We start from the raw sequence: 144179 nt of genomic DNA, 5'->3' as shown, positions 1-144179 counted from the left end.
TGTTGGCTATTTGCCATGAAACGCTTGATTGTTCGGTGATCACGCTTCAAAAGTTTGGAAATTTCAAGACTGCTGCATCCCTCAGCAAGACATCTCACAATTTTAGGCTTTTCAGAGCCCGTCAAATCTCTCTTCTGACCCATTTTGCCAAAGGAAAGGAAGTTGCCTAATAATTAAGCACACCTTATATAGGGTGTTGATGTCATTAGTCAACACCCCTCCTCATTACAGAGATGCACATCACCAGATTTACTTAATTGGTAGTTGGCTCTCAAGCCTATGCAGCTTGGAGTAGGACAGCATGTATCAAAAGTATCATGTGATCAAAATACTCATTTGCCTAATAATTCTGCACACAGTGTATAAGCCTTAGAGATCATTTAATCTTCAGCTTGTTTAACTGTTCACAATAACAGTAAATTTGACCAGAGGTGCCCAGACTTTTACATGTCATTGTACCTGAACGGCGGTCAGTAAATAGCCCTGGTGTTATGCACAAGCTTGTATCTGGTAACTACATTTTTGGTTATTTACTCTTGTTTTCTTTTTGGCAATAACAACTTTCTAAAATTGATACCTTTACACTGTCAGACTTCATCTGCGATTTTCGGATTAGTGTTATAGAGGAAGAGCTGGGTGTTATCAGTATCTGTAATTGCATTTGTGGTATTTATGGCTATACCTCCCTGGCTGTGTAGTTTTTAAGTGTGCCATTTATTCTAATAGTAAATCAAATTGTAATCTGCTTTTAGTCTGCTTTCCTGCAAAAATATTGAAGAAGGTATATACTCTGATATGCCAAGTCATGTTTCCATAAATCTTAGCACCTTAAGGGTGCTGCTGCATCTTTGTGTTTGCTTTTGCATTGCAGGCCCAGCGCATTTATACCTGCCAATTAATTTCACATTGTCGGGAGGTGCTGACTAACATTGTCTTTTGCATTATATGGTCACTGTCATCTCCACTTAATCACTACTTGGCGCTGATTGAGTGATACACTATATTATATATAATTAAGAAGCAGTTTGCTGTCAGTTTAGATATAGAATGTGTCACTGGGTGTGCTCCATATCTATAGCTGGCCGGTCACTGGCATGTATAACCTTTTTTATCATTATGATGTATGGACAGTGCAGTACCAGCATTTTTTACCACTTGTCACAGCTATTTCCTCATATATTGTAAGCAAGGCCTTCACTATTGTTTAAATTGTTGTCCTTAATGTCTGATTTTGTTTTTACATTTATCCCCTAAAAGCAGGGGTGGGAAACCTCAGTCCCGTGAGTCGTTTATGGTCCTTGATGACCTTTTATCCGGCCCCCGGGCAGATTCCTGAGGACCGCAGTACTTATGCCAGCAGCGGTATTTTGATGGCCCATTAATTTCTTCTTACTCTGTGAGCACACGCATGCAGCATTCACTATTGAGTGTTGAGGGGCATGCAATGAAATATTATATCCTGACACCAGTGCCAGCGTCAGGACGTTCTTTGTGGGTGGAGTTAGAGCACAATTTGTATGGCCCCCGAAGGATGGTATAAATACCCAAGTGGCCCTTGGCATAAAAAAAAAATTCCCCACCCCTGCTTTAAAGGAACTCTATTAGCACAGAATGACTGTTCAAAGTCCCGCTGAACGGTGCTTCAAGGCGCTGCCAATCATTTATATACACCTTCCCACCTGCTTGTTTCCCTTGATCTCCACCCACCCCTCTTCTTTGATTGACAGCTTGGGCTTCATAGAGCCAGAGAAGGGTGATTACAAATAAAAAACAACCAGGTTTGAAGGTGCACTTAAATGTTTGGGCCCACCATGAAGCACCGAGCGCCTGTACTTGGTTTGAACAATCATTCTGTGCTGGCAGAGTCCCTTTAATTCAAAAGTGCTGTGGAATATATTGGTGCTATACAAATAAATAATATTATTAAATTATTATAATAGCTGGGTTTCTGTGCCTATCTTCACATTAGTTTTAAGAATTCAGACATATAGGAGACAGACCTGTCACATGACAAGACACAAATGCCGCCTGGTGGATCCTTATGACTCCAATAGAAGACAAAATAGCAGCACTCCATGGTTAAGTCCTTGTGATAACCAACAGGGGATAGTAGATGGATCTGCTCACCTGGTGGAGTTGGGCAGGTCAGGCACAACTCTGATGAGAGTAGTAGTGAAGTGGTATTGCTCGTATAGACTGCTGCTCGCCCGTTAAATCTGACAGAATGGCTCATTAAAACAATTGCAAGGCAAAAAATTTGATAAAAAACTTTGCGGTGGGCGCTGTCAAGATGAAGACAAGAAAGAGAAGCTGTAGTAAAACCACAAGCATTTATTAAAAGACAGCAATTAGCTTCAAAATCAATCTGGTTTCTTCCTCATGCTGACATACAAACAAATAAATCAAACAACTTATAAAGGAAGCCATGAGCCAAGGAAATTACATGTCCCACCCACTGGTGAGTATCGAAACCCGGACACACAATAGAACAATGTATGAAAACTTTAGGATCATAATAAAATAAAGAAATGAAAATTATATATTTAATCTCTAGCAGAAAAAAAACAAATAACTGTGAAATGAAAAAAATAATAAAAATACAACAGTCACATACAAGACCTATTATGGGCATGTTCTCGTAGCTATTTCATTTAACCCCCTCAAGGGACAAAGTGTCTATTTCTTCCATTTAAAAAAAAATTAAACTTTTTTTTAAAACATTTTTTTCAAAATCATTTGCTTTTTCATGGAGAGACTGTATACATAATTTTAATTTCTTTATTTTATGATGATTGTAAACTATTCATACATTGTTTTATTGTGTGTCCAGGTTTTGTGACTCACCAGTGGGTGGGACATGTAATTTCTTTGAACCACAGCTTCCTTTATAAGTTGTTTTAAATACTTCATTTCTTTGTACAAAAGCCTGAGGAAGATCAATTTTGAAATGTGTTGCTGTCTTTTAATAACTGTTCCTTATTTTTTCTACACCTTCTTATACTTGTCTTCGTCTTGACAATTCTCCCCACAATATTTTTTTTCCTCATTTTTGCCTTACTATAAAGACTACAATAAAGAATTTCAGCTTTCCTCCATGGAAATCGAAAAATATAGCACTGCATGCTGTGCTATTTTTTTCTAGAACAAATTAGAGAACCTATAATGGAGGTTCCTAGTGCATGTGAAAAGAATCTAATATTTCCAGGAACATCTCAGGCTTATAATGTAACCTGAACACTTTTTGAAATGATTATACTAGATATTAGGTCACCCTAACGCCATGCTTGGGTTCACATGTAGCAGCTTTTCAAAGTTTTTCTGCGAATTTCACATACCAGCTGTATTTTTGCTACACTTTTAAAAAAATTATATCAATGACAGAATTAAAAAAAAAATCACCGTGACAAATGAGCACAGTTTTAATGGAAGAAAATGTATTGGCATAGAAGATGGAACCTGCTAATTCAGTGAAGCTTAACTCAAAACGAGCACTCGTTTTGGTCTTTTTCAGTTCTATGAGTTATAAATGATCTTTTACTTTTGGCTGCATCCTTTATTGTTAATTTGTGTGCAGTATAAAAGAGATTTGCCAGTATGATCAACCCCACAAATCTCATATATGTGAGGACAGGCTTTGAAATGTAAATTCATTGACACCTCTATATCTTCTACCTGTTGCTGTATAAGTAGCGTTTTCATTCATATGCAAATGAGGGTTAAGTGCTCTTGGCATGATAGTGAACATGACAGGCCTCTGCCTCAGCTCCAGCCTCTTGTCAGGATTATGTTGTCCTTCTGTGTATTGACCTCTAGTGGCTGCTATTATTCAGTTTCCTCAATTGTGCAGCATTTCCACTCCTTACCACTGGAGGCTATTATTATGTTTTTGCAATCACCCTTTAGTGAGATGGCTGATGTTGAACCTGTGGAAGCCGTAATTTTTCCTGTTTGGGCCTAGTTAAAGCCACATTGAACTCTCACTGACGGCTTGAGTATTGCGCCTAGCTGTTTGTTTAATTCCAGTCTCCAGCTCCAGAGAATTATCTTACCCAAGGGACAGTAGTCACTACTTAATTTAATCCAATAAGAGACCCATGACACAAGGTATGGAGGTAAAGGCCATGGTGTTTATTTGGGTTAACCAAAATTCAATTTTATTAAATCTTAATAAACTATATATTTCAAAAGTTATAAATACCATTTATTACATATTAAATTTAAAACCATGTCCACCTAGCGACAGCTAGACGACCACCCATGAACAAACACTGTGACATAACACAATGTAATAAAATTCAAGGGAGGGAGGGTGGGGAGCTGCTCCAATGGTGAAATCCTCTCACAGACGACCCAGGTACAGCTGGCATAGGGTTTAAATAGTCAAACATTCCCGCCTAAATCTTCTTAACCAATCATTAATCAATGATTTCCCGGGCTTTTCTGTTGCTGAAATCTTCCTTATCACATGACACTACAGACAACAGCTATAAGGTTAAGCCAACAACCTGCAACAGTAGGGGGGAGGGGTGAGAGAGCATAAAGATGGAATAAATCATTTATGGAACATATTAAACTAAAGAGATACAGAATAGATAAAATTTAAGATTTAATAAACTATGACAGCTACATCGTCCCATGTGCCGCCTACTATTATATTCCAGGCAGCTTTTCAGACTGTTCCTACTTCACTCTAGATTGTTCCTACTATTCCATGTGCTACTTCCAAGAACTTCAACTACCTTTTGTCATACCCTGCTCGTTGCTCCTACAACCATTGGATTCCAGCTGTGCTCCACCAGTATCATAATAGCTCACTAGCTTGATAGACAGTGTCTTACATACTTGCCTGGCACCTCATTTTACACAAACAGAAGCTAATCAATCAAGTTAAAGAGGGTAAGGCTGGGCAAAGAAATAACCTGGAAAGGTAGAAGCTCCTTAAAGGGGTTGTCCCACAAACAAAGTACATTTTAATCAATATCTTTTGCAATAAAAATAACTTCCACAATTGGATGTGTTTAAAAAATATTCCTGCGCTGAGATAATCTTATAAATGTGCTCCTGCTATGTACTGTGTAATGGCTGTGTCTGACAGTGCAGGAACATGGTCTGATCATACCACATCTCCTGAGCAGGTGAGGACAAAAAAGAGAGTATACAGGAAGGACAGCATGGGTCCACAGCTGATTCTTTCCACTGGTCAGAGTTGCTGGGCACCAAGAAATACTGATTCTCGGTAGCTTGCAATTGAGGTGCCAGTGCCAGTGCAGACCATCAGTTCTGAAGATTATAATGCTCAGTGCTGCATAACAATGTTGGTAAGATTGGGCACAAAGAATCCATACCAAGGCCTCATTCAGACGTCCATGTTTCTTCACGTATGCAAAAAATGGTAAATGTCACCAGTGGTGAGTGTCACCAGTGTTTTGGTTCTGAGTTTCATCAGTGTTTGGTCAGTTTTTACCATCAGTGTGTCATCAGTAATTATCATGTATGGATAAATAAATAAATAACAAAGCTTCTCCTACCTTTTCCAATGTTAATCAAGGACAACACATGGGCTGCACACTAATGGCATCTGTGTGCTCTCTGTAATTTTCATGGAACCATAGACTGGTACTGGTACTTTTCATCTATGAGGCGGGTAAAAAATGGACATGTCTCCATGATTATTGCACAAATACACGGTCAGAAAAAAAACATGGATGTGTGAAAAGTCTCAGACTATAATGGTATGTGCTCCATCAGTGAAAATCACAGGTAGAACCCATATGTAAAACTCTGATGTCTGAATGGGGCTGTGTTTTGGTGCCATGTATGAGGGTGAGACCACTTGAGGCACCAGTGTCTGTAAAGCGAGCATGAGGACAGCCTCCGAGTGCATCAGTGGGCTGTACATAAAAGCAAGTGATAGAAAGCAAGAGCAAAGCTGAGCATGCAAATAAGTGAGTAGTCATCATGAGACTACCAATGTTACCAAAGAACAGAGACCTGAAAATCCCAAGAGCTAGAGAGTAGCAAGGCAGTAAGACTGGGAGGTTATCATTGGAGAGGTTCTGGTGAAATAATAAAGGAAGACTGTTAGATTGTGTGAGTCACTACAGTGACGGTGAGAGCTGAGGAAGCATCAACCCACTGCTAAAGAATAGTGATGAGCGAGTGTGCTCATCATCCATCATCTATCTGCTGGCACTTAAAGTTTCAAACTTTACAGAATATATACGAAAAAGAAAATTTGACCACCTCAGATGGATACATTATATTGCAGTAGCAATATATGGTTATGCAAAGCATAGCCAGCTGCTGGCCCTCTAAAAATGCTTAGTGAGGGCTGGCTGCTGGCCCTCTAAAAATGTTGAGTGAGGGACGGCTGCTGGACCTGTAAAATTTGTGTGAGGGCCGCCAAATGGCTCATTGACAATAGTGAGGACTACTTGCTGGCCCTCTAACAATAGTAAGGGCTGCCTCATGGCCCTCTACAAATAGTGAGGGCCGCCTGATGGCCCTGAAATAAAAAGGGACCTTCAGAGTCATCCTTCATAAATTAAACAAGATGTGTCTGATCTTGTCTCACACACCACATGGCCGGATAAGGTATTAAATTGTTAAAATTCCATTTACTGGTAAATGTTTTTTTCACCTTTGAAAGCAATATGAACTTGCAAAAACACTATGTGTGAACATAGCCCAAGGTGTGGGGGAGCATTTTTTTTCTGTTATTTATTTTGCCTTGTTCCTTAACATTTTTTTCCGGAAAATCCATTTTATCTTCGGTTTTGTTTTATTGTCTGTCCTTAAAAGTGGCGTAATACTCTGATAGCATTGTTCCCAGCAGCGATCTGGGATTTAGAGATGCTTCCAGGCGTCTTCCCCATGCTGTTCCCATGCAATTTCAGCGCTGTTTCCATCGATTTGATACATTTTTAGACCCCCTCCAGACCTCCAGGGGGGCCACTGGAGTAATGCTTGAGTTTCCTATTGACCTCCATTATACTCGTTACTCAGGTCGAGCACCCGAGCATTATGATTTGCTTGACCCAGGTAACGAGTACCCGAGCATTTTAGTGCTCGCTCATCACTACTAAAAAAGAGTCTCCCGCACAAAGTAATAGACAGACTGCCCTTGGGCTTTGCGAGAACCCTGTGAATTTAAGACCAGTAGTGTTAGAGGACTGGAGAACACTGTATGTACTTTGGGAGATAAACCAATTGATAGAGAGGTAGCCTTCCTTCTGTGGAAAGTGAAGTTTAGGTGTTATATACTGCTGTTAAAAATTAAAGGGAATGTGTCATTAAGTTTTATGTTAAATAAATGTACAACTATTTTGATAATGTTTTATTTTCTATTTAAAACTCTTTAATAATTGTAAATTACAAGATAAAAATACATAACAGAGATACAACAGCAGTAAACACGTAGCAAGGTAAATTGCAATGCTAATAACATATAATATAGTAAGTCTGATAGTTTGCTCACACTGGCATATAAATCGATTTAATGCAATGAGAGATAAAATTGGATTGTACTTGGACCAATTTTATTCAATGAGGCAGCGCAGATCTGCATATTTTTTTCTCAGCTGTATTCTGCATGAGAAACAAATCGCACCATGCAGCGATTTCATTCCAAAATCTGATGGGCGTGAAAAACAATCAGATGACATACGGATCATCAGTATGAAATCCGATTTTTATAGATACATTACAATTCTGTAGCATAGGAAACTGTAAATGGTCCTGTAAATGATTAATAGCTGCTGAGTAATAAAATGGTTTGCATACGGACAGTACACAGATGACAAGTGTGAAAAAATCGTCCCACTGTCCTGGATGAGAATGGGACCGATTTCGTTTATACACAAGTGTGAGCGAATCCTTATTGTAAGAACAGCAAATGATCCAAAGAATAGAACATTTCATTATGGATTATGGCAGAGGCCTGAACAAAATGGAATATTAGACTCCTAATTTCTGTCCTTTTCAGCAGCCATATGAACAGCAACAGCAATAAACTTACTCAGACCCTAGAAGCATTACCTCAGCATACTGTAATCTGGGCAAAGGTCAATATGAGAAAAAGGATAGGACATGATCTGTGATATTTTCTATCATGAATGTTGGATTCTGTGTTATTTACAGTATATTTAGGTGTTACATTTTATTGTTATGCTGTCTGTGATGATGAGACTACTGGAAAGTTTTCTGGAGAGAAGAGTTCTTAAAAAATATTTAAAAGTACATTTATCATAAAAACCTGATTTAAACATTTTTTTGATGTCACATTCCCTAGAAATGAGCTATTCTTAAAGAGATAGTTAAAGAGAATACTCATTATAACATTAATTTGAACTAAGAGTATGTTGATTATTCTGTAGTTTAAGACCATACTCCAGTTGTATGATCACAGCTGTAGGTGATCAATTAATCCACGTCATAGTCAATGTGAGGTCCCACTGAGGCTCAGGAAAGATTTATACTAAGGTACTGTTTTAACCCCAAATGAAAACCCTAAGCATGGCAAGCAGTGGTAGGTAGTTCCCCAAAAAACCCACCTTTTCTTCATGACACAGTAGGATCTAAAAAAGCTTGCAATCATTTTACCCACAACTGAAATCTGGTGGACCTGTTGAGGCATCTTAAAAGGAGTGGTCCAAAACTGACATTGATTTATCCTAAATATCAGTCTATTTAAAGTAAAAATCAAATTGCTTTTCTAAAATACTTTAATTAATAAGTCCCTACCATTCCTTCTCTACTCTTGCTAACTGCTTTTCTTTTTTTACCTACTTCCAGTTTGATGACATTTTGTTTGAGAATCCCAAGTGCATTCTGGGATATTCAAATGAGACATCATCAGGGGGCAGAGACTGGGGTCACTGCCACAGCCTCTGTTCCTACCCTGAAATGAAGCATCATTAGTTGCATCCGTTTCTACTGAGCATGCATCAGTTGTCCATCCCAACGTATGCTCAGTATGAGCTGCCTTGTCACTCTGCAATACCCTTTTCAATGCACAGTGACAGTGCGCTCCCTGGCCGACTCTGATGAGAAGGGACATGTCAGTGCTCATTGTAAGGAGAGAGCCTGGCAAGCAGAGATTAGCCTCACCCCCGAAAGTGATGTCTGTTTTGGAAATGGAACTTGTCTCTGCTTTTCCTGCTCACTGGGTTATTTCCCTACAATGTGCACTGACAATGTGCTATCTTGCCAGCTTGACACTTCTCATCAGAGCCGGCGAGAGAGCACACTATCACTTTGCTCTGAAAAGAATATCGCACAGTGACAAGAGAGCTCGTTCTGAGAATACATTGGGATTGACAACCGATACATGCTCAGTGTAGCAGGGACTAGCCCAGCCCCTGAAACGAGCATCACTGAGGAAGATTTCTTTCAGTGTGGGGACAGAGGCTACAGCAGCCTCTGTCCCCTGATGACGGCTCATTTGAGTAACCTAGCATGCACTGGGGATTCTCAAATTAAGTTTCATCAAACTGGAAGTAGGTAAAAAAATAAAAGAAAGCAGTTAGAGAGAGTAGAGAGAGAACAGCAGGGACTTTTTAATTAAAAATTAAAATATATTAGAAAAGAGATTAGATTAGTACATTACATAGATGAACATTTAGGATTAAATCAATGTTAGTTTCGGGCTGGCCCTTTAAGGTGCCCTCAGCTCCAATTTGGTGTCATTCAAAAAAATTGTCCTGCATTTTTCTAATGATCCATCTTGTCACCTAATTTGCAGAGTATTTGAACTGAAGTTATTTTTGTTAAAATTTCTTATACTTTTGTTCCTTAGGTGCAATACTTCTATTTCAGTCATTTGAATCTATGGCCAATTGTCTTCTATTTCCCAGTCGCATAATCATTACACAGGAAAGAAGGCACTTTTCTGATTTTACAATTTCCTATTCTGTTCATGTATGCAAAGTTTGTTTGGTCACACCTCTGTTATTTGGTACATAAAGAAAAAGTATTTCTTATTTTCACATAGTAGCTGACATGCTCACTGAGAGCTACCTTCATAGAGTGTCTAACAATTTAATTTCCATATACTTCTGCTAGAAACATTTAGCGGAGCTCCCTTGTTCCTGAACTGGCATTATCATTTCCCACCAGAAGTGAGACACAGCTGGCAGATTGGCCAATACTGTTGCAAAGGCAACTGCACATCCCATTTTTTTAACAAATAACTAAAGAATCATTGTAGAATTTTTTTAATCTCTCCTCAACTTTTAACTTGCCACACCAATAAGGGAATGGCGTAGCATCATGTAAATCACAGAATGGATAGACATGTTAATAATATGCGAATTCTGAAAAGATGGAAGGAAATTTTCAAAACATTTTAATTTATTCAGTTTCAAGTGTGAGTGCCACATGCAGAAGTAAATGTACGGGGTGGGTCATTTATATGGATACACCTAAATTAAATGGGAATGGTTGGTGGTATCAACTTCCTGTTTGTGGCACATTAGTATAGGGGGGGGGGGAACTTTTCCAGTTGGGTGGTGTCCATGGTGGCCATTTTGAAGTCAGCCATTTTGGATCCAACTTTATTTTTTTCAATGGGAAGAGGATCATGTGACACATCAAACTTATTGAGAATTTCATAAGAAAAACAATGGTGGGCTTGGTTTTAACATAACTTTATTCTTTCATGAGTTTTTAACAAGTTTATGACCACTTATAAAATGTGTTCAAAGTGCTGCCCATAGTGTTGGATTGTCAATGCAACCCTCTTCTCCCACTCTTGACACACTGATAGCAACACCGCAGAAGAAATGCTAGCACAAGCTTCCAGTATCTGTTGTTTCAGATGCTGCACAACTTGTATCTTGATGGTATGGTGTGGTATATGGGGTACAAAGATAGTGGGGCCATTCTTCATCAATGGAAACCTCAGTGCCACTGGATATCTGAAATTTCTACACGATGATGTGTTGCCCTCTATATGCACTGAAGATGGCACGTTCCCTGAGTTTTTCCAACAAGATGGTGCACCACCACATTATGGATGTCAGGTCCCAGCATTCCTACATGAACAGTTTCCTGGAAAGTGGATTGGCCATCGTGAGCCAGTTGAATGGCCACCAAGATCTCCCGATCTGACCCCCTTAGACTTTTATCTTTGGGGTCATCTGAAAGCAACTGTCTATGCTGTGAAGATACGAGATGTGCAGCATCTGAAACAATGGATACTGGAAGCCTGTTCTAGCATTTCTTCTGCGGTGTTGCTATCAGTGTGTCAAGAGTGGGAGAAGAGGGTTGCATTGACAATCCAACACAATGGGTAGCACTTTGAACACATTTTATAAGTGGTCATAAACTTGTAAAAAAACTCATGAAAGAATACATTAAAACCAAGCACACCATTGTTTTTGTTATGAAATTCTCAATATGTTTGATGTGTCACATGACCCTCTTCTCATTGAAAAAAATAAAGTTCTATCCAAAATGGCTGACTTCAAAATGGCTGCCATGGTCACCACCCATCTGGAAAAATTTCCCCCCTCCCATATACTAATGTGCCACAAACAGGAAGTTGATATCACCAACCATTTCCATTTAGTTTAGGTGTATCCATATAAATGACCCACCCTGTACTTACATGCCTTGGTATGCTATTAATGACGTCATTAATGGTTGTCTGAGGAATATTCTGCCACAGTGACTGCACTTGGGCACACAATTCATCAAGATCCACTGCTGGCCGTTCCCTTTGAAATTCCCGACCAATGACATCCAAGATGTGCTCAAAGAGAGACAAGTCTAGAGGCACTGCAGACAATGATAGCATGTATAAGCCATGCTGGCTGCTTCCAGTAGCACCAGCAACATGTGGCCTTGCACTGTAATGTTGAAAAACTACTTGGGACACTTTGGGTAAAGGGCCAAACTACTTGTTCCATGAGCAAATCAATTTAATGCTGAGCTGTTAGTCCACCTGGAATGAAGACTATAAAGGTCTGGCTAAAGTAAATTTGGCTAGCCCATACTATAATTACCGGGAGTGGGACCGATGTGATACCTGTTTGTAAAGGACTCTCCATGGCGTTGCTTTGAAGAATGGTGCACAGCAATCCATTCTGTACTGCAAGTGAAATTGGATATCACAAACCAAGCATAAGGGAACAAACACTGTCTACACAAACCATCAGAAGTCATTTGCAATGACATTGGGGTTAGAGCCAAACATTCAGCTACAGGTGTTCCATTGACCTCACTCCATCAGTCTCAAAGGCTATGGTGGTTTTTCCTCTTCAGTGATGAGTCCCGCTTTTGTCTTGGATGCATTTATAGCTAAAGAGTGGCCTGGAAACCACATACGCAAATCCATGAAGAGATTCAACTTTTCAACAGACACCACTAGGCCATATGAGACTGGTGCTACTGTGACCAGCTTGTGCGGCTTAATTGTGCTATTATAGCCTGTAGAGTCTCCGGACTTCTCTTTCATAGTGTGTACCATGGAAGTCATAGGTTGGCAATTGCAAAAGAGCTGTCAGCAGCATGTCTTGATGGTTTGCATGCCCGAGTGCAGAACATTCCTCAGACAACCATTAATGCCATCATTGATAGCATGCCAAGGCATGCAACCGCTGGTATTTCAGCAAGTAGCACTCATACTTGACATTAAATAAATTTCGATGCTTTGAAATTTTGTTTCCATCTTTTTTCATCATTTACAAATCATTGATATATCGATCCTGTCATTTCCATAGATCCACAATTTTTGCTTCTTGGTGTTGCAGTGTCAATGTTGAGGATTATATATATATTTTCACACTAAATCTTCAGTTATTTGTTAAAGGGGTATTGCCCAATCTCCCAACTGTGTCTCCCTGCTTGTTGAAAAATGATAATGCCAAAAATGGTGGTAACGCTTTAAACTTTTCAAGCAGAAGTGGGTCTCCGACGAAAATAAAATTATTATAGCCAAGTTGCTGTCTTGCTTTGATGAACTGCATGCAAATTAACGAGAATATTGTCTTTCTGAGAGAAGACAACTATTATATGTGCATATAAATTCTTATTACATTTACTGTGTCTAGTTATTAAAATTAAATGTTTTCATTAAAGCTGTAATGTGCTGTTTGCATGCTGGTGAACCCATTAAATCTTATGAAGTCCTTGCTGCAGACAATTATGGTGGACAGCAATTTTACTGTTAAATGCAGCAATTTTTATTCTTCACGGCACTTCTGAAATCACACACTGTGCAAGCCGATGATTAGTCATACATGTTCACTTTACAGAATGCATGCATAATTAACAGTAAAATCAAGCAAGGCACTCAATATATTTATTTGGCATTGTTTTGTTATATCAAATAAAATTTAATCATAACACTAAGTATTTACATGAACAATGACATTATTTCAGTTTTCCAGCAAGAACCATAAATTATTTTAACAATAGATGACACTATAGCATACATTATCAATGAAATTGTGCAAGGATTAAGAAAGCCCCATTGTCCCAAAGTTCTAATATATTATTTCTTAAACATTGTTAAATGCAGCCTAAATAGCATAGTGTATTAGATAATATGCATGACAAAGATCCAAGTGCATACCAACCGAAAAAAAATTGGGAACCAGTTAAAATGATAAGGGACCTGTTGTATGAATATCTCACAATGTGAAGATTGCAGCCCATCCTGTTGTATCACATAATTTGGCTGCTCCTTTATGAAAACCAGAGATGTAAAAAATTACATAAGTCTCAAAAGCAGTAGTAGATATTAGGATAGATGCAGATTATTCATCCAGATAACAAGAATGCTGATAGCTAGAGGTCTTCTATAGACATCCTTCATGATGACCTGCATTCTACTAGTTTCCGAAAGCTTTTCCTGAAATTGTCATCTAAAAATGCATACAGAAAAGGATTGAGGCAGCTATTGGCATAACTCAAGCTGGTAATGAACAGAGAAATCCCAATAACTAGTGGAGTCTGTGGGATGTCAGTGGTTAGGGCCACCACGGTGCTCAGATGATAAGGAGTCCAGCAAAACAAGCATACTGCTAAAATGATGGCAACCATAAACGTCACTTTTTTCTTAGCTTTATCTAAAGCTTTTGCGTTGCTGTTCAGACGCATTCTTCTCAATTTGTAAAGCATCATGGTATATAAGATGCATATAGTAGACACAGGTATAGCAAACCCCAAAATAAGGGTGTAGATCCTACTCATCTGCCACCACAAGCCTTCTGGATTAGGAAAAACAAAAAGACACTGTAATCTGCCATGCTCTTGGTGAATCTTGGCAAAAATAACAAAAGGCAGAATTATTATGGTTACGAAGGTCCATACACAAAGGCTGACAATTTTGGCAGCTCGATAGGTCCGAAATGAAAGTTTCTTAGATTCTACAGTTGCAACTACCACAAGGTATCTGTCAATGCTCATAACGGTTAGAAAATAAATGCTGGAAAATGTATTATATTCATCAATGGATATAATAAGTTTACACATAAACTCTCCAAAGGGCCACTGCAGCAGTAAATAGTCAACTATATTAATAGGTAAGACCAGAGTAAAGAGTTCATCGGCTATAGCCAAGTTCAGGATGAACATGTTGGTGACAGATTTCATTTTCGGAGCCTTGAGGATAACATATATGACAGCAGTGTTTCCAGTCAATCCAACTGCACAGATAATGGAATATATGATGGGTAATGCCAGATAGAAGTTAGGAATGACCTGAGATATTGATCCATTCAGCCACTCTGACCTTCTTGATGAATTTGATAAATAATCCAGAGATATGTTTTCCATCTTCCAAACAGAAAAGAGACACATTACTGAATACATCCTCATGGTTCCTCTAGAATTAGCATACCTTATTAGTACCTGCAAACATTTTAGCCGACCATATTATTCTATATACTGTATAATTAAATATGATACACATATTATAATTCACCGTCAGCTACTTGAATTTAAAATTGTGGTTATGTAAATTACAACAATTTTACGCTTTCCATAATATACTACAACTATTACTGTGCTATAAAAAAGGTGATATTTCTTTTTCAAATAAATGACTAAATCTTTAAAGAATCTCATTAAATATTGATCTCGGATAAACACTCCTCTAATTTCCTGCAGCGATAATTAAGTCAATGAAGAACATGTTCTTACCTTACTGTTTGTCTTATGAGTCACTTATTTGTATTTTCCTCTGGCTACAGATGCCTTGCGGCTGCATTAGGTAGACTGGAGCTATAGCGGAGTGCAGAGAGATGCTTGAAGCTGAATTTCTAATCTGCTGTCGAGCCCTCTGCATCTTTTCATAGCAATCCAGTGCTGAAGAACAGCTCCCTCCCTCCTTTCCCCTTCCCCTCTTTTTTTCAATCTTTTTAGATGATGGCAATAAAAAAAACCCAATCCCACTACATATAAGCACTGGTGTGTGGTTTATTTCTCCCAGAACAGTACTTGTATGTATCAAAACACTGGACCACTTTCATTATATTTACCTATTAGAAAATGGTCTATTATACCATCCTGAACACAGAGCTATTTTCTTAACCAATGAAGGGAAATATTAAATAATAATGTGGCCAAATTATTTACTGCAGCAGCCTACTGCTCCACACAATCAGCACGTCCCCAGAAACTGTTAAAGATTGATATGTGCAGACATTTCCAGTTAATGTTACATAATTAAAGAATGGCATTGACATTTAATTATTTGGTGACTTTACTGTTTTGAACTCACATTCTCTATAAAATGCACATGTGAGGATAGTAAGAAGTAAAATGATCTTGAAGAGTGTACAAATGTATTCTGGACTTTTAATTCTTGAGTCTTATCTCTTATTAAAACAACAGTATTAGAAAACATGACTACCTTCTCCCTAACAACAGTGCCACATTAGTGTTCAGTTGGTGTGTGGTATTGCAGCTCAGTCCTATTGATTTAATTGGAGATAAAGATGATAGGATCTTCTCAAATTAGAAATTTCCGGCTTCGCTGAATTTTCCCCAAACATTTGATTTTTGGTGAATAAATTTGTATGAATCTCATTCATGGAACGCTTGTAATTGCTCAGAAAATACATGCTGGGAAGAGAGAACACTGCTGACCATAAGAGCTTACACACTACAAAAAAGAAAGAGAGAGAAAGAGATGACATCACTGATAATAAGAGCTTACACTCTACTGGAAAAACATACCCCGTGACTCTGGAAATGTAAAACGACTCTGCCGTACAAACTGTGATCCACTGGGAACCTCTGATGTGTGATGGCGCAGGTACTGACCACAACTGTCACTGTAGAAGAACAAAATATGGGCCCTTTGCAGTTCAGTAGCTAATCTTAATGCATAAATCCAGATATTTTGGGGCTGGTATGGGGCCCCCTGACCTCTAGGGACCCTGTGCGGCTGCACAGGTTGCCCACTGATATATCTGACCCTGGTTCAAGGTATGATAATCTGTAAGATGTCATAGCTCCAGGGCACTATGGGAAAGCCCATGCAGAAAGTGAGAAAGTGCAAAGTGATGTTAGCCCCCACTCCAATGCTTCAACAGTGTGGGAAATAGTGCCGGGCTAGATTTTTCTTTTTTTGAACCACAAATCAAATGTCAAAATGTTCAAATTCACGTGAAACTTCAGGAAATGTAAAACTTGGTCATCCACAAATTGATCTGCTCATCTCTAATTGGAGCCTTACATCTTATACCAGATGATGCATGATAGTTCAGGGGCCTTGCTGCACATTTTGCCCAGGAGACTCAAGTTATGCCACTGTATATAGTAACAAACAATTAAATATAGGATGAATTCACATACTGTGTGCATAAATGCTACTTCACTTGGCAGAGACCAAGAGAGCATCTTTACTGCTTGTCCTCTTATTAGCCGGTATACATAAGTATACCTTATTAACCTAAAAATAAATCACTATCAGAGTGAAATATAATCCCTAGACAACTAATATAACCAAAGAGTTGGTCTCTTCTAGCGAATGTAAAATAGTATATACAAATATTTCATATACAAGAGAAAATGAAGAGTCTATACCGAAATATACAGTTAAATAACACACAATACAAAAAATGTGGATCAGGGAGAAGTACAGCTAAAAGAATATAGGGAAAGATGGAAAAAACCCTATATATTAGATACAAAAAAATCCCAAAATTCTAGGCTCCCCAGGATGATATACCCCCTGAAAAATTGGATGGCAGTAGAAGAAGTGGGCTATTGTGAAAAGCACATGCCACGTAATTAAGTAGTTGGGCTAATTGCATCGATGTGTGATGTGCATAAGTGTAATGTCGATCAATCAATTCTTGCCACACTATGTAGGTGTATATAATGGCTGGTGAGTAATTCAAAAATTAAGTATAAGGTAAGAGGTAAATTTGGCTTATACTATAGCCGAATTTGTGAATACCCATAAATCTGTATCTGGATAATGCACATTGGTGATATTCAGGAAAGATCAGCCATAATATATGAGTGCAAAAAATGCAAGCCCCCCTACTTCATCTACTGCCATCCATTTTTTCAGGGGGTTTATCATGCTTGGGAGCCTAGAATTTGGGGATTTTTTTTCTCTCTTGAATACAGGATTTTTTCCATCTTTCTCTATATCTTTTTAGCTGTACTTCTTGCTGATCCACATTTTTGTCAGTATGCCCTAGTCTGAAGCATAGAATAATGTAGTCTGCAGAGATATCCAGTAAAAATGTGTACTATGTGATATACTTCTTTAACATATGGAAGACAGATTCCACCAAATACAAATACAATGGCATCCTTTGGACTCATTTTGGAGGTAAACATCAGGAAATCCTACCTATATGTTTCTCAAAAATAAGTTACAGAATGCAGCTGATGTGTTTTGCCTAGACTAGATGCAATTGTATCATCTGAAAGTAATAGTAGGTCTGTAGAGGTTTCCAGCCTCCTCATGGAAATTCTCATTTCCTGACTGTAAACAAATATCTTTAATTATCTGAAAGTATATTATAAATGTTTTATTATACAGTGATTAAAGGAGGAAAACCTCAATAAAGGAACAATCCGTGCAGACTAGTGATGAGCAAGCACTAAAATGCTCGAGTACTCGTTGTTTGAGCCGAGCAAATTGGAATGCTCGAGTGCTTGGTCTGAGTAACGAGCCCAATGTAAGTCTAAGGGAAACTCAAGCATTTTTCCGGCGGCTCCCCCGGCGGTCTGAAAAGGGCCTAAAAATTGCCCAAATCGATGGGAACAGTGCTCAAATGATATGGGAACAGCATGGGTAAGGCCCCTGGAAGCATTTCTGACTCCCAGGTCACTGCTGTCAACAATGTTGTCAGAAGTATTACGCCACTTTTACAGACTCACAATAAAACATACAAAAACAAAACCGAAATGGATTTTCCTGGGAAATATAATGACTTATATATAAGGCAAAATAAATAACCAAAAACAAAAATGCTCCTCCACACCTTGGGCTATGTTCACACGTAGCATTTTTGATACTTTTTTGCACTTTTGCATTGCTTTCAACCAAGACAAATGCATTCACCGGGAAATGTCATTTTAACATTTTACAACCTTATCTGGCCATGTGGTGTGTGAGACATCATCAGACACATCCTGTCTCATTTATGAAGGAGAGATTGTGAAAGTCACAAACACTATTTTTACAGCCTTACTATTCTTAAAGGGCCAGCAGTCGGCCCTCGCTATTGTTAGAAAGTCATCAGCTGGTTATGCTTTGTTGTTCCCATTATTAACTAGTGGGTCTCCTATACTGTTATTGCATATGCAGTGACTGCAAGGGCTGCAAAAAATATGAACGCAACCCAATACCGCTTTGAAGAGACATAGAAGAGGGTTTCAGTAAAAAAAATGTTCCCCTTATAAAGGAGCAGGTCTCCTATAGTGGTAATGCCCATGCTGTGACTGCAAGGGCTGCCCAAATTTGGGAAAAACCCCACTAACAATTTAAAGACACACAGGCTGAGCCACAGGAATGACATGTTCCCATTAGAAAGGAGAGGGTCTGCTATACAGTTATAGGGTATGCAGTGAGTCCAACGGCTGAAAAATTTAGGAAAAACCCCACTAACAATTTAAAGACACATACAGCTTGGCCACAGTAACGAGTATGACATGCTCCCATTAGAAAGGAGAGGGTCTGTTATTCAGTTATAGGGTATGCAGTGAGTCCAACGTCTGCCAAAATTTAGGAAAAACCCCACTAACAATTTAAACAATGTTCCCATTGTTAGGAAGTGAGTCTCCCATACTGTTTGCCTATGCAGTGAAGCAACGACTGCCAAAAATTTGGAGGAACTCCAAAGTTTCTGGCAACAGACGTAGATTTGTTTATATGGTACATATGGTGGTAATATGGTGGTGGAGGATGAGGATGGGGAGAAGGAGGAGGACAAGAGCAAATAAACAAAATCAGGAACTGTATACCCATGGTGGTGGAGGATGAGGATGTGGAGAAGGAGGAGGACAAGAGCAAATAAACAAAATCAGGAAGTGTATACCCATGTCTGGGTGTGAAGACAGAGGTGCATGGGAATAGAGTTAGACCTCCCAAAAAAAAGACACTGTATTTGAGTTTATGTTATGCTGCTATAATTCAGTGGTTTTGAGAAGTCTGGCCCAATCCAGCCCGCTGTGACAAAATGCTAGTGGCAGGGCAGGCCAGGAATTCTAAGGCGTAGAGAGCCAGTTGATGCCACATGTCCAGCTTGGATACTCAATAATTATAAGGCACAGAGGAATCATGGAGGACGTTGGTACAGTCGGCAAGGTACTCCCTCACCATCTTCCAAAACTTTTCCCTCCTTGGGAGAGTACCCTGCGCATCAGGGCCTGTAAGATGGGAGGGTCTGAGAAAACTGTCCCAGAACTTTGACAGTGTTCCTCTGCCTCTGCTCGATTGTATTTGTGTCTCTCTTGCCTGTACTCCTTGGTTGTCCAACGAACTGTGACCTCTGCCGCCAGTGTTTTCAGATGGGAATTTTTTTTAATAAATCCGCAACAAGAGCCTACTTGTACTGCACAATTTTTGTAGGCCTGTCCTGCAAGGGTAGCATGGGTCTAGAAGTGTCACCAACCAATAATGACTGTCACCCAAAATTTGGACAACGCGAGGGTCACGGGCAAGGCAGCGTAACATAAACTCAGCAATGTGTGCCAGACTGCTAACAGGCAAGACTTCCATGTCTTCACCAAGAGGATGACTGACCATGCTCTCCTCATCTTCTTCCTCCTCCTCCATTTCCCATAACTCAGGCCATCCACGCTGACGGTATGACAGTTTGGCAGGAAACTAGCTCCTGTTCTTCCTCCTCCTCTTCCTCACTGGTACCCAATCCACATTGGGATGAGATGAGGCTGGGCTGTGTGGAATCACCCTGTATTGTTTCTTGCTCCATCTCATCGTATTCTGCCTGCAACGTATCCTCTTTAATTGTGAGCAGAGAGCATTTTAAAAGACAGAGAAGCGGGATGGTGGCGCTAATTATGATGTCATCACCGCTCACCATCTTGGTGGAGTCCTCAAAGTTTTGGAGGATGGTACATATGTCTGACATTCATGTCCACTCCTAGGGTCTTATGTGTGGAGTCTGACCTGAATACCGACGGCCTTGTTGATGCTGGTAGTCAACAACTGCCCTCTTCTGCTCACAAATCCTTGCCAACATCTGCAATGTAGAGTTTTGATAAACCGCTGAACCACGAGGTTAAGCACATGGACATGGCATGGTACGTGTGTGAGCTCGCCTCGCCTCAGAGCTGCCATCAGGTTCCGGCCATTGTCACACATGACCATGCCTGGCTCTAGGGTCAGCGGTGTCAACCACAGATCTGCCTGCTCTTTCAGAGCTGTCCACAACTGCTCAGCATTGAGCGGTTTGTCACCTAAGCATATTAGCTTCAGCATAGCATGCTGCCGCTTGGCCAAGGCAGTGCTGTAGTGCTTCCAGCTTGTCACTGATGTGGTCATAATCGGAGATGTACAATATTAGAAAAACCCGGCACTCAAGGAATTTAGAAAAATGGGTATAAAGTTTTTAATGAAGTAGGTACAATCAAATAGACAAACGTTTCGGTCCCTCGGGACCTTAATCAGTGTACTACAAAAACAAGAAAACAACAAACACACAGTTACATATAGTAATGATCATGTGTTCTGCGAACGTCGGTTGACATCGTCAGAGGAAAACATAAACAAGTGCAATTCTTGTGAGTCAAAAGACTACCTTCATAGGGCGACACGAAGGGAGGAAGGGATCAGGGAGGAGTTAGGAAGGATGTCCCATGGGGAATGTGAGGAAAAAGAAGAAAGAGGTAACATACCAAGGTACGGGTCATGAAGGTGGAAAAAGGAATCCATTAAGATTGCTGTAAAGCAGAAATGAACCCATTAAAAAAGGAACTACATAGGAAACAAAGAAGAATGTAGATGTACAGAGAACGGGCATACCTGAGCAGAGAACTGGAACATATACCAAGGAGTATAGGCCAGGAATGGTACGTCAGTAGAGAAAGCTGTAATGGGATATCACAAATGAGGGATGCTTTTTCAAAAGACTACAGGCTAAGGGGGCTAAAGGAGGGTGACACGTACCTGGAGACAGAAGTCCAGAGTGAAGTAAAGACGCGGTATCCACCGCTTGTCAAAGGTGATGCAGTGTATGAGGTGTCACCCTGTGGTTATATATATGATGGGAGGAAGGGGAGGAGGTGTGTGTTGTAAGCGGTGGGACGCTGAAGTGCGCGCTGCCGAGAGGACCTGAACCGGAAATGACGCGAACGCGCGTCATCGGGTCATGTGATAGTCACATGAGCGGAAGTATCCCTTGTTTGCGTTCCAGGAGAAGAGCGGTGCGTTCCACTGCTTGTAGATGGTGTGTGGCTTGGTATAGGAAGCAGGTAGGAGGTGAAATCTCGAGAGGGGACATCCATAGGGAACAGGGGAGGAGGTTGAGGTATTAGGAAGGTTGCTGGGCAGAAAAAAGGGGGAGATCACATTGAAAACCACAAGCATGTACATGAGGAAAAAGAGAATGAGGGTATACTCTAAGCATATTAATTGCTCTAGATAACTTTTCAAATAAAGTATTATGCAAGACAGAACAAATCATACAGAATTATGTAAAGCATAACCAATTGTACAGAATGGGAGTAGAGACCATCACAAAATACGTACTGAGAAAATCCCACTATAAATGTGGCTAGCTGTGTACTAGTGTTCATTGTAGACCAATTAGATAAAAGAGAGGAGGTCGTAGTCCCGATTGAGTCCTTTCGGGGATAATGTTTGAAGTTCATGAATCCAGAAAGATTCACGGCGTTTAAGCATACGGATGCGGTCGCCGCCTCTCCGTGGGATGGGTACATGATCTATTACTTGGAATTTGAGCTGTGAGATGGTGTGTCCAGCGGTAGAAAAGTGGTGTGGTATGGGTAGAAAAAGGTTTTTACAACGGATAGTGGATTTGTGTTTTGATATACGGTCTTTGACCGGTTGGGTAGTTTCCCCGATATAGATGAGACCACACGGGCACTTGATGAGATAGACTACGAAGGAGGAGTTGCATGTGAAGAAATCTCTAATGTGAAATTGTTTGCCGGAGTGTGGATGGTAAAACGTATTACCCCTGATGACATTGTTACATTGAAAGCAGTGGAGACAGGGAAAAGTCCCAGTTTTAGGGTTAGCAAGGAATCTTTGTCTGGGTATAGGAGGGTTGGTGGGTAAGTCAGCTGGGATCAGGCAATCTTTTATATTGGGCGCTCTTTTGAAGCACGGGAGGAAGGGGTTTTTGAATTCAGGAACTGATGGGTATGCCGTGTGTAGAATTTTCCAGTGTTGATGGATCCTTTTATGAAGGATGCGTACTGCAGGGTGGTAAGTGTGGACAAAGGGGAGACGGTCTGAGGTGGTGTGGCGACTTCGAGTGTCTGGGTTGAGAGATTTTTGTAAGAGAGCTGGGGGATACCCCCGTTCCATAAACTTGTGTTGCATCTCTCTGAGACGTGTGTCCTGTGTGGTGGTGTCGCTCACTATGCGTTTCACCCTGTGGAATTGGGACTTGGGTATAGATGAGATCATGGATTTGGGGTGTGCACTGTCAAAATGAAGTAAGCCATTTCTGTCAGTTGGTTTGACATATAGATCTGTGGACAGTATTCCCTTTTCATTTTTAATGACCTTGGTGTCTAGAAAATTAATAGACTCAGGACTAGAAGTAATTGTAAATTTAAGGCCTTCCCATGCCGTGTTGATGATGTCAAAAAAGGTCTCAAGAGTTTCTAAAGGGCCCCCCCATATGAGGAAAATATCGTCTATGTACCTTTTCCATGTAATCGCATGTGATTTGTACAGGTCGTTGGAATAGACAATTTCCTGCTCGAATTCCGCCATATAGCAATTGGCGTATGGGGGCGCTACATTTGAGCCCATTGCAGTCCCCTGTTTTTGAAGATAGAAGGTGTTCCCAAACAAGAAGAAGTTTTTGGTGAGGACTAAGGTTAATAGATCTATGCAGAGATTCTGTGTGTCTACGGGTGTGTTGAATCTATTTAGCAAGTTGCCCACACATTCTATGCCTTTGATATGGGGAATAGATGTGTACAAGCTATTGACATCAAGAGTGACAAGAAAGGCAGTGGGTGGTATTTGATGAATAGAATGGATTGTATCAAGGAAGGCCCCTGTGTCCAATAAGTAGGATGGATTTTTCTGAGTCAGAGGAGTCAGTATCTTTTCCAAAAAGATGGATAAAGTGGACAGTATTGAGTCTGTAGAGGCCACAATGGGACGGCCCGGGGGGTTTTCAAGATTTTTATGAATTTTGGGAAGGATGTAGAATACTGGTGTAATGGGATATTTTTTTATTAAAAAGTCTCGTGTTTTGAGATCAATTGTTTTCTGTGCCAAATAATGGTCAACTGTGTTAAGGATTGAGGTACTGATGTTGTATGTGGGATCTATTTCTAATACAGAGTATACCTTACTGTCATTTAGTTGTCGTTGTATTTCGTGAGTGTATTTATTTGTATCCATGACTACAATGGCCCCTCCCTTATCAGCCGGTTTGATTATAATGGTTTTGTCGGTCTCTAGAGATTTGAGGGCCTGTTTGTCTACACTTGACATACTGTGATGGTAATGAATCAGACCTTTTTGCATGTCCCCCCTTAATTGTTCAAAGGAGCTGTTGATAAAACCTATAAAGGTTTCTACCGCATGTTTGTCCCTGGGTGGACGGTATGCGCTTTTAGACTTAAGGCCGAGGCTAGCTGCAGTGATTTGGACTGGGTCTGGTAGTGGAGCGTTTTGAAAGCTCGTGGATGTAGGTTCATGTGCGAAGTGAGCTTTGAGACGTATGGAGCGGTAAAATCTCTGAAGCTCCATATCGAGCATGAACGTGTTACACCTGCTGGAGGGGCAGAAGTTCAGTCCTTTTTGTAAGGCAGAGATCTCAGCTGTACTGAGGGATCTTGAAGAGATATTAACTACTAGCGTGGTAGTACCTGAGAGCGGGTAATCCGGGTGAAGTCCGTTTTGCTTCTTCCGGGCGCCTCCTCGTCTGGTCCTTTTCTTCTCGTGTTTCTCTTCTGTGTGCCTAAAAAACGAGTAGAAGAAATAGGGGCATGCCGGTCTGTCTCCGAGCCTGAAGTGGAGGGATCTGATGAGTAGTTTCTGTGATATGTATAGTTGCGCCTCGGGGCTTGTCTGTCGCGCCATCTGTAAACCCTGTCTTGTTGGTAGTCTTCTAGATCTCTTGCGAATTTGATTTGTTTTCTACTCTCCGTATCCCGTCTATGTTGTTCGATGATGGTGTCCGTTTTCCTCTTTAAGGTTTCAAACTCCTCGGGTGGGATTAAAGTGGAGAGTTGTGTCTCAATGCTTGAGATTTGTTCCCTGGATGTCGAGATGTCCTTCTGTAGAAATTCAACAGTGAGAGTCATTAAATCAAATGAACATTTGTTAAGTATTTTCTCGAATTTAGTGCAGTACTCCTTTTTATCACTAAATAGAGTTGGGCGCAGAGGAACCCTGAGGCCTCGTGGGATGCGCTGGACACGGATATATTCGGATAAGGTTGCGCAGTGGAGTTCGATGTTGGTGAGGTGTCTCCGTTCTCTCTCCCAGTCCTTCCCCCTTGTTTCCTTGGGTGGAACTTGAAGAAAGTCGCAGAGAAGGTTTGCTTGTGAGATAATGTGAGTGGTTTCCTCAGCGTTGTATGAAAAAATATTTGTAGTGGTCATGACCTTTTATGTCAGGGTGCTGGTATATAGGAGGCATACAAAGATACAAAAACTACCGCACTCCTTATTTGTTCTTGGTGCACAGGTAAGGTACCAAGCCCAAAGTACAATATTAGAAAAACCCGGCACTCAAGGAATTTAGAAAAATGGGTATAAAGTTTTTAATGAAGTAGGTACAATCAAATAGACAAACGTTTCGGTCCCTCGGGGCCTTCATCAGTGTACTACAAAAACAAGAAAACAACAAACACACAGTTACATATAGTAATGATCATGTGTTCTGCGAACATCGGTTGACATCGTCAGAGGAAAACATAAACAAGTGCAATTCTTGTGAGTCAAAAGACTACCTTCATAGGGCGACACGAAGGGAGGAAGGGATCAGGGAGGAGTTAGGAAGGATGTCCCATGGGGAATGTGAGGAAAAAAAAGAAAGAGGTAACATACCAAGGTACGGGTCATGAAGGTGGAAAAAGGAATCCACTAAGATTGCTGTAAAGCAGAAATGAACCCATTAAAAAAGGAACTACATAGGAAACAAAGAAGAATGTAGATGTACAGAGAACGGGCATACCTGAGCAGAGAACTGGAACATATACCAAGGAGTATAGGCCAGGAATGGTACGTCAGTAGAGAAAGCTGTAATGGGATATCACAAATGAGGGAGGCTTTTTCAAAAGACTACAGGCTAAGGGGGCTAAAGGAGGGTGACACGTACCTGGAGACAGAAGTCCAGAGTGAAGTAAAGACGCGGTATCCACCGCTTGTCAAAGGTGATGCAGTGTATGAGGTGTCACCCTGTGGTTATATATATGATGGGAGGAAGGGGAGGAGGTGTGTGTTGTAAGCGGTGGGACGCTGAAGTGCGCTCTGCCGAGAGGACCTGAGCCGGAAATGACGCGAACGCCCGTCATCGGGTCATGTGATAGTCACATGAGCGGAAGTATCCCTTGTTTGCGTTCCAGGAGAAGAGCGGTGCGTTCCACTGCTTGTAGATGGTGTGTGGCTTGGTATAGGAAGCAGGTAGGAGGTGAAATCTCGAGAGGGGACATCCATAGGGAGCAGGGGATGCGGTAGAAACCTTTATAGGTTTTATCAACAGCTCCTTTGAACAATTAAGGGGGGACATGCAAAAAGGTCTGATTCATTACCATCACAATATGTCAAGTGTAGACAAACAGGCCCTCAAATCTCTAGAGACCGACAAAACCATTATAATCAAACCGGCTGATAAGGGAGGGGCCATTGTAGTCATGGATACAAATAAATACACTCACGAAATACAACGACAACTAAATGACAGTAAGGTATACTCTGTATTAGAAATAGATCCCACATACAACATCAGTACCTCAATCCTTAACACAGTTGACCATTATTTGGCACAGAAAACAATTGATCTCAAAACACGAGACTTTTTAATAAAAAAATATCCCATTACACCAGTATTCTACATCCTTCCCAAAATTCATAAAAATCTTGAAAACCCCCCGGGCCGTCCCATTGTGGCCTCTACAGACTCAATACTGTCCCCTTTATCCATCTTTTTGGAAAAGATACTGACTCCTCTGACTCAGAAAAATCCATCCTACTTATTGGACACAGGGGCCTTCCTTGATACAATCCATTCTATTCATCAAATACCACCCACTGCCTTTCTTGTCACTCTTGATGTCAATAGCTTGTACACATCTATTCCCCATATCAAAGACATAGAATGTGTGGGCAACTTGCTAAATAGATTCAACACACCCGTAGACACACAGAATCTCTGCATAGATCTATTAACCTTAGTCCTCACCAAAAACTTCTTCTTGTTTGGGAACACCTTCTATCTTCAAAAACAGGGGACTGCAATGGGCTCAAATGTAGCGCCCCCATACGCCAATTGCTATATGGCGGAATTCGAGCAGGAAATTGTCTATTCCAACGACCTGTACAAATCACATGCGATTACATGGAAAAGGTACATAGACGATATTTTCCTCATATGGGGGGGCCCTTTAGAAACTCTTGAGACCTTTTTTGACATCATCAACACGGCATGGGAAGGCCTTAAATTTACAATTACTTCTAGTCCTGAGTCTATTCATTTTCTAGACACCAAGGTCATTAAAAATGAAAAGGGAATACTGTCCACAGATCTATATGTCAAACCAACTGACAGAAATGGCTTACTTCATTTTGACAGTGCACACCCCAAATCCACGATCTCATCTATACCCAAGTCCCAATTCCACAGGGTGAAACGCATAGTGAGCGACACCACCACACAGGACACACGTCTCAGAGAGATGCAACACAAGTTTATGGAACGGGGGTATCCCCCAGCTCTCTTACAAAAATCTCTCAACCCAGACACTCGAAGTCGCCACACCACCTCAGACCGTCTCCCCTTTGTCCACACTTACCACCCTGCAGTACGCATCCTTCATAAAAGGATCCATCAACACTGGAAAATTCTACACACGGCATACCCATCAGTTCCTGAATTCAAAAACCCCTTCCTCCCGTGCTTCAAAAGAGCGCCCAATATAAAAGATCGCCTGATCCGAGCTGACTTACCCACCAACCCTCCTATACCCAGACAAAAATTCCTTGCTAACCCTAAAACTGGGACTTTTCCCTGTCTCCACTGCTTTCAATGTAACAATGTCATCAGGGCTAATACGTTTTACCATCCACACTCCGGCAAACAATTTCACATTAGAGATTTCTTCACATGCAACTCCTCCTTCGTAGTCTATCTCATCAAGTGCCCGTGTGGTCTCATCTATATCGGGGAAACTACCCAACCGGTCAAAGACCGTATATCAAAACAAAAATCCACTATCCGTTGTAAAAACCTTTTTCTACCCATACCACACCACTTTTCTACCGCTGGACACACCATCTCACAGCTCAAATTCCAAGTAATAGATCATGTACCCATCCCACGGAGAGGCGGCGACCGCATCCGTATGCTTAAACGCCGTGAATCTTTCTGGATTCATGAACTTCAAACATTATCCCCGAAAGGACTCAATCGGGACTACGACCTGCTCTCTTTTATCTAATTGGTCTACAATGAACACTAGTACACAGCTAGCCGCATTTATAGTGGGATTTTCTCAGTACGTATTTTGTGATGGTCTCTACTCCCATTCTGTACAATTGGTTATGCTTTACATAATTCTGTATGATTTGTTCTGTCTTGCATAATACTTTATTTGAAAAGTTATCTAGAGCAATTAATATACTTAGAGTATACCCTCATTCTCTTTTTCCTCATGTACATGCTTGTGGTTTTTAATGTGATCTCCCCCTTTTCTCTCCCCAGCAACCTTCCTAATACCTCAACCTCCTCCCCTGCTCCCTATGGATGTCCCCTCTCGAGATTTCACCTCCTACCTGCTTCCTATACCAAGCCACACACCATCTACAAGCAGTGGAACGCACCGCTCTTCTCCTGGAACGCAAACAAGGGATACTTCCGCTCATGTGACTATCACATGACCCGATGACGCGCGTTCGCGTCATTTCCGGTTCAGGTCCTCTCGGCAGCGCGCACTTCAGCGTCCCACCGCTTACAACACACACCTCCTCCCCTTCCTCCCATCATATATATAACCACAGGGTGACACCTCATACACTGCATCACCTTTGACAAGCGGTGGATACCGCGTCTTTACTTCACTCTGTACTTCTGTCTCCAGGTACGTGTCACCCTCCTTTAGCCCCCTTAGCCTGTAGTCTTTTGAAAAAGCCTCCCTCATTTGTGATATCCCATTACAGCTTTCTCTACTGACGTACCATTCCTGACCTATACTCCTTGGTATATGTTCCAGTTCTCTGCTCAGGTATGCCCGTTCTCTGTACATCTACATTCTTCTTTGTTTCCTATGTAGTTCCTTTTTTAATGGGTTCATTTCTGCTTTACAGCAATCTTAGTGGATTCCTTTTTCCACCTTCATGACCCGTACCTTGGTATGTTACCTCTTTCTTCTTTTTCCTCACATTCCCCATGGGACATCCTTCCTAACTCCTCCCTGATCCCTTCCTCCCTTCGTGTCGCCCTATGAAGGTAGTCTTTTGACTCACAAGAATTGCACTTGTTTATGTTTTCCTCTGACGATGTCAACCGACGTTCGCAGAACACATGATCATTACTATATGTAACTGTGTGTTTGTTGTTTTCTTGTTTTTGCAGTACACTGATGAAGGTCCCGAGGGACCGAAACGTTTGTCTATTTGATTGTACCTACTTCATTAAAAACTTTATACCCATTTTTCTAAATTCCTTGAGTGCCGGGTTTTTCTAATATTGTACTTTGGGCTTGGTACCTTACCTGTGCACCAAGAACAAATCAGGAGTGCGGTAGTTTTTGTATCTTTATAATCGGAGATGTAGGCTGAAGAGGAGGAGGAGGAAGTGCAGAAGCTGTAGAATGTGGGGGAAACCCTGATTGACTCAGGTCACACAATCCTTGGCATCGGGAGGACCTGTTCCGTCCCAAGATCCGACTCGGTCTCGGCTTCCACTATATTAACCCATTGTGCCGTCAGAAAGATGTACTGTCTCTGCCCACAAGCACTTTTCCACATGTCCGTGGTTAGGTGGACTTTCCCAGTAGTTGAGGGCACATCTAATGTTATGGAACATGTGCTCGTGTAATACGGGGACGGCACACTGGGAGAAATAGTGGCGGCTGGGGACTGAGTTCAGAGGGATGGCCGCCGCCATCAGGTTGCAGAAAGCTTCCATCTCCACGAGCCTAAAAGGCAACATTTTGAGAGCAAGCATTCGCGAAATGTGTGAATTTAGTAGTGTGGCCTCTGGGGCATTGGCTGCGTATTTGCGCTTGCGTTCCAAGGACTTGGTTAGGAACAACTGAATGCTGCGCTGGGATTTGGATGTGTACATGCTTGCTGATGGTGCTAATTGAGAGTGTTCAACGATAGGTGCAGGGCGGGAAGCATCTTGGCATGCACCATAGTCAGGGGATTGGCGTGCACGCACAACAGTGAAACAAGCAGTTGTGTCACCCGCAGACAATGTTGCTGGACCCTAGGGTTTGACCCACTTAGTCAGGCGCTTTGCTGCCATGTGCCTGATCATTCTGGTGGTGGTCAGGCTACTAGTTTTTCTACCTCTACTGATGCTGGCCTGGCAGGTGGTGCAAATGACTCATTTGTGGTTATCTGCAGAGTCTTTAAAAAATAACCAGACTCGGGAAAACAGTTGTACTGGCAACTTCCGTCGTGTTAGAAAGGAATGCTTTCCCTCCTTCTGTCTGCTGCCACCACACTGCTTCTTGCTGCCTGTTGTTGTGCTACACCTCCCTCCCCACGTGTGCTGCTGTCCTCGCTCTGTATGTCCCCCTGCCAGGTTGGCGCAGTTACTATATCATCCACCACCTCGTCTTCCACTTCCGCACCCTGGTCCTCCTCCTGACTTTTTGGAAATTGTGTTTCATCATCATCATCATCATCATCCACCTCTTGCGACAGTAATTGCACTTTCCCACAGTTGTTTTTGTGTGACCGTGGCTGCTCCAATATTTGGGCATTGCTGCACGCATTCTCCTCGACTCGCTTGAAGCTGGCCAGACAAGAGGCCCGAATCTAAAAATGGAAAAGTGAACAGCTCTTCTGAGTGTCTAAGTGTGCGATGAATTGTCTCCGGGCACTCGGCATGGTGGGAGGAAGGAGGATCAGGGTGAGGAATATGCAGTCCTGACTCACGGCTACTGAGACTTGACCGTGTGGAAGGCAGAGTGGTGGTGATGGTGGCAAAGTGACTGGAAGCATTATCTGCTATCCACCAACAACCTTTTGACACTGCTCTGCGTTCAATGGTGGTGTACTGCAGTCCCCTAGTAATTGGGACAGCAAGGTCGAGCGACAAGATGTTGGTGTTTGTTGTGGAACAATTTCAGCTTGCCCACGGCCACGTCCTTGGCCTCTGCATGCACCATCACCTTCACGTCCACTTCCTCGTCCCTTGCCAGGCACCTTGCCCATTTTTAATGGAGGACAATATTTTTCATGTTCACGAGAAATGGCTGATTTTGGAACGCAGTTATATGTGAAATGTCTGACAGAGAACCACAATTTTAAATAGCAGACCTGTAATTTACTAATATTATTCCACACAGAGACCCAGTGTGAATAGCTTGACTGACACACTGCAACAGAATGGAAAGGGAAGAAATGGCTGATTTTGGAACACTCTTATAGGTGTTATGTCTGACAGAGAACCACGGTTTTAAATAGTAGGCCTGTAATTTGTGTTACGCTGGCGTGTCCTTTAATAAAATAAAATAAAACTTAAAGGACACGTCGGGGTCCATTGGACTGCAGAGGAGCTGCAGCAGCTGAGTCCCAGAGGAATGTTCAGCTAAGCACAGAGAAAGAAATGAACTAGTGTGCTAAGTGCACACACAAGTAGTAACTAAACAAGGTACAATGCTGGGAGTTAACAACACTCCAGAAACGAAACTAATAAACTTCTGCACAGCAAGACACCGCTGTGCAGAGCAGGAAGGATTTGGCAGCATGAAATGCCTGAGCACTAGATGGCGGCGTATAGAGCTGCAGATAGCTGCCGGCCAGGAAAGGACTGGAACCTAAGTTCCTAAAGAGGAGGAGAATCTCTGCAGCACCCAACACATGGGTGTAAAAGCTGCAGTGTGACCACACATACAATGGCAGACCCTGGAAAGCTGGACGCCTCCGTGGCGTGGACACCAACCGGTGAACCGACACGGTAGAGTGTGCTGCTCACAGCATTCCCCTAGCCCTAATTGATGGCTAGGATGACTAGAGAGCTTTCAGCAGGAACCCTTGACAAAGACTCTCACACACGGCATTTACTGCCAGAGACCTCACCTCACTGAGCCCACTGAGACCTTAAATACACTAGAGACAGCCCCAGCCCCCCAAGACAACCAACCACGCTGTACCAGATGGCAGGGGCGTGGCTTAGCGGCACATGAGCATAAGGGGCGTGGCTTAGCAGTGCACGCCTGCAAGGGGGCGTGGCTTTGCGGCACATGAGAGCAAGGGGGCGTGGCTTAGCGGCACATGAGCAGAAACTTAGAAACCACACTTAGAATCCCTAGAACGGAACCTAAATGCTGACAATTACTGAGCAGCAGGAAAGGGCATGGCCGGACGCCACGAGAAAGCCCTTCTCCTGCGTACCGGCCTAAGAATTTGCTAATACTATTCTTCACAGGCACCTACTGTGAATAGCTTGACCGACACACTGCAACGGAATGAAAATGGAAGAAATGTCTGATTTTGGAACAGTCTTATAGGTGTTATGTCTGACAGAGAACCGCGGTTTTAAATAGCAGGCATATAATTTACTAATACTATTCTACACAGAGACCTAGTGTGAATAGCTTACCGACACACTGTAACGAAATGAAAATGAAAGAAATGGCTGATTTTGGAACACTCTGATAGGTGTTACGTCTGACAGAGAACCACGGTTTTAAATAGCAGGCCTGTAATTTACTAATATTATTATACACAGAGTCCTAGTGTGAATAGCTTGACCGACACACTGCAACAGAATGGAAAAGGAGGCCAATATTTTCCACGTTCAGTTCAAATTTCTGGACTTTTATCGCTGAAATATGAAACAGATTTGGCTTTATTCTGCAGTGAGAACAAGCAAATGGAGCAGAAAACTAATGTACTCTAGGTTGCTTTTTAAGCAAATAACCAGGATTAAGACAAAAAAAAATGCCCTGGCCCCTGATATCTGGGGCTATGTCTACACATATCTGTAATTATTACAGCAGTAGCAGACAGGATGTCCAATGGACCATCTTGTGCTGTATCATACACTGCAGTCTGCCACATGCAATGCCTGCCTAGCACTAATTATATGCAGCTGGATTAGTCCTCAGAAGGACTGTTAGTTCAGATGGATATACATATATATGTTGTAGAATACCACCTATACTAACAGGACGTTCAATGGACCCCATACACTGCAGTCTGCCACATACACTGCCTGCCTAACTCTTGCTATCACCACTGAATGTATGCAGCTGGATTAGTCCTCAGATTTACTGTTAGCTCAGATGGATATATACTGTATATATGTTGTGGAATACTTTACTAACTATAAAGAAGCAAATCTCTCCCAGATGCACCAGCACCTCTCCCTACTCTGCCGGATTCCGGGGTAAACTGTAACGAGCATAGTGGCGCCAGGTCTTTAAATTTAATCCTGTGTTTCTAAAGGATTTCAAAATGATGCGTACAGTTTAATAAATACTGTAGACAAGTCATTCCATTGCTTACTTGTATTATTAATTTTTATATATAGTATTCTTTAAACCCCTCTCAGTCCCCCAGCCATACAGTTAAAGTAGGCATAGGATGCACATGGATAGAGCAGCAATGTGAACTGAAGCTGCTTCAAACATGGTGGGTGCTTGCTGTGTTACACAGCCAGCACCTACCTCTAATAGCAGTGATAAGCTTGTTCTTATCACTTCTGTTTGACCATTTAGATGCTGTTTATCACTACTGTTTACCATTTAGATGCTGACAGCAGCATTCAAGTTATTAGACCCAAAATTGGGATGGAGGTGGTACATCTTTTTTTTTCCATCAAATGATGCTGGTAGCTTCCATGGCAACTAAGGGCTTATGAAAACTCCTCAATTGCTGTCATCTTAGCACTTTCTTAGAGACACAGCATGTGCATAAAAGCTGTATATAGTAAACTCAGTAAAAATAAAAACCTTAAAAATAATGGATAAATTGCATTTTTTTTCCAGTTTAACCAAACTTAGATTTTTTCCCATTTTTTCAGTTCACTATATGGTACAGTCTTTGTTGATACAAAAATAAAATTATTTACAGCTCCATGAAGAAGGGTGAAAGAAATTGAAAAGTGCAAAGAATAAAATTGGTCAAGCTATGGAGGGATTAATACAATCAACAGAGAGCAGCTATTAAAAAAAAGAACTTTAAAGAGTGCCTCTACTTTTTATACTGTACTATAATAAGGTAAACTGTTCCTATAAGATGTGAGAGCCTCAGGATAGAACTCACCTTTCTGCTTCTTAAATTACCAAATCCCCACGCTTGTCCTCCCCCTCAGACTCCTTGGATTTATTGCTTAATAATATACAATTTATACACAAGGAGGTAATATTCAAGTCAGTATATTTCAACACAACACTGATGTAATGTTTTCTTAACAGTCTTGACTGTCTTGACTGTCTTGATGTTCTGAAACACTAGTATTACATGCTAGAGATTGTTCCAGATTTCTGATCTTGTATATTTAGCTTTTTAATTACTTCTTAACCAGTTCATGACCGTCCATTTACCCCTTCCTGATTAGAGCCATTTTCAAGTTTTATCAAACATGTGATTTTAATGGCTGTATAATTTTTTTCTCATTAGAATATTCAAAGAATTTTGTCCTTTTTTTCTTCATGGCACAAGCAGTTTAATTTTTTTTATTGAGGAAAATGTAAAGAAAAATATGTAATACGTGTCAATTTTTTTCCTTTTTAGCTTCTATTTATGACCACAAAGGATTGCTAAAAACATTTTAAATTGTGTTACCATTATCATAGAAACTATTTTTATATATTTTAACATACTTTTTTAATGAGGGTCGGACTAGCTAGAAACATAAAAAAAATTTTTTTCCTATGTCTTTTTTTCTATTTGATTATTTCTATTTTAATTTAACTTTTCTAATGTTATATATTAAAATCTTAAAACACCTGTGGGGGTGGGTGCATCAATGCTTTCTTTTTTCTCTGCTGATTACTTTTGTAACTGGAGCTGATTAGATTAGATTAGATTAGATTAGATTAGATTAGATTAGACCAAGCTACAGTGGAATTTCATCCTCCTGGAGAGATGTCTGGGTTTTCTAGGTCTTAGCAGCTACTGCTCCCTCCCTACACAGTGATCACATGCTCATTGGGTTTGGAGATGTAAGCATGGTGAGTGCTTACTAATCATTACACATAGTGCTAGTTCAGTGCTGCGTGTACATAGATAGAGGAAGGAAACATGGTAGTAAATCACATTTATCTTCATCTTCTCTCTGAAAAGTTTAGATGTGTGTGAGATCCCGCTTCCTTTCCCTACAGCTTCACAATCTTGTGGAAGCAGATGAGACTGCATTGATGTTTTAGAATCTCAGAACAAGAGAGGACTGCTTGAACATTTAAAGTCTGTGGGCAGTCCAGAAGTTTTTAACCAAACATAACACATAACATGTTAACTAAACCATAATACAGATAAATAATTTGATGTAGAACATTATAACAAAGTTTAAAGGGAATCTGTCACCAAGTTTTTGCCACCTAATCTAAGAGCAGCATAATGTAAAGACAGGAACCTTGATCATAGCAATGAGTACTTACTGGGTGCTTCCTGTACTTTTGATAAAATCACAGATTTATTAGCATTAGATTATCACTAGAGGACTTATAAACCTGCTGCTATATAGCTTTCCGTATTCATGAGCTCTGTATAATCCCCCACACCACTGGTTTACAACTTTCTGCTGATGCACAGTGTACACAGAAAGCTAGCAAGCAGTGGAGTGGGTGGGGTTATACAGAGCTCAGTATTCAGAGAACTGGTAGATCTGCAGCAGAGAGAACAGGGATTTTATCAAAACAGAATTAAGCAGTTTAGCAACTTATACATAGCTGGAATCGGGATTTATGCCCCTACATCATGCTGTTCTCAGATGGGGTAGGAAAAGCCTGTTTAATTTAATAAAGCAGAGTCATTGTTAAATTTGGTGTTGAATTAGTTTTCTGCATTAATATATCTTTCTGCATTGTGGCTATATGTGTCATGTCAAATATGCTACTTCTATAGGCTACATTCGCCATGCGATAGATACAGTCTTAAATGTTATAAAATAAAGGTGTATAAAAAATAAATTATTTGCACAACTTTTAAATGCCCCATATATATTTGATTAATGGTAGCCAAATCCACTGATTTCAGAGATGAGCTACCGACCATTTAATGTGTAGTGGGCTTCAGACACTTTTTTGGCCGATGATAGATGAGGAATAGATGGTTCAGGCTCGTCAAATTTCAGCTGATCCTCTTGTTCCCACAGAAGACATGTTGTTGAAAGATACTTTTTACTTTAATTTCTCCATTAAAAACATGCATGCTCCTTGAGCCAACCCAAACATTTATGTATATATGGGAGGGGAAGTCAGGAGGCATATCTTGTCTTGCGGCATCTATTTAAGTGGTTTGGAATTTTATGACTGAGATGATTTTCCAATATAAGAACTTCACTGTTATCTGGGTAGATAGTTGACAAGAAATTGTAATGTACTGTTGTGGAAAACTCAAATATCTAAAAATAATTTCATGGATAAAAATGTGAACTGCAAATATGCAAACGCCTAAACGCCTAGAGGGGTGTCATTATCTATTGCCACTCATTTACATTCACCGCATGGTTAATCTAACTTGACCAATTCTATTCATAGAGGTAATTGGTCTCTTTGGGACACGTCATTGACTCTTGTTGAGGTTAAGTTAAGTGACAAGTCTATATTCATTATTTATTAAAGAAATGTAGAACTTAGGAATGTTTGAGCCAAGCTAGGGACTACACTGTGTGCAGAATTATTAGACAAGTTGTATTTTAGAGGATTATTTTTATTATTGATCAATAACTATGTTCTCAATCAACCCAAAAGACTCATAAATATCCAAGCTTAATATTTTTGGAAGTTGGAGTGGTTTTTTTTTAGATTTGACTATCTTAGGAGGATATCTGTTTGTGCAGGTAACTATTACTGTGCAGAATTATTAGGCAACTTAATAAAAAACAAATATAATCCCATCTTACTTAGTTATTTTCACCAGGTAAACCAATATCAGTGCACAAAATTTAGAAATAAACATTTCTGACATGCAAAAACAAAAAACAAAAAAATTAGTGATCAGTATAGCCACCTTTCTTTATGATGACACTCAACAGCCTTCCATCCATAGATTCTGTCAGTTGCTTGATCTGTTTTCGATCAACATTGCGTGCAGCAGCCACCACAGCCTCACAGACACTGTTCCGAGAGGTGCACTGTTTTCCCTCCCTGTAGATCTCACATTTTATGATGGACCACAGGTTCTCTATGGGGTTCATATCAGGTGAACAAGGGGGCCATGTCATTATTTTCTCTTCTTTTAGACCTTTACTGGCCAGCCACCCTATGGAGTAGTTGGATGCATGTGCTGGAGCATTCTCCTGAATGAAAATCATGTTTTTCTTGAACGATATCGACTTCTTCCTGTACCACTGCTTGAAGAAGTTGTCTTCCAGAAACTAGCAGTAGCTCTGAGAGTTGAGCTTCACTCCATCCTCAACCCAAAAAGTTCCCACAAGTTCATCTTTGATGATACCAGCCCATACCAGTACCCCACCTCCACCTTGCTGGCGCCTGAGTCGGAGTGGAGCTCTCTGCGTTTTACTGATCCAGCCTCTGGCCCATCCATCTGGCCCATCAAGAGTCACTCTTATTTCATCAGTCCATAAAACCTTTGAAAAATCAGTCTTAAGATATTTCTTGGCCCATTCTTGACGTTTTATCTTATGTTTCTTTTTCATAGGTGGTCGTTTTTCAGCCTTCCATACCTTGGCCATGTCTCTGAGTATAACACCTTGTGCTTTTTGATACTCCAGTAATGTTGCAGCTCTGAAATATGGCAAAACTGGTGGCGAATGGCACCTTGGCAGCTTCACGCTTGATTTTCCTCAATTCATGGACAGTTATTTTGCGCCTTTTTTGGCCAACATGCTTCTTGCGACCCTGTTGGCTATTTGCCATGAAACGCTTGCTTGTTCGGTGATCATGCTTCAAAAGTTTGGAAATTTCAAGACTGCTGCATCCCTCTGCAAGACATCTCACAATTTTGGACTTTTCAGAGCCCGTCAAATCTCTCTTCTGACCCATTTTGCCAAAGGAAAGGAACTTGCCTAATAATTAAGCACACCTTATATAGGGTGTTGATGTCATTAGTCAACACCCCTCCTCATTACAGAGATGCACATCACCAGATTTACTTAATTGGTAGTTGGCTCTCAAGCCTATGCAGCTTGGAGTAGGACAGCATGTATAAAAAGTATCATGTGATCAAAATACTAATTTGCCTAATAATTCTGCACACAGTGTATTTTATACATTTTTTAGTGACTGAGCCTCATTTTTAAAATGTGACCACGGCCAATTTATGAGGTAATACCTCTGAAAACGCTTCAACATAAACATATCCCAGGGATTCTGAGACAGTTTTTTCGTGACACGTTGTACTTCATGTTAGTTGTAAATTTTGATTGATATGATTTGTGTTTATTTATGAAAATATCAATAATTTGACAAAAAATTTAAAATTTTGCAATTTTCAAACTTTGATATTTTATGCCCGTTACTCAGTTATACCACACAAAATAGTTAATAAATAAAATTTCCCACTTGTCTACTTTACATCAGCATTGCTTTGAAACTTTTTTTTGTGTTAGGAAATTAGAAAGGTTAAAAGTTTATTGGCAATTTTTCATTTTTCCAACAAAATGTACAAAATCTGTTTTTTTAGGGACCACAGCACATTTGAAGTGACATTATGGAGCTATGTGAAAGAAAATACCCACAAAATGACACCATTTAAAAAACTACAGCCCTGAAAGTGCTCAAAACCACATTCAAGAAGTGTATTAACCCTTTAGGTGCTTCACAGAAATTAAAGCAATGTGGAAGAAAAAATGAAAATTTTCATTTTTCCCACAAAAATGTTGCTTTAGCCCCACATTTTTTATTTTCACAAAGCTAGGAGGGGAAAATGGTAAAATTTGTTGTGCACTTTCTCCTTAGTACACCGATACCCCATATGTGATGGAAAAGTACTGTTTGGGTGCACGACAGAGCTCGGTAAGGAAGTAGTACCACTTGACTTTTGAAGTGAAAAATTAGCTTGAATAGATAGCGAATGCCAAGTCATGTTTGCAGAACCCATGATGTGCTTAAACACTAGAAATCCCTCACAAGTGACCCCATTTTGGAAACTACATTCCTCAAGGAATTTATCTAGAGGTGTAATGAGCACATTGAACCCACAGATGTTTCACAGAATTATATAACCTTGAGTGTAAAAATAGAAAAAATACATTTTCCCAACAAAAATGTTGCATAAGCCCCAAATGTTTCATTTTCACAAGAATAACAGGAGAAAATGGACCATACATTTTGCTGTGCAATTTCTCCTGAGTACACAGATACCCCATATGTTGTGGAAAACATCTGTATGGGAACACAGGATGGCTCAAAAGGGAAGGATCACTATTTGTCTTTAGGACTGCAAAATTGTATGGAACAGATAGCAAACGCAATGTTGCATTTGCAGAACACCTGATGTGCCTAAGCAGTGGAAACCCCCCATAAGTGACACTATCTTGGAAACTATACCTCTTAATGAATTTGTCTAGAAATGTGGTGATCGTCTTGAACACATAGGTACTAGTGATGAGCGAGGACTAAAATGCTCGGGTAGTCGTTGTTCGAGACGAGCAATTTGGAATACACGAGTGCTCGGTCCGGGTAACGAGCCCAATGTAAGTCTATGGGAAACTCAAGCATTTTTCTAAAGCCCCCACCCCAGCGGTCTGCAGAGGGCCTAAAAATTGCCCAAATCGATGGGAACAGTGCTCAAATGGCATGGGAACAGCATGGGGAAGACCCCTGGAAGCATTTCTGATTCCCAGATCACTGCTGTCAACAATGTTATCAGAGGTATTGTGTCACTCTTACGGACTCACAATAAAACATACAAAAACAAAATCAAAATGGAATTTCCTGGGAAATATGTTAAGGATCATCCTTTCCAGGGTAATGACTTGTATATAAGGCAAAATAAATATACAAAAACAAAAATGCTCATCCACACCTTGGTCTATGTTCACATGTAGCGTTTTTGATGAGTTTTTGCACTTTTGCATTGCTCTGACTCCCAGGGCACTGCCTAAAACTGTGGTCATCTCATCAGATGTGATCCCATATTACTGCGGCAATAATACAGATATTTCTGGCAATGTGACAAATCTTAAACTCCATTTAAAATGGGCAAGGTGTGTGTCAAGGGACGGGGAAGTGGACATTATGGTAATGGTGATAGTGCACGCGGAAGCCATGGGCAAGATTAAACTGTGCCTGCTGAGGGAACACAACAAACACCCACGTCATGTGGAACTACCTTCCTGTCACAATTTCTAGGGGGCCGCGGAATTGAAGCCAGAGCAGTGTAAGAAGGTTATTGGTTGGATAGCAGATAAAGTTTCCAGTCAGTTTTCCACCACCACAACCCTGTGTTCCACATGGTCCAGTCTCAGTAGATGTGAGTCTTGAACACATTATTATTATTACTTTATTGCCATTTATTCCATGGCACTTTACATGTGAAAAAGGGGTATACATCGCAAAATCTATTTCAATAATCTTGAACAAAAATGTAACGCGACTGGTACAGGAAAGGAGAGGACCCTGCCCACGAGGACTCAGTCTACAAGGCATGGGTGAAGATACAGTAAGAAAGGATAGAGCTGGTCTTGCAGCGGTATGGTGGAGTGAGGGTTACTGCAGGTTGTACGCATATCACAAGAGGTGGGTCTTCAGCTTCCTTTTAAAGGTTTCAACAGTAGGCGAGAGTCAAAAATGGTGTGGTAGAGAGTTCCAGAGAAGGGGGGATGCACAGGAAAAATCTTGTATTCGATTGTGGGAAGAGGATATAAGAGGGGAATAGAGAAGGAGATCTTGAGAGGATCGGAGGTTGCGTGCAGGAAAGTACCGGGAGACTAGGTCACAGATGTATAGAGGAGACAGGTTGTGGATAGCTTTGCATTCCAAGATTAAGGTTTTGAACTGGAGTCTCTGGGTAATGGGGAGCAAGTGAAAGGATTGACAGAGAGGAGAGGCCAGGAAATAGCGAGGAGACAGGTGGATTAATCGGGCAACAGAATTTAGGATAGATTGGAGGAATGCGAGACTGTTAGAAGGGAGGCCATAGAGCAGGTGGTTGCAGTCATCGAGAAGGGAGATGATGAGCACGTGGACTGTTTTAGTAGATTCGTGGTTGAAGAATGTGCGGAACCGGGAGATTTTTTTACTTGGAGTCAGCATCTACCTCACCCTGATCCTCCTTCCTCCCACCATTACAAGTGCCCTGAAACAACTGATCCCACACTTGGACACTTAGAAGAGCTGTTTTGTTCATCTTTCCATTTATAGATTCTGGCGTCTCACTCGGTCCGCTCAGAAGTGTTAAGAGCTTGGATATGTAGTTTGAAGGAGAGGTTAGAGTCCAGGGTTACCCCAAGAGCTGTTCACTTTTCCTGATGGGCCCCTCGACCATCCAGCTTCGAGCAGGGCAACAGAAAATCACATGTAGCGATTTGAGGAACCATGGTCACCCGAAGGTGATGGTGGGAAAGTGCAAATACTGTCTCAAGAGGTGGATAATGATGAGACACAATGGACAGAAAGTCAAGAGGAGGACCAGAGTGCAGAAGTGGAAAATGAAGCGATGGACGATGAAGTCACTAACCCAACCTCGCAAGGGGACATGTAGAGCAAGGACAGCAGCACACAGATGGAGGGAGACATAGCACCACAACGTGCAGGAACAAGCAGTGTGGTAGCCACAGACACAAGTCGGGCAGCTGCTCCCCGGAACACCAACATGATGAAGTTGCCAGTATAACTGTTAGATCTTCCCAAGTCTGGTTCTTTTTTAAAGACTGTTTAGATAAGCCCAAAAAGGCCATTTGCAACATCTGCCAGGCCAGCATCAGCAAGAGCACCAAAACTACTAGCCTGACCACCATCAGCATGCTCAGGCACATGACAGCAAAGCACCTGACAAGCCGGGCCAAACACCAAGGTCAAGAAACAGTGTCTGCTGGTGACACTACTGCCTCTTCCGCTGTTGTGCGGGCACGCCAATCCCCTGTCTATGGTGCATGCAAAGATGCCTCCTGCCCTGCACCTGTCATTGCAGACTTGCAACCATCACCATTCACGTTCTTGTCTCTTTGCAGCGTTCAGTTGTCCCTACCACAGTTCTTGGAATGCAAGCGCAAGTATGCAGCCAGCCACCCACCCACAGGCCACAATACTAAACTGCCACATTTCTGGACTGCTTACACTTGAAATGTTGCCTTTTAGGCTCGTGGAGGCGGAAGCTTTCCACAACCTCATGGCAGCGGCTGGCTGCCCATATTCGGTCCCCAGCCGCCACTGTTTCTCCTGGTATGGTCTCCACTTTCCACAAGCACGAGTCCCAGAACATTACCGTGCCCTCCCCAGTTCACTTAAGTGGGAAGGACCGCCTAACAGGTGGACAAGTGAATGTGGCCAAAGACGGTTCATCTCACTGATGCATTCCACTTGGTTAATATTGTGGAAGCTGGGACCCAGTGAGACCCTGGGATGGAACACGTCCTCCCAACGCAGAGGATTGCAGGCCCTGGGTCAATCAGGGTTACCCCTACATTCTACAGCTCCTGCACCACCTCCTCCTACTCTTCAGCCTCCATCTCCATTACTTGATTCATTTTTTCAGGACATATTACAGATTATTTACTTAAACTTCGTGTGTGGTAATAATAATAAGCAGGACTGTATGCTTAGGCGACAAACCGCACACCGTTGCAGAGTTGTTGAAAGCTGTATCAGGGAACCTGGTGTCAGCTCTGAAGCTAGGCAAGCTCACACATGTACCTTGCCTGGCCCATGTGGTCAACTTAGTGGCTCTTCAGTTTCTCAAAATCTACATGGATCTGCCAGAGCAGCTTGTGAAAGTACGCCATGTGTGTGTCCATTTCAGAAAGTCAGCTACAGCTTCCGCCACCCTGGCAGGGCTTCAGCAACATTTGCAGCTTCCAGCTCACCGACTGGTGTGTGATGTGACTACGCATTGGAAATCAAGGTTGCAGATTTTTTTAATGATTTTGAGCAGCAGAGAGCAGTTGTTGAGTACCAGCTTCAACACGTCCGTCGGCATTCAGGTCAGCCTCCGCATATAAGAGCTGATGATTGGGCATGGATGTCTGACATCTGTGCCCTCCTCCAAAACTTTGAGAACTCCACCAAGATGGTGAGTGGCACCATCCTGCTTCTCTGTCTACTGAAATGCTTGCTACTCACAATTAAAGAGGAGGCATTGCAGGCGGAGCAAGGGATTGGGTGATAATGAGAAGGAGGAGGAAGAGAACATAGACAGTAGTACTCTTGGTGAGAACAGGGAAGTCTTAGCTTTTAGCAGTCTGGCACACAAGGCCGACTTTATGTTCCCTGCCTTTACCGTGACCATCGCTTTGTACGCATTTTGGTCATTACAGAAAACTGGCACGGCACGAGAGAATTCTTGGAGACGCAGATGTGAGGTTCTGATTAAGGAGGATGTCTGACTTAGATAAGTTTCAGAACGAAGGGCACAGGAGAGGAGATACACAGAAATGAGGAAAGAGATATAGGCTGGTGCAGAACTGTGGACAGCTTGGTGGGTGAGAGAGATGAGTTTGTATTGTATTCTGTAGTGATTGTTTAACATAACCCGTGCAATGACTGGCACAGGGTAGAGGCGTCGGTGAAGCGGCTTGATAGAAATACGACCCTGGCTGCTGCATTCAGAAGGGATTGGAGAGGAGACAGTTTGTTTAGAGGGAGACTGATTAGCAGAGAGTTGCACTATTAAATAAGAGTGACAATAAGAGTTTTTGCACTTGGTGAGAAAAGGTCGACTTCTGTAGAAGTTTTTAAGGTGCAGGTGATATAAGCGAGTGAGTGATTTTCAAAGTTGAATAAATGAAAGTTGTGTGTCAAATATGACTCCAAGATAGCAGATGTGCCGAGTGGGAGTTATGGTGGCAGCACCTAAAGGAAATTGCAAAGTCAGGTATAGGTAAGTTAGTAGAGGGAGGAAACCAAAGGAGTTCATTTTGGGAGATATTAAGTTCAGGCTCTTGTTGAAGAATTATAACAAAAAAAAAAATCCCATCTGACAACGCTTTCGGCAGAGGTCACAGTCAGACAGTTCATTGGACAACCAAGGAGTAAAAGTGAGGGAGACACAAACCAAATGCGGCAGAGAAGGAGAATGCTGTAAAAGGTCTGGGACAGTTTTCTCAGACCCTCCCAGCGCCCAGGCCCTGATACACGGGGTACTCTGACAAGGAGGGAAAAGTATTGGAAGATGCAAGCTGGACACGTGACATGAACTGTCTTTCTATGCCTTGGAGGTCCTGGCCGTTAGCGTTTTGTCAGAGATGGATTTTAGTGCCGCCGGGGGCATTATAACTGATAAAACTGATAGGCGCATCCGCGTGTCAACTGAAAATAGTGACAGGCTGACTCTTGTAAAAATGAACAAGTTGAATTGGGCTAGACTTCTCAACACCAGATGATAGCATCAAACATAAACTCAAATCCAGTGGTTATTTTTTGGGGGTCTATTCCCATGCACCCCTTCACATCCAGACATGGGTATACACTTCAGGAATTGTTCTATTTTATGTCGCCCTCCTCCTCCTCATCCTCCACCATCATATCACCAGGGAGATCGTGATACAACATCCACATCATTTTTTTTAAGGGTGTTTCTGATTAGAGACGAGCAAATATTTCCATATTAGTTTCGGGTTACAATCGCTGTTTTTACAAAATTCGCCAATGTAATTGTTGAATATTCGCCAAGCATTGCCAAACGCCATTGGATTCAATGGGTGCCAAAACCTAACATATACACAACACCTTCAAAAGTTTCCAAAACACATTAATTTAAGGGCAGTCACCAAGAAAGTGCCATCAATTGACCAAGAGTACAAGTAGTATAATTATTATTATTTATTATTATAGCGCCATTTATTCCATTGCGCTTTACATGTGAAAAGAGGTTATTGACTGGTATAAGAGCAGAGAGGACCCTACCTGTGAGGACACACAAACAGTTTATAAAGAATGGATGAGGATACAGTAGGTGAGGGTACAGCTAGTCGGGCAGCGATATGGTGGAGTGAGGGTTACTGCAGATTGTAGACTTGTCGGAAGAAGTGGGTCTTCAGCTTCCTTTTAACGGTTTCAACAGTACGTGAGAGTCTGATATGTTGGGGTACAGAGTTCAAGAGTAAAAGGGATGCACAGGAAAAATCTTGTATGCGATTCTGGGAAAAGGAGACAAGACGGGAGTAGAGAAGGAGATCTTGTGAGGATCGGAGGTTGTGTGCAGGTATGTATCGGGAGACTAGGTCACAGATATATGGAGGAGACAGGTTGTGGATGGCTTTGCATGTCATGGTTATGGTTTTGAACTGAAGTCTCTGGCCATTGGGGAGCCAGTGAAGGGATCTACAGATTGCAATCTTATAGATTGCTAGAGCCAGTCAACAGTAAAAAAGCAACCATAGAGTGTCCGATAACCTTCCCACAGACTTTTCTTAGCCAGGGCGGCATCTTGTCAGAGTTGGACGGGCCCACCAGAGACTCCTCCAGTGGGCCCTGGCTACTCCATCAGGAGAGTTCATGATAGCGCAAACTTTGCAGTTGCTATTGGGCTCTTGAGTGGGGGAGAAAGGTGGGTCCTCAGAATCAAATCCTCTGGTGGGCCCAATGATCTTCAGTCTGACACTGCTTCTCAGTGAGAGTTGTATTTCACCACAGCCAGATTTTTTAGCTCGGTGAAAGGGCTGGCATAGAGGGAACCATATCTACTCCGGCTGTCATTTCTCCACCACCAGGTCCCGGCCATTGTCACACACGACCATGCCTGGCCATGTATGTTCAGCTGTGAGAGCCACAGATCAGGCTGCTGTGTTACAGCTTTCAACAATTCTGCAGCGGTGGGCGGTTTGTCACCTAAGCATTAAGCATATTATCTTCAGCACAGCCTGTTGCCGCTTGGCCAAGGCAGTGCTGCAGTGCTTCCAGCTTGTGACTGATGTGGTCTTTTTGGAGATGGAGGCTGAACTGGAGGAGGAGGTGCAGTAGCTGAACAATGTGATTACATTGATGTTACATTGGCGAGTCTGGTTTTTATACTAATGAAAGATCCTACTGTGTTTTTATTTGTTTTACATCTCTTCAAATGTGTATTGGAGTTCGTCCTAATTTTTGGCAGCCCTTGAAATTGTTGCATATGCAATAACAGTATAGAAGACACACTCCTTAATAATGGGAAGGACAATTCAAATAGATTCTATGTTCTAGAATATTAACTGTCTTAAGCTAAATTCTTTTACTGGTGAGGTATCGCAATATGGATAGCGTACTACACCGATCCAGCCAGGTATTATTGCCTTAAACTGTGTGCTGCCCAAAATTTTTTTAAATCTATTCTATTCCCTATCGATAATGCTGTCAGATGCATTTACAATAGGAACAGGTGCTGCTGCTAGGTGGTATCGTCACCAGCTGCACATGAGTGTTCATTCTGGTCGCATAATTGTCTTCCACAGTCCATAACTTTATCTTTTTTATTTCTTTTACCTAATATACAAGTCATTACCCTGGAAAGAATGTTTCCTAACATTTTTTCCAGCTTAGCTTGTTTTTTATATGAGTTTTTTTTGTCAATCCGCAAAAGTGGCGTAATTCTCTGACAACATTGTTCACAGATGTTATTTGTCAGCGGCCAACTGAAAATAGGTTTGAACCCTCAACTGCAATACTTTAAATGGAGTGGAATATTTGACATGCTCACAATAATTGCTGGATTATTAGGGCAGTCATATGGGATAATGTTTGATGGCCACGGTTTCAGACAGTTGCCTAATAGTATGCTATTTGTCAGCGACCAAGTGTCAATTGGCTCAACAAAAAACAGGTGGCTGACTTTAAAAGGAGTGGAATATTTGGTACGCTCCACAAAATTTCTACATTATTACGGCAGTCATATGGATCACGTGCATCTGAACACTGAAAAAAGTTCCTCTGCTTTCACAATACAGTAATATGAATAAAACAAAAAAAATCTGGCTGTATTCTGTGAACAAGCAAATGGAGCTGTAAAATGGTGTACACTGACACACTGCCACAATCTATAAATGGAGGACAATATTTTACATGTTCACTACAAATGGCTGGATTTGAACCTCAGTTATATGTGATACATCTGACAGAGAACCATGGTTTTAAATAGCAGGCCAGTAATTTACTAATATTATTCTTCACAGACACCTAGTGTGAATAGCTTGACGAACACACTGCACCAGAATGGAAAAGGAGGCCCAATATTATCCACATACAGTTCAAATTTCTGGATTTTTATCGCTGAAATATGGAACAGATCTGGCTTTATTCTGCAGTGAGAACAAGAAAATGAAGAAGGAAAATGGTGTACTCTGGATTGCTTTTTAAGCAAATAACCTGGATTAAGATAAAAAAAAATTGCCCTGGCCCCTGATATCAGGGGCTATGTCTACAAATATCTGTAATTATTACAGCAACAGCAGACAGTACGTTCAATGGACCCTCTTGTGCTGCATCATACGCTGCAGTCTGCCACATACACTGTCTGACTGCCTAGCACTGATTATTTGCAGCTGCATTAGTCCTCAGAAGGACTGTTAGTTCAGATGGATATATATATATATATGTTGTGGAATAACTATACTAACAACACGTTCAATGGACCCTCTTGTGCTGTATTGTGCACTGCAGTCTGCCACATACCCTGCCTGCCTGCCTAGCTCCTGCTATCACCACTGAATATATGCAGCTCGATTATTCCTCAGCAGGACTGTTAATTCAGTTGGATATATATACATACAGTGGGTACGGAAAGTACTCAGACCCCTTTAAATTTTCACTCTTTGTTTCATTGCAGCCATTTGGTAAATTCTAAAAATGTCTTTTTTTTTCTCATTAAATTACACTCTGCACCCCATCTTGACTGAAAAAAAACAGAAAATGTAGAAATTTTTGCAAATTTATTAAAAAAGAAAAACTGAAATATCACATGGTCATAAGTATTCAGACCTTTTGCTCAGTATTGAGTAGAAGCACCCTTTTGAGCTAGTACAGCCATGAGTCTTCTTGGGAGTTATGCAACAAGTTTTTCACACCTGGATTTGGGAATTCTCTGCCATTCTTCCTTGCAGATCCTCTCCAGTTCCATCAGGTTGGATGGCGAACCATTTTCAGGTCTCTCCAGAGATGCTCAATTGGATTTTAGGTCAGGGTTCTGGCTGGACCAGTCAAGAATAGTCACAGAGTTGTTCTGAAGCCACTCCTTTGTTATTTTAGATGTGTGCTTAGGGTCATTGTCTTGTTTGAAGGTGAACCTTTGGCCAAGTCTTGGGTCGAGAGCACTCTGGAAGAGGTTTCCATCCAGGATATCTCTGTACTTGTCCGCATTCATGTTTCCTTCAATTGCACCCGGTCGTACTGTCCCTGCAGCTGAAAAACACCCCGCTAGCATGATGTTGCCACCACCACATTTCACTGTTGGGATTGTATTGGGCAGGTGGTGAACAGTAGTGTTGAGCCACCCCCGTAGTGTTCGAGTTCGGTTCGGTTTGTCGAACACCCGTGTGGTCGCCGAACTGTTCGTCGAACTGTTCGTCGAACACCTTCGAACACCGTTAAAACCAATGGCAGGCAAACAAAAACACATAGAAACACATAGAAAACACCTTCAAAGGTGTCCAAAAGCTGACAAACTGCTCAGAAGACACAACTAACACATGGAAAAGTGACAAGTACATATAGTCATGCGAAAAGAAAAGAGGTGGAGGAGTAAAAGGAGGGGGAGACACAGATATAGGCATGTCATGCCCTTCTAAAATCCAAAAAGTGAGAAGCCGAGACGGCCAGTCCGCTCCTGCCCGTGCCACCTCCGTGTCGCCGGGTTTGTGCCAGAGCCGCGGTGAACCCTGACGGCCAGCCCCCCTCTCCCAATACTGGTGCCTGTCCGCTGGTGGGTCGAGAGAGCCCCCCTGTGGTGGAGGCAGCTCTAAGCTTTTTAATTTAAATTGTCCCTCTAATTTGAATAAATACACTTTAAATCCATTTACAAGGATCTATTGGAGGGCAAGTCTCATGCCAGCAGCCGCGTAATTCCAGCTCCAGTAGCGTCCACTAAAGCTGCTGCAGTTAAAAAGCTTTTATAAGGATCGAGCTCGGCTGTCCACCGCAAGGCATCCTAGTGCCAGTCCCAGCCCCTATGCCTTGGGGTGCCTCCTGATGCTCTTCACTAAGTATCCCGTGGTCCCGAAGCATTTCCTTTGAAAAAATTAAGTGTCCAAACTACAGGTGGTGTAGCTTGCTTAACAGCCGGGATAATCCGCTGACTAGCAGACCCTGCTACTAGGCACAAAGTATTTCCTGGGCTAGATGCAGTTAAAAATTTGTAAGTAGATACTCTCGTTGGATGCTGAGAAAGCATTCCATAGAGTCTCCTGGCACGCCATATATGATTCTCTTAAAAAGCTTGGGGTAGGGGTCTAGGGGACCCTTTTATAGCCAAAATCACGGCCCTGTATCACAATACGTCACCTAGGCTGAAGATAAATGGAACTGTAGCACCGAGGGCTCGGTTGCTACAGACGTATTGCACCTCACCCAGAGGTGTGATATCTCACTCTCAGATAAGGATGGAGTGTGGATCAGGACCCGACACCCGCATGCATTACACCACATTGCCGTGGGGCAGGGCGACCAATATGCCCCTGAGATGGGCACGACAGTCCCTGTCCCTGGCTGGAGTGGGGGGAGGGAACACTGAGGAAGGGGAACCCTGCAGTGCAGGAGCAGGGAGGAAGCAGTTCCTGGGTGCATTGAGAAGGGAGTATAAAAGGTGGGCACCATCTTAGTTCAGTGCAGAGAAGTCTGAGCAGAAGTGGCAGGGAGCAGGGGCTCTGCATGAGCTCTGCTCCGGAGGCGGGCCTAGTAACAGAGGCCCAGGCCTGCAAGAGGGAGAAGGAAGGAAGAGGAGCGGAGAAGGCTCCAGGAACGAGGAATGAAGGGATCCCAGGGGTGCGGACGGGCGAGTCGCCACCGCACGCCCGAATCCACCTGCGTGGAGGGGTCAGGCCAAAGGGGGAGACCGGTCCCCGAACTAGTGCAGGCAGGAAATGACCCTCAGCTAGAAACCAGAGGCTCTGACATTTTATGTGGCGCAGCCCCTTGCTCCACCCACTAGGAAGGCACCACATAGGGTCAGGGAAACTGGCGCCAAGTTTACCAAGAGGAGGCCCGAGGCAGCCGGACAGAAGTGTTGGTAAGAAAGGCCAGACAAAGGACACACAAATGGGGTCCTGTGAAGCGCTCCAAAGTTATCTGGGAGTTGTCTGAGCCCCTCACCTGGTGAGCACAGTACGACGTGGGCAGCCGTTACCTGCAGACGTGGTCTGGATAATAAGAACTGTGAGTAAAGGCCCTGAACTGCATCACTGACTCCGTGTCGTTACTGCTGCTGCCCTGCACCATCACCCCCATCCTCCGCATACACTGCCCTGAGGCTATACTCCTCCCGTGGGGAGTTATGCTACGCTCTGCTGCACCCACAACACCAGCCTTAGCGGTCTGCCCTGTAGCGGCGGTTCACTCTGACCGCAATCCACGGGTGGCGTAGTCGGACATTTAAACATCAAAACCACATAAATAGTTCCGCCACTGGTTTGACCGCCCTGAGCCACGGAACCGGATCGCCGCCACGAAGACTACAACCACCAGCATCCACCAAAAAGGGTCCGGCTCCGGGTGTCCCAAGGCCCAGGGGGTGCGTCAGAACATTTTCATCACCTTTCACAATCACCAATGGGACAAGGCAGGGATGTCCTCTGTCCCCTCTCTTATACATCCTAGTGACGGAGCACCTGCTCTCATCAATTCGCCATAACCCCAATATTAGGTGGATTGAGGTGGGAGGCACCGAGTACAAGTGCTCTCTATTTGCTGATGATGTCCTAGTATATATCACTCAATCACATATATCCATCCCTGCTGTTATGGCTGAAATAGATCACTTTGTTACATGGTAGAATTTTAAAATCAATGCAGCGAAGTCTGAGGCCCTCGATGTCTCCCTCCCTAAATCCATATAGGATTCCATCCAGTCCAACTTTCCCTTTGCCTGGCCCTCACAGGGTATCAAATACTTAGGAATTCCTATTCATAGAGACCTCTCCCATCTATGTTATCTTAATTTTGGGCCCTTTATTGAACAATTCCATACAGACCACGGTTGGCAAGTTAGAACTGTAAGATTCACTACGTGAACCACTGGTGTTTTGTGGAAAAGCACATGTACACCGCGTTCCAAATTATTATGCAAAAAGTGTTTAGGAGTGATAAGGGAAGAATTTGTTTGTTTGTCAGTTAAACTCATTGATGGTGATGTGTGTCAGGGCTCTTTATATCACTGTAAGCAATTGCAGACACCTGTGCTAATTAGTTTGGCAGGTGTGTCCAATGAAAGGCAAGACTACTTAAGAAGGCTCTCTCACATTATTAAGCAGCCTACATTTTCTGCCAAAATGGGAAAGAAAAAGGATGTGTCGGCTGCTGAGAAGCAACAAATTGTGGAGTGTTTAGGTCAAGGCATGACTACAATCAACATTGTGCGATGATCAGGATGAAGTGTCTTGGCAATCAAGAAGTATGTAGCTGATTCACAGTACACACGTGTGCGTGCTGATAAGGGCAAATTGAGGACTCTTTCCTACAGGCAATTACGTCAGATTGAAACAGCAGCGGCAAAAAAGCCTTGTCATAGCAGCAGACAAGTTTTTGAAGCTGCTTGTGCCTCCAATGTCCCCCGAACAACAAGATGCAGGGTCCTTCAGAGGTTTGCAGCTGTGCATATGCCATCCTGTCGACCTCCTCTATCCACTTCACACAAGCAGAAACGGCTCCAGTGGGCCAAACATTACATGAAGACTGATTTCAAAACTGTTTTGTTCACGGATGAGTGCCGTGCAGCGCTCGATGGTCCAGATGAATGGAGTGGAGGATGGCTGGTTGATGGACACCCCACGCAAACACGGCTACAGCGCCAACAAGGAGGAGGTGGAGTAATGTTTTGGGCTGGAATCATGGGGAGAGAGATTGTCGGCCCCTTTAGGATCCCTGAAGGCGCTAAAGATGAACTCCATAATGTATGTGGATTTTCTCAAACAGCACTTCCTGCCATGGTTCAAGAAGAAGAACCGTGTATTTCACAGCAAGATCATTTTTCTGCATGATAATGCACCATCTCATGCTGCACATAAAACATCTGCATCTCTGGCTGATATGGGCATAAAAGGGGACAAACTTATGGTGTGACCCCCATGCTCCCCTGACCTCTACCCCATTCAGAACCTTTGGAGCATCATTAAAAGGAGTGTCTATGATGGCGGGAGGCAGTTCACATCTAAGCAACAGCTCTGGGAGGGTATTCTGTCCTCATGCAAAACAATTGAAGCAGAAACCATCCAAAACCTGACAAATTCAATGGACGAGAGAGTTCAGAAGCTCCTTTCGAACAAGGGGTCCTATGTGAAAATGTAACATCACCTAGAATAAAGTTTTGAGTTGAAAACTGTTTGATTTCAGTTTCTAACAACCTGCTAATGCTTATAATTTCAAAAATGACCATTTTTTTGGTCTTTATTAAAATGAAAAGGTTGATCGAAAAGTTTGGGGGATCTAAGAGTGTGGCAACCCAGTAGTCATGATTACTTCGAATTCTGACAATATGAGGGTCATGCTGCAGGTAGTGCAGCAAGAAGGCACTTATGTGTCTTGCGCATCTCGGAGCCCCAAAATTATTTTCCGGGCTAGATGCAGCTAAAAATTATTTTTAATTTTAAATGTGGTGAAGCTTATTATAGATGGCCTAATAGGATCAGTGCTGCACACTGCTACAAAGCCCAAATTATTTTCCAGTCAAGATACAGATAAACATGATTAGTAATTTGAAAGCTTAAAACGGTTGGTAGGGTGATTTTAACCAATCATCAAGCTTTTACTCTCCCCAGGATGACACAGGGGTAGAAAAGTCGTTTCGGATCCATGATTTGTTCATCTTTATGAACGTGAGTCTGTCTACATTATCAGTGGAGAGCCGCGTGCGCTTATCTGTCAGCACACCACCAGCAGCGCTGAACACACGTTCAGACAGAACGCTGGCTGCGGGGCATGACAAGATCTCCAAGGCGTAAGTGGCTAGCTCCGGCCATTTATCCAGATTGGAAGCCCAAAAAGAGCAAGGGTCCAGTGACACAGTCGTGGCTTCAATGTTTACTTGGAGATACTCCTGTACCATCGTCTCTAGGCGTTGACTATGTGTCAGACTTCTTGTCTCCTGTGGCCTTGCAAAGGATGGGCTAAAAAAGTGGTGAAATGATTCCGCAAAATTGATGTTACCAGCAGATACTGTGGTTCTGTTACGGTTTGAGTGCTGAACACTTGACGGTCCCACGGTTGGCAAGTTGGAACTGTGAGATTCACTACGTGCACCACTGGTATTTTGTGGAAAAGCACATGTAAGATTCTGCAACAGTCTCTGCTGATACTCCTGCATGCGTGCATCCCTTTCTATGGCAGGAATAATTTCTGCAAATTTACTTTTGTACCGGGGATCTAACAGTGTGGCAACCCAGTAGTCAGGATTATTTCTAATTCTCACAATTCGAGGGTCATGTTGCAGGTAGTGCAGCAAGAAGGCACTCATGTGTGTTGCGCATCCAGGAGCACCAAGTCCCTGTTGTGTTGGTGGCGAGGTAGCAATCATGCTTCCTTCCTCTGTCCTCTCCCCCCAACCTCGCACAACAGAAATGTGATCAAGGTCTCCCTCATCTGATGAGTCTTCCATCAGTTCGTCCTCCACTGCTTCCTGGGCTCCTGCACCTTCCTCACTAGTTTGGCTGCTACCATGCGCCCTGGTAAAATCATCTCCCCCACCCTCACATGCCTGCCGCCTTGGTGCTGCCGACCGTCTGGACCTTGCAGATGTTAGCCCTTCCGCATACAACTCCTCCTCCTCTACTTCCTCCACCTCCTCTTGTGCCACCACCTGACTCCGAATTCTGTTTAACATGTGCTCCAGCATGTAAATCACCGGAATAGTCATGCTGATAATGGCATCGTCAGCACTAAACATCTTCGTCGCCATTTCAAAACTGTGCAGAAGGGTGCATAGGTCCCTGATCTGAGACCACTCCTCCAGCGTGATTTGCCCCACCTCTGAATCTCGTTGGCCCAGGCTATACGTCAGAACGTATTGCACCAGGGCTTGTCGGTGCTGCCACAGTCGCTGCAACATGTGCAGAGTTGAATTCCACCGGGTAGGCACATCGCATTTTAGCCGGTGAAGTGGCAGGCCCAACGACTTCTGTAGAGATGTAAGTCGCTGAGCTGCGGGATGCGAACGGCGGAAGTGAGCACACAGCGACCGTGCCTTCTGCAGAAGGCCATCTAGTCTGGGATAGTGGGCTAAAAATTGCTGGACAACCAGGTTCAACACGTGAGCCATACAAGGCACGTGTGTGACATTGCCCCGGCGAAGGGCCGCACCCAGGTTTGCAGCATTGTCGCACACGGCCTTCCCTGGTTTCAGGTCCAGTGGAGACAACCATTCATGAAATTGGTTCTCCAGAGCTGACCACAACTCCTCAGCTGTGTGACTCACATTTCCCAGACATTTCAATGTAAAAACCGCCTGATGACGTTGAGCCCTACTGCCAGCATAGTAAGGAGGTGTGCAGGATCCCTTCTGCGCAGTTAGAAAGCTTGTGGCATGACCAGACAGGCTTTGGGTGCAGGTGGAAGACCGAGAGGAGGTTGAGGAGGCAGAAGCAGTGGAGGAAAAATGACATAAAGAGGATTGACGCACAACTCGTGGGGACGGCAAGACTTGGACAGCAGCCCCTTGTCCTGCTGTCGCCATAGTTACCCAGTGCCCAGTCAGCGACATGTAATGCCCCTGTCCATGCCTACTCGTCCAAGTGTCTGTGGTGAAATGCACCCTGTCACACACAGAGTTTCTCAAAGAAGCGGTGATGTTGTGTGCGACATGCTGGTGGAGCGCAGGCACACCTTTCTTTGAGAAGTAGTGCCGACTGGGCATCTGGTACTGGGGCACTGCGACGGACATAAGGTCTCGAAAATCCTCTGTGTCCACCAGGCGGAAAGGCAGCATTTCTGTAGCCAAGAGCTTGCAGATGGTGAAATTCAACCTCTTAGCTTTCTCATGGCTAGGAGGAAATGGTCTTTTACTTGTCCACATCTGAGGGACCGAGGGCTGGCTATTGTGCTTAGACGGGGTTGATAAGGGTGTCCCCGGCAAACTGCCGGTCTGTGAGGAAGATGCAGGCGGACATGTTAGGTTGCCTTGATCCAAAGGTGGTGCTATCGATGTCGGACAGCGCTCAAGACCAGCTGGTGTTACCACCTCCAAAGAAAATGATGACCTGCCAATCACGCTGGCTGTTGCGGGTAAAGAGGTGGCAGGTCTGCGCCCCAAAACAGGTGTGACTGCTGTCCCCCCAGTCACAGAGGATGAAGAGGCCGCGGATGCACAAGATATGGCAGAGGGTGGTTGGCCCGGCCGGCTAGACCGCATTGTAGCACACTGAGCTTCCCACTGCAACTTATGCTTCATGTCCATGTGCCGGTTCATGCATGAAGTACTCAAACTATGTATTTTTTGGCCTCTACTTAGCTTTTGCTGACAAATGTTACAGATAACACGAGTTGGGTCATCTTTATCGATCTGAAAAAATGCCCAGGCTATGCAAGGCTTAGCACCCATGCGACCTGAAGAGCCACCACGACTTGTGGTGAGAGGCAGAGTTGTGTTTGAGGATGCAGTTGTTGACGTGCTTCCAGTACTACGTCTCTGTCCAGGAAGGCGCAACCTGACCTCGTCGTCACTAGCATCTTCCTCCACCTCCTCTGCTGACCTCATCTCTTGGCTGACTGTGGGTTGACAGTAAGTGGGATCTCCGACCTCATCATCATCACCCTGTGCGTTATCACACCCGTCGTCCTCAGAGCCAACCTGTTCCTGCCCTGACAAAAAACTAAAGTTGTCGCTCCAATCAGGTATTTGAGTCTTATCATCGTCTTCCTCATTGTCTCCACCAACAGGAGTTACAGTTTGGGAATGAGGGTCTACATTATGGTCAGAACCTTCTGCGTCTGGTCCTGGATCCGACTCATAAAGATTCTGGGCATCAGTGCAGATCATTTCCTCGTCTGGATTCACAGAAGCGCTGGAGTCGACCTCTGATTCCCAGGCTATAGTATGAGTAAACAGCTCTGCAGACTCAACCATCTGTTCTACCTCATACTCAGACGGGCAGCTGGAGATTTGGGAGCTGTGAGGAAGCAAGTGCGATTTGGGTGACACCTTTGAGGACTGGAGTATTTGTGATGTTGAAGTTGATGTGGAGGAGAGCCCACTTAAAGGAGCACTTGATATCCGTTGAAGCACCTGCTGTTTTTGTGCCTCATCTGGAATTTGTAGCGATTGGCGTGGCCGTAAGAAAGGGATCTTATCACATTGTCCGCTAAAAGAAGTAGACATTTTAGTTTGGCTGGAAGATGGTCTTTCTTCTGCACCTACCCCACGGACACAACCTTTTTTCCCCTTCCCAACACGCCTATTCCCCTTTCCACCAGCAGCAGGCCTTTTTCCACTCATTTTGGTGGTTAACTAATTCACAACTCTGGAGTTGTTTGCACAAAAAAACAATGGATGGTAACCGAGCAGAGCTGAGTGGCCAAACTGTGGTATTAGGCCAAAACTATTGGCTGGGTTAGATGCAGAAAAAAATTATTTTTAATTTGCAACCTGATGGAGGTCAGTATAGATGGACTAATAGACCAAGTCCCACACACCGCTAGAAGCCCAAATATTTTTTCAGAGCTAGATGCAGAAAATTTTTTTATTCAATTTGCAACCTGATGGAGGTCAGTATAGATGGACTAATAGACCAAGTCCCACACACTGCTAGAAGCCCAAATATTTTTTCAGAGCTAGATGCAGAAAAAAATTATTTTTAATTTGCAACCTGATGGAGGTCAGTATAGATGGACTAATAGACCAAGTCCCACACACCGCTAGAAGCCCAAATATTTTTTCAGAGCTAGATGCAGAAAAAAATTATTTTTAATTTGCAACCTGATGGAGGTCAGTATAGATGGACTAATAGACCAAGTCCCACACACCGCTAGAAGCCCAAATATTTTTTCAGAGCTAGATGCAGAAAAAAATTATATTCAATTTGCAACCTGCTGGAGGTCAGTATAGAAGGACTAATAGAACAAGTCCCACACACTGCTAGAAGCCCAAATATTTTTTCAGAGCTAAATGAAGAAAAAAATTATTTTTAATTTGCAACCTGATGGAGGTCAGTATAGATGGACTAATAGACCAAGTCCTGCACACTGCTAGAAGCCCAAATATTTTTTCAGAGCTAGATGCAGAAAAAAATTATTTTTAATTTGCAACCTGATGGAGGTCAGTATAGATGGACTAATAGACCAAGTCCCACACACTGCTAGAAGCCCAAATATTTTTTCAGAGCTAGATGCAGAAAAAAATTATTTTTAATTTGCAACCTGATGGAGGTCAGTATAGATGGACTAATAGACCAAGTCCCACACACCGCTAGAAGCCCAAATATTTTTTCAGAGCTAGATGCAGAAAAAAATTATATTCAATTTGCAACCTGCTGGACGTCAGTATAGAAGGACTAATAGAACAAGTCCCACACACTGCTAGAAGCCCAAATATTTTTTCAGAGCTAAATGAAGAAAAAAATTATTTTTAATTTGCAACCTGATGGAGGTCAGTATAGATGGACTAATAGACCAAGTCCCACACACTGCTAGAAGCCCAAATATTTTTTCAGAGCTAGATGCAGAAAAAAATTATTTTTAATTTGCAACCTGATGGAGGTCAGTATAGATGGACTAATAGACCAAGTCCCACACACCGCTAGAAGCCCAAATATTTTTTCAGAGCTAGATGCAGAAAATTTTTTTATTCAATTTGCAACCTGATGGAGGTCAGTATAGATGGACTAATAGACCAAGTCCCACACACTGCTAGAAGCCCAAATATTTTTTCAGAGCTAGATGCAGAAAAAAATTATTTTTAATTTGCAACCTGATGGAGGTCAGTATAGATGGACTAATAGACCAAGTCCCACACACTGCTAGAAGCCCAAATATTTTTTCAGAGCTAGATGCAGAAAAAAATTATTTTTAATTTGCAACCTGATGGAGGTCAGTATAGATGGACTAATAGAACAAGTCCCACACGCTGCTAGAAGCCCAAATATTTTTTCAGAGATAAATGAAGAAAAAAATTATTTTTAATTTGCAACCTGATGGAGGTCAGTATAGATGGACTAATAGACCAAGTCCCACACACTGCTAGAAGCCCAAATATTTTTTCAGAGCTAGATGCAGAAAAAAATTATTTTTAATTTGCAACCTGATGGAGGTCAGTATAGATGGACTAATAGACCAAGTCCCACACACCGCTAGAAGCCCAAATATTTTTTCAGAGCTAGATGCAGAAAAAAATTATATTCAATTTGCAACCTGCTGGAGGTCAGTATAGAAGGACTAATAGAACAAGTCCCACACACTGCTAGAAGCCCAAATATTTTTTCAGAGCTAAATGAAGAAAAAAATTATTTTTAATTTGCAACCTGATGGAGGTCAGTATAGATGGACTAATAGACCAAGTCCCACACACTGTTAGAAGCCCAAATATTTTTTCAGAGCTAGATGCAGAAAAAAATTATATTCAGTTTGCAACCTGATGGAGGTCAGTATAGATGGACTAATAGAATGATGCTATGCCCAAAAGATTTTACTTCACTAGGTGCAGTAAAAGAATTGGTATTCTATACACAGGTGGTATATCTTGCAACACAGATAGGCTACTTCACTGACTAACACACTCTGCAATAGGCCAAAAAGGATTAGCTTTGCTAGATTCAGCCAAATGCTGTGAAAAAAACTTGCACAGCACTGGCACAGACCTGCCTGGCAAAAACTGATAGGAACTGATGTAACCTAGTCCTGAAAAGGACTCCAATTACAATTAGTCTTTACTCCCACAATCTATCTATTTAAGAGCACAGACCTGCCTGATAAAAGTCGTAGGAAATGCTGTAACCTAGTCCTTAAAAGGACTGCAATCACAACTATTCCCTACTCCCAAGCTATCTGTATATTTGTGCGAAAATTGGCTTGAAATTAACAAGGTATAGCGCACACAGCAACAGTGGTGCCGTCTAACACGCAGCTGCAGCAGTGAGAAAATGGTGGCGACGGGGAAAATGGCTTGGTCTTATAGGGCAAGGACATGTGACATACACTGCCAATGACACATGCCCTTGCTTGTGTGAAAAAAAGCACTTCGCTCCGTGTGTGCGCTGCTGATAGGCTGACAGATTGCACCTCCCCACTGCAAATGCGGGAAAGAGAAAAAAAAATGGAGATCTTCATTGTTCCTGCAGAGATCCATCCCCTGCCCCTCCCCCCACCCCGCTGTACACTCAAACTGCGTATTAACATTAATTTTCATCATTACTGAGAAAAAATCCAGTTATGATTTTGGTGCACGAACAGTTATCGAACATAACCTCGAACAGCCGAATTTTTATCAAATTGTTCGTGTTCGCCGAACGGCTCGAACACCGCCCAAAACAGCTCGAATTTGAGATTGGCGAACAGTTCGAGTAGAACAACGCTCATCTCTAGTGAACAGTAGAGATGAGCGGTGTTCGACTAGAACTGTTCGCCAATCTCAAATTCGAGCTGTTTTGGGCGGTGTTCGAGTTGTTCGACGAACCCGAACGATTTGCAAAAAATTCGGCTGTTCGAGGTTATGTTCGATAACTGTTCCTGCACCAAAAGCGTGTCCTGCATGTCTGGCGCTATTTAGAGCACCAATCATGCAGGGATTGTCTGCCACTCACTGTAATGCCACAGCCATGGTGGTTGTGGCATTACAGTGATTGCCCAAATCGATGGGAACAGTGCCAACAGTGAAACATGAAAAGCCAGCAATTCAGCAGCGGCATACACCGGTACCCGACAATTTAGAACCGAAAGAATAGAGCTTCACACATAGATTAGATAGATATAAACATGTCAGCCACATATATACGAAGTACAGTGAAAGTGCTGCTTACTGTACTTGTCATTTAGCGTAAAGGTTTTATCAAAAAAAATAATAGTGTTTTCATGCACCGTCTCTTTAAAAAAGCCGGCCGGCAATTCAGCAGCGGTACCCGACAATTTATAACAGACAGAATAGAGCTTCACACATAGATTAGATAGATAGAAACATGTCAGCCACATATATACGAAGTACAGTGACAGTGTTGCTTACTGTACTTGTCATTTAGCGTAAAGGATTTATCAAAAAAAATAATAGTGTTTTCATGCACCGTCTCTTTAAAAAAGCCGGCCGGCAATTCAGCAGCGGTACCCGACAATTTATAACAGACAGAATAGAGCTTCACACATAGATTAGATAGATAGAAACATGTCAGTCACATATATATGACGTACAGTGATAGTGTTGGTTACTGTACTTGTCATTTAGTATTAAAATAAAGGATTTATTATTAAAAAAATTGGCGTGGGGTTCCCCTTAATTTTAGGCTCTTGCGGAGGTTAAGCAGACGGCTGGGGCAGATGTTTGAAGCCTGGGAAGGGGGTAATACCCACGGAGCTTCCCAGGCTACTAATATCAGCCCCCAGCTGAATACATAGCCTTTACTAGCTATTAAAATGGGGGACCCCCCAAAAAACATGACGTGGGGTCCCCCCTAATTTAATAGCTAGCAAAGGCTAGGCAGACAGCTGGGGGCTGATATTAATAGCCCAGGAAGGGAGCCATGAATATTGGCCCCCTCCCAGGCTAGAAACACCAGCCGTCAGCCGCCCCAGAAATGGCGCATTCATAGGATGCGCCAATTCTGGCACTTAGCCTCGCTCTTCCACGCTGCCCTGGTGCGGTGGCAGGGGGTAATAGGGTTGGGGTTGATGTCAGCTTATAATGCCAGCTGACATCAAGCCCAGGTTAGTAATGGAGAGGCGTCTATAAGACACCCCCATTACTAACCCCATAGTCAAAGTTAAAAAAAACACAAACACCCAGAATAAAGTCCTTTAATTGAAATAAAGACACAATCCTTTATTGTTCTAAATTAAACCATACTTACCGTCACGCCCATTCCAGCTGAAGCCAACGATCTCCTGCAATAAAAGAAAAATAACAAAGCAACCTCATCCTTACCTTTCCATGGTTCCCACGACAGCTTCAGCTCTGCTACATCGAGATGACAGGCTGGACCGCAGCAGAACGCTGCCATCCAGCCTCTCATCCCGCAGACACTGAGAAGCGCAGGCTTGCTTGCGCTGCTCAGCGTCTCTCTGTGACGACATCCAGATGAGCCGAGTTCATGTCCAATGAACTCGGCTCACCTCATGCACGTCACTGACAGCGTGGGAAAATTCTCACGCTGAAGCGGTGAGTGCAGGAGAATTCTCCCACGCTGTCAGTGACGTGCATAAGGTGAGCTCATGTCCAATGAACTCAGCTCACCTCCTGCACGTCACTGACAGCGTGGGAGAATTCTCCTGCACTCAGCGCTTCAGCGTGAGAATTCTCCCACGCTGAAGCGCTGAGTGCAGGAGAATTTTCCCACGCTGTCAGTGACGTGCATAAGGTGAGCTCATGTCCAATGAACTCAGCTCACCTCCTGCACGTCACTGACAGCGTGGGAGAATTCTCCTGCACTCAGCGCTTCAGTGTGAGAATTCTCCCACGCTGAAGCGCTGAGTGCAGGAGAATTTTCCCACGCTGTCAGTGACGTGCATGAGGTGAGCCGAGTTCATTGGACATTAACTCGGCTCATCTGGATGCCCTCACAGAGAGACACTGAGGAGCGCAAGCATGCCTGCGCTTCTCAGTGTCTGCGGGATGACAGGCTGGATGGCAGCGTTCTGCTGCGGTCCAGCCTGTCATCTCGATGTAGCAGAGCTGAAGCTGTCATGGGAACCATGGAAAGGTAAGGATGATGTTGCTTTATTATTTTTCTTTTATTTCAGGAGATCGTTGGCTTCAGCTGGAATGGGCGTGATGGTAAGTATGGTTTAATTTAGAACAATAAAGAATTGTGTGTTTATTTCAATTAAAGGACTTTTTTCTGGGTGTTGTGTTTTTTTTAAATACTTTACTAGAAATTCATGGTGGTCATGTCTAATATTGGCGTGACCCCATGAATTTCGGGCTTAGGGCCAGCTGATAATGCCAAGCTGGCCCTAACCCCTTTATTACCCAGTGAGCCACCGCATCAGGGCCCTGGATGAGTTGGGTACAGCGCCAGAAGATGGCGCTTCTATGAACGCGCCATTTTCCGGGGTGGCTGCGGACTGCAATTTGCAGCGGGGGTGGCCCAGAAAGCTTGGGCCTCCCTGCGCTGTGGATTCCAGCCCCCAGCTGCCTAGTTGTACCTGGCTGGACACAAAAACAGGGCGAAGCCCCACGTCAATTTTCTTTAAATTATTTCATGAAATAATTAAGAAAAAAAGGGCTTCCCTATATTGTTGTGTCCGGCCAGGTACAAATAGGCAGCTGGTGGTTGGGGGCAGCCCGTTCCTGCCTGCTGTACCTGGCTGGACACAAATATAGTGCGAAGCCCCACGTCAATTTTTTTTAAATTATTTCATGAATTTCCTGAAATAATTTAAAAAAATTGAAGTGGGGCTTCGCACTATATTTGTGTCCAGCCAGGTACAGCAGGCAGGAACGGGCTGCCCCCATCCACCAGCTGCCTATTTGTACCTGGCTGGACACAACAATATAGGGAAGCCCTTTTTTTCTTAATTATTTCATGAATTTCATGAAATAATTAAAAAAAATTGAAGTGGGGCTTCGCACTATATTTGTGTCAAGCCAGGTACAGCAGGCAGGAACGGGCTGCCCCCATCCACCAGCTGCCTATTTGTACCTGGCCGGACACAACAATATAGGGAAGCCCTTTTTTTCTTAATTATTTCATGAATTTCATGAAATAATTAAAAAAAATTGAAGTGGGGCTTCGCACTATTTTTATTGTCCAGCCAGGTACAGCAGGCAGGAACGGGCTGCCCCCAACCACCAGCTGCCTATTTGTACCTGGCCGGACACAACAATATAGGGAAGGCCTTTTTTTCTTAATTATTTCATGAATTTCATGAAATAATTAAAAAAAAAGTACGTGGGGCTTCGCCCTATTTTTGTGTCCAGCCAGGAACAACTAGGCAGCTGGGGGCTGGAATCTGCAGCGCAGGGAGGCCCAAGCTTTCTGGGCCCCCCCCCCCCGCTACAAATTGCAGTCCGCAGCCACCCCGGAAAATGGCGCGTTCATAGATGCGCCATCTTCTGGCGCTGTACCCAACTCATCCAGGGCCCTGGTGCGGTGGCTCACTGGGTAATAAAGGGGTTAGGGCCAGCTTGGTATTATCAGCTGGCCCCAAGCCCAAAATTCATGGGGTCACGCCAGTATTAGACATGACCGCCATGAATTTCTAGTAAAGTATTTAAAAAAAACACAACACCCAGAATAAAGTCCTTTAATTGAAATAAAGACACAATTCTTTATTGTTCTAAATTAAACCATACTTACCATCACACCCATTCCAGCTGAAGCCAACGATCTCCTGCAATAAAAGAAAAATAATAAACCAACCTCATCCTTACCTTTCCATGGTTCCCACGACAGCTTCAGCTCTGCTACATCGAGATGACAGGCTGGACCGCAGCAGAACGCTGCCATCCAGTCTGTCATCCCGCAGACACTGAGAAGCGCAGGCATGCTTGCGCTCCTCACTGTCTCGCTGTGACGGCATCCAGATGAGCCGAGGTCATGTCCGATGAACTCGGCTCACCTCCTGCACGTCACTGACAGCGTGGGAAAATTCTCCTGCAATCAGCGCTTCAGCGTGAGAATTTTCCCACGCTGTCAGTGACGTGCATGAGGTGAGCCGAGTTCATTGGACATGAACTCGGCTCATCTGGATGTCGTCACAGAGAGACGCTGAGCAGCGCAAGCAAGCCTGCGCTTCTCAGTGTCTGCGGGATGACAGGCTGGATGGCAGCGTTCTGCTGCGGTCCAGCCTGTCATCTCGATGTAGCAGAGCTGAAGCTGTCGTGGGAACCATGGAAAGGTAAGGATGAGGTTGCTTTATTATTTTTCTTTTATTGCAGGAGATCGTTGGCTTCAGCTGGAATGGGCGTGATGGTAAGTATGGTTTAATTTAGAACAATAAAGGATTGTGTCTTTATTTCAATTAAAGGACTTTATTCTGGGTGTTTGTGTTTTTTTTAACTTTGACTATGGGGTTAGTAATGGGGGTGTCTTATAGACGCCTCTCCATTACTAACCTGGGCTTGATGTCAGCTGGCATTATAAGCTGACATCAACCCCAACCCTATTACCCCCTGCCACCGCACCAGGGCAGCGTGGAAGAGCGAGGCTAAGTGCCAGAATTGGCGCATCCTATGAATGCGCCATTTCTGGGGCGGCTGACGGCTGGTGTTTCTAGCCTGGGAGGGGGCCAATATTCATGGCTCCCTTCCTGGGCTATTAATATCAGCCCCCAGCTGTCTGCCTAGCCTTTGCTAGCTATTAAATTAGGGGGGACCCCACGTAATTTTTTTTGGGGGGTCCCCCATTTTAATAGCTAGTAAAGGCTATGTATTCAGCTGGGGGCTGATATTAGTAGCCTGGGAAGCTCCGTGGGTATTACCCCCTTCCCAGGCTTCAAACATCTGCCCCAGCCGTCTGCTTAACCTCCGCTAGAGCCTAAAATTAAGGGGAACCCCACGCCAATTTTTTTAATAATAAATCCTTTATTTTAATACTAAATGACAAGTACAGTAACCAACACTATCACTGTACTTCATATATATGTGACTGACATGTTTCTATCTATCTAATCTATGTGTGATGCTCTATCTTTCTGTTCTAAATTGTCGGGTACCGATGCTGAATTGCCGGCCAGCTTTTTTAAAGAGACAGTGCATGAAAACACTATTATTTTTTTAAATAAATCCTTTACACTAAATGACAAGTACAGTAAGCAACACTCTCACTGTACTTATTATATATGTGACTGACATGTTTCTATCTATCTAATCTATGTGTGAAGCTCTATTCTTTCTGTTCTAAATTGTCGGGTACAGATGCTGAATTGCCGGCCGGCTTTTTTAAAGAGACGGTGCATGAAAACACTAATATTTTTTTTAATAAATCCTTTACACTAAATGACAAGTGCAGTAACCAACACTGTCACTGTGCTTCTTATATGTGTGACTGACATGTTTCTATCTATCTAATCTATGTGTGATGCTCTATTCCTTCTTGTCTAAATTGTCGGGTACCGGTGTATGCCGCTGCTGAATTTGCCGGCCGGCTTTTTTAAAGAGAGTGTCTTCTGAGCAGTTTGTCAGCTTTTGGACACCTTTGCAGGTGTTTTCTATGTGTTTCTATGTGTTTTTGTTTGCCTGCCATTGGTTTTAACGGTGTTCGACGGTGTTCTAAGGTGTTCGACGAACAGTTCGACGAACAGTTCCTCGAACATCCCGGTGTTCGACGAACCGAACCGAACCCGAACACTACGGGGGTGGCTCAACACTAGTGAACAGTGCCTGGTTTTCTCCACACATACCGCTTAGAATTATCACCAAAAAGTTCTATCTTCATCTCATCAGACCAGAGAATCTTATTTCTCATAGTCTGGGAGTCCTTTATGTGTTTTTGAGCAAACTCTATGTGGGCATGTCTTGCACTGAGGAGAGGCTTCTGTTGGGCCATTCTGCCATAAAGGCCCGATTGGTGGAGCTGTGAGGTCTTATATAGACAGGTGTGTGCCTTTCCAAATCAAGTCCTATCAGTTTAATTAAACACAGCTGGACTCCAATGAAGGAGTGGAACCATCTCAAGGAGGATCACATGGAAATGGACAGCATGTGACTTAAATATGAGTGACTGAGAAAAGGGTCTGAATACTTATGACCATGTGATATTTCAGTTTTTCTTTATTAATAAATTTGCAAAAATGTCTACATTTCTGTTTTTTTTTCTCTCAAGATGGGGTTCAGAGTGTACTTTAATGAGAAAAAAATGAACTTTTTAGAATTTACCAAATGGCTGCAATGAAACAAAGAGTGAAAAACTTAAAGGGGTCTGAATACTTTGAATACTTTCCGTATCCACTATATATATATATATATATATATATATATATATATATATATATATATACATACTGCTCATAAAAATAAAGGGAACACTTAAACAACAGAATATAACTCCAAGTAAATCAAACTTCTGTGAAATCAAACTGTCCACTTAGGAAGCAACACTGATTGACAAACAATTTCACATGCTGTTGTGCAAATGGAATAGATGAAAATTATTGGCAATTATCAAGACACCCAGGTGGGGACCACAGACCACATCTCAGTGCCAATGCTTTCTGGCTGATGTTTTGGTCACTTTTAAATGTTAGTTGTGCTTTACACTCGTGGTTGCATGAGACAGACTCTACAAGCCACAGAAGTTGCTCAGGTAGAGCAGCTCATCCAGGATGGCACATCAATGCGAGCTGTGGCAAGAAGGTTTGTTGTGTCTGTCAGCGTAGTGTCCAGAGGCTAGAGGCGCTACCAGCAGACAGGCAAGTACACCAGGAGATGTGAAGGGGGCCGTAGGAGGGCAACAACCCAGCAGCAGGACCGTTACCTCCGTCTTTGTGCAAGGAGGAACAGGAGGAGCACTGACAGAGCCCTGCAAAATGACCTTCAGCAGGCCACAAATGTGCATGTGTCTGCACAAATGGTTAGAAACCAACTCCATGAGGGTGGTATGAGGGCCTGACATCCACAGATGGAGGTTGTGCTCACAGCCCAACACCGTGCAGGATGCTTGGCATTTGCCACAGAACACCAGGATTGGCAAAGTCGCCACTGGCGCCCTGTGCTCTTCACAGATGAAAGCAGGCTCATACTAAGCACATGTGACATACGTGACAGAGTCTGGAGATGCCGTGGAGAGTGATCTGCTGCCTGCAACATCCTTCAGCATGACCGGTTTGGCAGTGGGTCAGTAATGGTGTAGGGTGGCATTTCTTTTGAGGGCCGCACAGCCCTTCATGTGCTCGCCAGAGGAAGTCTGACTGCCATTAGGTACCGACATGAGATCCTCAGGCCCCTTGTGAGACCATATGTTGGTGCGGTTGGCCCTGGGTTCCTCCTACTGCAGGACAATGCCAGACCTCATGTGGCTGGAGTGTGTCAGCAGTTCCTGCAAGATGAAGGCATTGAAGCTATGGACTGGCCTGCGTGTTCCACAGACCTGAATCCGATTGAGCACATCTGGGACATCATGTCTCGCTCCATCCACAGACTGTCCAGGAGTTGGCGGATGCTTTAGTTCAGGTCTGGGAGGAGATCCCACAGGAGACCATCCGCAACCTCAGCAGGAGCATGCCCAGGGAGGTCATACAGGCACGTGGAGGCCACACACAATACTGAGCCTTATTTTGACTTGTTTTAAGGACTAGTGGTGAATGAGCATGCTCACTACTGCTCGGTGGTCACCCGAGCATCTCACTACTCGAGATGCTCGGCGCTCGCCGAGTATTTCCGGGGTTGATCGGTGGGTGCTCGGGTCCCCTCCCTGCATGTTTGGCGCTCTTTAGAGTGCCAATCAACATGCAGGGATTGTTTGCCACTCATTGTAATGCCACAGCCATGGTGGTTGTGGCATTGCAGTGATTGGATGGCCGCACAGTGTCATCAGGTCTATATCAGACCAGGTGGGAGAGGTGCTGCTGTGTCAGGGAGAGATTTGCTTGTGTATTAGGTAGTGTAGGAAGAAAAAACGTACATTACACATATCCATCTTAACAAACAGTCCTTTTGAGGACTAATTAATCCATCTGCAGAGATATCAGGCAGGCAGGGTATATAGGTAGGCAGCGTATATAGCAGACTGCAATGCATATAGCACAAGAGGCTCCACTCCAATTCTTCCTTCTGCTGCTGTAAGATATTTCTATACCTAGGCTCAGGTCTCAGGGGCCAGGAATACTTTTTTTTGGATTTTAATCCTCATTATTTGCTTAAAAAGTAATCCAGAGAACACTGTTTTTCTGCGCCATTTGCTTGTTGGCACTGCAGAATACAGCCAGGTCCTTTCCATATTACAGCACTAGAAATCCAGTTATTTAAAACTGTGTTTTCTCCGTTACACGAATCACATATACGTTTTCAGAAAATACTGGCATTTTTGGCCTCCATTCCAATTTTTTTTCACTATGTCAGCGAAGTTTTTGACACCGGTTTGTTGCTCAAACTAGTTACCTACAGGTCAGGTATTTAAAACTCTGTTTTCTCAGTCACACGGATCACATATACGTTGTCATAAAATACTGCCATTTCTGGCCTCCAATTAAAAATTTCCTTCAGTGTGTCAGTGAAGCAATTCACACCAGTTTGCTGTTCAAACTAGTAACCTACAAGCCAGATATTCAAAACTCTGTTTTCTCCATCACATGGCTCACATCTAAGTTCGCTCTAAGCTCAGTCATTTGTAGTGAGCGTGGAAGATACTTTCCTCCATTTAAAATTATTATTATTATTATTATTAAATATTTATATAGCGCCATTAGGTTCCATGGCGCTTTACAAGTGTAGGGGCAGACAGGGACACGAACATGAAATATCAAACGAGGCGCACTGATACAGTAGGGCAGGGGGTCCTGTCCACGAGGGCTCACAGTCTATAGGGGGTGGGTAGGGAGATAGGAGGAGGGGGAGAGGAGAGGGTGAGATGGTGCAGTGGATGGGTCTCAGTGTGGGCTGTAGGCCTGAAGGAAGAGGTGGGTCTTTAGGTTTTTCTTGAAGGTTCACAGGGTAGGGGAGTGTCGGATGTGATGGGGGAGAGAGTTCCAGAGTATGGCGGATGCACGGGAGAAATCTTGTAGGCGGTTGTGGGAGGAGGAAATGAGAGGGGAGAAGAGGAGAAGTTCTTGAGAGGAGCGAAGATCGCGCGGGGGGACATATCTGGAAACCAGGTCGGAGATGTAGGGAGGGGACAGGTTATGTATGGCCTTGTATGTTACGTTAGGGTTTTGAAAATGGGCAAGGCACGTGGCAAGGAATGGGGAACTGGACGTGATGGTGATGGTGCATGCAGAGGGCGAGGACAAGGCCGTGGGCAAGCTGAAATTGTGCCACAACAAATACACACATCTTCTCGCCCGACCTTCCTGTCCCAATTCCTATGGGACCACAGCACACCACTATTGAACCCAGAGCAGTGTCAAAAGGTTGTTGGTTGGATACCCAATAATGCTTCCAGTCACTTAGCCACCACCACCACCACCACCCTGTCTTCCACACGGTCAAGTCTCAGTAGCCGTGAGTCTGGACCGCATATTCCTCACCCTGATCCTCCTTCCTCTCACCATGCTGAGTGCCCGGAGACAACTGATTCCACACTTGGACACTCTGAAGAGTTGTTCGCTTTTCCATTTATAGATTTGGGAACCCCCCGCATGGTCCACTTGAAGCGGGGCAAGAGGAGATCGCATGTAGCGATGCCCAAATATTTTAAGCAGCAACGGTCACATGAAGGTGACGGTGGGAAAGTGTCACAAGAGGTGGACGATGATGACACACAATTGCCAGAAAGTTAGGAGGAGGACCAGGGTGCGGAAGTGGAAGAAGAGGTGTTGGATGATATAGTAACTGACCCAACCAGGCCGGAAGACATGCAGAGCGAGGACAGCAGCACACAAGAGGAGGGAGGCAGAGCACCTGAACAGGCAGGAAGAAGCAGTGTGGTGGTCGCAGACAGAAGGCAGGCAACCGTTCCCCTTAACACCAACACAAAGGAAGTTGCCAGTACAACTGTTAGGTCTTCCCGAGTCTGGTTGTTTTTTAAAGACTCTGCCGATAACCCCAAAAAGGCCATTTGCACCACCTGCCAGGCCAGCATCAGCAGGGGTGGCAAAACGACCAGCCAGACCACCACCAGTATGATCAGGCACATGGCAGCAAAGCACCCGACTTTGCTTCCTGATTTTGGCTATTTGCTCTTGTCCTCCTCCTTCTCCTCATCCTCCACCACCATGTCACCAGGGTGACTGTAGCCCATGATGCAACACCCACATAATTTTTTAAAGGGTGTTTATGATGCCCATAAAAAAATTTTTTATACAGTATGTTCATGTTCAGACCTTCTGACCTCCAAGTCTCTTCCAAGGGGCATTGAAGTGCCTCTAATTTTTTGGCAGCCCTTGCATTCACTGCATAGGCCAACACTATTGGAGACTCTCTCCTTTCTAATGGGAATTTGTCATTACTGTGGCCCAGCTCTTTGTCTCTTTAAATTGTTAGTGAGTTTTTTCCTAAATTTGGTCAGCCGTTCGACTCACTGCATACCCTATAACTGTATAGCAGACCCTCTCCCTTCTAATGGGTGCATGTCGTACTTGTTACTGTGGCCCTGCTCTATATGTCTCTAAATTCTTAGTGGGGTTCATCCTAAATATGGTCGACCGTTGGACTCACTGCATACCCTATAACTGTATAGCAGACTCTCTCCTTTCTAATGGGAATTTGTTGTTACTGTGGCCCTGCTCTATGTGTCTTTAAATTCTTAGAGGGTTTTTTCCTAAAATTGGTCAGCCGTTGGACTCACTGCATACCCTATAACTGTATAGCAGACTCTCTCCTTTCTAATGGGAACATATCGTACTCGTTACTGTGGCCCTGCTGTATGTGTCTTTCATAGTCCCTCCATCATCAATGAAACAGGATGTGTCTGATGATATGTCACACACCACATTCCCAGATAAGATTGTAAAATGTTAAAATGACATTTCCCGGTCAATGCATTTGCTTTAAAAAATTAATTTAAAAAAATACAAAACAGTAGGATCTTTCTTTAGTATAAAAACAGAGTCGCCAATGTAACCTCAATGTAATCACATTGTTCAGCTCCTGCACCTCCTCCTCCATCTCCGAAATGACAACATCAGTCACAAGCTGAAAACACTGCAGCACTGCCTTGGCCAAGAGGCAACAGGCTGTGCTGAAGATAAAATGCTTAATGCTTAGGTGACAATCCGCCCAGCGCTGCAGAGTTTTTGAAAGCTGTAACACAGCAGCTTGATCTTTGGCTCTCACCGCTGAACATACAGCCAGGCATGGTCATGTGTGACAATGGGCGGAACCTGGTGACGGAGAAATAACAGCCGGAGTAGATATGGTTTCCCTCTATGCCAGTCCTTTCACCGAGCTAAAGAATATGGCTGTGGTAAAATACAACTCCCACTGAGAAGCTGTTTCAGATTGAAAAACATTGTGCCCACCAGAGGATTTGATTCTGAGGGCTCACCTTTCTCCCCCGCTCAATAGCCTCATAGTAGCTGCAAAGTTAGCACTATCATGATCTCTCCTGATGTAGAAGCCAGAGCACACCAGAGGATTCTCTGGTGGGACCGTCCAACCCTGCCGAGAAGCTGTCCTGGCTAAGAAAAGTGTGTGGGAAGGTTCCCGGACACTCTATGGCTGCTATTTTACTGAGGTGGAAACCCACGCAAACATGAGGAGAACATACAAAGTCCTTGCAGATGTTGTCCTTGCTGGGATTTGAACCCAGGATCACAGCGCTGCAAGACTTCAGTGCTAACCACTGATCCAATGTGCTGCCGTTCACCCTCTAATATCTAACAGGCTGGAGAAACTTGCACCTACTGCCACTCTATCTTCAGCTCCTTTGTGACAAAATGTATTTGGGCAGCCACTCAGTCTACCAAATAAAATTACTGAGAAGGAAATTGGGGATGGCTTTGCTACTGTTACTGGGGGCAGTGCTAATACCATGGCGTCGTACCATAGCTTACTGGAAATATTCCAGGCTGGTAGGAGGCAAGCAAATTCCCACAGAAAAGCACCAGCAGTATTGTTCAGGGACCCGCGCTTGTAGAAGGCGGAGACAACTCCGGGAGAAATAGTGACGGCTGGGGACTGAGTATGAACATGAGGCATGAGGCATGAGGTTGTGAAAAGCTTCCACCTCCACAAGCCTAAAAGGCCACATTTCAAGTTCAACCAGCTGCCCAGAAATCTGGCAGTTTAGTATTGCAGCTTGTGGGCGGGTGGCTGTCTGCATACTTGTGCTTGCATTCCAAGTAACAGAAAACTAAGCAGATGGTGGCCTCTATCATCATCATGGCCTCACTTCGGCACTATGAACTCTCTTGAAGGAGAAGCCAGGGCCCACCGGAGGAGTCTCCGGTTTTCTGGTGGGTCTGTCCAACCCTGAAGAGAGGCAGCCCTGGCTAAGAAAAGTGTGGGGGAAGGTTCCCGGACACTCTATGGCTGTTTTTTTAATGTGGATCGGACGTGCTTATGCATGTAATTTCTCAAACCGCATTGCAGATCAGTCCATTGCCCAACTCTGTAGTCATGAAATTAAATGCGCAAAAAAAGATGTTTGTGTGTCAAAGCACCACCGAGAAGTGCGAGTTGATGTTGGACAGGCTGCCATTGCTTCTGCAACTAGCTGCTTTAGAGGACTTCCTGGGAGAAATGACACCCAGAGTAGATACGGTTTTCCTCTATGCCAGTCCTTTCACCGAGCTAAAGAATATGGCTGTGGTGAAATACAACTCTCAGCAAAAAAAAGCTGTGGACTGGCTCCATACCATCCCTGGCCACATTCACCTGTCCACGTGTTTGTGGTTAGGCTGTCCTTCCCAGTAATTGCACTGGGGAGGGCACGGGTAATGTTGAGGGACCCATGCTTGTGGAAGGCGGAGACGATACCGGGAGAAACAGTGGCGGCTGGGGACCGGGTATGGACACCCGGCCGCCGCCAGCATAAGGTTATGAAAAGCTTCCACCTCCACGAGCCTAAAAGGCCACATTTGAAGTGAAAGCAGCTTTAGAGGACTTCCTGGGAGAAATGACAGCTGGGTAGATATGGTTTCCCAAGTCCTTTCACCAAGCTAAAGAATATGGCTGTGGTGAAATAGAACTCAGCAAAATAAAGCTGTGACTGGCTCCGTATCGTCCCTGGCCATATTCACCTGTCCACGTGTTTGTGGCTAGGCGGTCCTTCCCAGTAAGTGCACTGGGGAGGGCACGGGTAATGTTGTGGGACCCGTGCTTGTGGAAGTCGTAGACGACACCAGGACAAATAGTGGCAGCTGGGGACCAAGTATGGATACCTGGTCGCCGCCGCCATAAGATTGTGGACAGCTTCCGCCTCCATGAGCCTAAAAGGCCACATTTCAAGTGCAAGCAGCTGTCAAAAACTTGGCAGCATAATATTGCAGCCTGTGGGTTGGTGGGTGGCTGGCTGCATACTTGCGCTTGCATTCCAAGGAATGGGGTAGGGACAACTGAACGCTGCACTGGGACAAGGATGCGGACGGTGATTGCTGCAAGTCTGCAATGACAGGTGCATGACGGGAGGCATCTTCGCATGCGCCAAGGATCATTTATGATGGGCACACTTTTAGGCAGTGACCTGGGAGTCACAGATGCTTCCAGAGGTCTTCCCCATGCTGTTCCCATGTCTTTTCAGCACTGTATGCATGTGTCTGATGATGTGTCACACACCACATGGCCAGATAAGGTTGTAAAATGTTAAAATGACATTTCCTGGTGAATGCATTTGTCTTGGTTGAAAGCAAAGCAAAAGTGCAAAAACACATTAAAAACGCTATGTGTAAACATAGCCCAAGGTTTGAAGGAGTATTTTTGGTTTTGGTTATTTATTTTGCCTTATATACAAGTCATTACCCTGGAAAGGATGTTCCTTAACATATTTCCCAGGAAAATCCATTTTGGGTTTGTTTTAGTATGTTTTATTGTGAGTCAGTAAAAGTGGCGTAATACTCTGACAACGTTGTTGACAGCAGTGACCTGAAAGTCAGAGATGCTTCCAGGAGTCTTCCCCATGCTGTTCCCATCGATTTGTGCAATTTTTAGGCCCTCTGCAGACCACCGGGGGGAGCCGCCTGAAAAATGCTCGAGTTTCCCATAGACTTACATTGGGCTCGTTGCTCTGGTCGAGCATCCGAGTATTCCAATGTGCTCGACCTGAGCAACGAGTACCCGAGCATTTTAGTGATTTAGTCATTGATTATTTTTCTGTGATTTTGTTGTCAGCACATTCAACTTTGTACAGAACAAATACACTTAATGCCATGCGGTTATGAATAATTTTCACAGTGTCTAGTGTTGTTTAGAATTTTCTTGGACTTGAAGAATAATTATGTTTGCTGTTTTCAAACAGATTGGTCCATTCACAATATTTAAAATTGATTTAAAAGCCAGAATGAATGCCTGGCAAACTAAGGCTTCAGATCTATTTAAACAGGGAACTTCCAGTGTTGTCCATGAAACCTCCACGAACAATAAGGAATTAATCCGCCAGTACAGGACTGCATTATACAAAAAAGCGAAAGTATGGTGGAATAAAACATCCTTAGAGAACTATTACACAAAAAGAATCTTTCCATGTGGCTTAAATATAAAAGTGTACCCATCTTTTGATTTAAAAGATGAGACTCTGAGTAATAAATGGATTAAGACCGCAACCTCGTGCTTGCTGGATTTCAACCAGATCATCATTGAAACAAATACTAAAACCCTTGGTGACTTGGATGATGAGTTGGAAGCATTGGAGAAACGATTCATAAGTAAATTACAGGGGAAAATTTTGAAAAATTAATGACTGATATAAATAAAGATGTTGACAATTGGGAGGGGGACATCAGTCAGATAAAATTTAAGAAATACCAACGGGACCTAACTGATTTTGAGAACAATAAAATATTTTGCTGGCAGATTAAAAAACATAAAAATGCCACCAAAGTCTTTAATCAAGGTCAGTCTTCAGAAAGTCCCCATCAATCACAGACTGATGAATTTTCATCCTCTAGTGACATTAATAGCACCAGCAGTAGGGGCTCCTACATGGATAAGAGCAAGAAACAGGAACAAAGATTTCCAGACATGTTTGCTAAGGCTGGTGGAACCAAAAAGGGAGAGGACCGCTTTCGGGTAATTAATTTCTATCTTCTTAATGTTCTATCTGAAATTCAGCTTAGAGTTCTTGAAAGAGGTTTGACATTTTCTCCATCTTCACAATTTGACACGTTCTCGGTGGTGAGAGATGTATATTTCCTTGCCAGAAAACTAGTTCTTAAAAAACTGCATAAGAAGGCCGATCATCAGAGTATGTTTCCCAGCATAGAGGAAATGGAAGCACTTCAGATTTTGGAATCATTAGATGATGAAAATCAACTTTCAAAGGTTGGTAAAATCCCTTCGAACCTCTTTTACAAATCCCAAAAGTTCCCTCCTCTAAGTACATGCCCGGCTGTCGATGTCTTCACTAAACTAGTTACCAATGACATTCAATCCCTTCCAAGTTGTCCCCCCTGGAAGTCAAATATCAATAAACAGGAGAGAGCAGCCATTAAAGAACTACAATCCCTCCCCGACGTGGTATACAAACCAGCGGATAAGGGGGGAAACCTGGTGGTGTGGCCCACCCATTTATATGAAAAACAAGCCCATAAGCTTCTGAATACACCGTCTTGCTATAAAAAACTGGTATACAATCCGACCTTTACCTTCCATGATGAATTAATTTTCATTTTGGAGAAGGCTTTAGAGAAGGGCATTGTTACCAAAACAATGTTTGATACGATCAATAACTTTTACCCGAAACTTCGTACATTATATCTCATTCCAAAGCTCCACAAAAACCCCACTGATCCCCTGGTAGACCCATTGTTTCAGGCAATGGGGGATTATGTGAGGTCATCTCCGACGTCATTGATTATTTTTTGAAACCTATCGTATCCACCCTACCATCGTTTATCCAGGATACCAATGCCGCTCTCCAAAGATTAAACCACGTCTATATTCCAGACCAAGCCATCATGGTAACGGCAGATGTAGAAGCCCTTTATACTTGTATGAAACATGAAGATGGCTTGAGAGCGGCATCTTGGTATTTGAGATCTACTGATTTGGATTCAGAGCTAGTTGACTTAATATTGATTCTTCTGGATGTCCTCAAGCACAATGTATTTATTTTTCATAAAAAAATGTATTTACAGTTACAGGGCCCAGCGATGGGAGCCTCTTGTGCCCCCTCCTATGCCAATTTATTTTTGGGAGCTTGGGAGAGGGATATATTACAGGGGGAATCAATTCCTGGCATCGATTTGGTACAAGGGTGGATGCGATATACACTGTGTTCCAAATTATTATGCAAATAATATTTTCTCAGATTTTCCCAAATTACCTATATGATTTGCAGTCATTGTAATTTTCCAGTCAAATAACTATTAGAGTACAATTGAAAGGTTTTTGTACAAGCTGCCTATGATAATAGTATATTTTTAAAAAATAAAAAACTCAAACTGCACTCAAAATGCATGTTCCAAATTATTATGCACAGCAGAGTTTTCAACCTTTTCATTTTAATAAAGAACAAAAAAATGGTCATTTTTGAAATTATAAGCATTAGCAGGTTATTACAAACTGAAATCAAACAGTTTTCAACTCAAAACTTTATTCTAGGTGATGTTACATTTGCACATAGGAACACTTGTTCGAAAGGAGCTTCTGAACTCTCTCGTCCATTGAATTTGTCAGGTTTTGGATGGTTTCTGCTTTAATTGTTTTGCATGAGGACAGAATACCCTCCCAGAGCTGTTGCTTAGATGTGAACTGCCTCCCGCCATCATAGACACTCCTTTTGATGATGCTCCAGAGGTTCTCAATGGGGTTGAGGTCAGGGGAGCATGGGTGCCACACCATAAGTTTGTCCCCTTTTATGCCCATAGCAGCCAGAGATGCAGATGTGTTATGTGCAGCATGAGACGGTGCATTATCATGCATGAAATGATCTCGATGGTCCAGATGGATGGAGTGGAGGATGGCTGGTTGATGGACACCCCATATTTTGGAACACAGTGTATCGATGACGTATGGTTTATGTGGGAGCGGTCAGTGGGGGATTTGGATATTTTGATGAAAGCTCTCAGTAATAACAATCTCAACATCAAATTGACGTATCACCATGGTAGAGAGCTGGACTTTTGGATCTTAAAATCCACATTTCTGACGAAGGACGTGTCATTACGGACATATATCGCAAGTCTACGGCCACTAACTCACTGCTACATGCATAATCGTCTCATTTGCCCTTCACCATTAGGGGAATCCCTATTAGCCAGTTTCTTAGGGCTAAGCAAATTTGTACAGAAGAACAGGCTTTTGAACAACAAGCCACTAATCTCGCTCAACGTTTTTTAGATAGGGGTTACAGTCGAAGACAAATTAAACGCGGGTATATGCGAGCCAAAAAAGTATCCAGAGAACTGCTCATTCATAAAGCGCCCAGGAAGACTGATGCAAATAATGATAAAGTGGTATGGTTTATATCAACGTATAATAACCAATGGGACTAATTGACATCAATTATCAACAAACATTGGAAAGTTTTGTTCACGGACCCTGTTTTGTCCAAAATTCTTCGCTCAGCCACATCAATGGTGGCAAAGAGATGTAGAAATCTGAAAGACATATTAGTACACAGCTACTATGATCTAACTGCCATTCTACCATTCCACATGGTTTCTTTCCTTGTGGCCACTGTAAGGCTTGTTGGAATCTAGTGAAAGCGAAAACATTTGTCAACCATGATGGCACCAGAACTTTCCAGATACGTAAACACCTGAATTGCAGCTCCAAGGGAGTAATTTACTATGCTGAATGTCCCTTCCGGAAACTCTACATTGGTCTAACCACGAGAGAATTCAAAATACGGGTAAGGGAGCATGTGAAGGACATCGAAAAAGCAGTTGGTATTGATGATCCCACATTGCTCAAAACTATTCCACGTCATTTTAAATTATACCACAATTGTTCCCCTAAAGGCCTCAAGGCATACGCTATAGATCAGATAGACCTAGGACTAAAGGGTGGGGATCTTGGGAAAGCCTTAGGTCAGTTAGAAAGTCGCTGGATTTTTCGATTGGGTACCTTGAATCCACAGGGTTTAAATGAAGTCACGGGTTTTAGTTCTTTTTTGTAACCCCATTATATTTCTCCCCGATTTTTTCAAATTGGTAGGTTTCATGTTTTTTCTGGGTGGCTATTTTTTAATGTTTTTATCCAATATGGTATTTTAATACCTTTTTAATCCTTCTTTTTTTAACCCTAACCAATTTTTCTGATGTCTGTGAGTTTGTTTATATGGTAACCGAGTATTATGCTGTAACCAGCTTTTGAGTGTATTCTAGGTCCAACTTCTCTCTTTTTGTCCCCTCCAGCCCCCTCCTCTTCTCCTCCCTTTTTCACATTTGTGTATCATGGGTATTGTAAAGGATGAGTAGCCCTCTTTTCAAACTATTATGTATTCACTAATTAATTTGTACTTTTATACCATAGATTAAAGATTTACTCACATACACTACTTACCTATTGCCTTGGCCATTTCGGGTGGGGTCTGGTGATTTGGTTGGCTCCTTTTTTTGGAGGGGATGGTGTTCGTGGTGCCTTCCACAGAGATCCATGATGATGGACCATTAGAATCAAGAAACATTGGTTTGGAACTATTTACCAAGTGAAAGTCTTGCAACTTGAAACATGTGGAATACCTTTGAAATTGGTTGCACTGTCCATGGAAATCCATGGCGATGGACAATTTAACCGAAAAATATTGGATTTGAATTGTCCATCAATGTTAAGCATGGACTATAAAATTGGATGGTGCTGTTTCTTCAATAAGTGAATTATTCATAATATGCGTATTAATATCTGATTTTAGGAGTGAGCTGGGGGGTCCCTTTTGGGAAGAACATGTACTTCGTATATGACGGTTAACACTGGTAGAATAGTAGGCTCTTCACCTCATTCTCCGTGATTATGTTACACAAAACCCTAGCATTAATAGTTTTTTAATTGTTACACTTAGCACTTCTGTTTGATTATATCATATCTTAACACAATTTTTTTTTCTCACTACACATACATTACTCTTTGTGCATTCATACATTTCACTTCAATAATACATATTTTCACATATTGTCTATAACACACACGATTTTTCTTTTTAATTTTATTTTCATTTCACTTATGGCAATGAATGCTCTCTACAGCACCCATTTCCATTTTATTATGTGTGTTTTCCTTCTTTCTTTTTTCCCACTTTCTCCACCCCCTTCTCCCCTCCCCCCTCCTGCCGCCCTCCCGTTTTCTTTGTTATCTTTTAATATGCATGCCATGTCCTATAGGTTCATGGTCCATGAATTGGGGATGGACTTCTGAGGTTGCGCCCTATGTGGTCCGCATGCGTTTCACACATGCATTCCACTGCTCTGCATAGATAGGCTTTACCCTTTGAGTCTGGTTCCTGTATACCGGCGTGCGGCCAATGGGAGCTGTGCGCACACACGTGCGACATCACCTATTGACTTCCGGGGATGCGCCACATGTGGACTGCGTGCGTTCCACACATGCATTCCACTGCGCATTACTCGGAAGTCCCTTTTGCAAATAGGTGTACTATACACACGCGCGATACGCCATTAAAGCACCTCATCGCTGGCACATAATTAATGGGATAGCACCCTACAGACAGCCCCTCGGATGCCTGGCCTATCACTAGACATCTTCTATTTTTTCTTACTTTCTTTCTTATACATCGGTTAATGCAATTGGCTAGATGGCTCTATATATATATTCAAGCCCCTCAGTGGAAAGACACCCCCCTGGAAGAAGCTTAACAGCGAAACGGCGTAGGGGTTCTGAGAGGTAAATGCTGTTAATATGGTCAGTTTGTAGCAATTTTTAATGGGCACATTGACTATTCCATGGCACTTTGCATATTTGAAAGCAGTTGTTTACGGTGTATTTAATGGAATGGGGTAATACAGACATTTTCTCTCAAAATATAAGCACTTAGCACTTTATGATCATAGATTCAAATGTCTGACTCCCCACCCTGTAATTTATTTCATTATTATATTGATCGACTGAGTACTACACAATTTGCACTTTGCATTTGCACTTTGTCAAATCTGTTTACATTTGTCCATGAAACTGGTCTAAATAGACATCATGTTAACAAGGTGATTTAGTTTTTGCTATACAATCATGATGAATGTGGTGTGACCAAGCTATATATTGCATCTCTCTTTCCTGGATGTCGCCTGTCATTTTTATATATTTTTTTGCTTTCTGTTTTTTAATACAAATAATGAATAAAAATATTAATTTTTAATGTAAACTAGAGTCTCTGTCATCCAATGGGTTTGAAATGAATAACCGCATGGGATTAAGTGTATAGTGATATTCTCACAGTGTCTAGTGTTGTTTAGAATTTTCTTGGACTTGGAGAATAATTTGTACAGAACAAAGTATTCAATGAGAATATTGTTTTCATTCAGATCTAGGCTGTGTTATTTGAGTGTTCCCTTTATTTTTTTGAGCAGTGTATATATATATATATATATATATATATATATATATATATATATATACACTCGGCTGCACACGGAGGTAGACACAGGTACGGCGTCAATTTAAGTCTTTGGTTGATTTATTGTAATGTTGCATAAACCAACCTTTTGGTTGGTTTATGCAACCCACACAGCACTATTGTCTAATTTTCCCACACAGCACTAATGCCGTAAATGAGATCACTGGAGCTCTCAGCTGGTCATCAGCTGTTTGAATTCTGGTGACCAAACTCCTGCAGCACAGCGATGTACACTGACAGGAGTGTAATCACTCCTGTCAGTGTATAGTGCTGTCTTCTACAGCAGTGACAATAGTGATTGATGTGGCTGCTGTAGAAGTGACCCAGATCTCTGTGGGACACTCGGATTACGTTATGACGGCGGACAGGTGAGGGATATGGTTGTTTTTTATTTTTTTACATGAGACGAGGGCTTCAGGGACTGGGTAAATAATAAATACATTTTTAAAACAGTGTGGAATTTTATTTAAATAAAATACTTTATTCTGGCAGTGTCTTTATTTAAAAAACGCTGTAAACCTTTCTTACACAGTTAGTAATGAAGGGCATCTTATTGCCGCTGCGTAAACTCACCAGCAGCATGTCAATTTTTGTAGCGGAGACGCAACTCTCCAATGCAGATTTTAACAGATTGGAATGTCATTACATGCGGTTTATCTACATTTACTGACAAATAAGTGTGCCATTAAAGCGCAACGTTTTGGACATAGCGCAAATATTCACCCCTGGTCCAAAGGTAATCCAAGGGTTAAAGTATGTGTACACGATCCGGATAGGCAGCGTTTTGAATACTTTATGCTGTGTCCAAGGCGCTGCAGTCTATTGAACATCGGTTGAATTCACATGTGTTCATTGAACCATGCGGATTCACCGCATTAAATACATTGTACTGATCAGATTTCTATTGCAGAAACAAGCAACTCTGCAAGAGAAATTGACATGTTGCGATCTTGAAAGACGCACCACATGTCCGTTTCCGCAAAAAAAATTCATTGCTGTACAGTGCATTCACCCATTGAATGCACTGAAAAATTGCAGGCAAAAACACACAGAGAATTGACATGCTAATGATTATTTTCTGAACCAAATCTGCAAGTCAAAAAATACTGAACGTGTGCATGACATTTCACGTTTCTCATTCACTTTGCTGCAGAGTTTTTGGTACGTTTTTGCATGCGTTTTTGTACAGCAATAAATGTTTTTTGGAATTAAATAAAGATGTTTGAAAAAAGAAACGTGGGACATTGCTTTAAGGGTATGTGCACACGATCAGGAGCCACTGCAGGTTTGAAGCGGAGTGCTTATGCAATGTCAAACCTGCAGCCCCAGATGTTACAGCATAGTGGAAAGGATTTGTAGAAATCCCATGTCAACTATACGTTCATCTGTGCATGCGGATGACCTGTGGACACAGACATGCGGCGTGTCTTTCAAGACCGCACCATGTAATTTCTCTTGCAGAGTCGCTAGTTTCAGCAAGAGATATCTGATCAGTGCAATGTATTGAATGCGGTGAATCCACATGGTTCAATGAAAACACTGCCTGTCAGGATCGTGTGCACATACCTTAACCTTTGGATTACCTTTGGACCAGTGGTGAGTATTTACGCTGCATCCAAAATGCTGCGTTCTAATGCCACACTTGTTTTGTCAGTACATGTGGATCCACCACATGTAATGACATTTCAGTTGGTCAAAATCTGCAGTGGAGAGTTGCTTCTCCGCTACAGAAATTGACATGCTGCTGGTGAGTTTACGCATGGGATTTCTTATAAATGAAATAAAAATGAAGAATTAAATAAAAAAAAATGGCGTGAGCTCCCGCATCATTTTCATAACCAGCAAAGGGAAAGCTGACTACTGGGGGCTGATATTACTAGCCGGGGAAGGGGCATTAGACAAAGATGTTCCCAGGCTATTAATAACAGCTCACAGCTGTTTGCTTTGCCTTTACTGGCTAAATTACACGGGGACCCCAGAAAAAATTGACGTAGTCAATCTAACCAGCAAATGCTAAACAGACAATTGTGAGCTGATATTAATAGCCAGGGAAGGGGCCATGGATCCTGGCCCCCTCTGAGGATAACAACATCAGCCCTCAGCAGACCCAGAAACAGCGCATCCAAAAGATGCGCCAAATCTGGCACTTAGCCTCGCTCTTCTCACTGCCGTGTAGCAGTGGCGAGAGGGGTAATAGGGTAGGGTTCATGACAGCCTTGTATTGGCGGCTGACATGAAGCCTAGGTTAGTAATGGAGGGCGTCTATAAGATGCCCCCATTACTAACCACGTAGTAAAGGCTTACAACATTTTTTCAATAAACACACCGCCAGAATAAAGTCTTTTATTTCAATAAAATTCCACATGGTTTTAAAAATTTATTTATAATTCACCCAGTCCCTGAATCCCTCATCTCCTGTATAACAAAAAAAAACAAAAATAAAAAACAAACATATCTCTCACCTGTCTTCATGACGTAATCTGAGTGTCCCACAGCGATCCGGGTCACTCCTACAGCAGCCACATCAATCACTGATGTTACCACTGTAGAAGACAGCACTGTACACTGTCAGGAGTGTAATTACTCCTGTCAGTGTATAGAGTTGTGCTGCAGGGGTGAGGTCACTTGAGTTCAAACAGCTGATGATCAGTTGAGAGCTCGGATGATCTCACTTACGCCATTAGTGCTGTGTGGGAATTTTCACATGCAGCACTAATGCCGTAAGTGAGATCACTGGAGCCCTCAGCTGATCATCAGCTGTTTGAACTCAAATGACCTCACCCCTGCAGCACAGTACTATACACTGACAGAAATTATTACACTCCTGTCAGTGTACATCTCTGTGCTGCAGGAGTGAGGTCACTGGAGTTCAAACAGGTGATGATCAGCTAAGAGCTCCAGTGATCTCACTAATGGCATTAGTGCTATGTGGCAAAATTCCCACATAGCACTAATGCCATAAGTGAGATCACTGAAGTGCTCAGCTGTTTGAACTCTGGTGACCTCAGCCGGCAACTTCTCGCAATACACTGCAGGAGCGAGAACGCCTGTCAGTGTATTGCCGGCTGCAGGATAGCGCGACCACATCTCCGGATGTGGCCGTGCTATCACTTACATCGATGTGGGACACTCGGTATATGGACTACAGTGGACAGGTGAGGATGAGGTAGGTTTATAATTTTACCTTTATTGCAGGTGACCATGGCTTCGAGGATTAGCTGTAAGGTGAGTATATGATGTTTTTTTATGTTTTAAAGGGGACGAGAACATCGGGGTCAAGGTGCAAGTAAGTGTTAGGTGAGTATGATGTTTTTATCATTTTTATTTAAACATTTATTCATTTTAACTTTTTTTTTAACTTTCACTGCGCAAGCGCTCTGATGAGTGATTACTTCTTCCATCAACGGCACTTGTGTACTGTGACAGCAGGCGCCAGATGATGGGGGGTGCCTGTCACCCGCTTTAAGCGTTTTACTACGAGTGACTGTCACAGCTGCGGGGATCATGCTGACAGGTGACAGCATGATCCCCGCAGCGTTGTTTTTGGCGGCAGCGATCTTACCGCCGGTCACAGCCCCTGATTTCCACGGGTCACTGTCACAGCTGCAGGGATCACGCTGATAGCTGACAGTGTGACTGGCGGTAGTGATATTACCCCCCGGTCACAGCCTCTGATTCACTCGCTGTCCCGTAGATGACAGCGTGGGAAACCAGGGATATTCGGGGCCATGTTCATGTTCGGGTTCGTGATCGGGAGCCCGAACATGAACATTTTTTTGATGTTCAGGTTTATTTGCTGAACCCGAACATCAAAACATTAGCTTATCTCTATTCATCAGTATTACGTCCCCTTGCAACCCTTGTATATAATATTACTTAATTGTTGCACAATTCTAATGCATTGTGCTAGTTTAACACTTTGTGTGTCTTGTCCAACCAAGTTTGAGAACATGCTGACAAGGGGGATTGCTTAAAATAAAGTGTCTGTTTTAGACCATGCTCCAAAAAAGTGACAAAATAGGTCCACATATTTCTGGAACAAAGTAATTCAACTAATAGGTGGTGTAAACTTAAACTAGACAGTCTAAATAATCCCTACAGTAAACTGACGCATTTTAAGACTTTCCAGTCATTTCTTATTTTTCAAATCTTGCTGGGAAATGGTTATTTACTTCAACTTGTAACAGTAAGTTTTGGCCTTTTCTGTAATTTTTAACAAATTAGATCCCATTTTGTGCAATTTGTTTGAACTTTGTGGTGCGTAAATGTCAAACTGTTGAATTGCTTATTTAAGTGCCATTCTCTTCCAAAAATATTGCAAAGTACAGGAAGAACTTTTCCACTAATTCATAAAATATTGTATAAATTAAAAGTTTGCCTCAAGTACAAGAAGTGAATTGTGACTGTTTTATGCAATTCCAAGCAGTGAAATGGTTAAAATCAAACTATCATATTCTTTTCTTCTGTGAGTTAAAGGGGTACTCCACAGAGAGAAAAATGTATTTCAGTCTACATTCTGTCTAAAAGTATAAAGTGTAACATCCCTTGCGGCATGCTGGCATGGCTTACCACCTCCCACCATGCAAGACCGCCATCTTACCTATCAGTCATGGTTGCACACTTTGCTCCAGTATCTGCTGTGTGCATGTCTCTTGTCTGATTGCTTAGAGCGGCGGCGCGGTTACTGTCTGATTCTTGTAGTTACTGTGTGTGCACTACTAATGCGTCCCCAGCCTATTGTTGTGAGTCACTGGATACACCCAATAGGAGGTGCCTGAGCAACACTTTCTTTCAGTGTGTTCTGTTCAACTGAGTTGCCAGGTCATGTCCTGTATATTGTCTGTTTCCGCCACCCTGGGGGCTGTATACCCAGGCCTGTTTCCTGTATCTGTGACTTCTGGTCTGTTCCGCCACCCTGGGGGCTGTATACCCAGGCCCTTTACCTGTATCTGTGACTTCTAGTCTGTTTCCGCCACCCTGGGGGCTGAGTTCCCAGGCTCGTTCCTGTGACTTGTTCCGGGTTCAGTTACTGTCTGAACTGTGTCCTAGCCCGTTACCTGTTTGTCTCTATTTCCGTACCTGCCCTTTTCCTGCAGTTTCTGAACCTGCACCTAACTCCAACTCGTTGTCTCTGTACTTCTGTTTGAGAGTTTTGTGTCCACTCGCTACTTCATTTTAAGTACCTTGTGTGTATCTAGTTCTGCTTGTCCAGTTTCCCTGCCTCCGTATCTACCTCCTGTGTTCTAACTATCTTCCCAGTCTCCCAGTCTGTTCCATGTGATCAGAGCCCTATCCAGTCTGCCTGCACCTTCTGCTCTGCAGTTTCGCTCTGCTCTGTTCTGCCTCGCTTGACCACTGCACCTGCGGTTTTGCTCTGCTCTGCTTGTCCACCGCAACTGCGGGTTTTGCTCTGCTCTGCTTGTCTACCGCACCTGGGGGTTTTGCTCTGCTCTGCTTGTCTACCATATCTGCGGGTTTTGCTCTGCTCTGCTTGTCTACCGCACCTGCGGGTTTTGCTCTGCTCTGCTTGTCTACCACACCTGCGGATTTTGCTCTGCTCTGCTTGTCTACCGCACCTGTGGGTTTTGCTCTGCCTTGCTTGTCTACCGCACCTGCGGGTTTTGCTCTGCTCTGCTTGTCTCCCGCACCTGCGGGTTTTGCTCTGCTCTGCTTGTTTACCGCACTTGCAGGTTTTGCTCTGCTTTGCTTGTCTACTGCACCTGCGAGTTTTGCTCTGCTCTGCTTGTCTACCGCACCTGCGGGTTTTGCTCTGCTTGTCTACCGCACTTGCGGGTTTTGCTCTGCTCTACTTGTCTACCACACTTGCGGGTTTTGCTCCACTTTGTCTGTCTACCGCACCTGTGGGTTTTGCTCTGCTCTGCTTGTCTACCGCACCTGCGGGTTTTGCTCTGCTCTGCTCGTTTACCGCACCTGTGGGTTTTGCTCTGCTTGTCTGCCGCACCTGCGGCACTGTTCCTGTATCCCATTCAGTACTGGTCCCTATCCTGCCTGCGTTCCTACCTGCCAGTACCCACCTGTCTGCATACCAGCCGTGCCTGCCAGTACCCACCTGTCTGCATACCAGCTGTGCCTGTCAGTACCCACCTGTCAGTATGCCAGCCAAACTTGTCTGTTCCTGCATTCCCCGGTGTGGGTCAACAGCTGTCACCGGGGTCTGACCTGGAGTAGCACCTGGTCCCTCTGCTCAGTTCCTCCCTGGTTCATGGAGACGACTGAGCCGCCGTGCGACCTTGGTCGGACCGAGTTCATTCTTAGTCACGCCCCTTCAGGCACTCCTCGGTTCATGGTCCAGTGGGATCACTGACCATGCTCACGCCAGTCAGTCCGGGCATGTGCGTAACATAAAGGTCTATATCCTTCTTCCTGTTCTTAAATGTAACTTTGTGGGATTTTATTACTACTCACTGTGACTTCACATCACGGCATTGTTGCTGCTCCTGAGTGCTCCCCCTTCGTTCTGGGATGCTTCAATAGAGATCAGGGGGTGTGACTTGCATCTTGCCTATTGTTCAATCCACCCCCCTGACCATGGCTTATCACAAACTGTGTGTGAGTTTAATGACGCACGATCCCCCTAACTCTTGTCCTGCACACTGCCGGATTCCAACTTCATGGCTTTTTTATGATCTGACTTCCGGGCTTTGGAGTGACATTGCTAGGCATGTTGGGAACTTTAGATGACAATTTAATTTACAAGAACAAATTTGATTGTATGTGTTCCAAGCAGCCACACATACCCATGTTTTTCTTATTGCCTAAAATACATAAAGTATTACATCCCCTTAAGGGACGCCCCATTGTTGCAGGAAATGATTCTGTCTCTCAAGACTGTAAATATATCTTGATAAGGTCCTTGCAGTTATGTTACATCTCTCCCATCATATAATAGAGATACTGCTGATCTGTTAAATAAACTTGAGGGCAACATACTAAAAGAGTAGAGATGAGCGTTGTTCTACTCGAACTGTTCGCCAATCTCAAATTCGAGCTGTTTTGGGCGGTGTTCGAGCCGTTCGGCGAACACGAACAATTTGAGAAAAATTCGGCTGTTCGAGGTTATGTTCGATAACTGTTCGTGCACCAAAATCATAACTGGATTTTTTCTCAGTAATGATGAAAATTAATGTTAATACGCAGTTTGAGTGTACAGCGGGGTGGGGGGAGGGGCAGGGGATGGATCTCTGCAGGAACAATGAAGATCTCCATTTTTTTTTCTCTTTCCCGCATTTGCAGTGGGGAGGTGCAATCTGTCAGCCTATCAGCAGCGCACACACGGAGCGAAGTGCTTTTTTTCACACAAGCAAGGGCATGTGTCATTGGCAGTGTATGTCACATGTCCTTGCCCTATAAGACCAAGCCATTTTCCCCGTCGCCACCATTTTCTCACTGCTGCAGCTGCGTGTTAGACGGCACCGCTGTTGCTGTGTGCGCTATACCTTGTTAATTTCAAGCCAATTTTCGCACAAATATACAGATAGCTTGGGAGTAGGGAATAGTTGTGATTGCAGTCCTTTTAAGGACTAGGTTACAGCATTTCCTACGACTTTTATCAGGGAGGTCTGTGCTCTTAAATAGATAGGTTGTGGGAGTAAAGACTAATTGTAATTGGAGTCCTTTTCAGGACTAGGTTACATGAGTTCCTATCAGTTTTTGCCAGGCAGGTCTGTGCCAGTGCTGTGCAAGCTTTTTTCACAGCATTTGGCTGAATCTAGCAAAGCTAATCCTTTTTGGCCTATTGCAGAGTGTGTTAGTCAGTGGAGTAGCCTATCTGTGTTGCAAGATATAACACCTGTGTATAGAATACCAATTTTTTTACTGCACCTAGTGAAGTAAAATCTTTTGGGCATAGCATCATTCTATTAGTCCATCTATACTGACCTCCATCAGGTTGCAAACTGAATATAATTTTTTTCTGCATCTAGCTCTGAAAAAATATTTGGGCTTCTAGCGGTGTGTGGGACTGGGTCTATTAGTCCATCTATACTGACCTCCATCAGGTTGCAAATTAAAAATAATTTTTTTCTGCATCTAGCTCTGAAAAAATATTTGGGCTTCTAGCAGTGTGTGGGACTTGGTCTATTAGTCCATCTATACTGACCTCCATCAGGTTGCAAATTAAAAATAATTTTTTTCTGCATCTAGCTCTGAAAAAATATTTGGGCTTCTAGCGGTGTGTGGGACTTGGTCTATTAGTCCATCTATACTGACCTCCATCAGGTTGCAAATTAAAAATAATTTTTTTCTGCATCTAGCTCTGAAAAAATATTTGGGCTTCTAGCAGTGTGTGGGACTTGGTCTATTAGTCCATCTATACTGACCTCCATCAGGTTGCAAATTAAAAATAATTTTTTTCTGCATCTAGCTCTGAAAAAATATTTGGGCTTCTAGCAGTGTGTGGGACTTGGTCTATTAGTCCATCTATACTGACCTCCATCAGGTTGCAAATTAAAAATAATTTTTTTCTGCATCTAGCTCTGAAAAAATATTTGGGCTTCTAGCAGTGTGTGGGACTTGGTCTATTAGTCCATCTATACTGACCTCCATCAGGTTGCAAATTAAAAATAATTTTTTTCTTCATTTAGCTCTGAAAAAATATTTGGGCTTCTAGCAGTGTGTGGGACTTGTTCTATTAGTCCTTCTATACTGACCTCCAGCAGGTTGCAAATTGAATATAATTTTTTTCTGCATCTAGCTCTGAAAAAATAGTTGGGCTTCTAGCGGTGTGTGGGACTTGGTCTATTAGTCCATCTATACTGACCTCCATCAGGTTGCAAATTAAAAATAATTTTTTTCTGCATCTAGCTCTGAAAAAATATTTGGGCTTCTAGCAGTGTGTGGGACTTGGTCTATTAGTCCATCTATACTGACCTCCATCAGGTTGCAAATTAAAAATAATTTTTTTCTGCATCTAGCTCTGAAAAAATATTTGGGCTTCTAGCGGTGTGTGGGACTTGGTCTACTAGTCCATCTATACTGACCTCCATCAGGTTGCAAATTAAAAATAATTTTTTTCTGCATCTAGCTCTGAAAAAATATTTGGGCTTCTAGCGGTGTGTGGGACTTGGTCTATTAGTCCATCTATACTGACCTCCATCAGGTTGCAAATTAAAAATAAATTTTTTCTGCATCTAGCTCTGAAAAAATATTTGGGCTTCTAGCAGTGTGTGGGACTTGGTCTATTAGTCCATCTATACTGACCTCCATCAGGTTGCAAATTAAAAATAATTTTTTTCTTCATTTAGCTCTGAAAAAATATTTGGGCTTCTAGCAGTGTGTGGGACTTGTTCTATTAGTCCTTCTAAACTGACCTCCAGCAGGTTGCAAATTGAATATAATTTTTTTCTGCATCTAGCTCTGAAAAAATAGTTGGGCTTCTAGCGGTGTGTGGGACTTGGTCTATTAGTCCATCTATACTGACCTCCATCAGGTTGCAAATTAAAAATATTTTTTTTCTGCATCTAGCTCTGAAAAAATATTTGGGCTTCTAGCAGTGTGTGGGACTTGGTCTATTAGTCCATCTATACTGACCTCCATCAGGTTGCAAATTAAAAATAATTTTTATCTGCATCTACAGTACCTCTGAAAAAATATTTGGGCTTCTAGCAGTGTGTGGGACTATTTGTATTAGTCCATCTATACTGACCTCCATCAGGTTGCAAATTCAAAATAATTTTTTTCTGCATCTAACCCAGCCAATAGTTTTGGCCTAATACCACAGTTTGGCCACTCAGCTCTGCTCGGTTACCATCCATTGTTTTTTTGTGCAAACAACTCCAGAGTTGTGAATTAGTTAACCACCAAAATGAGTGGAAAAAGGCCTGCTGCTGGTGGAAAGGGGAATAGGCGTGTTGGGAAGGGGAAAAAAGGTTGTGTCCGTGGGGTAGGTGTTAAAGCAACAGTAACATCTGCAGAAGAAAGACCATCTTCCAGCCAAACTAAAATGTCTACTTCTTTTAGCGGACAATGTGATAAGATCCCTTTCTTACGGCCACGCCAATCGCTACAAATTCCAGATGAGGCACAAAAACAGCAGGTGCTTCAACGGATATCAAGTGCTCCTTTAAGTGGGCTCTCCTCCACATCAACTTCAACATCACAAATACTCCAGTCCTCAAAGGTGTCACCCAAATCGCACTTGCTTCCTCACAGCTCCCAAATCTCCAGCTGCCCGTCTGAGTATGAGGTAGAACAGATTGTTGAGTCTGCAGAGCTGTTTACTCATACTATAGCCTGGGAATCAGAGGTCGACTCCAGCGCTTCTGTGAATCCAGACGAGGAAATGATCTGCACTGATGCCCAGAATCTTTATGAGTCGGATCCAGGACCAGACGCAGAAGGTTCTGACCATAATGTAGACCCTCATTCCCAAACTGTAACTCCTGTTGGTGGAGACAATGAGGAAGACGATGATAAGACTCAAATACCTGATTGGAGCGACAACTTTAGTTTTTTGTCAGGGCAGGAACAGGTTGGCTCTAAGGACGACGGGTGTGATAACGCACAGGGTGATGATGATGAGGTCGGAGATCCCACTTACTGTCAACCCACAGTCAGCCAAGAGATGAGGTCAGCAGAGGAGGTGGAGGAAGATGCTAGTGACGACGACGTCAGGTTGCGCCTTCCTGGACAGAGACGTAGTACTGGAAGCACGTCAACAACTGCATCCTCAAACACAACTCTGCCTCTCACCACAAGTCGTGGTGGCTCTTCAGGTCGCATGGGTGCTAAGCCTTGCATAGCCTGGGCATTTTTTCAGATCGATAAAGATGACCCAACTCGTGTTATCTGTAACATTTGTCAGCAAAAGCTAAGTAGAGGCCAAAAAATACATAGTTTGAGTACTTCATGCATGAACCGGCACATGGACATGAAGCATAAGTTGCAGTGGGAAGCTCAGTGTGCTACAATGCGGCCTAGCCGGCCGGGCCAATCACCGTCTGCCATATCTTGTGCATCCGCGGCCTCTTCATCCTCTGTGACTGGGGGGACAGCAGTCACACCTGTTTTGGGGTGCAGACCTGCCACCTCTTTACCCGCAACAGCCAGCGTGATTGGCAGGTCATCATTTTCTTTGGAGGTGGTAACACCAGCTGGTGTTGAGCGCTGTCCGACATCGATAGCACCACCTTTGGATCAAGGCAACCTAACATGTCCGCCTGCATCTTCCTCACAGACCGGCAGTTTGCCGGGGACACCCTTATCAACCCCGTCTAAGCACAATAGCCAGCCCTCGGTCCCTCAGATGTGGACAAGTAAAAGACCATTTCCTCCTAGCCATGAGAAAGCTAAGAGGTTGAATTTCACCATCTGCAAGCTCTTGGCTACAGAAATGCTGCCTTTCCGCCTGGTGGACACAGAGGATTTTCGAGACCTTATGTCCGTCGCAGTGCCCCAGTACCAGATGCCCAGTCGGCACTACTTCTCAAAGAAAGGTGTGCCTGCGCTCCACCAGCATGTCGCACACAACATCACCGCTTCTTTGAGAAACTCTGTGTGTGACAGGGTGCATTTCACCACAGACACTTGGACGAGTAGGCATGGACAGGGGCGTGACATGTCGCTGACTGGGCACTGGGTAACTATGGTGACAGCAGGACAAGGGGCTGCTGTCCAAGTCTTGCCGTCCCCACGAGTTGTGCGTCAATCCTCTTTATGTCAAAGTTCCTCCACTGCTTCTGCCTCCTCAACCTCCTCTCGGTCTTCCACCTGCACCCAAAGCCTGTCTGGTCATGCCACAAGCTTTCTAACTGCGCAGAAGGGATCCTGCACACATCCTTACTATGCTGGCAGTAGGGCTCAACGTCATCAGGCAGTTTTTACATTGAAATGTCTGGGAAATGTGAATCACAGAGCTGAGGAGTTGTGGTCAGCTCTGGAGAACCAATTTCATGAATGGTTGTCTCCACTGGACCTGAAACCAGGGAAGGCCGTGTGCGACAATGCTGCAAACCTGGGTGCGGCCCTTCGCCGGGGCAATGTCACACACGTGCCTTGTATGGCTCACGTGTTGAACCTGGTTGTCCAGCAATTTTTAGCCCACTATCCCAGACTAGATGGCCTTCTGCAGAGGGCACGGTCGCTGTGTGCTCACTTCCGCCGTTCGCATCCCGCAGCTCAGCGACTTACATCTCTACAGAAGTCGTTGGGCCTGCCACTTCACCGGCTAAAATGCGATGTGCCTACCCGGTGGAATTCAACTCTGCACATGTTGCAGCGACTGTGGCAGCACCGACAAGCCCTGGTGCAATACGTTCTGACGTATAGCATGGGCCAACGAGATTCAGAGGTGGGGCAAATCACGCTGGAGGAGTGGTCTCAGATCAGGGACCTATGCACCCTTCTGCACAGTTTTGAAATGGCGACGAAGATGTTTAGTGCTGACGATGCCATTATCAGCATGACTATTCCGGTGATTTACATGCTGGAGCACATGTTAAACAGAATTCGGAGTCAGGTGGTGGCACAAGAGGAGGTGGAGGAAGTAGAGGAGGAGGAGTTGTATGCGGAAGGGCTAACATCTGCAAGGTCCAGACGGTCGGCAGCACCAAGGCGGCAGGCATGTGAGGGTGGGGGAGATGGTTTTACCAGGGCGCATGGTAGCAGCCAAACTAGTGAGGAAGGTGCAGGAGCCCAGGAAGAAGTGGAGGACGAAATGATGGAAGACTCATCAGATGAGGGAGACCTTGATCACATTTCTGTTGTGCGAGGTTGGGGGGAGAGGACAGAGGAAGGAAGCATGATTGTTACCTCGCCACCAACACAACAGGGACTTGGTGCTCCTGGATGCGCAACACACATGAGTGCCTTCTTGCTGCACTACCTGCAACATGACCCTCGAATTGTGAGAATTAGAAATAATCCTGACTACTGGGTTGCCACACTGTTAGATGCCCGATACAAAAGTAAATTTGCAGAAATTATTCCTGCCATAGAAAGGGATGCACGCATGCAGGAGTATCAGCAGAGACTGTTGCAGAATCTTACATGTGCTTTTCCACAAAATACCAGTGGTGCACGTAGTGAATCTCACAGTTCCAACTTGCCAACCTCGGGACCGTCAAGTGTTCAGCACTCAAACCGTAACAGAACCACAGTATCTGCTGGTAACATCAATTTTGCGGAATCATTTCACCACTTTTTTAGCCCATCCTTTGCAAGGCCACAGGAGACAAGAAGTCTGACACATAGTCAACGCCTAGAGACGATGGTACAGGAGTATCTCCAAGTAAACATTGAAGCCACGACTGTGTCACTGGACCCTTGCTCTTTTTGGGCTTCCAATCTGGATAAATGGCCGGAGCTAGCCACTTACGCCTTGGAGATCTTGTCATGCCCCGCAGCCAGCGTTCTGTCTGAACGTGTATTCAGCGCTGCTGGTGGTGTGCTGACAGATAAGCGCACGCGGCTCTCCACTGATAATGTAGACAGACTCACGTTCATAAAGATGAACAAATCATGGATCCGAAACGACTTTTCTACCCCTGTGTCATCCTGGGGAGAGTAAAAGCTTGATGATTGGTTAAAATCACCCTACCAACCGTTTTAAGCTTTCAAATTACTAATCATGTTTATCTGTATCTTGACTGGAAAATAATTTGGGCTTTGTAGCAGTGTGCAGCACTGATCCTATTAGGCCATCTATACTAAAGCTTCACCAGATTTAAAATTAAAAATAATTTTTAGCTGCATCTAGCCCGGAAAATAATTTTGGGGCTCCGAGATGCGCAAGGCACATAAGTGCCTTCTTGCTGCACTACCTGCAGCATGACCCTCATATTGTCAGAATTCGAAGTAATCATGACTACTGGGTTGCCACACTCTTAGATCCCCCAAACTTTTCGATCAACCTTTTCATTTTAATAAAGACCAAAAAAATGGTCATTTTTGAAATTATAAGCATTAGCAGGTTGTTAGAAACTGAAATCAAACAGTTTTCAACTCAAAACTTTATTCTAGGTGATGTTACATTTTCACATAGGACCCCTTGTTCGAAAGGAGCTTCTGAACTCTCTCGTCCATTGAATTTGTCAGGTTTTGGATGGTTTCTGCTTCAATTGTTTTGCATGAGGACAGAATACCCTCCCAGAGCTGTTGCTTAGATGTGAACTGCCTCCCGCCATCATAGACACTCCTTTTAATGATGCTCCAAAGGTTCTGAATGGGGTAGAGGTCAGGGGAGCATGGGGGTCACACCATAAGTTTGTCCCCTTTTATGCCCATATCAGCCAGAGATGCAGATGTTTTATGTGCAGCATGAGATGGTGCATTATCATGCAGAAAAATGATCTTGCTGTGAAATACACGGTTCTTCTTCTTGAACCATGGCAGGAAGTGCTGTTTGAGAAAATCCACATACATTATGGAGTTCATCTTTAGCGCCTTCAGGGATCCTAAAGGGGCCGACAATCTCTCTCCCCATGATTCCAGCCCAAAACATTACTCCACCTCCTCCTTGTTGGCGCTGTAGCAGTGTTTGCGTGGGGTGTCCATCAACCAGCCATCCTCCACTCCATCCATCTGGACCATCGAGCGCTGCACGGCACTCATCCGTGAACAAAACAGTTTTGAAATCAGTCTTCATGTAATGTTTGGCCCACTGGAGCCGTTTCTGCTTGTGTGAAGTGGATAGAGGAGGTCGACAGGATGGCGCATGCACAGCTGCAAACCTCTGAAGGACCCTGCATCTTGTTGTTCGGGGGACGTTGGAGGCACAAGCAGCTTCAAAAACTTGTCTGCTGCTATGACAAGGCTTTTTTGCCGCTGCTCTTTCAACCTGACGTAATTGCCTGTAGGAAAGAGTCCTCAATTTGCCCTTATCAGCATGCACACGTGTGTACTGTGAATCAGCTACATACTTCTTGATTGCCAAGACACTTCATCCTGATCATCGCACAATGTTGATTGTAGTCATGCCTTGACCTAAACACTCCACAATTTGTTGCTTCTCAGCAGCCGACACATCCTTTTTCTTTCCCATTTTGGCAGAAAATGTAGGCTGCTTAATAATGTGAGAGAGCCTTCTTAAGTAGTCTTGCCTTTCATTGGACACACCTGCCAAACTAATTAGCACAGGTGTCTGCAATTGCTTACAGTGATATAAAGAGCCCTGACACACATCACCATCAATGAGTTTAACTGACAAACAAACAAATTCTTCCCTTATCACTCCTAAACACTTTTTGTATAATAATTTGGAACGCAGTGTACATGTGCTTTTCCACAAAACACCAGTGGTTCACGTAGTGAATCTTACAGTTCTAACTTGCCAACCGTGGTCTGTATGGAGTTGTTCAATAAAGGGCCCAAAATTAAGATAACATAGATGGGAGAGGTCTCTATGAATAGGAATTCCTAAGTATTTGATACCCTGTGAGGGCCAGGCAAAGGGAAAGTTGGACTGGATGGAATCCTATATGGATTTGGGGAGGGAGACATCGAGGGCCTCAGACTTCGCTGCAATGATTTTAAAATTTTACCATGTAACAAAGTGATCTATTTCAGCCATAACAGCATGGATGGATATATGTGATTGAGTGATATATACTAGGACATCATCAGCAAATAGAGAGCACTTGTACTCGGTGCCTCCCACCTCAATCCACCTAATATTGGGGTTATGGCGAATTGATGAGAGCAGGTGCTCCGTCACTAGGATGTATAAGAGAGGGGACAGAGGACATCACTGCCTTGTCCCATTGGTGATTGTGAAAGGTGATGAAAATGTTCTGACGCACCCCCTGGGCCTTGGGACACCCGGAGCCGGACCCTTTTTGGTGGATGCTGGTGGTTGTAGTCTTCGTGGCGGCGACCCAGTTCCGTGGCTCAGGGCGGTCAAACCAGTGGCGGAACTATTTATGTGGTTTTCATGTTTAAATGTCCGACTACGCCACCCGTGGATTGCGGTCAGAGTGAACCGCCGCTACAGGGCAGACCACTGAGACTGGTGTTGTGGGTGCAGCAGAGCGTAGCATAACTCCCCACGGGAGGAGTATAGCCTCAGGGCAGTGTATGCGGAGCATGGGGGTGATGGTGCAGGGCAGCAGCAGTAACGACACGGAGTCAGTGATGCAGTTCAGGGCCTTTACTCACAGTTCTTATTATCCAGACCACGTCTGCAGGTAATGGCTGCCCACGTCGTACTGTGCTCACCAGGTGAGGGGCTTAGACAACTCCCAGATAACTTTGGAGCACTTCACAGGACCCCCTTTGTGTGTCCTTTGTCTGGCCTTTCTTACCAACACTTCTGTCCGGCTGCCTCGGGCCTCCTCTTGGTAAACTTGGCGCCAGTTTCCCTGACCCTATGTGGTGCCTTCCTAGCGGGTGTAGCGAGGGGCTGCGCCACATAAAATGTCAGAGCCTCCGGTTTCTAGCTGAGGGTCGTTTCCTGCCTCCACTAGTTCGGGGACCGGTCTCCCCCTTTGGCCTGACCCCTCCACACAGGTGGATTCGGGCGTGCGGTGGCGACTCGCCCGTCCGCACCCCTGGGATCCCTTCATTCCTCGTTCCTGGAGCCTTCTCCGCTCCTCTTCCTTCCTTCTCCCTCTTCCAGGCCTGGGCCTCTGTTACTAGGCCCGCCTCCGGAGCAGAGTTCATGCAGAGCCCCTGCTCCCTGCCACTTCTGCTCAGACTTCTCTGCACTGAACTAAGATGGTGCCCACCTTTTATACTCCCTTCTCAATGCACCCAGGAACTGCTTCCTCCCTGCTCCTGCACTACAGGGTTCCCCTTCCTCAGTGTTCCCTCCCCCCACTCCAGCCAGGGACAGGGACTGTCGTGCCCATCTCAGGGGCATATTGGTCGCCCTGCCCCACGGCAATGTGGTGTAATGCATGCAGGTGTCGGGTCCTGATCCACACTCCATCCTTACCTGAGAGTGAGATATCACACCTCTGGGTGAGGTGCAATACGTCTGTAGCAACCGAGCCCTCAGGGTGCTACAGTTCCATTTATCTTCAGCCTAGGTGACGTATTGCGATACAGGGCCGTGATTTTGGCTATAAAAGGGTCCCCTAGACCCCTACCCCAAGCTTTTTAAGAGAATCATATATGGCGTGCCAGGAGACTCTATGGAATGCTTTCTCAGCATCCAACGAGAGTATCTAATTACAAATTTTTAACTGCATCTAGCCAAGGAAATACTTTGTGCCTGGTAGCAGTGTCTGCTAGTGAGCGGATTATCCTGGCTGTTAAGCAAGCTGCACCACCTGTAGTTTAGACACTTAATTTTTTCAAAGGAAATGCTTCGGGACCATGGGATACTTAGTGAAGAGCATCAGGAGGCACCCCAAGGCATAGGGGCTGGGACTGGCAGTAGGATGCCTTGCGGTGGACAGCCGAGCTCGATCCTTATAAAAGCTTTTTAACTGCAGCAGCTTTAGTGGACGCTACTGGAGCTGGAATTACCGCGGCTGCTGGCATGAGACTTGCCCTCCAATAGATCCTTGTAAATGGATTTAAAGTGTATTCATTCAAATTAGAGAGACAATTTAAATTAAAAAGCTTAGAGCTGCCTCCACCACAGGGGGGCTCGCTCGACCCACCAGCGGACAGGCACCAGTATTGGGAGAGGGGGGCTGGCCGTCAGGGTTCACCGCGGCTCTGGCACAAACCCGGCGACACGGAGGTGGCACGGGCAGGAGCGGACTGGCCGTGTCGGCTTCTCACTTTTTGGATTTTAGAAGGGCATGACATGCCTATATCTGTGTCTCCCCCTCCTTTTACTCCTCCACCTCTTTTATTTTCGCATGACTATATGTACTTGTCACTTTTCCATGTGTTAGTTATGTCTTCTGAGCAGTTTGTCAGCTTTTGGACACCTTTGAAGGTGTTTTCTATGTGTTTCTATGTGTTTTTGTTTGCCTGCCATTGGTTTTAACGGTGTTCGAAGGTGTTCGACGAACAGTTCGACGAACAGTTCGGCGAACACACGGGTGTTCGACGAACCGAACCGAACTCGAACACTACGGGGGTGGCTCAACACTATAAAAGAGCGAGTTATTATGGCTTCCACTGATGTGGAGCATAGTAGCATCACTCATGATTTTGGGTTATGTGCCATATAGTATTTTCTTAATGCTAAAGGTACTAATTTCAGGAGACATAATTACTTGATTATTAATTTACATGAATATATCTTGAAACATAATTACTAGTGATGAACGAATGTGCTCGCCACTATTTGGTACTTGACCGAGCATTAGAGATGAGTGGTGTTCGACTCGAACTGTTCGCCAATCTCAAATTCGAGCTGTTTTGGGCGGTGTTCAAGCTGTTCGACGAACACAAACGATTTGCAAAAAATCCGGCTGTTCGAGTTTATGTTCGATAACTGTTCGTGCACAAAAGTCGTAACTGGATTTTTTCACAGTAATACTGTTAATCAATTTTAATACACATTTTCAGTGTACAGCAGGTGGGGGGAGGGGCAGGGGATGGATCTCTGCAGAAATAATGCCAATCTCCATTTTTTTTTTTTTCTGTCCCGCATTTACAGTGGGGCGGTGCAGTCTGTCAGCCTATCAGCAGCGCACACACGCAGCAAAGTGCTTTTTTTTCACACAAGCAAGGGCATGTGTCATTGGCTGTGTATGTCACATGTCCTTGCCCTATAAGACCCAGCCATTTTCCCCGTCGCCACCATTTTCTCACTGCTACAGCTGAGTGTTAGACGGCACCGTTGATGCTGCTAGCGCTATATTGTGTAACTGTGAATTGCAAGCAAATTTTCTCTTAGACAGATAGGTTTAGGGAGTAGGGACTAGTTTGTAATTGCAGCCCTTTTAAGGGCTAGGTTACAGCAGTTCCTAGCACTTTTTGCCAGGCAGGTTTGTGCCAGTGCTGTGCAAGTGTTTTTCACAGCATTTGGCTAAATCTGACTAAGCCAATCCTTTTGGGCCTCTAGCAGTGTGTGTTAGTCAGTGGAGTAGCCTATTTGTGTTGCAAGCTCCACCACCTGTGTATCTAATACCATTTTTTTATTGCACCTAGCCAAGTAAAACCTTTTGGGCATAGTAGCAGTGTCTGTTACTTATTGTAGTAGCCCATCTGTACCAAGCTCCGCCACCTTTGAATTTAATAATATTTTTTTACTGCATTTTTTTACTGCATCTAGCCCAGTAAATAATTTTGGGCATAGTAGCAGTGTCTGTTACACATTGTAGTAGCCCATCTGTACCAAGCTCCACCACCTTTGAATTTAATAACATTTTTTTACTGCATCTAGCCCAGTAAATAATTTTGGGCCTGTAGCAGTGTCTGTTACTCATTGTATTAGCCCTTCTGTACCAAGCTACACTACCTTTGAATTTAATAACAATTTTTTATTGCATCTAGCCCAGTAAATAATTTTGGGCCTGTAGCAGTGTCTGTTACTCATTGTAGTAGCCCATCTGTATCAAGCTATACCACCTTTGAATTTAATAACAATTTTTTACTGCATCTAGCCCAGTAAATAATTTTGTGCCTGTAGCAGTGTCTGTTATTCATTGTAGTAGCCCATCTGTACCAAGCTCCACCACCTTTGAATTTAGTAACATTTTTTTACTGCATCTAGCCTAGTAAATAATTTTGGGCCTGTAGCAGTGTCTGTTACTCATTGTATTAGCCCTTCTGTACCAAGCTACACTACCTTTGAATTTAATAACAATTTTTTATTGCATCTAGCCCAGTAAATAATTTTGGGCCTGTAGCAGTGTCTGTTACTCATTGTAGTAGCCCATCTGTATCAAGCTATACCACCTTTGAATTTAATAACAATGTTTTACTGCATCTAGCCCAGTAAATAATTTTGTGCCTGTAGCAGTGTCTGTTATTCATTGTAGTAGCCCATCTGTACCAAGCTCCACCACCTTTGAATTTAATAACATTTTTTTACTGCATCTAGCCCAGTAAATAATTTTGGGCCTGTAGCAGTGTCTGTTACTCATTGTAGTAGCCCATCTGTACCAAGCTACACCACCTTTGAATTTAATAACAATTTTTTACTGCATCTAGCCCAGTAAATAATTTTGGGCCTGTAACAGTGTCTGTTACTCATTGTAGTAGCCCATCTGTATCAAGCTATACCACCTTTGAATTTAATAACAATGTTTTACTGCATCTAGCCCAGTAAATAATTTTGGGCCTGTAGCAGTGTCTGTTACTCATTGTAGTAGCCCATCTGTACCAAGCTACACCACCTTTGAATTTAATAACAATTTTTTACTGCATCTAGCCAGGAAATAATTTTGGGCCTGTAGCAGTGTCTGTTACTCATTGTAGTAGCCCATCTGTACCAATCTACACCACCTTTGAATTTAATAACAATTTTTTACTGCATCTAGCCCAGTAAATAATTTTGGGCCTGTAGCAGTGTCTGTTACTCATTGTAGTAGCCCATCTGTACCAAGCTCCACCACCTTTGAATTTAATAACATTTTTTTACTGCATCTAGCCTAGTAAATAATTTTGGGCCTGTAGCAGTGTCTGTTACTCATTGTATTAGCCCTTCTGTACCAAGCTACACTACCTTTGAATTTAATAACAATTTTTTATTGCATCTAGCCCAGTAAATAATTTTGGGCCTGTAGCAGTGTCTGTTACTCATTGTAGTAGCCCATCTGTATCAAGCTATACCACCTTTGAATTTAATAACAATGTTTTACTGCATCTAGCCCAGTAAATAATTTTGTGCCTGTAGCAGTGTCTGTTATTCATTGTAGTAGCCCATCTGTACCAAGCTCCACCACCTTTGAATTTAATAACATTTTTTTACTGCATCTAGCCCAGTAAATAATTTTGGGCCTGTAGCAGTGTCTGTTACTCATTGTAGTAGCCCATCTGTACCAAGCTACACCACCTTTGAATTTAATAACAATTTTTTACTGCATCTAGCCCAGTAAATAATTTTGGGCCTGTAACAGTGTCTGTTACTCATTGTAGTAGCCCATCTGTATCAAGCTATACCACCTTTGAATTTAATAACAATGTTTTACTGCATCTAGCCCAGTAAATAATTTTGGGCCTGTAGCAGTGTCTGTTACTCATTGTAGTAGCCCATCTGTACCAAGCTACACCACCTTTGAATTTAATAACAATTTTTTACTGCATCTAGCCAGGAAATAATTTTGGGCCTGTAGCAGTGTCTGTTACTCATTGTAGTAGCCCATCTGTACCAATCTACACCACCTTTGAATTTAATAACAGTTTTTTACTGCATCTAGCCCAGTAAATAATTTTGGGCCTGTAGCAGTGTCTGTTACTCATTGTAGTAGCCCATCTGTACCAAGCTCCACCACCTTTGAATTTAATAACAATTTTTTACTGCATTTAGCCCAGTAAATAATTTTGGACATAGTAGCAGTGTCTGTTACTCATTGTAGTAGCCCATCTGTACCAAGCTACACCACCTTGGAATTTAATAACAATTTTTTACTGCATCTAGCCCAGTAAATAATTTTGGGCATAGTAGCAGTGTCTGTTACTCATTGTAGTAGCCCATCTGTACCAAGCTTCACCACCTTTGAATTTAATAACAATTTTTTTACTGCATCTAGCCCAGTAAATAATTTTGGGCCTGTATCAGTGTCTGCTACTCATTGTAGTAGCCCATCTGTACCAAGCAACACCACCTTTGAATTTAATAACAATTTTTTACTGCATCTAGCCCAGTAAATAATTTTGGGCCTGTAGCAGTGTCTGTTATTCATTGTAGTAGCCCATCTGTACCAAGCTACACCACCTTTCAATTTAATAACAATTTTTTACTGCATCTAGCCCAGTAAATAATTTTGGGCCTGTAACAGTGTCTGTTACTCATTGTAGTAGCCTATCTGTATCAAGCTATACCACCTTTGAATTTAATAACAATGTTTTACTGCATCTAGCGCAGTAAATAATTTTGGGCCTGTAGCAGTGTCTGTTACTCATTGTAGTAGCCCATCTGTACCAAGCTACACCACCTTTGAATTTAATAACAATTTTTTACTGCATCTAGCCAGGAAATAATTTTCTGCCTGTAGCAGTGTCTGTTACTCATTGTAGTAGCCCATCTGTACCAATCTACACCACCTTTGAATTTAATAACAATTTTTTACTGCATCTAGCCCAGTAAATAATTTTGGGCCTGTAGCAGTGTCTGTTACTCATTTTAGTAGCCCATCTGTACCAAGCTCCACCACCTTTGAATTTAATAACAATTTTTTACTGCATTTAGCCCAGTAAATAATTTTGGACATAGTAGCAGTGTCTGTTACTCATTGTAGTAGCCCATCTGTACCAAGCTACACCACCTTGGAATTTAATAACAATTTTTTACTGCATCTAGCCCAGTAAATAATTTTGGGCATAGTAGCAGTGTCTGTTACTCATTGTAGTAGCCCATCTGTACCAAGCTTCACCACCTTTGAATTTAATAACAATTTTTTTACTGCATCTAGCCCAGTAAATAATTTTGGGCCTGTATCAGTGTCTGCTACTCATTGTAGTAGCCCATCTGTACCAAGCAACACCACCTTTGAATTTAATAACAATTTTTTACTGCATCTAGCCCAGTAAATAATTTTGGGCCTGTAGCAGTGTCTGTTATTCATTGTAGTAGCCCATCTGTACCAAGCTACACCACCTTTGAATTTAATAACAATTTTTTACTGCATCTAGCCCAGCAAATAATTTTGGGCCTATAGCAGTGTCTGTTACTCATTGTAGTAGCCCATCTGTACCAAGCTACACTACCTTTGAATTCAATAACAATTTTTACTGCATCTAGCCCAGTAAATAATTTTGTGCTTCTAGCAGTGTCTGTTACTCATTGTAGTAGCCCATCTGTATCAAACTACACCACCTGTGTATCTAATAAAATTGTTTACTGCATCTAACCCAGACAATCCTTTTGGGCTACTACCACAGTTTGGCCACTCAGCTCTGCTCGGATTTCATCCATCGTTTTTGGTGAAAACAACTACAGAGGTGTCAATTAGTTAACCACAAAAATGAGTGGCAAAAGGCCTGCTGCTGGTGGAAAGGGGAAAAGGCGTGTTGGAAAGGGATAAAAAGGTTGTGTCCGTGGGGTAGGTGTTAAAGCAACAGTAACATCTGCAGAAGAAAGACCATCTTCCAGCCAAACTAAGATGTCTACTTCTTTTCGTGGACAATGTGATACGATCCCTTTCTTACGAACACGCCTATCGCTACAAATTCCAGATGAGGCACAAAAACAGCAGGTGCTTCATTGGATATCAAGTGCTCCTTCAAGTGGGCTCTCCTCCACCTCAATTTCAACATCACATATACTCCAGTCCTCAGAGGTGTCACCCCAATCGCACTTGCTTCCTCACAGCTCCCAAGTCTCCAGCTGCCTGTCTTAGTATGGGGTAACACAGATGGTTGAGTCTGCAGAGCTGTTTACTCATACTATAGCCTGGGAATCGGAGGTCTGCTCCAGAGCTTCTGTGAATCCAGACGAGGAAATGATCTGCACTGATGCCCAGAATCTTTATGAGTCGGATCCAGGACCAGATGAAGAAGGTTCTGAGCATAATGTTGACCCTCGTTCCCAAACTGTAACTCCTGTTGGTGGAGACAATGATGAAGACGATGATGAGACTCAAATACCTGATTGGAGCGACAACTTGACTTTTCGGTCAGGGCAGGAAGAGGTTGGCTCTGAGGACGATGGGTGTGAAAACACACAGGGTGATGATGACGAGGTTGAAGATCCCACTTACTGTCAACCCACAGTCAGCCAGTCGATAAGGTCAGCAGAGGAGGTGGAGGAGGATGCTATTGACGATGAGGTTAGGTTGTGCCTTCCTGGACAGAGACGGAGTACTGGAAGCACATCAACAATTGCATCCTCAACAACAACTCTGCCTCTGACCACAAGTCGTGTTGGCTCTTCAGGTCGCATTGGCTGAAAGCCTTGCATAGCCTGGGCATTTTTTCAGATCGATAAGGATGACCCAACTCGTGTTATCTGTATTATTTGTCACCAAAAACTTAGTAGAGGTCAAAAAATCCATAGTTTGAGTACTTCATGCATGAACAATCACATGGATATGAAGCATAAGTTGCAGTGGGAAGCTCACTGTGCTATAATGCGGCCTAGCGGGCCAGGCCAACCACCGTCTGCCCCATCTTGTGCATCCGCGGCCTCTTCATCCTCTGTGACTGGGGATACAGCAGTCACACATGTTTTTGGACGCAGACCTGCCACCTCTTTACCCACAACAGCCAGTGTGATTGGCAGGTCATCATTTCATTTGGAAGTGGAAACACCAGCTGCTGTTGAGCACTTTCCGACATCGAGAGCACCACCTTTGGATCAATGCAACCTAACATATCTGCCTGCATCTTCCTCACAGACCGGCAGTTTGCCGGGGACACCCTACTCAACCCCGTCTAAGCACAACAGCCAGCCCTCGGTCCCTCAGATGTGGACAAGTAAAAGACCATTTCCTCCTAGCCATGACAAAGCTAAGAGTTTGAATTTCACCATCTGCAAGCTGCTGGCTACAGAAATGCTGCCTTTCCGCCTGGTGGACACAGAGGATTTTCGAGACCTTATGTATGTCGCAATGCCCCAGTACCAGATGCCCAGTCGGCACTACTTCTGAAAGAAAGGTGTGCCTGCGCTACACCAGCATGTCGCACACAACATCACCACTTCTTTGAGAAACTCTGTGTGTGACAGGGTGCATTTCACCACAGACCCTTGGACGAGTAGGCATGGACAGGGGCGTTACATGTCGCTGACTGGGCACTGGGTAACTATAGTGACAGCAGCACAAGGGGCTGCTGTCCAATTCTTGCCGTCCCCACGAGTTGTGTGTCAATCCTTTTTATCTTGAAGTTCCTCCACTGCTTCTGCCTCCTCAACCTCCTCTCAGTCCTCCACCTGCTCCCAAAGCCTGTCTGGAAAAGCCTCCCGCTTTCTAACTGCACAGAAGGAATCCTGCACACCTCCTTACTATGATGGCAGCAGGGCTCAATGGCATCAGGTGGTTTTTACTTTGAAATGTCTGGGAAATGTTACTCACACAGCTGAGGAGTTGTGGTCAGCTCTGGAGACCCAGTTTCATGAATGGTTGTCTCCACTGGTCCTGCAACCAGGGAAGGCTGTGTGCGACAATGCTGCAAACCAGGGTGCGGCCCTTCGCCGGGGCAATGTCACACATGTGCCTTGTATGGCTCACGTGTTGAACCTGGTTGTCCAGCAATTTTTAGCCCACTATCCCGGACTAGATGGCCTTCTGCAGAGGGCACGGTCGCTGTGTGCTCACTTCCGCCGTTCGCATCTCGCAGCTCAACGACTTACATCTCTACAGAAGTCGTTGGGCCTGCCAGTTCACCGGCTGAAATGCGATGTGCCGACACGGTGGAATTCAACTCTGCACATGTTGCAGCGACTGTGGCAGCACCAACAAGCCCTGGTGCAATACGTTCTGACGTATAGCATGGGCCAACGAGATCCAGAGGTGGGGCAAATCACGCTGCAGGAGTGGTCTCAGATCAGGGACCTATGCACCCTTCTGCACAGTTTTGAAATGGCGACGAAGATGTTTAGTGCTGACGATGCCATTATCAGCATGACTATTCCGGTGATTTACATGCTGGAGCACACATTAAACAGAATTCGGAGTCAGGTAGTGGGACAAGAGGAGGTGGAGGAAGTAGAGGAGGAGTCGTGTGAAGGGATAACATCTCCAAGGTCCAAACGGTCGGCAGCACCAAGGTGGCAGGCGTGGGAGGGTGGGGGAGAGGGATTAACCAGGGCGCATGGTAGCAGCCAAACTGTTGAGGAAGGTGCAGGAGCCGAGGAAGAACTGGAGGACGAACTGGCAATGGGCATGGAAGACTCATCAGATGAAGGAGACCTTGATCACATTTCTGTTGTGCGAGGTTGGGGGGAGAGGGCAGCGGAAGGAACCATGATTCTTACCTCGCCACGAACACAACAAGGACTTGGTCCTCCTGGATGCGCAAGACACATGAGTGCCTTCTTGCTGCACTACCTGCAACATGACCCTCGGATTGTCAGAATTCGAAGTAATCCCGACTACTGGGTTGCCACACTCTTAGATCCCTGGTACAAAAGTAAATTTTCCGAAATAATTCCTGCCATAGAAAAGGATTCACGCATGCAGGAGTATCAGCAGAGGCTGTTGCAGAATATTACATGTGCTTTTCCACAAAACACCATTGGTGCACGTAGTGAATCTCACAGTTCTAACTTGCCAACCATGGGACTGTCGAGTCTTCACTCAAACCGTAACAGTAACACAGTATCTGCTGGCAACAGCAATTTTTTGGAATCATTTCACCACTTTTTTAGACCATCCTTTGCAAGGCCACAGGAGACAAGACGTCTGACACATAGTCAACGCCTAGAGAGGATGGTACAGGAGTATCTCCAAGTGAACATCGAAGCCATGACTGTGTCACTGGACCCTTGCTCATTTTGGGCTTCCAATCTGGAAAAATGGCCTGAGCTCGCCACTCACGCCTTGGAGATCTTGTCATGCCCCGCAGCCAGCGTTCTCTCCTAACGTGTGTTCAGCGCTGCTGGTGGTGTGCTGACGGATAAGCGCACGCGGCTGTCCACTGAGAATGTAGACAGACTCACGTTCATAAAGATGAACAAATCATGGATCCGCAAGGACTTTTCGACCCCTGTGTCATCCTGGGGAGACTAAAAGCTTGAGGATTTGGTAAAATCACCTTACCAACCGTTTTAAGCAACTTTGGGGCAACTGATGCCACTTAAGTGTTGTGGGTGCCACAATTTTTTGAAAAAATGGAGACTCTTTTTGGAGTCCCCTTGCTGTGTTTTACGTGATGTTGTCATCATCAATTTCAGGTGGGTTGGGTCACTCCCCCCCCCCCCTTTAACTGTAAGAAAATACATACACTATGGCTTGGGGTAACACAGATGGTTGAGTCTCAAGAGCTGTTTACTCAGAGGTCTGCTCCAAAGCTTCAGTGTCTGCTAGTCAGCGTAGTAGCCCAGCTGTGAAGCAAGCTTCACCGCCTGTGTATCTAATACAAATTTTTAACTGCATCTAGCCCAGGCAATACTTTGGGAGTAGTAGCCCAGCTGCCAAGAAAGCTGCACCGCCTGTGTATCTAATAAGAATTTTTAACTGCATTTAGCCCAGGCAATACTTTGGGTGTAGTAGCCTAGCTGTGAAGCAAGCTGCACCACCTGTGTATCTAATAAGATTTTTTAACTGCATCTAGCCTAGGCAGACTGTGGGGACCCCCAACAAAACCCAGACGCTCAGCCCCCCTACCGCCCCCCTTTCCTTGACAATACAATAATGTAACTCTTACAACTGGATGGGTGAGGATCGGTCACAGCTTTATTAACTCTTTATACTCATTCCATTAGAAAGGCATTTTATTTCTAAAATAATTCAGCTTGTTGCAGCATGCCCTGGGTCTCCACACCGGCAAGTTGGCCAACAGGTGTAACTCTCCAACATGTCCTTTCTATTTCCAGGCCACGGAGGATCCTGTGTACTCGTATGCAGGACTCTGACCCACATCCATCACTCTTAACGCTTGTTCCACTCCATCCTGGAGTCCTAACAGGAATATGTCCAGTCCAAAATCCATTAAGTGAACACCGTCGGGCCGTATGAGGCCTGCTTTATCTCCTTCCAGTTGTCGGTGTTGTATCACTACACCGCCTCTGTCTCTTATACATTTTGCCATCCGAATATTTATTACCCGCCTTGTCCGTTCGTTGGTCGTGATGTCTCGCGCACCTTGCCATACCGCTATCGGCACAATCTCTGACCATACTATAGTTAGTTTTGTGAAAAATTCTCTGAAGCGCTCAGTGTCTAGTTTCATTATCGCCATTAGTTTTGCGCTCTTCTGATGAACTAGGTCGTTTTCCCCGGCCTGTATAACTAAGATGACCGGACCTCTTGCCTCTCTCCCTACCTTGATTACCTCCATTAGTACCTGTGGCCATTGCAGGCCTCTAATACCTCTCCAGTTGAAATATGTGTTATAAAACTCTAATTTCCTCCCGCCTGGGTGGACTTTCGCCCTTTTTCTGCCCAATATATATTCGAGTGGCCTATCACCCACACTGTTGGCTTAGCGTAACCTGTAAAAGAAACAAACCGCGCTAGGATAACAAGTCCGGTCTTATGTATCTCGCCAAACACGTGGATCGCCATCTCCCTATCCTCTGAACTTCCGTTTCTGACAGTCCTGCTCTTGCTGCTTCCGTGGCCGCGCCTATGCGGAATGAGTGTGTCCCACAATCTTTGGGGTGGTTCCCTGCCGATGTTAGGCATTTATTAAATATAGCTTGGAACTGGTATCTTGATAATGGCGTTCCATCAATGTGTGACAGGAAGAAATTACTTTGTGATCTGATGGTTATATATGTTTTTACTATTGTTACCCGACTCAGTGTACCAATTGTGGGTTGTAGAAGTACCCAAGTGCCCCTGCCCGCTGGAACCATTTTCGATTTGCGTATGCGTAGACGTATTGCATTATTGGCTATGAATACGTCCTGGTGTATTAAGCCTCCACTGGTGGTAATTTTGGATTGAGGGACTAATTCGCTTATGCATAGCGCCCCGAAGAAGGCGATCGTAAATGCAGTAGACAGTAGTGTTGCTTCAAATTGTGAGTGTCATGTTGATGGTGTTAGGGTTATCATGTGAGAAATCAGTTTTAGTGACACGGGACGTCTACACTTCTGACTTGGCTGACCCCTTTACCACCCTTTTATGGATTGTCTGATGATGAATCTTTGTCACATCTCCCCAATTCAGTAGTTGGAAGTGAAATGCTACTCCGGTCAGACACCGCTGCGCTGACGCCCCTGATATGCCCCTCATCATTACCTGGTGGAGAAATTCTATGGTGACTTGTAATCTGGCTTGTTCACATTGGTCAATCCGTCTGCCTGCTACTAGTCGTGTCCACTGTTCCCATGTCTTACCGTATGCTTGCCACGTTGACGGGGCAACTGACGCTCTGATTAATGGCATCAACTATTCACCACTAGATCCCATAGGGAGGGTGGGCAACTTTTGCCCGATGGGTGGGCGTTGGGGAGGAGCTCTGTGAAAATCTGCCAAATGAATTGTGATAAAGCGTTAGCAGCAGCGTTAGACCCCTCAGCATCGAGGCTAGCACGGACCCATATATTGTGTTTTTGGCACAGGAATGCTAGCCGGCGTAGTAGGCCCAGCACTGGGAGAGACGATGATGCCATCTTATTAATGCAGTGCGCTAGGCTGGTGTTTTTTGTTATGAAGCGTATATTTTTGTTGGCCATTTTTGCTACCACTATTGGGAAGAGTTCCAGGAGTGTCTGTTTTTTTGTCAGCACTTGTTCTGCCCAATACGGAGGCCATAAGCTTGTGCACCATTGGTTATTTAGTATCGCTGCATATTCGCCTGATTCTGCCGCCCTGGTGAATAATCTTAGTTCAATGTTGGACTGTTCTGCTGACATAAATAACGTGTGACTGTTGAATGATTATAAGAAGGTTTGCCACACCTCTAAGTCCGCCCGTAGCTGCCTGCTGATTCTGATTCTATGACTTGATTTTGATGCCCCTTTTGTTGCAGGCGATAAATGACGAGAAAAAACCCTTCCGACTGGCATCACCCGGCTCGCAAACACGAGGAGACCTAGCCATACTTGCATCTGCTGTAGTGCTACTTTCCATACTGCGCAAAAACCCTCGATCAGGTGTAATGTTTTGGTATTTTTTCCCATGGGAGGCGGAACAACCTTGCTGTGGTGTCGATTTCGATGCCTAAGAATGATAGCTTTGTTGTGGGGCCTATGGTTTTTGTTGGGCATAATGGGACTCCAAACCGACGGGAGATGTTTGTGAATTCGTTGAGTAAGGGGCAGCGAAAGGGGATAACCAATCGCCATGGCCCACGGAGGGGCCACCACAGTCAATGACTCCTTCCTTATTTAGTATAGAGTCTACCAATACTTTGGGCATAGTAGCCCAGCTGTGAAGCAAGCTGCACCGCCTGTGTATCTAATAACTATTTTTACTGCATCTAACCCAGCCAATCATTTGCTAGTATTGCTAGTAGCAGAGTCGCATGGGCTCTAAACCCTGCATAGCCTGGGCATTTTTTGAGATCGCTAAGGATGACCCAACTCATGTTATCTGTAACATTTGTCACCAAAAGCTAAGTAGATACCCAAAAAACAATAGTTTGAGTACTTTATGCTTGAACCGTCACATGGATATGAAGCATAAGTTGCAGTGCGAAGCTCACTGTGCTACAATGTGGCCTAGTGGGCCAGACCAACCACCATCTGCCCCACCTGTGTCATCCTGGGGAGACTAAAAGCTTGAGGATTTTGGAAAATCACCTCACCAACCATTTTAAGCAACTCTGGGACAATTGATGCCACTTAAGTGGTGTCTGTGCCACAATTTTTGGAAAAAATGGAGACTCTTTTTGTAGTCCCCTTGCTGTGTTTTACATGACATTGGCATCATCAATTCAAGGTGGGTCGGGTCTCCCCCCCCCTTTTAACTGTAAGAAACTACATACACTATGGCTTGGGGTAACACAGATGGTTGAGTCTGAAGAGCTGTTTACTCATACTATTGCCTTGGAATCAGAGGTCTGCTCCAAAGCTTCAGTGTCTGCTAGTCAGCGGAGTAGCCTGTAGATCTAATTACAAATTGGGCCTAGTAGCAGTGTCTGCTAGTCAGCGGAGTAGCCCAGCTGTTAAGCAAGCTACACCACCTGTGGTTTGGACACTTAATTTTTTCAAAGGAAACGCTTCGGGCCCCCGGGACACTCAGTGAAGAGCATCGGGGAGGCACCCCAAGGCAAAGGGGCTGTGACTGGCGGTAGTACGCCTTGCGGAGTTCCGCCAAGCTCGATCCTTATAAAAGCTTTTTAACTGCAGCAGCTTTAGTGGACGCTACTGGAGCTGGAATTACCGCGGCTGCTGGCATCAGACTTGCCCTCCAATAGATCCTTGTAAAAGGATTTAAAGTGTACTCATTCAAATTACAGAGCCAATTTAAATTACAGAGATTAGACCTGCCTCCACCGCGGGGGGTCGCGACCCACCAGCGGACAGGCACCAGTTTTGGGAGAGGGGGGCTGGCTGTCAGGGTCCACCTTGGCTCTGGCACAAACCCGGCGACACGGAGGTCGCACGGGCAGGAACGGACTGGCCGTGTCGGCTTCGCACTCCAGCGTAGTCCCTCTGCCCGCTCGCGCCCGTAACCTCAAAGGGATGCGCAAGCGGCTTTTCTTCCAAGGGCTGTTCCCCGTCCAGCAGGAACATGGGGGAGCTCAGGTCGGCTTTCCACCATACTCACTTACCTCCCTCGCCCTCTTTCCTTCTTCTGTTCTCCATCTAACCCCTTGGCTCTGTAGTGTCCGCTCTCCCTCCAGCTCTCTCCTTCTCACAGGTGGACCACCGCGTGTATTCACACTGTGGCGAATCTTTTGGGCCCAGGCATAAGAAGTTGTCGAGGTAATGGATAATCTGTGGCCCCTTAGAAACGTCCATGACAACCCATTCGAGGAAGCAACTAAACGCCTCAAATAGTGAGCAGGATCTGGAGCACCCCATGGGCAAACAGCGATCTATATAGTATGTTCCTTCCCAGAAGCAGCTCAATAGGCGCCCCCTCAATGTCTGTTTTGGCCATTAGGGTGCCCCTTCCCAACTTCTTGACCCGCCTGATTGCCTTGTCAAAGGATGTACAGTATATACTACTGTACTTGGTTCCGCGTCGATGTCGTTTACTGACCTGCCCCTTGGATATGACAAATGGTGGGATTAGTCCGAATGTATTGGGTTCCGTTTTTGGCACGACTCCCAAAGGGGATACCACTACGTCTTGTAAGGAAAGTGTTCTGAATGGAACCACCATTCTACCTAAAGATATTTCTTTTTTTAATTTTCTTGTCACGACGTCTGGGTGTTGGTAGGCTGACTGTAGATTTTTACTCCAGCCTTTCTTGGTTAGAAGGGCATGACATGCCTATATCTGTGTCTCCCCCTCCTTTTACTCCTCCACCTCTTTTCTTTTCGCATGACTATATGTACTTGTCACTTTTCCATGTGTTAGTTGTGTCTTCGGAGCAGTTTGTCAGCTTTTGGACACCTTTGAAGGTGTTTTCTATGTGTTTCTATGTGTTTTTGTTTGCTTGCCATTGGTTTTAACGGTGTTCGACGAACAGTTCGACGAACAGTTCAGTGAACATACCGGTGTTCGACGAGCCGAACCCGAACACTACGGGGGTGGCTCAACTCTATCGAGCATCACTGTGCTCGACAAGCTCAGCACTCGGCGAGTATTTCCGGGTTGCTCGGGCAGGAGCTCGGCTCCCCGGCCTGCTAGTTTGGTGCTTTTTAGAGAGCCAATGAACCTGCATGGATTGCTTGCCACGCACTGTAATGCCGTAGCCATATTGGTTGTGGACATTACAGTGATTGGCTGGCCGCACAGCGTCATCAGGTCTATATAAGACCTGGCACCGCTATGCTCCTCAGAGTCTACCCAGGAAAGAGGCAGAGTAGAGAGAGCTTCTGCTGAGTCAGGGAGAGATTTGCTTGTTTATAGTTAGTATAGGTATTCCACAACATATATATATATATATATACAGTTATATGAAAAAGTTTGGGCACCCCTATTAATCTTAAGCTTAATGTTTTATAAAAATTGGTGTTTTTGCAACAGCTATTTCAGTTTGATATATGTAATAACTGTTGGACACAGTAATGTTTCTGCCTTGAAATGAGGTTTATTGTACTAACAGAAAATGTGCAATCTGCATTTAAACAAAATTTGCCAGGTGCATAAGTATGGGCACCCTTATCATTTTCTTGTTTTAAATACTCCTACCTACTTTTTACTGACTTACTAAAGCACTTTTTTTGGTTTTGTAACCTCATTGAGCTTTAAACTTCATAGCCAGGTGTATGCAATCATGAGAAAAGCTACTTAAAGTGGCCACTTGCAAGTTGTTCTCCTGTTTGAATCTCCTCTGAAGAGTGGCATCATGGGCTCCTCAAAACAACTGTCAAATGATCTGAAAACAAAGGTTATTCAAAATAGTTGTTCAGGGGAAGGATACAAAAAGCTGTCTCAGAGATTTAACCTGTCAGTTTCCACTGTGAGGAACATAGTAAGGAAATGGAAGAACACAGGGACAGTTCTTGTTAAGGCCAGAAGTGGCAGGCCAAGAAAAACATCAGAAAGGCAGAGAAGAAGAATGGTGAGATCAGTCAAGGACAATCCTCAGACCACCTCCAGAGAGCTGCAGCATCAACTTGCTGCAGATGGTGTCACTGTGCATTGGTCAACTATACAACGCACTTTGCACAAGGAGAAGCTGTATGGGAGAGTGATGCAAAAGAAGCCGTTTCTGCAAGCACGCCACAAACAGAGTCGGCTGAGGTATGCAAAAGCACATTTGGAGAAGCCAATTTCTTTTTGGAAGAAGGTCCTGTGGATTGATGAAACCAAGATTGAGTTGTTTGGTCATACAAAAAGGTGTTATGCATGGCGGCAAAAAAAAACAGCATTCCAAGAAAAACACTTGCTACCCACAGTAAAATTTGGTGGAGGTTCCATCATGCTTTGGGGCTGTGTGGCCAATGCCGGCACCGGGAATCTTGTTAAAGTTGAGGGACGCATGGATTCTACTCAGTATCAGCAGATTCTTGACAATAATGTTCAAGAATCAGTGATAAAGTTGAAGTTACGCAGGGGATGGATCTTTCAGCAAGACAATGATCCAAAACATCGCTCCAAATCTACTCAGGCATTCATGCAGAGGAACAATTACAATGTTCTGGAATGGCCATCCAGTCCCCAGACCTGAATATCATTGAACATCTGTGGGATCATTTGAAGAGGGCTGTCCATGCTCGGCGACCATCAAACTTATCTGAACTGGAATTGTTTTGTAAAGAGGAATGGTCAAAAATACCTTAATCCAGGATCCAGGAACTCATTAAAAGCTACAGGAAGCGACTAGAGGCTGTTATTTTTGCAAAAGGAGGATCTACTAAATATTAATGTCACTTTTCTGGTGAGGTGCCCATACTTATGCACCTGTCAAATTTTGTTTGAATGCAGATTGCTCATTTTCTGTTAGTACAATAAACCTCATTTCAAGGCAGAAACATTACTGTGTCCAACAGTTATTACATATATCAAACTGAAATAGCTGTTGCAAAAACACCAATTTTTATAAAACATTAAACTTAAGATTAATAGGGGTGCCCAAACTTTTTCATATGACTGTATATATGTATATATATGACGCGCCCCTGGGCCTGCTGTGTCGTGCGGCATCGCGCGCACGGGGCTTACCCGGAGCCGGATCAGATGGGGGTAGTAGTCTCGTGGCGGTGACCCGGTCCGTGCCCAGGGAGTCAAACTGAGCGGCAGTATTTTAGCGGTAGATGTTGGACGACTACGCCACCCGTTGAGTGCAGCTAGGGAGCTGCTGCTGCAGGGCAGACCGCTGAGGCCGGTGGTAGGATTGTGCAGCGTGATAGTATAACCCCCAACAGGAGGGGTATGGCCTCAGGGCAGCCGACGTGGATGATGGGGGTAGCAGGAACCACTCAGAGACGGTACTGTGTAGTTCAGGGTCTTTACTGGTGACAAAGATAGACCCTCCCGGAGTACTGGCTAGCGATTGGGGCCTGGTCAGTCCTTGAGCAGATGGGATCTCTCCTGGCCAGGCGGAGTTGTAGGCCTCCCAAACTAACGATACTCTTCTGGCTACCTTGCTAGAGGCGGTTATAAGTAGCCCACGTCCCTGAGTGTACCGTGTGGTGCTCACCCGTATGGCCGGTGACTCGGGGCCTTCTAATGGCTTCCGCTCCACGATGGCGGTGCTGGTCCCACGCGTGTGACCGTGCCTTCGGGTTTCTGGGCCTGAGGACCTGAAATCCCCTGCCGGTCGGCTTCTGCTGCTGGGTAAGAGTTAGTCCCCACAGCCTCGGACGCCGGGTCCGGTAAGAAAGCTTCTCAGTCAGGGCGAGCTCTGCAGCTGCCAGCCCCTGACTCGTAGTAGTATTGCTTCTGCTGTTTCTTGTCTCCACTCTCCTTGACTGACTAACCCTGCCTCAGCCCAGGGTTTATACAGGGGAAGTTCTTCCCCTCCCAAGACTGGGCAGGAGGTGTGGCATGCACAGGATCCCTGACCAAAGGACCTCCCACCTGCTCTCAGACATAACATTACATTACTGTGGAAAACCAGACCCCTGGGGTGCCACATTCCCCCCTAGTGAAATTTAGTACTCCGGGACTAAACATATTTTAGAAAAAAAACATAACAAGATATAACAACAATAATAGTACAATAAGAAGAAACACATAAAGGTGGTCACGGCATGTCCGTAACCGGGTGTAGTCTTTGAAGAAAGCAAGGTGTCCATTTCACCAAAACAGGGAGACGTAACCAGGTAGGGGTCTGTCCTACCCCGAGTCCTTAACAGTCTCTAGTCCATCCTGGGTTACGCTCCAACTATGTACAAGGATTCCCGGTAAATCCACCAAGGATTCCTAAAAATAACTGGAAACACAAAATTATACACAAGCAACAATACACAGATAAACATAAATAAAACAATTTATACACTTCAAATCCTCCAGCGTGCGGGTAACTGGCCTCTAGTGGCCCTAGTGGACCTACGGAGCTGACTGTCTGGCCCTGAACTACAGGGTGTAGGAGCTGTCAAGGGTAAACTGGGCAGCTGTCTACCGGCTCTTTGTCTCACTAGGGGTACGGCAGGCTCACTATAAGCAGAGGGTTGATCCTCCTGTTCTGCTTGTGTGGAGTCTTCTGCCTCCTGGACCGGCTGTTCTTCCAGCTCTACCTGTTGCTCCGTAGGTGCTTGGGATGCTGGTTGGAGGAAGGTGAGTACGGGTACCACAACTGCACCATTGACTTGAGTCCAAGACCGAGGGAAGTCCCCGAGCACAGTACTAACCATATCTTCCCTTTCCTCTACGGGTCGATGGTCTTCTTGTTCCTCTTCAGGGTTCCTCAGTTGTTCGGGACACTTCTTCAGGTGGTCCCGGGATACAATGGCTGTGGTTTCCCCTCCGTCTTTACTGATGGTACAAACCTTCGGGTTCTCGTGGCTTGAGGGCAGTACGATGTACGGGTCCTTCTCCCACTGGTCATCCAACTTGTGGAGCCGTCTCTTCCTCTTCAAGACCTGCTCTCCGGGTACCAGGGGAACAGCGGGAGCATACTGGTTGTAAGTTTTCTCTTGTCTTTCCCTAGCCTGACAGAGACTTCGCTCCACGCTCTCCTGTACTCTCCGGTACTGCTGCTGCCTCTCTGTGTCCCAGTCTGTTTCTGGTGAAGTGTCCTCGGGTGTCAGGACTCCCATTTCCAGGTCAACAGGTAACTTACCAGGTCTTGCCCTCATTAGGTAAGCCGGGGTACAGTTGGTGGAACCTACCGGGATGTGGTTGTATAGGTCCACCAGATCGGGCAACTTCTCAGGCCACAGACTGCGTTCTTCCAGGGGCAACGTTTTTAGAAGATCCATTACCACCTGGTTCATTTTCTCACAAAGTCCATTAGTTTGCGGATGGTAGGGTGTCGTCCTTATCTTCCGGCAGCCATACAGATTGCAGAATTCCTGGAAGACCTCCGCTTCAAAGGCAGGTCCCTGGTCCGTCAGCACTTGGTCCGGGTACCCGTGTGGACGGCAAAAGTGCTGCTGGAAGGCTCTAGCTGCTGTTTGAGCCGTTAAGTCCTTGACGGGGACGACAACCAGAAACCGGGAGTAATGATCCACGATGGTTAACGCGTAGACGTAGCCACTTCTGCTTGGGGTCAGTTTTACATGATCCAAGGCTACCAGTTCCAACGGTTGCCGGGTGACGATGGACTGCAGGGGAGTCTTCTGGCTGGCACGGTCCTTCCTTCTCAGGTTGCACGGGCCACAGTCTCTGCACCACTTCTCGATGGTTCCCCTCATGCCTACCCAGTGGAACCGCTCGCGCAGCAGGAACTCCAGCTTCTTCCACCCGAAGTGTCCAGCTCCGTCGTGGTATGCCTCCATCACCATGGCTGCGTCTCTTCGTGGCACCACTACTTGCCAGAGTAATTCATGCGTCCAGGAGTTAACCATTCTGCGGCACAACTTCCCTTTGTAAAGGAACAGTCGACTCTTCTCTGCCCATAGTTGTTTGGCTTCCTCCGGAGCGTCTGGTTCAAGGCGAGCCTCCGGCCGAGTCAGCATCTCCTTCACCAGTCGGACGGCAGGGTCGCTGTCTTGCGTTTCCGCCCAGTTGTAGTGGGGTAAGGGGTTCAACGTAGCAGCCTGCTTACTCCTTACCCGGTGGGAATACTGGATAGTCCCATGACGGTGGAATGCAGGGAGTTCAACTTCTTCCAGTCCCTCCGGATCTTCTCCTCCGTCCGGCAGGTTGGGCATCCTGGACAGGGCGTCCGCGTTGGTATTGGAGCGTCCTGCCCGGTATTTGATTGTGAACTCGTAGTTGGACAGACGGGCCATCCACCTCTGCTCCAGGGCACCGAGTCTTGCCGTGTCCAGGTGTGTCAACGGGTTGTTATCCGTGTACACGGTGAACCGGGAAGAAGCGAGGTAATGCTTAAAGCGCTCGGTGACTGCCCATACTACGGCCAGGAACTCTAACTTAAATGAGCTGTAATTCTCGGGGTTCCTTTCGGTGGGTCGCAGTTTTCGGCTGGCGTAGGCAATTACTCGTTCCTTCCCCTGCTGGATCTGGGACAGTACGGCTCCTAGCCCGATGTTACTGGCGTCGGTGTAGAGGATAAAGGGCTGGCTATAATCTGGGTACGCCAGGATTTCGTCCCCCGTGAGGGCCATCTTCAGCTGGCGGAAGGACTCTTCTTCCAGCTCCTCCCATTTGAAGGGCGGCTTCTGGTTCTTGGCCTTCCGGGACTGGCCTATCAGGAGGTCCTGCATAGGTGCTGCCTTTTTGGTGAAACCGGGAATAAACCTTCGGTAGTAGCCTACCAACCCGAGGAACTGCCGCACTTCTTTTATGCTGGAGGGGCTTGGCCATTCCTTAATTGCGGTGATCTTATCAGGGTCGGGAGCCACTCCGTCAGCGCTCACCACGTGTCCCAGGTACTGCACCTTTGGTTTCAGGAGGTGACACTTGGAGGGTTTCACCTTTAGGCCGTAACTTGCCAGAGCTTCGAACACTTCCGCCAGGTGTTTCAGGTGGTCCTCATACGTCTTGGAATATACGATGACATCATCCAGGTACAACAGGACCGTCTCGAAGTTTCTGTGGCCCAGACAACACTCCATTAGTCGTTGGAAGGTTCCCGGTGCGTTGCAGAGTCCGAACGGCATGCAGGTGAACTCGCTAAGTCCCATCGGGGTGGTGAATGCGGTCTTCTCCCGGTCCGCCTCTGCTACAGGAACCTGCCAGTACCCGCTAGTGAGATCCAAGGTAGAGAAGAAGTTAGCAGATCTTAAAGCAGCCAATGACTCCTCTATCCTTGGTAAGGGGTACGCATCCTTGTGTGTGATACGATTGATTTTCCGGTAATCTACACACATCCTCATGGTGTTGTCTTTCTTTCGGACTAAGACTAGTGGAGCTGCCCAGGGGCTACAGCTATCCCTGATCACCACAGCCTCCTTCATGTCTCTAAGCATCCCCTTGGCGTGTTGGTAGTGGGCAGGGGGTACGGGTCGATACCTCTCTTTTATAGGAGGATGGTCTCCCGTGGGGATGTGGTGTTCTACCCCCTTGACTCGCCCGAAGTCTAACGGGTGTTTACTGAACACTCTCTCGTACTCCTGAACCACCCGATAGACTCCTTGTTTCTGGTGTGCGGGAGTGGAGTCAGTACCCAGATGTAGTTGCTGACACCAGTCCTCCATGTTTTTCTTAGAGCCGTTACCTTCCTCCGGGTGAGATGGAGGCAAGGGTTCCACAGATTGTATAGAATTTTGGTTAATGGTATATAATTTGGCTAGCGTGGCATACCGGGGCAGGTACACTTCCCTCTCCCCGATATTTATTATGTGAACGGGCACCCTCCCATGGCGTACATCAACCACCCCCCGTGCTGTCAAAATGGTGGGCCTACTGCCCGAGTAAACTGGTTCTACCATTGCCTGGTAATCTCTACCTCTCAGACCAATAGCTGCCCGGCACCAAATCATCATTTCACTTTTTGGGGGCATGGCAATAGGAAAAGGGTCACACATTCTTACGCTACCAATCTCACCGCCGGAGAGTTCCACCTGTTGCCGTCGCATCAGTGCCCGGATCTCTTTCTGGAGCACCCGCTGCTCGCCGGAGCTGGCGTTCTTGGCAACCTGCTGTAAAAGGAAAATCACCTCTGCAAGACAATTTTCAATTACATTAGTTCCTAGAGTTATTTTTGGGTGACTCTCATGTTTGTCAATATCTACAATGATCAGTCCCTGTGCTGCCAGTTCGACTCTACCGATTTTGATGGTCACCTCTTTAAATCCGATCTGTGGCACGGGCTGGCCATTGCTGGCGATGATACTCAAGTCGTCGTCAGGGTAGCGGGTAATATCCGAGTCATTCCAGTACTGCTTAAAGAGCACGTACGGGATGGTGGTGACCTGTGACCCGGTGTCCAGTAGGGCACTCATGGGAATGCCATCCAGTACCACAGGCAAGACTGGACGTCCTCCCACATATCTGTCGCGCCAGTTCGATGGGCCTGGTGATCTTTTTCCTGGGGGTTGGCCCTCTACCCCAGGTTGTGCCCGTTTAAAGAACAGTACCTTGCCATATGTCCAGGTTGATTGCAGCGGCGGCAGATGGGTCGTCCGTCCTCGCTGTATCGGTCACTGGGTCTTCCTCTGGCCGGTGGGGTCCTCCTTGGTCGACGCCACGGGATGTCCTCCGGTCCGGATGCCAGCTGGATCTTCCCTGGGGTGGAAGCCTGTAAAGACTGCACAGTTCGGGTTAGCGCAGCAACGCTCTTAGCTAGCTCTTGGACCTGATGGTGTAGGTCTGGAGCCGGGTCATTGTCCAAAGCCTGCGCATCAGCTCCCACAGGCCCTGCCGACAAGGGCGCCGCCTCCTGGTGGTAAGTGATAGCAGGGCGCTTGTGGGTCACAACGCCACCCGGTGCCGGTTCTCGGAGCACCCGGATGGCTCTGTCCTTGAACTGTGCAAAGCCCAGATGGGGATCCTGTAAGGCCATTGCCCGCAACTGGGTTCGGTGGGTATTACAATACAGTCCCTCTATAAACTGTTCGGTCAACAGCCTGTCCTCGTTTCCCACTCCATCAGGGTCGGTCTGCTTAATGGCCCTCAGGGCCTCTTGTAGGTTTAGTGCATAGTCCCTTATACTCTCATGCGCTCGCTGCTTGCACCCGTAGAATCTAAGCTTAATCTCGGCTGAGGTGCGGGTATCAAAGGTGTCCTTCAGCCGGGTTAGTATCCCTGCGACAGTCTTCCTCCCAGGTGGCCAGGATTTTACTTCCCTTTTGGCTGCCCCAGTTAGTTGGGCCACCAGGATGCTCACTTTTTGCTCTTCTGTGAGGGGGTACACCTGGAAGAGGCTATCCAGCTTTTCTCTAAAGTCATGCAGGGTATGTGACTCCCCTGAGTACTGGGGTAGCCAAGCTGCTCCCGGGATATAGGGCATGGTGAAGGGCATAACTGCAGCAGCGGTAGCGCTGGCGGGGGTTGAGGCAGTGAAGCTCTCCTCCGTATCCGACATCTTCCTCCCCCCTAGTGGACCGTGGCCTACCTTGCGATGATCCTGTTCCGTAGGCCGCGGCTCCGCAGTGGATCGTCAGGGTTGAGGACCTTCCGTCGCGCTCCTGTGACGTCGGCGTCTGCTGGGCTCCTTCCAGGACCTTACGCAACGTCCGGACGTGAGGCGGGGCTTCAGTTCTCGCGCGCTTTCGGAGTCCACGCCCCTCTTCTTCCCGCGCGGCGTCCTCAAGATGGCGTCCAATGGCGGGAAAACTCCACGGATGGCGGGAAGAAGGCAGAAGATGGCGCCGGATGGCGGGAAACTTCACCGATGGCGGGAAGAAGGCTGAAGATGGCGCCGGATGGCGGGAATCTTCAGCACAGGTAAGTTTGAAAAGTCTCTTTTTCAGGCACGCAGTACCCGGTGGTTGCGGGCACGAAATCCTGCCGACTACGCCAAAGGTTGACGCGCCCCTGGGCCTGCTGTGTCGTGCGGCATCGCGCGCACGGGGCTTACCCGGAGCCGGATCAGATGGGGGTAGTAGTCTCGTGGCGGTGACCCGGTCCGTTCCCAGGGAGTCAAACTGAGCGGCAGTATTTTAGCGGTAGATGTTGGACGACTACGCCACCCGTTGAGTGCAGCTAGGGATCTGCTGCTGCAGGGCAGACCGCTGAGGCCGGTGGTAGGATTGTGCAGCGTGATAGTATAACCCCCAACGGGAGGGGTATGGCCTCAGGGCAGCCGACGTGGATGATGGGGGTAGCAGGAACCACTCGGAGACGGTACTGTGTAGTTCAGGGTCTTTACTGGTGACAAAGATAGACCCTCCCGGAGTACTGGCTAGCGATTGGGGCCTGGTCAGTCCTTGAGCAGATGGGATCTCTCCTGGCCAGGCGGAGTTGTAGGCCTCCCAAACTAACGATACTCTTCTGGCTACCTTGCTAGAGGCGGTTATAAGTAGCCCACGTCCCTGAGTGTACCGTGTGGTGCTCACCCGTATGGCCGGTGACTCGGGGCCTTCTAATGGCTTCCGCTCCACGATGGCGGTGCTGGTCCCACGCGTGTGACCGTGCCTTCGGGTTTCTGGGCCTGAGGACCTGAAATCCCCTGCCGGTCGGCTTCTGCTGCTGGGTAAGAGTTAGTCCCCACAGCCTCGGACGCCGGGTCCGGTAAGAAAGCTTCTCAGTCAGGGCGAGCTCTGCAGCTGCCAGCCCCTGACTCGTAGTAGTATTGCTTCTGCTGTTTCTTGTCTCCACTCTCCTTGACTGACTAACCCTGCCTCAGCCCAGGGTTTATACAGGGGAAGTTCTTCCCCTCCCAAGACTGGGCAGGAGGTGTGGCATGCACAGGATCCCTGACCAAAGGACCTCCCACCTGCTCTCAGACATAACATTACATTACTGTGGAAAACCAGACCCCTGGGGTGCCACATATATATATATATATGTCCATCTGAATTAACAGTCCTTCTGATGACTAATCCAGCTGCATATTTTCAGTGGTGAAGGTGATAGCAGGAGTTAGGCAGGCAGGCAGGGTATGTGACAAAGTGCAGTGCATGATACAGCACAAGAGGGTCCATTGCATGTTCAACTTCTGACTGATCATGCTGTGATAAATATTTGTAGACATAGCCCAAGATATCAGTTGCCAGGGCTAATCATTTTTTATCTTAATCCTGATTATTTGCTTAAAAAACAATCCAGAGTACACCATTTTAATGCTCTATTTGCTTGTTAGCACTGCAGAATACAGCCAGATCTTTTCTATACTACAGCGATAAAAATCCAGAAATTTGAATTTGAACTGAACGTTGAAAATATTGCTCTCCATTTCCATTTTGTTGCAGTGTGTCGGTCAAGCTATTCACACAAGGTCACTGTGAAGAATAGTATTAGTAAACTACAGGCCTGCTATTTAAAACTGTGGTTCTCTTTCAGATGTATCACACATAACTGCATTCAAAAATCAGCCATTTCTGGCTTCCATTTCCATTTTGTTGCAGTGTGTCAGTCAAGCTATTCACACTAGGTCTCTGTGAAGAATAGTATTAGTAAACTACAGTCCTGCTATTTAAAACCGTGGTTCTCTGTCAGACGTATCACATATAACTGCGTTCCAAAATCAGCCATTAATTGTTTCCATTTCCATTTTGTTGCAGTGTGTTGGTCAAGCTATTCACATGAGGTCTCTGTGAAGAATAGTATTAATAAACTACAGGCCTGCTATTTAAAACCGTGGTTCTCTCTCAGAAGTATCATATAAAACTGCATTCCAAAATCAGCCATTTCTGGCTTCAATTTCCATTTTGTTGCAGTGAATTGGTCAAGCTATTCACATGAGGTCTCTGTGAAGAATAGTATTAGTAAACTACAGGCCCGCTATTTAAAACCGTGGTTCTCTGTCAGACATATCACATATAGCTGCGTTCCATATAGCTGCATTCAGCCATTTCTAGTGAACGTGGAAAATATTGTCCTCCATTTAAAATGGGAAAAGGGCATGGCAACGAACAGGGAAGTGGACGTGATGGTGATGGTGCAGGCCGAGGCCATGGGCAGGCTAAAATTGTGCCACAACAAACACTCACGTCTTGTTGTTCGACCTTCCTGTCCCAATTACTAAGGGACCTCAAAACACCTCTATTGAACACAGAGAAGTGTCGAAAGGTTTGTTGGTTGGATAGCAGATAATGCTTCCAGTCACTTTGCCACCACCACGACCACCACCCTGTCTTCCACACAGTCAAGTCTCAGTAGCCGTGAGTCTGAACCGCATATTCCTCACCCTGATCCTCCTTCCTCCCATCATGCCAAGTGCCTGGAGACAATTGATCCCACACTTGGACACTCAGAAGAGTTGTTCACTTTTCCAGTTGTAGATTCGGGCCTCTCATCCGGCCAGCTTCAAGTGAATCAAGAGGAGAACACGTGCAGGGATGTGCAAATATTTGAGCAGACATGGTTACACGAAGTCAATTGTGGGAAAATACAATTACTGTCGCAAGAGGTGGATGATGATGATGGTGAGACACAATTGCCAGAAAGTCAGGAGGAGTACCAGGGTGCGGATGAGGAAGACGAGGTGGTGGATGATATAGTAACTGCCCCAACCTGGCAGGGGGACATGCAGAGCGAGGAGAGCAGCTAAACATGGGAGGGAGGTGTTGCACCACAACAGGCAGGAAAAAGTAGTGTAGTGGCCGCAGACACAAGGCGGGAAAGCATTCCCCGTAACGCCAACTCGACGGACGTTGCCAATAAAACTGATAGGTCTTCCCGAGTCTGGTTGTTTTTTAAAGACTCTGCAGATAAGCCCAAAAAGGCCATTGGCACCACCTGCTAGGCTAGCATCAGCAGGCATAGCAAAACTAGCAGCCTGACCACCACCAACATGATCAGGCACATGGCAGCAAAGCACCCTACTCAGTGGGCCGAACCTCAGGGTTCAGAAACAGTGTCTGCGGGTGACACCACTGCTTCTTTCACTGTTGTGCATGCACGCTAATTCCCTGCCTATGGCGCATGCGAAAATGCCTCCCGCCCTGCAAATTTCGTTGCAAACTCTCAACTAGCACCATCAGCAAGCACGTCCACGTCCTTGTCCCATTGAAGCGTTCAGTTGTCCCTACCCCAGTCCTTGGAACGAAAGCGCAAATATGCAGCCTATGCCCCACCGGCTACACTACTAAATTCACACATTTTGCGAATGCTTGAATTTTTGAATTTTAGGTTCATGGAGATGAAAGCTTTATGCAAAATGATGGTGGCGGCAATCCCTCAGTACTTGGACCCCAGCCGCCACTATTTCTCCCAGTGTGCCATCCCTGCATTACACGAGTACGTGTCCCACAACATTAGCCGTGCCCACAACAACGCAGTTACTGGGAAAGTCCACCTAACCACGGACACGTGGAGAAGTGGTTGTGGACAGGGACAGTACATCTCGCTGATGGCACACTGGGTTAATATACTGGAAGCTGGGACCCAGTCGGACTTTGGGATGGAACAGCTCCTCTTGACGCCGAGGATTGAGGGCACTGGGTTAATCAGGGTTTCTCCAACATTCTACAGCTCCTGCATATCTTCCTCTTCAGCCTCCATCTCCGAAATGACCACCTTAGACGCAAGCTGAAAGCACTGCAGCACTGCCTCGGCCAAGCGGCAAAAGGCTGTGCTGAAGCTAATATGCTTAGTGACAAACCGCACAACGCTGAAGAGTTGTGGACAGCTCTGAAAGAGCAGGCAGATCTGTGGCTGACACCACTGACCCTACAGCCAGGCATTGTCATGTGTGACAATGGCCAAAACCTGGTGGCAGCTCTGAGGCAAGGTGAGCTCACACACGTACCATGCCTGGCTCATGTGCTTAACCTTGTGGTTCAGTGGTTTCTCAAAACCTACTCAGATCTGCTGGATCTTCTTGTCCAAGTATGCCGCATGTGTGTCCATTTTAGAAGGTCAGCTACAGCTTCCAACACCCTTGCAGTGCTTTAGCAGAGTTTGCAGCTTCCAGCTCACCGACTGATCTGCGATGTTCCCACGCATTGGAACTCTACATTACAGATGTTGGGAAGGATTTGTGAGCAGAAGAGGGCAGTTGTTGACTACCAGCATCAACAAGGCCATCGGTATTCAGCTCAGACTCCACACATTAGTCCTCAGGAGTGGACATGGATGTCTGACATCTGTACCATCCTCCAAAACTTTGAGGACTCCACCAAGATGGGGAGCAGCGATGTCGCCATAATTAGTGTCATCATTCCAGTTTTCTGTCTTCTGAAATGCTCTCTGCTCACAATCAAAGAGGATGCATTGCAGACGGAGCACGATGAGATGGAGCAAGAAACTATACAGGGTGATCCCACACAGCCCTGCCTCATCTCATCCCAATGTGGATTGGGTGACAATGAGGAAGAGGAGGAGGATGAAGAACAGGAGCTAGTTACCTGCGCTGTAGAAGGTACTACCTGCACAACTGTTATACCGTCTGTTCAGCTTGGATGGCCTTAGGACAGGGAGGAGGAGGAGGATGAGGAAAAGAGCATGGTCAATCGTCCTCTTGGTGAGGACACGGAAGTCTTGCCTGTTAGCAGTCTGGCACACATGGCTGAGTTTATGTTACACTGCCTTTCTCATGACCCTCGCGTTGTCCAACTTTTGGGTGACAGTCATTGCTGGTTGGTGACACTTCTAGACCCACAATACAGGGAGAACTTTCTGTCTCTTATTCCCGCGCTGGACAGGCATAATAAAATGGGGCAGTACCACAAGGCCCTTTTTGCCAAAATATTAAAAAAATTCCCATCTGAAAACTCTGGCCGCAGAGGTCACAGTAAGTTGAACAACCATGGAGTACAGGCGAGAGAGACACAAATACAATTCAGCAGAGGTAGGGGAACACTGTCAAAGTTTTGGAACAGTTTTTTCAGATCCTCCCATCGCACAGGCTCTGAGGCACGGGATACTCTCACAAAGAGGGAAAAGTTTTGGAAGATGCTGAATGAGTACCTTGCCGACCGTACCAATGTCCTACATTATTCCTCTGTGCCTTATAATTATTGGGTATCCAAGCTGGACACGTGGCATGAACTGGCTTTCTGTGCCTTGGAGGTCCAGGCCTGCCCTGCCAATAGCGTTTTGTCAAAGCGGTTTTTAGTGCCGCTGGTGGAATTATAACCGATAGGCACATCCGCCTGTACACTGAAAATACTGACAGGCTGCAAACTCATATCTAGAGTCTTTTTTTTGGAGGTCTATTCCCATGCACCTCTTCACAACCAGACATTTGTATACGCTTCCTGATTTTGTTTATTTGCTCTTGTCCTTCTCTCTTTCCTCATCCTCATCCCCCACCACCATATCACCGCCATATCTACATCTCTTGCAAGGGGCATTGGAGTGCCTCCAAATTTTTTTCATCCATTGCATTCACTGCATAGGCAAACAGTATGGGAGACACACTTCCTAATAATGGGAACATTTCCTTTAGGAAGCCCTCGGACCTCTACGTCTCTTTCAAGAGGCATTAAAGTTCCTCCAAATTTTTGGCAACCGTTGCATTCACTGCATAGGCAAACAGTATGGGAGACCCACTTCATAATAATGGGAACATTGTTTTCAGGAGGCCCTCCGACCTCTACATGACTTGAAAGGAGCATTGGAGTGCCTCCAAATTTTTGGCAGCTATTGCAGTCACTGCATATGCAAGAACAGTATGGGAGACCCACTCCTTTCTAATGGGAACATGTCGTTACTTTGGCCCACCTCTATGTGTCTTTAAATTGTTATTGGGGTTTTTCCTAAATTTTGGCAGTCACTGGACTCACTGCATACCCCTTAACTGTAAAGCAGACCCGCTCCTTTCTAATGGGAACATGTCGTTACTGTGGCCCAACTCTATGTGTCTTTAAATTGTTATTGAGGTTTTTCCTAAATTTTGGCAGCCGTTGGACTCACTGCATACCCTATAACTGGATAGCAAAACCACTCCTTTCTAGGAACATTTTGTTACGGAGGCCCACCTCTATGTGTATTTAAATTGTTATTGGTTTTTTTCCCATATTTTGGCAGCCTTTGCAGTCACTGCATGGACATTTCCACTGCAGGAGACCCACTCCTTTATAATGGGAACATTTTTTTACAGAGATCCGCTTCTATGTCTCTTTAAAGGGGTATTGGTTTCGTCCAAATTTTTGGCAGCCCTGCAGTCATTGCATATGCAATAACAGTATAGGAGACCCACTCTTTAATAATGGGAACAACAAAGCATAACTGACTGCTGGCCCTTTAAGAGTAGTAAATAAACCTATAAAGATATCACTAAAAAGTGAAATCAATCCCAAATTAGATGACAAAACAAAAAGCAGAGCATTCCCAAATCAATGTCACCAACCTGGTGATACAGTATATAATATTTCATTGAAGACTAGCAGGAATTAAGACAAACTGTGGGTTCAGTTTATAAGAGGATAACAATTTTTTTTTCAATGTAATAAATATATAGCATAGAAACAGATCAGCTAAAAAGGTTTGGAATGACAAAAATTACTGCAATGGCACTATAAAGGAGGTGATAGAGTATCTATCACCAGAAAGAAATGATGGAGACACATTGGGTCCTATTCAATCTATGTGAGGCATCCTAATAATTATGATGAACCAGGACTGCTCTGGCATGTTGCACAGCAATAAGTTTCATTCCTAGCGATCAATCAGAGGAACAATATGCAGCCTGATTCTATCTTTGTGCATGTCAATAGAAGACTTGAAAGAGATATAAAGCATAAGAATTACCTTGAGTCATGGTATGGAATAGAGCAAATTATGCTGGGGACCCATGCAAAAGCCACGACGCGCATTTCACCTTCCGGCTTCATCAGGAGGCGTGGTTGAAGGTTAAAAGCAGGGGCTATTTAAATGAATGAATCTAGGCCGCTAACGAATCGGCGCGCAACACGTCATGTTGCTCCGCCCCGTGGCGCGGCCAGCCGGCGTCCGCAGGAAGTGACGGGGAGGAGGACGTGCATCATCCTCCCCGTCACCCCGGCAACCCGCCTGGCCAGCGACGCCACACGGCGCAAGCAGCGCATGCACGAGGCGCATCTGCGCTATGTGGAGGCAGATAAGATGGAATTAAGGTGGATATATCTATTTGCCTATGCCCATAATTAACTGAGTAGTAGATCTCAATAAAGGGAAAGTGCGTCATACTATCTCCCATCAAGGCTTCATCCCTCGATACCTGTATAGTTATATAAGTGATCTTAAGGAATCATATATACGAGGTATTACATGTAGTATTATACCCTGATATAAGGTTAATGTCGTTCATAAAAGATCTTATATCATAGGTAGTGTTGAGCCACCCCCGTAGTGTTCGAGTTCGGTTCGGTTCGTCGAACACCCGTGTGTTCGCCGAACTGTTCGTCGAACTGTTCGTCGAACACCTTCGAACACCGTTAAAACCAATGGCAGGCAAACAAAAACACATAGAAACACATAGAAAACACCTTCAAAGGTGTCCAAAAGCTGACAAACTGCTCAGAAGACACAACTAACACATGGAAAAGTGACAAGTACATATAGTCATGCGAAAAGAAAAGAGGTGGAGGAGTAAAAGGAGGGGGAGACACAGATATAGGCATGTCATGCCCTTCTAAAATCCAAAAAGTGAGAAGCCGAGACGGCCAGTCCGCTCCTGCCCGTGCCACCTCCGTGTCGCCGGGTTTGTGCCAGAGCCGCGGTGAACCCTGACGGCCAGCCCCCCTCTCCCAATACTGGTGCCTGTCCGCTGGTGGGTCGAGAGAGCCCCCCTGTGGTGGAGGCAGCTCTAAGCTTTTTAATTTAAATTGTCCCTCTAATTTGAATGAATACACTTTAAATCCATTTACAAGGATCTATTGGAGGGCAAGTCTCATGCCAGCAGCCGCGTAATTCCAGCTCCAGTAGCGTCCACTAAAGCTGCTGCAGTTAAAAAGCTTTTATAAGGATCGAGCTCGGCTGTCCACCGCAAGGCATCCTAGTGCCAGTCCCAGCCCCTATGCCTTGGGGTGCCTCCTGATGCTCTTCACTAAGTATCCCGTGGTCCCGAAGCATTTCCTTTGAAAAAATTAAGTGTCCAAACTACAGGTGGTGTAGCTTGCTTAACAGCCGGGATAATCCGCTGACTAGCAGACACTGCTACTAGGCACAAAGTATTTCCTGGGCTAGATGCAGTTAAAAATTTGTAAGTAGATACTCTCGTTGGATGCTGAGAAAGCATTCCATAGAGTCTCCTGGCACGCCATATATGATTCTCTTAAAAAGCTTGGGGTAGGGGTCTAGGGGACCCTTTTATAGCCAAAATCACGGCCCTGTATCACAATACGTCACCTAGGCTGAAGATAAATGGAACTGTAGCACCGAGGGCTCGGTTGCTACAGACGTATTGCACCTCACCCAGAGGTGTGATATCTCACTCTCAGATAAGGATGGAGTGTGGATCAGGACCCGACACCTGCATGCATTACACCACATTGCCGTGGGGCAGGGCGACCAATATGCCCCTGAGATGGGCACGACAGTCCCTGTCCCTGGCTGGAGTGGGGGGAGGGAACACTGAGGAAGGGGAACCCAGGGAGGAAGCAGTTCCTGGGTGCATTGAGAAGGGAGTATAAAAGGTGGGCAGCATCTTAGTTCAGTGCAGAGAAGTCTGAGCAGAAGTGGCAGGGAGCAGGGGCTCTGCATGAGCTCTGCTCCGGAGGCGGGCCTAGTAACAGAGGCCCAGGCCTGCAAGAGGGAGAAGGAAGGAAGAGGAGCGGAGAAGGCTCCAGGAACGAGGAATGAAGGGATCCCAGGGGTGCGGACGGGCGAGTCGCCACCGCACGCCCGAATCCACCTGCGTGGAGGGGTCAGGCCAAAGGGGGAGACCGGTCCCCGAACTAGTGGAGGCAGGAAACGACCCTCAGCTAGAAACCGGAGGCTCTGACATTTTATGTGGCGCAGCCCCTTGCTCCACCCGCTAGGAAGGCACCACATAGGGTCAGGGAAACTGGCGCCAAGTTTACCAAGAGGAGGCCCGAGGCAGCCGGACAGAAGTGTTGGTAAGAAAGGCCAGACAAAGGACACACAAAGGGGGTCCTGTGAAGCGCTCCAAAGTTATCTGGGAGTTGTCTGAGCCCCTCACCTGGTGAGCACAGTACGACGTGGGCAGCCGTTACCTGCAGACGTGGTCTGGATAATAAGAACTGTGAGTAAAGGCCCTGAACTGCATCACTGACTCCGTGTCGTTACTGCTGCTGCCCTGCACCATCACCCCCATCCTCCGCATACACTGCCCTGAGGCTATACTCCTCCCGTGGGGAGTTATGCTACGCTCTGCTGCACCCACAACACCAGCCTTAGCGGTCTGCCCTGTAGCGGCGGTTCACTCTGACCGCAATCCACGGGTGGCGTAGTCGGACATTTAAACATCAAAACCACATAAATAGTTACGCCACTGGTTTGACCGCCCTGAGCCACGGAACCGGATCGCCGCCACGAAGACTACAACCACCAGCATCCACCAAAAAGGGTCCGGCTCCGGGTGTCCCAAGGCCCAGGGGGTGCGTCAGAACATTTTCATCACCTTTCACAATCACCAATGGGACAAGGCAGGGATGTCCTCTGTCCCCTCTCTTATACATCCTAGTGACGGAGCACCTGCTCTCATCAATTCGCCATAACCCCAATATTAGGTGGATTGAGGTGGGAGGCACCGAGTACAAGTGCTCTCTATTTGCTGATGATGTCCTAGTATATATCACTCAATCACATATATCCATCCCTGCTGTTATGGCTGAAATAGATCACTTTGTTACATGGTAAAATTTTAAAATCAATGCAGCGAAGTCTGAGGCCCTCGATGTCTCCCTCCCTAAATCCATATAGGATTCCATCCAGTCCAACTTTCCCTTTGCCTGGCCCTCACAGGGTATCAAATACTTAGGAATTCCTATTCATAGAGACCTCTCCCATCTATGTTATCTTAATTTTGGGCCCTTTATTGAACAATTCCATACAGACCACGGTTGGCAAGTTAGAACTGTAAGATTCACTACGTGAACCACTGGTGTTTTGTGGAAAAGCACATGTACACCGCGTTCCAAATTATTATGCAAAAAGTGTTTAGGAGTGATAAGGGAAGAATTTGTTTGTTTGTCAGTTAAACTCATTGATGGAGATGTGTGTCAGGGCTCTTTATATCACTGTAAGCAATTGCAGACACCTGTGCTAATTAGTTTGGCAGGTGTGTCCAATGAAAGGCAAGACTACTTAAGAAGGCTCTCTCACATTATTAAGCAGCCTACATTTTCTGCCAAAATGGGAAAGAAAAAGGATGTGTCGGCTGCTGAGAAGCAACAAATTGTGGAGTGTTTAGGTCAAGGCATGACTACAATCAACATTGTGCGATGATCAGGATGAAGTGTCTTGGCAATCAAGAAGTATGTAGCTGATTCACAGTACACACGTGTGCGTGCTGATAAGGGCAAATTGAGGACTCTTTCCTACAGGCAATTACGTCAGGTTGAAACAGCAGCGGCAAAAAAGCCTTGTCATAGCAGCAGACAAGTTTTTGAAGCTGCTTGTGCCTCCAACGTCCCCCGAACAACAAGATGCAGGGTCCTTCAGAGGTTTGCAGCTGTGCATATGCCATCCTGTCGACCTCCTCTATCCACTTCACACAAGCAGAAACGGCTCCAGTGGGCCAAACATTACATGAAGACTGATTTCAAAACTGTTTTGTTCACGGATGAGTGCCGTGCAGCGCTCGATGGTCCAGATGAATGGAGTGGAGGATGGCTGGTTGATGGACACCCCACGCAAACACGGCTACAGCGCCAACAAGGAGGAGGTGGAGTAATGTTTTGGGCTGGAATCATGGGGAGAGAGATTGTCGGCCCCTTTAGGATCCCTGAAGGCGCTAAAGATGAACTCCATAATGTATGTGGATTTTCTCAAACAGCACTTCCTGCCATGGTTCAAGAAGAAGAACCGTGTATTTCACAGCAAGATCATTTTTCTACATGATAATGCACCATCTCATGCTGCACATAAAACATCTGCATCTCTGGCTGATATGGGCATAAAAGGGGACAAACTTATGGTGTGACCCCCATGCTCCCCTGACCTCTACCCCATTCAGAACCTTTGGAGCATCATTAAAAGGAGTGTCTATGATGGCGGGAGGCAGTTCACATCTAAGCAACAGCTCTGGGAGGGTATTCTGTCCTCATGCAAAACAATTGAAGCAGAAACCATCCAAAACCTGACAAATTCAATGGACGAGAGAGTTCAGAAGCTCCTTTCGAACAAGGGGTCCTATGTGAAAATGTAACATCACCTAGAATAAAGTTTTGAGTTGAAAACTGTTTGATTTCAGTTTCTAACAACCTGCTAATGCTTATAATTTCAAAAATGACCATTTTTTTGGTCTTTATTAAAATGAAAAGGTTGATCGAAAAGTTTGGGGGATCTAAGAGTGTGGCAACCCAGTAGTCATGATTACTTCGAATTCTGACAATATGAGGGTCATGCTGCAGGTAGTGCAGCAAGAAGGCACTTATGTGTCTTGCGCATCTCGGAGCCCCAAAATTATTTTCCGGGCTAGATGCAGCTAAAAATTATTTTTAATTTTAAATCTGGTGAAGCTTATTATAGATGGCCTAATAGGATCAGTGCTGCACACTGCTACAAAGCCCAAATTATTTTCCAGTCAAGATACAGATAAACATGATTAGTAATTTGAAAGCTTAAAACGGTTGGTAGGGTGATTTTAACCAATCATCAAGCTTTTACTCTCCCCAGGATGACACAGGGGTAGAAAAGTCGTTTCGGATCCATGATTTGTTCATCTTTATGAACGTGAGTCTGTCTACATTATCAGTGGAGAGCCGCGTGCGCTTATCTGTCAGCACACCACCAGCAGTGCTGAACACACGTTCAGACAGAACGCTGGCTGCGGGGCATGACAAGATCTCCAAGGCGTAAGTGGCTAGCTCCGGCCATTTATCCAGATTGGAAGCCCAAAAAGAGCAAGGGTCCAGTGACACAGTCGTGGCTTCAATGTTTACTTGGAGATACTCCTGTACCATCGTCTCTAGGCGTTGACTATGTGTCAGACTTCTTGTCTCCTGTGGCCTTGCAAAGGATGGGCTAAAAAAGTGGTGAAATGATTCCGCAAAATTGATGTTACCAGCAGATACTGTGGTTCTGTTACGGTTTGAGTGCTGAACACTTGACGGTCCCACGGTTGGCAAGTTGGAACTGTGAGATTCACTACGTGCACCACTGGTATTTTGTGGAAAAGCACATGTAAGATTCTGCAACAGTCTCTGCTGATACTCCTGCATGCGTGCATCCCTTTCTATGGCAGGAATAATTTCTGCAAATTTACTTTTGTACCGGGGATCTAACAGTGTGGCAACCCAGTAGTCAGGATTATTTCTAATTCTCACAATTCGAGGGTCATGTTGCAGGTAGTGCAGCAAGAAGGCACTCATGTGTGTTGCGCATCCAGGAGCACCAAGTCCCTGTTGTGTTGGTGGCGAGGTAACAATCATGCTTCCTTCCTCTGTCCTCTCCCCCCAACCTCGCACAACAGAAATGTGATCAAGGTCTCCCTCATCTGATGAGTCTTCCATCAGTTCGTCCTCCACTTCTTCCTGGGCTCCTGCACCTTCCTCACTAGTTTGGCTGCTACCATGCGCCCTGGTAAAACCATCTCCCCCACCCTCACATGCCTGCCGCCTTGGTGCTGCCGACCGTCTGGACCTTGCAGATGTTAGCCCTTCCGCATACAACTCCTCCTCCTCTACTTCCTCCACCTCCTCTTGTGCCACCACCTGACTCCGAATTCTGTTTAACATGTGCTCCAGCATGTAAATCACCGGAATAGTCATGCTGATAATGGCATCGTCAGCACTAAACATCTTCGTCGCCATTTCAAAGCTGTGCAGAAGGGTGCATAGGTTCCTGATCTGAGACCACTCCTCCAGCGTGATTTGCCCCACCTCTGAATCTCGTTGGCCCAGGCTATACGTCAGAACGTATTGCACCAGGGCTTGTCGGTGCTGCCACAGTCGCTGCAACATGTGCAGAGTTGAATTCCACCGGGTAGGCACATCGCATTTTAGCCGGTGAAGTGGCAGGCCCAACGACTTCTGTAGAGATGTAAGTCGCTGAGCTGCGGGATGCGAACGGCGGAAGTGAGCACACAGCGACCGTGCCCTCTGCAGAAGGCCATCTAGTCTGGGATAGTGGGCTAAAAATTGCTGGACAACCAGGTTCAACACGTGAGCCATACAAGGCACGTGTGTAACATTGCCCCGGCGAAGGGCCGCACCCAGGTTTGCAGCATTGTCGCACACGGCCTTCCCTGGTTTCAGGTCCAGTGGAGACAACCATTCATGAAATTGGTTCTCCAGAGCTGACCACAACTCCTCAGCTGTGTGACTCACATTTCCCAGACATTTCAATGTAAAAACCGCCTGATGACGTTGAGCCCTACTGCCAGCATAGTAAGGAGGTGTGCAGGATCCCTTCTGCGCAGTTAGAAAGCTTGTGGCATGACCAGACAGGCTTTGGGTGCAGGTGGAAGACCGAGAGGAGGTTGAGGAGGCAGAAGCAGTGGAGGAACTTTGACATAAAGAGGATTGACGCACAACTCGTGGGGACGGCAAGACTTGGACAGCAGCCCCTTGTCCTGCTGTCACCATAGTTACCCAGTGCCCAGTCAGCGACATGTAACGCCCCTGTCCATGCCTACTCGTCCAAGTGTCTGTGGTGAAATGCACCCTGTCACACACAGAGTTTCTCAAAGAAGCGGTGATGTTGTGTGCGACATGCTGGTGGAGCGCAGGCACACCTTTCTTTGAGAAGTAGTGCCGACTGGGCATCTGGTACTGGGGCACTGCGACGGACATAAGGTCTCGAAAATCCTCTGTGTCCACCAGGCGGAAAGGCAGCATTTCTGTAGCCAAGAGCTTGCAGATGGTGAAATTCAACCTCTTAGCTTTCTCATGGCTAGGAGGAAATGGTCTTTTACTTGTCCACATCTGAGGGACCGAGGGCTGGCTATTGTGCTTAGACGGGGTTGATAAGGGTGTCCCCGGCAAACTGCCGGTCTGTGAGGAAGATGCAGGCGGACATGTTAGGTTGCCTTGATCCAAAGGTGGTGCTATCAATGTCGGACAGCGCTCAACACCAGCTGGTGTTACCACCTCCAAAGAAAATGATGACCTGCCAATCACGCTGGCTGTTGCGGGTAAAGAGGTGGCAGGTCTGCGCCCCAAAACAGGTGTGACTGCTGTCCCCCCAGTCACAGAGGATGAAGAGGCCACGGATGCACAAGATATGGCAGACGGTGATTGGCCCGGCCGGCTAGGCCGCATTGTAGCACACTGAGCTTCCCACTGCAACTTATGCTTCATGTCCATGTGCCGGTTCATGCATGAAGTACTCAAACTATGTATTTTTTGGCCTCTACTTAGCTTTTGCTGACAAATGTTACAGATAACACGAGTTGGGTCATCTTTATCGATCTGAAAAAATGCCCAGGCTATGCAAGGCTTAGCACCCATGCGACCTGAAGAGCCACCACGACTTGTGGTGAGAGGCAGAGTTGTGTTTGAGGATGCAGTTGTTGACGTGCTTCCAGTACTACGTCTCTGTCCAGGAAGGCGCAACCTGACCTCGTCGTCACTAGCATCTTCCTCCACCTCCTCTGCTGACCTCATCTCTTGGCTGACTGTGGGTTGACAGTAAGTGGGATCTCCGACCTCATCATCATCACCCTGTGCGTTATCACACCCGTCGTCCTCAGAGCCAACCTGTTCCTGCCCTGACAAAAAACTAAAGTTGTCGCTCCAATCAGGCATTTGAGTCTTATCATCGTCTTCCTCATTGTCTCCACCAACAGGAGTTACAGTTTGGGAATGAGGGTCTACATTATGGTCAGAACCTTCTGCGTCTGGTCCTGGATCCGACTCATAAAGATTCTGGGCATCAGTGCAGATCATTTCCTCGTCTGGATTCACAGAAGCGCTGGAGTCGACCTCTGATTCCCAGGCTATAGTATGAGTAAACAGCTCTGCAGACTCAACCATCTGTTCTACCTCATACTCAGACGGGCAGCTGGAGATTTGGGAGCTGTGAGGAAGCAAGTGCGATTTGGGTGACACCTTTGAGGACTGGAGTATTTGTGATGTTGAAGTTGATGTGGAGGAGAGCCCACTTAAAGGAGCACTTGATATCCGTTGAAGCACCTGCTGTTTTTGTGCCTCATCTGGAATTTGTAGCGATTGGCGTGGCCGTAAGAAAGGGATCTTATCACATTGTCCGCTAAAAGAAGTAGACATTTTAGTTTGGCTGGAAGATGGTCTTTCTTCTGCACCTACCCCACGGACACAACCTTTTTTCCCCTTCCCAACACGCCTATTCCCCTTTCCACCAGCAGCAGGCCTTTTTCCACTCATTTTGGTGGTTAACTAATTCACAACTCTGGAGTTGTTTGCACAAAAAAACAATGGATGGTAACCGAGCAGAGCTGAGTGGCCAAACTGTGGTATTAGGCCAAAACTATTGGCTGGGCTAGATGCAGAAAAAAATTATTTTGAATTTGCAACCTGATGGAGGTCAGTATAGATGGACTAATAGACCAAGTCCCACACACTGCTAGAAGCCCAAATATTTTTTCAGAGCTAGATGCAGAAAAAAATTATTTTTAATTTGCAACCTGATGGAGGTCAGTATAGATGGACTAATAGACCAAGTCCCACACACTGCTAGAAGCCCAAATATTTTTTCAGAGCTAGATGCAGAAAAAAATTATTTTTAATTTGCAACCTGATGAAGGTCAGTATAGATGGACTAATAGACCAAGTCCCACACACCGCTAGAAGCCCAAATATTTTTTCAGAGCTAGATGCAGAAAAAAATTATTTTTAATTTGCAACCTGATGGAGGTCAGTATAGATGGACTAATAGACCAAGTCCCACACACCGCTAGAAGCCCAAATATTTTTTCAGAGCTAGATGCAGAAAAAAAATATTTTTAATTTGCAACCTGATGGAGGTCAGTATAGATGGACTAATAGACCAAGTCCCACACACTGCTAGAAGCCCAAATATTTTTTCAGAGCTAGATGCAGAAAAAAATTATTTTTAATTTGCAACCTGATGGAGGTCAGTATAGATGGACTAATAGACCAAGTCCCACACACTGCTAGAAGCCCAAATATTTTTTCAGAGCTAGATGCAGAAAAAAATTATTTTTAATTTGCAACCTGATGGAGGTCAGTATAGATGGACTAATAGAACAAGTCCCACACGCTGCTAGAAGCCCAAATATTTTTTCAGAGATAAATGAAGAAAAAAATTATTTTTAATTTGCAACCTGATGGAGGTCAGTACAGATGGACTAATAGACCAAGTCCCACACACTGCTAGAAGCCCAAATATTTTTTCAGAGCTAGATGCAGAAAAAAATTATTTTTAATTTGCAACCTGATGGAGGTCAGTATAGATGGACTAATAGACCAAGTCCCACACACTGCTAGAAGCCCAAATATTTTTTCAGAGCTAGATGCAGAAAAAAAATATTTTTAATTTGCAACCTGATGGAGGTCAGTATAGATGGACTAATAGACCAAGTCCCACACACCGCTAGAAGCCCAAATATTTTTTCAGAGCTAGATGCAGAAATTTTTTTTATTCAATTTGCAACCTGATGGAGGTCAGTATAGATGGACTAATAGACCAAGTCCCACACACTGCTAGAAGCCCAAATATTTTTTCAGAGCTAGATGAAGAAAAAAATTATTTTTAATTTGCAACCTGATGGAGGTCAGTATAGATGGACTAATAGACCAAGTCCCACACACTGCTAGAAGCCCAAATATTTTTTCAGAGCTAGATGCAGAAGAAAATTATTTTTAATTTGCAACCTGATGGAGGTCAGTATAGATGGACTAATAGAACAAGTCCCACACGCTGCTAGAAGCCCAAATATTTTTTCAGAGCTAGATGCAGAAAAAAATTATTTTTAATTTGCAACCTGATGGAGGTCAGTATAGATGGACTAATAGACCAAGTCCCACACACTGCTAGAAGCCCAAATATTTTTTCAGAGCTAGATGCAGAAAAAAATTATTTTTAATTTGCAACCTGATGGAGGTCAGTATAGATGGACTAATAGAACAAGTCCCACACGCTGCTAGAAGCCCAAATATTTTTTCAGAGATAAATGAAGAAAAAAATTATTTTTAATTTGCAACCTGATGGAGGTCAGTATAGATGGACTAATAGACCAAGTCCCACACACTGCTAGAAGCCCAAATATTTTTTCAGAGCTAGATGCAGAAAAAAATTATTTTTAATTTGCAACCTGATGGAGGTCAGTATAGATGGACTAATAGACCAAGTCCCACACACTGCTAGAAGCCCAAATATTTTTTCAGAGCTAGATGCAGAAAATAATTATTTTTAATTTGCAACCTGATGGAGGTCAGTATAGATGGACTAATAGACCAAGTCCCACACACCGCTAGAAGCCCAAATATTTTTTCAGAGCTAGATGCAGAAAAAAATTATATTCAGTTTGCAACCTGATGGAGGTCAGTATAGATGGACTAATAGAATGATGCTATGCCCAAAAGATTTTACTTCACTAGGTGCAGTAAAAAAATTGGTATTCTATACACAGGTGGTATATCTTGCAACACAGATAGGCTACTCCACTGACTAACACACTCTGCAATAGGCCAAAAAGGATTAGCTTTGCTAGATTCAGCCAAATGCTGTGAAAAAAACTTGCACAGCACTGGCACAGACCTGCCTGGCAAAAACTGATAGGAACTGATGTAACCTAGTCCTGAAAAGGACTCCAATTACAATTAGTCTTTACTCCCACAATCTATCTATTTAAGAGCACAGACCTGCCTGATAAAAGTCGTAGGAAATGCTGTAACCTAGTCCTTAAAAGGACTGCAATCACAACTATTCCCTACTCCCAAGCTATCTGTATATTTGTGCGAAAATTGGCTTGAAATTAACAAGGTATAGCGCACACAGCAACAGCGGTGCCGTCTAACACGCAGCTGCAGCAGTGAGAAAATGGTGGCGACGGGGAAAATGGCTTGGTCTTATAGGGCAAGGACATGTGACATACACTGCCAATCACACATGCCCTAGCTTGTGTGAAAAAAAGCACTTCGCTCCGTGTGTGCGCTGCTGATAGGCTGACAGATTGCACCTCCCCACTGCAAATGCGGGAAAGAGAAAAAAAAATGGAGATCTTCATTGTTCCTGCAGAGATCCATCCCCTGCCCCTCCCCCCGCCCCGCTGTACACTCAAACTGCGTATTAACATTAATTTTCATCATTACTGAGAAAAAATCCAGTTATGATTTTGGTGCACGAACAGTTATCGAACATAACCTCGAACAGCCGAATTTTTCTCAAATTGTTCGTGTTCGCCGACCGGCTCGAACACCGCCCAAAACAGCTCGAATTTGAGATTGGCGAACAGTTCGAGTAGAACAACGCTCATCTCTAATCATAGGTGACAGTACCATCATCAATATGGAAAAGATCAAACACAGTTGCAAAAGCGTATCCCCAAAAATCACAAGTATATCCCTTTAGTTAGATAGGCAGTCATTACGCCAAAACCTGATATTGTTATAATCCACAGTCATACAACATCAGGAAAAATGTAAAAGGGTAGAAATTAATTTCTGAGTATAATGGCTGTTAATCACATATATACATCCATAAATATCAATATAAAAAAAATATATAAATAAATTAGTTAAATTAGAGATGCGCATGCCAGCACTATATGTATGGGAGCAGTCATGCCACAAATATATTATTATTATTGCTCCCAACCATATTGATTGCTCAATCTTGCACATATAACCATGCGCACATAAAGATCATGTGCCCGCACTAAATAATGCACGCAACAGAACGATGTACATGGAAACAGACTTATTACAGGTAATACTGCTATACACTAAGCAATAGTAAATATATTAACAAAATATTGTTATGTGTATAGCTGACCACCATATAGTCCGGAATAGTAGTAGTTACAACATAGTATACAGGTCAAATAAAGGGGTTTTCATAGCAGTTGTAGAAAATCTTCTTTTAGATGCTTGTCGGATGAAAGCAGGTAGTTTAGAATTGTTGATCCAAAGGATGAGGGCAGGCAATATATCCTATGCTCTCCAGATAGACACAAATCCACATAAAAATGACATATATAGCCCATGCGATTAAAAATGCAATCAAGGAGATTAAAGAAAAGATTTGAAACTCCTCCAGGGGAGGAGTCCTGAGGAGATAATTTGCATATTCCCACTGCATTTTGGGGTAAGTGAAGAGTCTCCGCGAGCTCAAAGAACACTGGATTTTGGCTGTTGGAGCTGCCGGCGCGCGCATTTCGAAGCTTTTTTTTAAGCTTTTTTCACTGTTTTCAGAGCATTAACAATAAGAACATGGAAGAGTCCAGGAGCCATTTGGTGAGCTGCATATCCTGCTACATGTTCACAGACTTGCCAGTGGAAAAGCCAAATTTCACATGCCAGAAATGCAAGCTTGTGTCCCTGTTGGAGGAAAAGTTGCGAAATCTAGAAGAGAGGTTAACTACCTTGAAAATCATTAAGGAAGGTGAAGAGTTCTTAGACAGAGCAGAATTATCTCTTCATGATTCAGAAAGAGAAGAAATTCGAACTGCACCTGACGAAACAGAGGAATGGAAGCATGTGACACACAGAAGCAGGAGGATCGAGAGGCAGTCAGCACCCATACTGCTCAGGAACCAGTACCAGGCTCTCACGCAGGAGAACCATGAAGAAATACAGCAAAATAAGACTTTGCCAGCAATGAATAACCTTGTAAGCCCTCAGAATCCTCCTGGATGGAAAAAGAAGAATGTTGTGAAGAAAAAACGGAGAGTGGTGGTCATGGGGGATTCCCTGTTAAGAGGAACAGAGGCCGCTATCTGCAGACCAGACATAACCTCAAGAGAAATGTGCTGTCTTCCAGGAGCAAAAATTAAAGATGTGTTTGACAGGATATCAAGACTCTTCAGACCTACAGATCACTACCCATTCCTGCTAATACATGTGGGGACAAATGACACCGCAAGAAAGGACCTGGAAACCATCTGCAGTGACTTTGAAGACTTAGGCAAGAAAGTGAAAGAATTGGGAGCCCAGGTGGTCTTCTCATCCATCCTCCCAGTGGATGGCCATGGAACAATGAGGTGGAATAAGATTCTACAGGTGAACAACTGGCTACGTCGATGGTGCCATCAACAAGGATTTGGATTTCTGGATCACGGAATGAATTACCTATACGATGGACTACTTGCTAGAGATGGGGTGCACCTTACGAAGACTGGAAAACATGTATTTGGAAGTCGCCTTGCTACACTCATCAGAAGAGCTTTAAACTAGAACAATGTGGGAAGGGAAGCAAAAGGCCAGAAAAAGCCATACAGCTGACAAATACTATTGAGATCTCTGCTACTGGAAGTGGAAAGGAAGAACAAAGACAAAACAATTTAAATAATAAAAATATGGGAGGAAGAGAAACCAATCACAAACTAAAATGTTTTTATACAAATGCACAAAGCATGGGCAACAAACAAGGAGAATTGGAACTACTAATGCAGGAAAAGGAATATGATGTCATTGGAATCACTGAAACTTGGTGGGACGATACACATGATTGGAATAAAAGGCTAAAAGGATACAACTTATTTGCAAGAAACAGACTTGATAAACGAGGAGGAGGTGTTGCATTGTATGTTAGAAAAGCGTATATCTGCACAGACATTGAAGCTTCAGAGACTGGGAGTTCTGTGGAAACTGTTTGGGTAAGAATACAAGGAGAGAACAACGGAAAGGACACCATTGTAGGCATTTACTACAGGCCACCTGGGCAAGCTGAAGATATGGATGAACTCTTTATGTATCAAATGACCAAGTTCTCCAAAAAATATGACGTAGTGGTCATGGGAGATTTCAACTATCCAGACATTTGTTGGGAATCTCTCTCAAGTAAAACTAACAGGTCAAGCAAATTCTTATCCTCTCTTGCTGACAACTTTATCTTCCAAAAGGTAGGGGAGAAAACAAGGGGATCTGCTACTTTGGATCTAATCCTTATAAACAGGGAGGAAATGGTTGAGGAGGTAAAGGTGGCTGGGACTCTAGGAGGTAGCGATCATGCTATTATAGAATTTTGGATAACTAGAGGAGGAAGACATGTGAAGACTCAAACTTCAAGGTTAGATTTTAGAAAGGCAGATTTTAAGAGACTCAGAAAGAGAATAGGAGCGATCCAATGGCTGGATGTCCTTAAGGACAAAAATGTCCAGGAAGGATGGGAAATTTTTAAAAATGAGATTCTCAAAGCACAATCGTTAACAATACCAAAAAGTAGGAAGAATGGGAAGCATTTAAGGAAACCAGGATGGATGAACACAGAACTTAAACACATGCTAAAAAGAAAGAAAGAAATGTTTATTAAATGGAAAGAGGGAGGCATATCTAAAGAAGATTATAATGCAGTCTGCAGATCCTGTAGGGCACGTATCAGGTTAGCTAAAGCTGACAATGAATTAAGGCTTGCAAGAGATGTCAAAAGCAATAAAAAAGGATTTTGGGGGTATGTCAAAAGTAAAAGAAAAGTCAAAGATGCTATAGGATTTTTACAGGATGAAAATGGAGAAATGGTAAGAGAGGATGTTGAGAAGGCCGAACTTTTTAATTCCTATTTTGCATCTGTTTTCTCTCAGAAAGAAAATGTAACATCAACTGATCTTCACTGTCCTTTTAAAGGAATAGAGGAATCCAAGTTATCTATAAACAGAAAGATTGTGAGCGAATATTTAGCTAACATAACTGAGTTCAAGTCTCCAGGTCCAGATGAATTACACCCCAGAGTACTGAAGGAGATCGTAGAAGAAATTTTAGAACCACCCTCCATAATCTTTGAAAATTCTTGGAGAACAGGAGAAGTCCCAGAAGACTGGAGAA

At 44.5% G+C, this 144179-nt stretch overlaps 1 protein-coding gene across 1 annotated transcript; it reads right to left on the bottom strand.

Moving 5' to 3' along the window:
- Positions 1–11577: 11577 nt before the first annotated feature.
- NPBWR1 (neuropeptides B and W receptor 1) lies at positions 11578–15322 on the bottom strand. Its single transcript, XM_073676724.1, has 2 exons — positions 15148–15322; positions 11578–14781 (listed from the first exon to the last, which is right to left on the bottom strand). Exon 2 carries the CDS (start codon positions 14779–14781, stop codon positions 13816–13818), a length of 966 nt encoding a protein of 321 aa, XP_073532825.1. The 5' UTR covers positions 15148–15322; the 3' UTR covers positions 11578–13815.
- Between the last annotated feature and the right edge of the window lie 128857 nt (positions 15323–144179).

Source organism: Phyllobates terribilis, unplaced genomic scaffold (genome assembly GCF_046119375.1).
Source record: "Phyllobates terribilis strain yellow unplaced genomic scaffold, ASM4611937v1 Scaffold_4__5_contigs__length_816908805, whole genome shotgun sequence".
NCBI classification, from domain to species: domain Eukaryota; kingdom Metazoa; phylum Chordata; class Amphibia; order Anura; family Dendrobatidae; genus Phyllobates; species Phyllobates terribilis.
The sequence above is the reverse complement of the archived record's forward strand: the minus strand, read 5'-3'. Positions and strand labels throughout refer to the sequence as shown.

Coding starts and splice junctions, on each gene's coding strand:
- NPBWR1 (XM_073676724.1), bottom strand. CDS start 14,781: ATGGAAAACATATCTCTGGATTATTTATCAAATTCATCAAGAAGGTCA.